Source organism: Triturus cristatus, chromosome 11, assembly GCF_964204655.1.
Source record: "Triturus cristatus chromosome 11, aTriCri1.1, whole genome shotgun sequence".
NCBI classification, from domain to species: Eukaryota; Metazoa; Chordata; class Amphibia; order Caudata; family Salamandridae; genus Triturus; species Triturus cristatus.
In genome coordinates this window covers 219,298,199-219,442,377 of record NC_140594.1, presented here as the reverse complement: position 1 = coordinate 219,442,377, position 144,179 = coordinate 219,298,199, and positions in this window count along the sequence as shown.

Here is a 144,179-nt window from a genome sequence, read left to right as displayed (position 1 = left end):
TAGCATACTTACTGAGTAGTTTATACCCCCAAGGTGTGTAGGTCCCTGTAGTGGACAGGTACTGTGCATGAAACGTGCACTTTCACACGTTTGTAGTACTCAGGAAATGTTTCCCTGTTGAAAATTCAGGACAACTGTCAATCACCAAATCTGCACTACCTGTGTCCATCATATACCCTTGCGAGAAAGACATGTATATCCAACTGTGTGATGCACAAACATGTGGCATGTGTGGTAAAGGACTTTCTCTATCCTTGTCATCCTGACAGGTTGATGCCCACCAGAAGCAGGAGATCTGGCTGACCATTGCCCGGGCTGTTCGTTCTGTGGGGGTCCACAGACACCACATCCGCAACTGCCAGAAGAGGAGGCAGGACCTTCGTGGCTGGACCCGGAGGATTGCCAGAGTCCAGCTGAAGCTGTCGCCTCCTCGCAGAAGGGTCCCGGGACGAGTTGGTCGCAAGGTAAGGCTACGGACAGGTCTCGGAGGGCTGTCCGACCGGATTGGAATCAACCCCTTTGTAGTTCAGTCAGACGCTTTAAGAGAGAGCGTCACGCAGCTCATCAAAGAAGTCTCACCTGTGGCCAAGGCTACACGATAGCTGAAACACGGAAAGGACTTTGAATTATAACCCTGTGTTTTCCTGGGTGTTCTGGAAATTAAAGTGCTTGAATTTCAAGGAATCCGGTGTGCGGCGCTCTTTTGTTTCTGTGGAGTGTCTGCAGGAAGGGAAGATTCTTGGGATTTTAATGAGGAACTCCATCCCCATGCGCCGAGGCCACCTTGAATGTGGTTTGGCTCTTGGCGAAGAAAAAGCAGTATATATATATATATATATATATATATATATATATATATATATATATATATATATGTTACATTTCAATATGATTTTTTAATTATAAAATACATTACAATTACTAGTTTAATAATTGGTTTAAAGTAAATATATGTATATAAATTATTATATATGTGAGTTTAACTTTTTTAAATTAATTTTATTTGTTATATTTGTTAAATTGTATACTAAATCAAAAAAAGAATTACATTAATTTTATTCCTTAAAATAGTTAATATTTTTTATTTTATTATATATATATATATATAAAAAATGCTATTTATGACATCGATATTTTTCTCTGATATTTTTGTACTTACGATTATAAATATAGGATGTCGAAATTTTTGACATCTATATTTATAACTCGATATTGTTGTATGGGGATATTTTTGTTGTCGATATTTTGTCAGTGAACCTTGTTGTGATATGTTGTTGAGGGGGGTTGTGTTTGAAGTATTGTGTTGTGTTATATTTTGCTGTGTATTCCTGGTTTTGTAGTTTTGTTGCTATATTGTTGTTTGTCGTAGTAAGTTGCATGGTTGTTTGGGGTTTGTTTTGTGGTTGCATTATAGCTTTGAGCTGTTTTTTTGTTTTGTTGCTTTGCTGTGTTATGTAGTGTTGTGGCAGTGTATTTCTCTTGTATCTCAACTGCAGGTAATCTCCTTAAACAGACAACACTTTTTGCATATAATATCGCCATCACAAAACCATTTCAATGATGCAGTGGTGAATTTGTTTTCTACTAACCACTTAATTATAATCTATATGGGTCCAGCCAAGCAAGGCTTGAGCTGGACTTGAACAGAATATTTGAACTTGGCCCAGTTCTTGTACGATGGGGCTAATGAGCCCTAAAAACCTATGGGCATCAAACCTGCCAATGACCCTTTCTCATCATAAAGTAGTTTTAGAAAGACAACAATGTGAAGTGACAGGCAGTTGGCAAATATACTAGGCATTTGGCACAAAAAAAATCTGATAGAGTCCGCTAGAATTGAAGGTTAACGGTGAAGTATGTAAGTAAAATTATGTTTTTACACAAGTCATGACGAAGGTCAGTAATCTGAAAGTAAACATTGTGGGATCTCTGTGACGTCTTCCTTTTGCCAGTAGTGGCCAGCATTGCTCACGGGTGGGGGGGCGGCGTGAGGCATCATGGGGGGGAATCGCAGGGGGTGTCGTGGTTTGCTAATCTGCCATCAAAGCATAGGATCCTGCCACAAAAAGAGATCATATTTTTGCTTGTTTGGAAGCTGTTTCAACCTCCATAGGACCTCCTCCACATCTTAACATCTTCCCTGGAGCATTGAAATGGTAAGCCCCTCTGCCCACACACATTTTTGTTGGGTGCAGGGTCCCTGCATTGAATAATGTCTGCAGCAGCAAATATTTTCAGTTGTACTCAGCCAGATTTTGAGGATCTGTAGATCCACAACTGCGGACCCCACATTGGACATAATGAACAATGTTGCTTGGTATGATCAGATTTGTTTATTTTTAGAGTTTTGGCAAATTGAAGACAAAGGCCCAATTGACATTATTTTTTTCCTCATTTGAAATCTGGTCCATCTAGACCTTTGTTTGTTTTTGAAAAACCGTTGAACAGATTTTTACCAACAAAAAGGAGATTACCAGTTGGATCAGCTACTCAACTCATCCAAACTTAGGGGTCTATTAGGATGGCGGTGGGAAAATCACTCCGACCGCCATGGTAGCAGGAAAACACCGCCCGCTAGCGCCGTGGCATAACCGCCAGTCCAATTAGTATGCTCCGCAGTCTAATTCCGACCGCGGCGGTACGATCGCGGCATTTAACATTGCGATGGTTGCTGCTGCCAGCAGCACTGCCGCGATGTCCAAAAAAGCATGTCCAGCATATCCCTGCACTGTGTGGCAGGCACAGCACAGTGCCTGCCACCTGGTACAGGGACATGATGGGAGGGTACCATGGGTACCCCCCCAGTACTCCCACACCCCCCCAAACACATTGGGGGCCCGCAATGGGCACCCGGAGACATTCTCCGCATGCCTTTCCATGGCGGTTCCACCGCTGTGGAAAGGCTGGCTACCACCGGTATCATAATCATGCCAGCGGAGCCTGGCCCTGCACCGGCCCCATTTTAGTTGTCCATCTCCGCCCGCCAGGCAAGCGTGCGGACTGCTACCGGCGAAAAAGTGGCGGGTGGAAAATCTCACCGCCGCAGTCGTCACCGCCGTGCTAGTGGGACCGGTGATTTTTTGGGTTGCCAATCGCGGGCGGACTGCCATGTTCATAGACCCCTGGGTGAAATTATGTTAAAACATTTTTGTTGGCTATGTGACAATGTTTTCTCTATAGAATTTAACTTAGATTTTAGATTTTGTGACCTTACTTTGACTCCTTGAAAATCTTAACAAAATTCTCCAGGATTAATTAGGTTTCTCTGACCTAAATGTTTTGAAGAAAATCTAAAGAATATTCATAACAAGTATATTTTCCTTGAAACTATTCAAAGTTGTATGCAATTTGGTTACAAATATTAGTTTGCTGTCTGTAAGTAACTCCTGTGTTCATAGTATTAGTGAATGTTTTATCGGTATTGTGTTATACAAAGCAATGGTCTTAATTAAGTACCAAATTAATTAATTAATTAATTGGTGTGAAAATGAATTGTGAAATGTGGTTTGATCTATGCACAACTAAAAAGTGACAGAAGTAGTGTTAAATTATTTTTGTTTATGTATTATTCCATGAGAGGTTCATGATACTAGTAACCGGTATTGCAAGTTGGGCATTTCGGGCCCACCTATGCTTATTTTCAAGGTATGTGAGGATCAGCGAAGCCTTATGGACTACTGCAGAGGTGTGGTTGGTTCCTGCAAATATGTTGTTGCACATTCATGTAGTTTTGGAATTCTGGAATAATTCATTGCACTCTTGCTGTAGAACAGCTTTATTGCAAAGGGGACTGCCTAGTATTTTTGCTGAAGCTTTCTCTTTTGAGGAAGAAAAACCTTTCCTTCTCTTCTGATGACTTATGGACAAGAAGAACAGGGAAGAGAAATCTGGAAGAAGGAAAATAAGAAATGGATGATGTTCAGACTGAGGATTCTGGGTCACCACCAGAATCCATTGTCTGCAAAATGTTCACCACTTTAGAGGGGGAAATAAATTGGCATCCACATACATAATGTGGGACAATACGTTGAGCAGTGCCAACTCTGGAAAAACAGCTTTGAAACTATGTTGATGCAGAAGCATCTCAGTGCATGGCATTCACAGCAGTGCACTGTTAAGAAATGAAGAAGCAGCAGAATGAATTGGCTAGGCACATCCTTTGCAACCATTCTGCATACAATTTGCTGGAGAGATGGTACATGAACATATCTTGCAGGAAGAAAAAAGAAGAATGTAACCCCCTTTTGAAAACGGTGTGATTTCATTGCTTGGTGTGTGGCAAGTTCAGTTCTTGTGGTGAGTAAAGCATGCAAAAATAATGTGATTCTCCATTGGAATAACTGCAAAAAATATTTTTTTTGTATTTTTTTTGCCTGGTTGTTTCCTATTTTTGATGTTGTGTTTTCATTTTGTTTTCTGAAAAAAGTAAAAGAACAAAAAGAAAAAGAAAAATCTTCAAAACAAGAAATGGTTCTTTTCAGAACCAATTTGAATGGTTTTAAAAAAGATCAAACATGTTGTTTTGTATGTGAGTGAGAGTGAATGAAAGTAATGCACAGTAACAGATATGAGTGCGCAAAAGAGTCAGTGAGAGAGTGGGAGAGAATGAGGAAGACAGTCAGAGGCAGTAAATCATTGGATGCGAAAGGGAGTGAAAGAATGACAGAGAGAGAGACTGAGTGTGAGGGAGGATTCGAGGGATATGGGATAAGTGGTTACTGGGTAAATGAGAAAGTGAGCTACTGAGTGAGAGAATGCGTAATGCTTAATGGACAGCTGCATTGTTTTGGTTAATGGCCAGGCCAGCAACCAGACCTTGCTCCCAGCACTCTGCTATAAAATAAATAATAAATAAATCCGTATTTGTAAAGCGCAAACTACTCACCCTTACCGGTCTCAAGGCGCTGGGGGCCGTCATGGAAATTAAGTCAGCTATTGCCCAGAGTCACATGATGCTGAGCTGCCGCTGGAACCGGGGATCGAACCGTGAACCCTGTGCTCCGAATTCAGCTGCCCTGGCCGCTGCACCACACCTCTCCCTATAGGTTGACTGAAGGGCATAACCTTTGTCTTTCCTTTGTCTTTGGCCGCATAAAGCGCTGGCTAGTTTCAGGGTTGCCCTGCCCTGCTAACCCCGCTGTGCATGGCATTTTGCTTTGCCAATTCAGATCTGTAAAACCCATCAATAAGCCAACATCATGGGTCATCGAAACTTCCTGTGGGTTTGTGGTCTCATGCTGGTGAAGGTTGCTCTGGGTTTGCCATCTCCAACCAGGATTCCTGGAACTTGGTAGCTGCACTGGCGACAGAAACTCCAGTGTCAGGATACATAATACCTGCCGAAAAATTGACATTTTGTTTTGTAATTTAAACCCTGGAGATTTTCTTTAGGGTGGCAGGGTACTCACCCTGTCCCCCTTATATGCCATTCCAATTTTCTTTCAGACTGCAGGGACCTAGACCTAACTAAAATGTCTCATTAACCTTTGTTTTTTGCGGTATATATATATATACAACTTGAAAGAAAAAGAAGAAACGACCAGCACTCACAGGATACTTTAGCTTTCCTTAATTAAGAACTCGCAAATAACATGAAAAGATGCATTTCGGCTCAGCGCCTTTATCAATGTCGGTGTGTTCAGTTCAAGGCAAACAATTATACATATTTCCGGCAACCTTTCATTGGATAGCGTCATCCTAGGTGAAATCAAAGACGGACTTACAAACCATAAGCACCTTTCTTACTGGTTTCAAAAGCGGCCATCTTTGTACTATTAAAATATATAATACAAGAGGACCTGCCTCTGATATTAATTCATCAACAAAAATGTAACAGATCACTTTAGATTTTACTAGTGCACATCTACATGTATACTGATGGAATTTAAACCCCATATTCCTTTCTAATTGAGGATGTACATCCACCTAGATATCGGTGTTACAATATGTTTCCATTACAATGCCGCCCTACATGGGCCAAATTCAAGAGTAGTATGCACACTTGCCACTGTAGAAAGGAGTATTTCTGGAGATGGTGCTTATCAGAGTCTACTATTTACGCCCTTTGGCTTGGGAAGAGTTATGAGTAGAGCTAAAACTCTTCCCACACCCAACTACGCACACCCATCATCTGGGGGAGGAGTCTGAAAGGAAAGGTCAGTCCATCCACACATCCTACTACACACATCCAATATCTCAGAGAGAGCTCTTACAGGAGAAGCCAGTCCCTCCCCACACACTCCTACACACACCCGTCATCTGAGAGAGAGGTCTCGAGGGAAAGGCCAGTCTCTTCTCACACCCTTCTATGCACACCCATCATCTGAGAGAGAGGTTTAAAGAAGAAGCAGGTCCCTCGCTGCACCCTACTACCTACACCTGTCACCTAGGAGAGGGGCCCAAAAAGAGAAGCTAGTCACATCCCGCACACTACTATACACTCCCATCATTACAGAGAGAGGTATCACCAAAAAGGCCAGTCCCTCCACCCACTCTATTATGCACAGTTGTCATCTGAGAGAGGAGTTTGAAAGGAGAGGCTAGTCCCTCCCTGCACCCTACTATGCATACCTGTCACGTAAGAGTTGGTTCTGAAACGAGAGGTTATTCCTTCCCCAAACCCGACTAAGCACATCAGAAGATGTCAAGAGTAAAGTAATATGTTGAGTAATTAGCTGGCATGGTATGGGCGCAAGTTATAGTTACCTTATGGTACGAGTTATGGTTACCAGAGCTAGCTATAACTGGTGAATTTAAGTGGTTTTGTATGTTTAAAATGTTACATTATAATAGAAATTCACATCTAACTATAATGTTACTTTAACCTTTGTTTTTTCTAGAGTTTTTTAACATAAAGTAATATTTTGTTACCATACGTGAGACCAACCGCCTGCCGAGAGAATGGTTTTCAACAATGCACAGTGGGGAGTTGGCTGCAGTGCGTGGCCTGTGGCCAGGGCCTTTTTCCATCACCCCACAGGCAGAAACCCCATGCTGCACACAGCCTGTGCATGTGCAAGTGCCCACTCCCTTCTTTTCTTACCTCCGCTCTATGGTATGCGGTCCCTGGGGTCTCTCAGAGGCTTGGAAAATGGGGTCAGATGCCCAGCACCAAAATGAAAACCTATTGAGGCACCTGGGCCCTTGCCCACCGCTAGGGGTGGGTTCAAAAGACATGCAAATTGCTACAGATTCTCGTAACTTCTGTGCATTTAATGTAAAATTAAAAATAAATGGACCTTTTTCTTAGGACCCAGGACTGAGTTCTGTGTCCTAATATGGCTGCCATCACTTTCTGGTTGATATCACCAGTAGGTAGTTATAGTTAGGACCGTGTTTCCAGAGGAAAAATAATTTTTTGACTTGTCTATATCTTTATTGCCATTTGACTCATCTTCACGAGATTTTCCAAAATAAAGTGTGCTGGTCATTCTAGGTGTGCATGGAAACTTTCAGGTGATCTGTGAAGGGGAGACCGCGAAAAAGGGGGATAAAAAAGTGCATTTCTAATGTGAATTCTCATAGAGATTTTAAACACAACTACAGCCCGAACCACTGAACGGAATTACACCAAATTTGGCAGAAAGCTAGATATTGTTCCAAGAAAATGATTTTTGTGATTTGGTGTAAATCTGTTCAGAAGGTTTGGGGATATTAAAGGAAATCCAAATTTGTATATCTAGGGTTGCGACTAATTCACGACTATTTCGCGGTGATTCACAAATTTGCACGCCAACAGGAATGCCTTGATTGGCTGGCCGCAAGGTGAGCATAAAGTTGTGGCTGCCATTTAAAGTAATGGGACATGCTCCCCAGGGCTGAAACTGATCATCAAAAGTAGCATAAGGGGTCAGTGTAGAGGTACCCTGACACATGGGTAGTATATGGGGGTGTTTGAGAGATCCCCTATGTTCAATATAAGTCGAGAAATTATTTTTTTATTTCCACATGCGCTATTCATGAATAACGTGGAACGTCATGACGAATTCGTGAATATTGACAAAAACATTTTACAAAAATTCATTCACACCCACTCACAGATGCGTTCAGACACTCACAGACTCACTCAGACACCCACTCAGACACATATGCATCCACTGAGACACCTACTTAGACACTCATGCACCCACTCACAGACACACTCAGACACTCAAAACCCACTGACAGATCAACTAAGACACTCACACACCCACTCACAGACCTATACAGAGGCTCCTAAAACCCACTCACAGACCCACACAAGAACTCACACACCCACTCGCAGACCCAGTCATACACTCACACACCCACTCAGAGACTCACTCATACAGTTTAAACACCCTCTCGCAGAACCATTCAGAGACTCATGAACCCACTTAAAGACACACTCATGCACCCACTCACAGACCAACTCAGAGACTCCCACTCCCACTCACAGACTCACTCAAGTACCCACTCATAGACTAACTCAGACATTCAAAAACTCACTTGCAGCTCCTCTCAGTTACTCATACACCCACTCACAGACCCACTCAGACACTTGCCCACCCACTCATCGAGATACTGAGAGACTCATGTACCACCTACTCACAGACCCACTCGCAGACTCATGCACCCACTCACAGACCTACTAAGAGACTTGCACTCCTATTCACAGACCCACTCAGATACTCCCACTCACAGACCCACTCAGACACTCATGCACCCACTCACAGACCTACCTTGACACTCATGCAACTTCTCACAGACTCAGTCAGACACTCACACACACACTCAGAGACTCACTGACACAGTTAAGTACCAACTCACAGACCCTCTCAGACACTCATGCACCCACTAAGACACTTACACACCCACTTACAAATCCACTCAGAGACTCATGCACCCAGTCACAGACCCACTGAGAGACTTATGCAGCCACTCACAGACTCATTCAGACACTGACGCACCCGATCAGATGCATAGAGTCACTTATATAGTTGTGAATTTTAAATGTGCTGGTGTCTATTGAATGTCTGCTTTTGTTTTGCGTATTCGCAATGAATGCGCGAATAATAAAAAAAACACAATATAAGAAAGAAAATATAAGCAAAATACTAAATAAACTTTATTAGTACACACATCAAAAGCACCTACCACCAGTAGGCTAACTTAAAGATCCCTCATAGGGATAATAGTGGTTGCAGCCAGTGATAATATAGGGTTGAATGTGCTTATATTTTTGGATAGCATTTATGACTATCTGTAATGTTTGTAGATTTTTTTAAAGCCCTATTCTACAATGTAAATAATGCAATTGCAATATAAGAAATTACATACGATTGGAAATTTCCCTAACATAATGAAAAATATTACCACTAAACACACACAAGAACAAATCTCAAAATGGTGCGTGTTTTATTTACTACTGTAGTTGTGTGATAAGAAAGACAGACATTTGCAGTTCAGTATCTGTTTAACAGACATTATATTTAAATACACATTGTGAAAAACAATATATATTTACTTAAAAAACAAAGGTTACTGGAACGATATAGTTACGAAATACAATAGATAAAAGGTGTAGAAATGTACTTCAAAAACTAACAGGTATGTTATTCTTTGGAAATAAAAATGTTTCAAAACATTGAAACTCACTAATAGAACCAAATGTTACAGGGATGTTATAGTTAGGTAATAACACACACAAAAAAATTGCGATTCACTTAAAAACCAAAGGTGACAGGGACGTTATAGTTAGGAAATAAAATTTAAAAAACCCTAGAAATTCATTGGAAAAACCAAAGGTTACATGGACGTTATAGTAGGGCTCCCATTTCACTTGTACAAAACCAGTGAAATTAAGCAGTTATAGTTACCTGAGCTAATTATAAATTATGCCCTCACAATACACTGCTTATAACCTCATATATTGCATTACTCATGACATTGCCAGTGACATCACTGATGACATCACTGATGACATCATCTACAGAACCACTCACACATCATCTCACATATCCACACAACCTCTCATACACCCACTCACACACCCATGCAACACACCCACGTTCTCATCTACAGTGTCACTCACACATACAGCCACTCACAAAGCCACTCAGTTACCCATCCACCACCTCACACAGCCACTCACTCAACCATACAGTCACTCACACAGCCACTTACAAGCCCAGATAGCCACTTACTTACCAAGACAGCTACTCACACATCCACTCACCAATAAAGCTACTCACACACAGTCACTAACCCATACAGCCTCTCAACAGAGCCACTCACACACCTACACAACCACTGACAAACCCATTCAAACATCCATATAAGCACTCTCACGTCTACTCACTCACCCATTCAGCTGCTTACCAGTCACTATTCAATAGAGCCAATCTCACACCCACTCAGTTAACCAATTTCCCATTCAAACAGCTGCTCACTCACCCATACAGCCACTTACACACCTAGTCACTCACCCACACAGTCACGCACACACCCACTCATCCACCCATACAGGCAGTCACACACCCACTCATTCACCCATGCAGTCAGTCAAATTCACTTACTCCCCCATACAGCCACTCATACACCCAACCACTCACCAACACAGCTAGTCACACAGCCACTCACTCACCCATACACCTACTCACACTCACTTATTCACCCATACAGCTACTCACATACACCTGCTTATTCGGTCATACAACCACTCACACACCCACTCACACATCCAAACACTCACTCACTCACCCATTCACACGCAGATACACACAGTCACAAAGCCACTCACATAATATGTGTTAGAAATATCACTCATTAGCAGTACATAACTTATACTAATTTAACTTTTGCAGTACCTTAGTATACATGTTTAAACTCATAAACTTTTAGAAAACACTCAGAATTACTGGATGATGTCATCAGTGATGTCATTTGAGATGGCACCTGTGATGTCACTGGCCATGTCATGAGTGATGTAATATGTACGGTCATAAGCAGTGAATTGCGGGCGCATATGTTCCAGTTAGTAGCATAGATGGAGTGCCCCTCTTTGACCCCCCATCATCCTCGGTTCTGAGAACTTTATGGAGATCAACTGTTCAGTGTATGAGCAGGGGATCCTCGAAACCCTGGATAAAATAATCCCTGTTCTAGCTCCAGACCTCGGCATAGACCTTCTGTGCCTTGGTATAATAAGTCATTGAAAATGCTCAAATTAGCATGTAAGAAGCTGGAATGGAAATGGTGGAGGGGTTACTCCGAAACTGATGAGAAGTGTTTAATGATCTCTCTATATAATTATAAAAGAGAGGTTAGTCAACTCAAGCCAGAAAACTTTGCCAAATAAATCCTTGGAGCCTCAAATCTCACAAAAAAGATCTTCAATATCATCCATAAACTATCCAACCCTGACTACACTAAACAGGCTGTCATTCCATTGCAAGAGCTTTGCGATAATCTTACTTACTTCCTTGACAAGAAGATTAGCAAGATATAGGAAGATATCAGTGCCTCCATTCAAATAACTTCTAATATGGTCTACAAAAGCTTAGATGTACCTGAGTGTCAGGTTAATAGGTTTGACTTCTTTGAGCATGTATCTATAGAATGTTTTTGATTCATTGAAAGATCATCCACCTGTGGATCACCATTAGACCCCATACCTCCTAGGGTATGGAAAGAGTTGGAAGATGAGCTGGCTCCTCCAACCTTGCAGTTGTGTAATCAGCCCCTGTAGTCAGGGACTGTGCCCTATTTCTGGAAGAAGGCATATCGCTCCTTCCTTTCCCATTGAAAATAGTAGAGCGATATGTGATCAGGACGCTATACCACTTCCTGGAGTCCCAGTCCCTCTTTGAGGAGAAACAGTTTGGGTTCCGACCAGGGCATGGCACTGAGTATGTCCTAATCGCTGCCCTGGAGGAGCTGAAGATGAGGGTGGACGGAGGTCAGTCAACAGTCTTGGTCATACTTGATCTGTTGGCTGCCTTCAACACAGTTACCCACACAATCCTCCTGCATAGATTAGCTGCAATTGGAGTGGGATACATGCTGAAATGGATGGAATCATACTCAACTGATCGGTGTTAGGCCATTGCTTTGCCTCCCTACAGCTCTGAATATAAAAGTTTGCATCAGGGAGAAGTGCAGGGATCAGCACTTAGCCCAGTCCTGTTCAATGTTTGTATGAAGCCCCTTATTACACTCATAAAGGCGCATGGCTTGAAGTTGGTTAACTATGCTGAAACCGGTCCCAGGATGCTTGTTTCTGGTTCAGGAAAGACCTGGCTTGGCAGATCGGGCTGGACTGTTCCCATGAGGCACAGGGTCAAGACTGATTTGCATATAGCTGGATCAGAAATGAGGTGGGGAAGTGAGGTAAAGAATGATGCTGGGTTCAACCCATATCTGTGACTGGGTAGAATGTCTGAAAAGTTTCAGCGCTCCGTCCATCAACTACTTATGTTTGCTTTGTTCGCCCTCAGTTGTCAGGGTATGCCCAGACGTGGGTCCCTTGCTCACTTTGCCACTGGATTCAAGCAAGCCTGGCTGATGAAGGGTGTTACACAGAAACCGGTCCCAGGATGCTTGTTTCTGGTTCAAGGAAGACCAGGTTTGGCTGTTCAGGCTGCTCTCTTCTCATGGGGCACAGGGTCAAGACTGATTTGCTTATATCTAGGTCTAAACTGAGGTGGCAAAGTGAACTAAAGAATGATGATGACCTCAACCCGGATCTGTGACTGTCTGAAAAGTTTCAGCACTCCGTCCATCATCTCCCTGTGTTTGCTTTGTTCGCCCTGTGTTGGTAAGGTATGCCCCGATGTGGGTCCCTTGCTCACTTTGCAACTTGATTCAAGCTAGCCTGGCGGATGAAGGGTGTTACAGAGAAACCGGTCCCATGATGCTTGTTTCCAGTTCAGGGAAGACATGGCTTGGCAGATCGGGATGGACTGTTCCCATGAGGCACAGGGTCAAGACTGATTTGCATATAGCTGGGTCTGAGCTGAGGTGGTGATGTGAGCTAAAGAATGATAATGGATTTAACCCAGATCTGTGACTAGGGGTGAGTGTCTGAAAAGTTTCAGTGCTCCGTCCATCATCTCCTTGTGTTTGCTTTGTTTGCCCTAAGTTTGCAGGGTATGCTCAGATGTGGGTCCCTTGCTCACTTTGCCAGTAGATTCAAGCTAGCCTGGCTGATGAAGGGTGTTACCCAGAAACCGGTCCCAGGGTGCTTGCTTCCAGTCCAGGGAAAACCTGGCTTGGCAGTTTGGGCTGGACTGTTCCCATGAGGCGCAGGGTCAAGACTGATTTTTATATAGCTGGGTCTGAACTGAGGTGGCGAAGTGAGCTAAAGAATGATGATGGATTCGATCCAGCTCTGTGACTGGGGGTGAGTGTCTGAAATGTGTCAGCGTGCCGTCCATCATCTCCTTGTGTTTGCTTTGTTCGCCCTAAGTTGGCATGGTATGCCCAGACTTGGGTCCCTTGCTCACTTTGCCACTGGATTCAAGCTAGGCTTGCTGATGAATGGTGTTACCCAGAAACTGGTCTCAGGATGCTTGTTTCTGGTTCAGGGAAGACTTGGCTTGGCAGTTCGGGCTGGATTGTTCCCATGAGATACAGGGTCAAGACTGATTTGTATATAGCTGGGTCTGAACTGAGGTGGCGAAGTGAGCTAAAGGATGATGATGGATTCAACCCAGATCTGTGACTGGGGGTGCGTGTCTGAAAAGTTTCAGCGCTCCGTCCAGCATCTCCTTTTGTTTTCTTTGTTCGCCCTAAGTTGGCAGGGTATGTCCAAACGTGGGTCCCTTGCTCACTTTGCCACTGGATTAATTTAGCCTGACTGATGAAGGGTGTTACCCAGAAACCGGTATCAGGATGCTTGTTTCCGGTTCAGGGAAGTCCTGTCTTGGCAGATCAGGCTGGACTGTTCCCTTGAGACACAGGGCCAAGACTGATTTGCATATATCTGGGTCTGAAGTGAGGTGGCGATATGAGCTAAAGAATGATGATGGATTCAGCCCAGATCTGTGACTGGGTGTGGGTGTCTGAAAATGTCAGCGCTCCATCCATCATCTCCTTGTGTTTGCTTTGTTCGCCCTAAGTTGGCAGGGCATGCCTAGACGTGGATCCCTTGCTTACTTTGCCACTGGATTCCAGCCAGCCTAGCTGATGAAGGGTGTTACCAAGACACCTGTCCCAGGATGCTTGTTTCCGGTTCAGGGAAGACCTGGCTTGGCAGTTCGGGCTGGACTGTTTCCATGAGACACAGGGCCAAGACTGATTTTCATATAGCTGGGTCTGAACTGAGGTGGCGAAGTGAGCTAAAGAATTATGATAGATTCAACCCAGATCTGTGACTGGGGTGAGTGTCTGAAAAGTTTCAGCACTCCATCCTTCATCTGCTTGTGTTTTCTTTGTTCGCCGTACGTTGGCAGGGTATACCCAGACGTGGGTCCTTTGCTCACTTTGCCACTGGATTCAAGTTAGTCTAGCTGAAGAAGGGTGTTACCCAGGAACTGGTCCCATGATGCATGTTTCCGGTTCAGGGAAGGCCTGGCTTGGCAGTTTGGGCTGGACTGCTCTAATGAGGCACTGGGTCAAGACTGATTTGCATATAGCTGGATCAGATATGAGGTGGGGAAGTGAGGTAAAGAATGATGCTGGATTCAACCCATATCTGTGTCTGAAAAGGTGTTACCCAGAAACCCATCCCAGGATGCTTGTTTCTGGTCCAGGGAAGACCTGGCTTGGCAGTTTGGACTGGACTGTTCCCATAAGGCACAGGGTCAAGACTGATTTGCATCTTGCTGGGTCTGAACAGAGGTGGTGAAGTGAGATAAAGAATGATGATGGATTCAACCCAGATCTGTGACTGGGGGTTAGTGTCTGAAAAGTTTCAGCGCTCCGTCCATCATCTCCTCATGTTTGCTTTGTTCACCCTAAGTTCGCAGGGTATGTCCAGATGTTTGTCCCTTGCTCACTGTGCCACTGGATTCAAGCAAGCCTGGCTAATGAAGGGTGGTACCCAGAAACCGGTCCCAGGATGCTTGTTTCTGGTTCAACGAAGATCTGGTTTGGCTGTTCAGGCTGGTCTGTTCCCATGAGGCACAGGTTCAAGACTGATTTGCATATATCTAGGTCTAAACTGAGATGGCAAAGTGAGCTAAAGAATGATGATGGATTCAACCCAGATCTGTGACTGGGGTTGAGTGTCTGAAAAGATGCAGCACTCCGTCCATCATCTGCTTGTGTTTGCTTTGTTCGCACTAAGTTGGCAGGGTATGCCCAGACGTGGGTCCCTTGCTCACTTTGCCACTGGATTCAAGGTAGCCTGGCTGATGAATAGTGTTACCCAGAAACCAGTCCCAGGATGCTTGTTTCCGGTTCAGGGAAGACCTGGCTTGGCAGCTTCGACTGGAGTGTTCCCATGAGGCACAGGGTCAGGACTGATTTGCATATATCTGGGTCTGAACTGAGGTGGCGAGGTGAGCTAATGAATGATGATTGATTCAATCCAGATCTGCGACTGGCGGTGAGTGTCTGAAATATTTCAGCGCACCGTCCATCATCTCCTTGTGTTTGCTTTATTCAACCTAAGTTGGCAGGTTATGCCCAGACGTAGGTCCCTTGCTCACTTTGCCACTGGATTCAAGCCAGTCTGGCTGATGAAGGGTGTTACTCAGAAACCGGTCCCAGGATGCTTTTTTCCGGTTCAGTGAAGAACTGACTTGGCCGTTCAGACTGGACTGTTCCCATGCGGCAAAGGGTCAAGAATGATATGCATAGCTAGATCTGATCTGAGGTGGCGAAGAGAGGTAAAGAATGATGATGGATTCAACCCAGATCTGTGCCTGGGGGTGAGTGTCTGAAAAGTTTCAACGCTCCGTTCATCATCTCCTTGTGTTTGCTTTGTTCGCCCTAAGTTAGCAGGGTATACCCAGCCGTGGGTCCCTTGCTCACTTTGCCACTGGATTAATTTAGCCTGGCTGATGAAGGGTGTTACCCAGAAACCAGGCCCAGGATAACATAATAGTTATCCCGAAGGAGGGGAAGGACCAACTATCACCGAAAAACTATAGGCCTATATATCTGATTAACGTAGACTGAAAAATATACGCTAAGATCTTAGTGGTCAGACTCAACGCTGCCCTACCAAAACTAATAAGCAACTAACATGGCAAACAGTCTATATCAAATACTTAGGGATCGAATTTGGTAGCAACTTAATAGAGACCCTACACCAGAATAAGAAAACATTATTCGAAAAGATAAAGAAACTCTTGGACTCTTGGTCCCCAAAATGCATTATTTGGTGGGGGAGAAACGAAACGATTAAAATGATGATCACCCCAATGGTTAACTACCTCATAAGTATGCTCCCGCTCCTTCTCACAGATGACTTCCACCGAAAACTAGATATCCTCATCTCTAAATTCCTCTGGCGTAGGAAGAAAGCAAGGATTAGTAGAAAAAAATTAAGACTGGAAAAAACGCTAGGAGGGATGAACCTAGCGGATTTCAGACTATATCAGTGGGCTTTCCTTGTGATACAAGGCTCATACTGGATCGCATCACCTTCCAGCTATACCCGGGCCTGGCTAGAAGTAGAGAGAGCCATCCTTAATAACCTAAGCCCCCTAGCACTCCTAACAACAAATAGACAATATCCACATACCTCCAAGTCCATTTTTAAAAACACAAAAAAATTGCACTACTTAGGGTTAATAAAAAACTGGAGAATAGCATTAAAGGGTCTAAAATTGAATCACTCTGGGCCAATAGCAAGATACTGTACAAAGGCAAAAGCCTAACCATTGACACATGGATTAAGAAAGGAATCTTCTTCCCTTATCAACTAGAAAACACCCATTACCCAGTTACATTTTCAGACCTCAAAGCGAGGTACAGCCTAGATGACATTGAATTCTACAACTTTCTGAAAATCAGATCGGCCCTTACAAAATCCAAATTATCCACCGCCCATCCATCAATTTCTCTGTTTGTGACAAATATTAACAAACTGGGCCACCAGGTCTCGCAGATATACAAACTCCTCCGCCCAAAAACCTCTAAACTTAATGATAAGACTATATCCTTTTGGGTGCAACTATCTCCAGATCCACCAAAAGAACAGGAATGGGCCTCACTATGGAGATCCGTCTCACGAAATAAGATCTCACCTGTTTTCTCCCAAACCAAATACTAGCTACTACACAAGGCATTCTGGACCCCTGGCCGGTTATTCGCATTAGGGCTCTGGGATGACGCAACATGCTGGAACTGTAAACGAGACACGAGGGACTTAGCCCATCGTAGCCCATCTTATCTTCCAGTGTACTTTACTTAAACCGTTCTGGGACAAAATATTCGCCTTCATAACTGGGTTGTTTAAAAGTACTATGGTCAGAGACTCCTTCAATCTACCCACGGCCTGTATAAGCACAAACTTGAGGTCTGATTCTGACAAAGATCTGCTAGATCTGTCATTAACCTCTGCGGTGAAAATGGTCCTTGCTAACTGAAAGGACACGAGCAAGACATCTTATAAAAGCTGGATAAACTGGATCATCCATCTCAGAGGGGCAGAGAACATAGCATTACAAAACTCTCCATGGAAACCATCATCCAGGACGATGTGGAACTCTTTGGACACGTTTATAGACTCTTATAAACCTCCATGAACAAAGTGTTTACCACGGATTCATATACTGTGTATTTACTGTTGTTCCACCTGTGTAAACTTGACTGTTATACTATGTAACCCTGCCAAGATTGGGATCCCTGGTGCCAACATAGACATAGAATTGCTAAAGCGATGACACAGCTCGACTAGCCACTCCTCTTCCTTCCCTTCTCTTTTCTCCCCTGCTTTTTTCTTTTTCTTGCCTGTCCTTTCTTCTCCTATCACTGATTGCTTGGGGCTAGTCTCATGTCATCCACAAAGGCGCATTACCGTCACTCTATGACTACATATGTAAAACGTTGCATTGGATACCTTATGCTTACCCTGATTTAACCTTTCTGTATTCCTTGTGAAAAACCAATATAGTATTTTGAAACAGAAAAAAAAGTGTTATACTCAGCAGACTGGACTATTGCCATGCCTTACTACAAAGAGCACATGATTATTTGGTAAAACGACTGCACAGAGTGCAAGTGGCAGCGGCAAAACTGACACTTAATAGACCTCGGAGGTCCTTGGCGTGTGAGGCCCTGAAGGAATTACACTGGCTTCCTCTGAAGCAAAGGATTACATTTGAAGCCTTGTGCATTGTTTTTAATGCTCTACAGAAAAAAGGCCCTGTCCCTCTGCAACGCCAATTCAAAAGATACATCCCTATGAGATCTCCCCACTCAAGTACGGCAGACCTTGTCTGTACCCCTATGTACCGCAGGTCTAGGCAAGAGGGCTGGGCTTTTTCAGTCAAAGCGGATCATTCACGTATTCGTTATTAATATTCAAATAATGAAAAAAACACAAAAAAAGAAAGATGCCCTGACATGGAATGAGCTTGTTATCCCTAAGTTGGCAGGGTATGCCCAGATGTGGGTCCCTTGCTCACTTTGCTAGTGGATTCAAGCTAACCTGGCTGATGTAGGGTGTTTTTTCTTTTTTTTTAGTCCTCATTTCACCATCTGCATCAGCAAAATTAACAATCAAGCCCCTTTTTTTTCGACCTGGGCGCCCTGGACTTATGTTATTGCCTATGCGTTAGGCCGACCAGGCCAGCTTCTTTCGTACGAGGCTTGGTGTAATCAATGGACCTATGAGGCGTTAAACCAGCCTCAGTTCCTTGGACCAAAGGATCAATGGTGACCAGATATTATTATCCTCATTGTCCAACATGCCCTGATCCAGTCTTGCTGTGCTCAGTGCTACGCCCAACCAGCTCTCATAAGACGGGGGTCTAGGGTCCTTCCACAGCTTACATATCTCTCTACGAGCTATCAAAATCAAGCTAAAAAATAACCCCACTTGCTTCATAGAGAGCAGCCTCATAAAATCATTATCCAATCCAAAGATTACTCGAACTAAGTTAATATGCAGCTTAATTTTAAAAACGCCTTCCATATCACATTCCAGATTATGCCAAAAGTCTCTCAGGTGTGTGCAGTCATAGAAAATATGCATATCATCGGCCTCAACCAAGTCACATCTGGGACACCTAGGGGGTGGACAAGAAACAAATTTTGCAATCTTCTCAGGCGTATAATACAGCCTATTAATTACGTAAAAATTGTTTTTTTTAAGACATGCTGGCTTAACAAAGTTATATAGGATTTGGAGAGAAAGAGCATAAAGGCCGGCTGATACATTTCCCACTATAGTGGATCTCCATACCAGATGAGAGGGGGGAAGCTCTTCTTCTTCGGCGTCTAGTAGACTTCTATACCAGAATCCAACCTCCTTTCGTCTTGGGTTTACATTCTGAAGTATAGTCTCAATCTCCCAATTTCCACCTATAAGCTCCTTCTCTGCTGAAAACCAGGAACACAATTGTAAGTATTTGAATCTGGAAAAGAAGTCGCCTATTTTTAATCTTAAAACCTCCCAGGGAAGGACCCCATCAGACGAGATGAGGTCAGACCAGATCATAATTCCTGCCTTTCTGATTGGGGACGCCAAACTGTCTTTCAGACATGCGGGTAATCCCGGGGAGTCCCAAATTGGGGTAAAGTCTGAATAATATCTTATCCCCCATTTCACCTTGACTTTATACCACACAATAAGTGCAGATTTTAAAACCTTTAAGCGGACCTTCTTAAAAAACCTAGGCGCTCCAAACTTATACAAAAATCCAATAACCCCATCCTCTAAATTAGCCATTACCCTCAAGATCCTCCCCCAGTTGGTATCAACAGGACTAGAGAGTAGGGAACGAATATTTTTAAACTGGAAGACTAAGGAATAAAAAAGCACATCTGGAAGGGCTAATCCGCCCTTTAGCAGTCTTCGTTTTAGCTTCTTCCAAGATAGTCTAGAATTTTTATTTGACCATATAAAACTGCCAATTTTACTTTGGATTTTCCCCCAAAATTTACCTGGGAACTCAAGAGGAATAGTGCTGAATAAGTACGTCAATTTAGGCAGAATTTCCATCTTGACCAAATTTACACGGCCATAGATGGTGAGAGGTAAATTCTGCCATCTAGAAAAGAGATGATCAATTTCCTTAGCCACTTTCTTCAGGTTAATCAGTGGGATGCTGCTTAAGTCTTGCACTATAGTTATCCCCAGGTACCTAAACTCCCTACTACTCCTTCCGGGCCAGTTATCAACGCCCCAACACATTATCTCAGTCTTAGAGGAGTTAACCAAGTACCCAGAGTACAGACCAAATTCCTTCAGGGTAGCTTCTACCCTGGGAAGCACCTCCACTGGATTGTTGGTGTAGACCAACAAATCGTCCGCTTAAAGGGCTAGTTTGCACTTATAATCTAAGGCTTGAAAGGGGGTGATTTGTGTATCTAATCTTAGTGCTTGTGCAAGGGGTTCGATATAGATATCAAACAGTATGGATGAGATGGGGCACCCCTGTCGTGTCCCCCTTTTTATACTAAAACTCGACGTCAATAGACCATTTAAAAGGATGACTGCAGAGGCACCCTCATAGCACTTAATGAGGGTTTGTATGAACATTGCACCAAATCCCATAATTTTTAAGGTTTCCCATGGGAAGGCCCAGTTGACACGGTTGAACGCCTTGGCTGCGTAATATGCAGCCACAGCCATGGGCTCTGAAAGTGCCAAAGCCAAGTCAATACTTCCTATCAGCTGTAGAGTTTGCTCCTGAATGAACCTACCTGGGATGAAGCCCTTTTGGTCTACATTAATCAACCAAGGGACTATCCTGACCAATCTCCCCGCCAAAATGCTGGTAAAGATCTTATAGTCCGCATTAAGCAGGAAGATTGGCCTGTAGGAGTCTGCCTTAAGAGGGTCCTTTCCCGGCTTCAAAACAAGTACTATTGTTGCCTCTTTCCATGAGGGGGGAACCCTACCTTCTGAACTGTAGATGTAATTAAAAAGTTCTTGTAGCCTAGGAATTAACACCTCCTGGAGTGCCTTATAGACTTCCCCCGGTAGAGCATCTGTCCCGGCTGCCTTATTATTCTTGATTTTCTTAATATGAAGTTTAAATTCCTCTTCTGTAATAGGATCATCTAACATATTGCGCCCCTCTGCTGTCAATATTGGTAGGGCCTTATTCTTTAACTGTTCTCGAATATTGTTGGGACTTGAAGATGTCTCCTCTCCATAAAGATTAGAAAACACAGAAAGGAGGCACCTTTGCATATCTTCTTGATTACAAGAGGTTTCCCCCGTCTCATTTATAATCAATTTATTGATGTTATTTTTTACTCTATCTGCCTTTGCTTTCCATGCCAGGATAGCCCCAGCTTTTTCTCCATATTCATAATTTTGCTTATTATGGACCAACCATTGTGCTTTTATTTTTTATCTAACTTTCCTCTATATTCCGATCGCAAATGCTCCAGGTCGCTGAGAGATTGTGCCAAGCTGCCCGCTTGACAGCTCAACCTTACCCTTTCCAAATTAGATATCTCTTTTTCCAACTTTTGGAACACTAGCGCCTCTTCTCTATTCTTAGCACATATCAGACTGTGTAACAAGCCACGAATATGAGCCTTAAACGCATCCCATACATAGTCTAATGACGTTGAGCCCATATTTTCTAAAAAATAATTAGTAGTAGATGTTTTAATGGCACAAATTATTTCCTGGTTGGACAACATTACCCTTTTTTATGTCCACCTAGGGATGGAGTTAATCTTAGGCTTATTTCCTAGATATGAGAAAGCTATAGGGGCATGGTCAGATAGAATGCTTGGAAGAATAGCAATATCCTCCAGATTCTCCAACCCCAATCTATCCATGAGGATATAATCAATTCTAGAGGAGTGTCCATGTTTTTACTAAAGAAGGTGAAATCTTGTTCTCCTCCCTTCTTAGCCCTCCAAGCATCTACCAAACCCAGCTCATGGATCATATTGGTCATTGCCCTGCGCATACGCGGGGTCGCCACATATTGACTACAATTCGATCTATCCTGAACGGGATTAGGAAGAACATTAAAATCCCCTCCAATTACAACTGGAATGGTAACATCTACCAATTTGGTCTGTACTCTGAGCAGACAGGCCGGTCATCAACGTTAGGGCCGTAATAAGATGTTATAGCAATCTTGGTACCCCTGATATCTGCCAATACCAAAACCCATCTGCCGGATTGATCTGTTTATACGGACCTTATGGAACCACCCGCTCCTAATCTAAATAATTTTTACAACAATCAAATGATGGACGGAATGCTGACAATGCAGACATTCTCCCCCAGTCAAGAGATCTGGGTTAAATCCATCGTTCTTTTGCCCACTACACCACCCCAGTTTAGACATGGCCATATGCAAATCAGTCTTGACCCTGTGCCTCATGGGAACAGTCCAGCCCGAACTGCCAAGCCATGTCTTCCCTGGACCGGAATCAAGCATCCTAGGACCGGTTTCTGGCTATCAGCCGTCATCAGCCAGGATAGCTTGACTCCAGTGGTGTAGTGAGCACGGGTCCCACGTCTGGGAATACCCATCCCACTTAGGGCGAAAAGCGTTACAACAAACAAATGATGGACGGAATGCTGACAATGCAGACATTCTCCCCCAGTCAAGAGATCTGGGTTAAATCCATCGTTCTTTTGCCCACTACACCACCCCAGTTTAGACATGGCCATATGCAAATCAGTCTTGACCCTGTGCCTCATGGGAACAGTCCAGCCCGAACTGCCAAGCCATGTCTTCCCTGGACCGGAATCAAGCATCCTAGGACCGGTTTCTGGCTATCAGCCGTCATCAGCCAGGATAGCTTGACTCCAGTGGTGTAGTGAGCACGGGTCCCACGTCTGGGAATACCCATCCCACTTAGGGCGAAAAGCGTTACAACAAACAAATGATGGACGGAATGCTGACAATGCAGACATTCTCCCCCAGTCAAGAGATCTGGGTTAAATCCATCGTTCTTTTGCCCACTACACCACCCCAGTTTAGACATGGCCATATGCAAATCAGTCTTGACCCTGTGCCTCATGGGAACAGTCCAGCCCGAACTGCCAAGCCATGTCTTCCCTGGACCGGAATCAAGCATCCTAGGACCGGTTTCTGGCTATCAGCCGTCATCAGCCAGAATAGCTTGACTCCAGTGGTGTAGTGAGCACGGGTCCCACGTCTGGGAATACCCATCCCACTTAGGGCGAAAAGCATTACAACAAACAAATTCCGTCCATCATTTGTTCACTACGCCACTACGCCACTGGAGTCAAGCTATCCTGGCTGATGACGGCTGATAGCCAGAAACCGGTCCTAGGATGCTTGATTCTGGTCCAGGGAAGACATGGCTTGGCAGTTCGGGCTGGACTGTTCCCATGAGGCACAGGGTCAAGACTGATTTGCATATGGCCATGTCTAAACTGGGGTGGTGTAGTGGGCAAAAGAACGATGGATTTAACCCAGATCTCTTGACTGGGGGAGAATGTCTGCATTGTCAGCATTACGTCCATCATTTGTTTGTTGTAACCCTAATCTAAATAAAACAGCTACTCCCTTACTATGTATTGTCTGCTCAGAACAACAGAAAGTTTCAGCGCTCTGTCCATCATCTCCTTGTGTTTGCTTTGTTCGCCCTAAAATGGCAGGGTATGCCCAGATGTGGGTCCCTTACTCACTTTGCCACTGGATTCAAGCTAGCCTGACTGATGAAGGGGGTTGCCCAGAAACCGGTCCCAGGATGCTTGTTTCCGGTTCAGGGAAGACCTGCCTTGGCAGTTCTGGCTGGACTGTTCCCATGAGGCAAAGGGTCAAGATTGATTTGCATATAGCTGGGCTAAACTGAGGTGACGAAGTGAGCTAAAGAATGATGATGGATTCAAACCATATCTATGACTGGGGTGAGTGTCTGAAGAGATTCAGCGCTCCGTCCATCATCTCCTTGTGTTTGCTTTGTTTGCCATAAGTTGGTAGGGTATGCACAGACGTGGGTCCTTTGCTCACTTTGCCACTGGAGTCAAGCTATCCTGGCTGATGAAGGGTATTACTCAGAAAGCAGTCCCAGGATGCTTGTTTCTGGTTCAGGGAAGACGTGGTTTGGCAGTTTGGGCTGGACTCCTCACTTGAGGCACAGGGTCAAGACTGATTTGCATATAGCTGGGTCTGAACTGAGGTGGCAAAGTGAGCTAAAGAACAATGATGGATTCAACCCAGATCAGTGACTGGGGGCTGAGTTTCTGAAACGTTTCAGCGCCCCGTCCATCATCTCCTTCTGTTTGCTTTGTTCGCCCTAAGTTGGCATGGTATGCCCAGCCGTGGGTACTTTGCTCACTTTGCCACTGGATTAATCTTGCCTGGCTGATGAAGGGTCTTACCAAGAAACCAGTCCCAGGATGCTTCCGGTTCAGGGAAGACCTGGCTTGGCAGTTCAGGCTGGACTGTTCCCATGAGGCACAGGGTGAAGACTAATTTGCATATAGCTAGATCTGAACTGAGGTGGTGAAGTGAGCTAAAGAATGATGATGGAATCAACCCAGATTTGTGACTGGTGGTGAGTGTCTGAAAAGTTTCAGTGCTCCGTCCATCATCTCCTTGTGTTTGCTTTGTTCGCCCTAAGTTGGCAGGATATCCCCAGATGTGGGTCCCTTGCTCACTTTGCCACTGGATTAATCTTGCCTGGCTGATGAAGGGTCTTACCCAGAAACCAGTCCCAGGATGCTTCCGGTTCAGGGAAGACCTGGCTTGGCAGTTCAGGCTGGACTGTTCCTATGAGGCACAGGGTGAAGACTAATTTGCATATAGCTAGATCTGAACTGAGGTGGTGAAGTGAGCTAAAGAATGATGATGGAATCAACCCAGATTTGTGACTGGCGGTGAGTGTCTGAAAAGTTTCAGCGCCCCGTCCATCATCTCCCTGTGTTTGCATTGTTCGCCCTAAGTTGGCAGGGTATGACCAGTCCCTTGCTCACTTTGCCAATGGATTCAGTCCAGCCTGGCTGATGAAGGGTGTTACCCAGAAACCGGTACCAGGATGCTTGTTTCCGGTTCAGGGGAGACCTGGCTTGGCAGTTCAGGCTGGACTGTTCCCATGAGGCACAGGGTCAAGACTGATTTGCATATAGCTAGGTCTGAACTGAGGTGGCGAAGTGAGCTAAAGAATGATGATGGAATCAACCCAGATTTGTGACTGGCGGTGAGTGTCTGAAAAGTTTCAGCGCTCCGTCCATCATCTCCTTGTGTTTGCTTTGTTCGCCCTAAGTTGTCAGGGTATGCCCAGATGTGGGTCCCTTGCTCACTTTGCCACTGGATTAATCGTGCCTGGCTGATGAAGGGTGTTACCCAGAAACCAGTCCCAGGATGCTTCCGGTTCAGGGAAGACCTGGCTTGGCAGTTCGGGCTGGACTGTTCCCATGAGGCACAGGGTCAAGACTGATTTGCATATAGCCGGGTCTGAACTGAGGTGACGAAGTGAGCTAAAGAATGATGATGGATTCAACCCAGGTCTGTGACTGGGGGTGAGTGTCTAAAACGTTTTAGCACCCCGTCCATCATCTCCCTCTGTTTGCTCTGTTCGCCCTAAGTTGTCAGGGTATGTCCAGTCCCTTGCTCACTTTGCCAATGGATTCACTCAAGCCTGGCTGATGAAGGGTGTTACCCAGAAACTGGTCCCAGGATGCTTGTTTCCGGTTCAGTGGAGACCTGGCTTGGCAGTTCAGGCTAGACTGTTCCCATGAGGCACAGGGTCAAGACTGGTTTGCATATAGCTAGGTCTGAACTGATGTGAGAAAGTGACCTAAAGAATGATGATGGATTCAACCCAGATCTGTGACTGGGGGTGAGTGTCTGAAAGTTTCAGCGCTCCGTCCATCATCTCCTTGTGTTTGCTTTGTTCGCCCTAAGTTGGCAGGGTATGCCCAGCTGTGGATCCCTTGCTCACTTTGCCACTGGATTCACTCCAGCCTGGCTGATGAAGGGTGTTACCCAGAAACCGGTCCCCAGATGTTAGTTTCCGATTCAGGGAATACCTGGCCTGGCAGTTCAGGTTGGACTGTTCTCATGAGGCACAAGGTCAAGACTGATTTGCATATACCTAGATCTGAACTGAGGTGACGAAGTGAGCTAAAGAATGATGATGGATTCAACCCAGGTCTGTGACTGGGGGTGAGTGTCTGAAAAGTTTCAGCGCTCCATCCACCATCTCCTTGTGCTTGCTTTGTTCGACCTAAGTTGGCCGGTTATGCCCAGATGTGGGCCCCTTGCTCACTTTGCCACTGGATTAATCTTGCCTGGCTGATGAAGGGTGTTACCCAGAAACCGGTCCCAGGATACTTGTGTCCGGTTCAGGGAAGACATGGCTTGGCAGTTCTAGCTGGACTGTTCCCTTGAGGCACAGGTTCAAGACTGATTTGCATATAGCTAGGTCTGAACCGAGATGACAAAGTGAGCTAAAGAATGATGATGGATTCAACCCAGATCTGTGACTGCGGATGAGTGTCTGAAATGTTTCAGCGCCCCGTCCATCATCTCCCTGTGTTTGCTTTGTTCGCCCTAAGTTGGCAGGGTATGTCCAGTCCCTTGCTCACTTTGCCACTGGATTCACTCCAGCCTGGCTGATGATGGGTGTTACCCAGAAACCAGTCCCAGGATGCTTGTTTCCGGTTCAGGGGAGACCTGGCTTGGCAGTTCATTCTGGACTGTTCCCATGAGGCACAGGGTCAAGACTGATTTGCATATACCTAGGTCTGAACCGAGGTGACAAAGTGAGCTAAAGAATGATGATGGATTTAACCCACATCTGTGACTGGGGGTGAGTGTCTGAAATGTTTCAGCGCTCCATCCATGATCTCCTTGTGTTTACTTTGTTCGCCCTAAGTTGGCAGGGTTTGCCCAGACATGGGTCCCTTGCTCATTTTGCCACTGGATTCAAGCTAGCCTGCCTGATGAAGGGTGTTACCCAGAAACCGGTCCCAGGATGCTTGTTTCAGGTTAAGGGGAGACCTGGCTTGGCAGTTCAGGCAGGACTGTTCCCATGAGGCACAGGGTCAAGACTGATTTGCATATAGCTAGGTCTGAACCGAGGTGACAAAGTGAGCTAAAGAATGATGATGGATTCAACCCAGATCTGTGACTGGGGGTGAATGTCTGAAAAGTTTCAGCGCTCCGTCCATCATCTCCTTGTGTTTGCTTTGTTCGACCTAAGTTGGCAGGGTATGCCCAGATGTGGGTCCCTTGCTCACTTTGCCACTGGATTAATCTTGCCTTGCTGATGAAGGGTGTTATCCAGAAATCGGTCCCAGGATGCTTCCGGTTCAGGGAAGACCTGTCTTGGCAGTTTGGGCTGGACTGTTCCCATGAGGCACAGGGTCAAGACTGATTTGCATTTGGCTGGATCTGAACAGAGGTGGTAAAGTGAGCTAAAGAATGATGATGGATTCAACCCAGATCTGTGACTGGGGGTGAGTGTCTGAAACGTTACAGTGCCACATCCATCATCTTCCTGTGTTTGCTTTGTTTGCCCTAAGTTGGCAAGGTATACCCAGTACCTTGCTCACTTTGCCACTGGATTCACTCCAGCCTGGCTGATAAAGGGTGTTACCCAGAAACCGGTCCCAGGATGCTTGCTTCCAGTTCAGGGGAGACCTGGCTTGGCAGTTCAGGCCAGATTGTTCCCATGATGCACAGGGTCAAGACTGATTTGCTTATAGCTAGGTCTCGACTGAGGAGACAAAGTGAGCGAAAGAATGATCATGGATTCAACCCAGATCTGTGACTGGGGGTGAGTGTCTGAAAAGTTTCAGCGCTCCGCCCATCATCTCCTTGTGTTTGCTTTGTTCGCCCTAAGTTGGCAGGGTATGCCCAGTCGTGGGTCCCTTGCTCACTTTGCCACTGAATTAATCTTGCCTGGCCGATGAAGGGTGTTACCCAGAAACGGTCCCAAGATACTTTCGGTTCAGGGAAGACATGGCTTGGCAGTTCGGGCTGGACTGTTCCCATGAGGCACAGAGTCAAAACTGATTTGCATATAGCTGAGTCTGAACTGAGGTGGTGATGTGAGCTAAAGAATGATGATGGATTCAACCCAGATCTGTGACTGGGGGTGAGTGTCTGAAAAATTCAGCGCTCCATCCATCATCTCCTTGTGTTTACTATGTTCGCCCTAAGTTGGCAGGGTATGCCCAGACGTGGGTCCATTGCTCACTTTGCCACTGGATTCAAGCTAGCCTGGCTGATGAAGGGTGATACCCAGAAACCTTTCCCAGGATGCTTGTTTCCGGTTCAGGGAAGTCCTGGCTTGACAGTGCGGTCTGGACTGTTCCCATGAGGCACAGGGTCAAGACTGATTTGCATATAGCTGGGTCTGAACTGAGGTGGCGAAGTGAGCTAAAGAATGATGATGGATTTAACCCAGATTTGTCACTGGGGGTTAGTGTCTGAAACGTTTCAGCACTCCGTCCATCATCTACTTGTGTTTGCTTTGTTCGCCCTAAGTTGGCAGGGTATACCCAGATGTTGGTCCCTTGCTCACTTTGCCAGTGGATTCAAGATAGCCTGGCTGATGAAGGGTGTTACCCAGAAACCGGTCCCAGGATGCTTTTTTCCGGTTCAGGGAAGATCTGGCTTGGCAGTGCGGTCTGGACTGTTCCCATGAGGCACATTGTCAAGACTGATTTTCATATATCTGGGTCTGAACTGAGGTGGCGATGTGAGCTAAAGAATGATGATCTATTCAACCCAGGTCTGTGACTGTGGGTGAGAGTCTGAAAAGTTTCAGCGCTCTGTCCATCATCTCCTAGTGTTTGCTTTGTTCGCCCTAAGTTGGCAGGGAATGCCTAGATGTGGGTACCTTGCTCACTTTGCCACTGAATTCAAGCCAGCCTGGCTGATGAAGGGTGTTACCCAGAAACCAGTCCCAGGATGCTTGTTTCTGGTTCAGGGAAGCCCTGGCTTGGTATTTCGGGCTGGACTGTTCCCATGAGGAATAGGGTCAAGACTGATATGCATATAGCTGGGTCTGAACTGAGCTGGTGAAGTGAGCTAAAGAATGATGATGGATTCAAACCATATCTGTGATTGGAGTGAGTGTCTCAAATGTTTCAGCGCTCTGTCCATCATCTCCTTATGTTTGTTTTGTTATCCCTAAGTTGGCAGGGTATGCCCAGACGTGGGTCCCTTGCTCAGTTTGCCACTGGATTCAAGCCAGCATTTCTGATGAAGAGTGTTACCTAGAAACTGGTCCTAGGATGCTTGTTTCTGGTTCAGCGAAGACCTGGCTTGGCAGTTCGGGCTGGACTGTTCCCAAGAGGCACAGGGTCAAGACTGATTTGCATATAGCTGGGTCTGAGCTGAGGTGGCGAAGTAAGCTAAAGAATGATGATGGATTCAACCCAGTTCTGTGACTGGGGGTGAGTGTCTGAAAAGTTTCAGCGCTCCGTCCATCATCTCTTTGTGTTTGCTTTGTTCGCCCTAAGTTGGCAGGGTATGCCCGAATGTGGGTCCCTTGCTCACTTTTCCATTGGATTCAAGCTAGCCTGGCTGAAGAAGGGTTTTACCCAGAAATCAGTCCCAGTATGCTTGTTTCTGGTTCATGGAAGACCTGGCTTGGCAGTTCTGCCTGGACTATTTCCTTGAGGCACAGGGTCAAGACTGATTTGCATATACCTGGGTCTGAACTGAGGTGGCGAAGTGAGCTAAAGAATGATGATGGATTCAACCCAGATCTGTGACTGGGGGTGAGTGTCTGAAAAGTTTCAGTGCTCAGTCCATCATCTCCTTGTGTTAACTATGCTAATGACACACAACAGATTATTTTCCTTGCTAGTAGCCAGGAGGATACTCTCACAGCCTCTCAAAGAGGCATAACAGAAATTGGATAAATGCTGACTCCTTGAAACTAAATGGGGATAAAACTGAGTTCTTATGTTGCTCAAGAGGCATAATCCTTATGGCACTCCCACATAATGTCTAGCTTCTTTCAGCTACTGAGGTGCTGCAGTCATCAGACACAGTCCGTAATTTGGGGGTTGTGTTTGACAATAATCTGTTCATGGAGAGCAATGTGATTAAAGTGTCAGGTACATGCTTCACATTACTCTGTGGGCTAAGGCAGGTGATTCCATTGCTGCCTTCCAACTCCAAATCCCTGGTGGTGCGAAGTGGGGAGAGGAGTTGGCCTAACGGCTAGAGCGGTCAACCTAAAATCTGGGGAACAGGGTTCGAGTCTCTGCAAGGACGCGCAGCATCGTGTGATTCAGGGCAAATCACGTAATCTCCCCGTGCCTAACAAAAAAAAAAATAATGTGTTCTCATGTAACGCAACTGGTGCTCATGAAAAGCGCTCTGCTCCCCAATACCTTTGGGTCAAGTTTGCGCTATATAAAACTCTGTAAAAGAAAAAGTGGGAGGGGGGAGAAACCCCAGAGGGTGCAGAATGTTCCCTGTAGTAACTGGATACCCACCTCGGAGTTTCTCAGTCTTTGTTTTCTCTATTTTCTAGCTTCTTTTCCCTTTTTCACCTCTTTTTCTCAGAAAAACAGTCTTTGGCACTTCTTGTTGCATGACCAATCAGTCAGTTCTGGCACGCAAGGGCACCCGAAAAAGCTGCGTAGACTTTATTCAAGGCACATGGAAAATGCAGCCGAGCTATGTCTAGTGGGGTGGGGGGAACGGTCAGCTCCTGTCACTTTTTTCCTCCTGGGTCCGGGAAGCAATCTTTGGCTCCTTAAGATTGGATCTGATATATCTACCACATAACATCCTATCTGATGACCTGCAATAACAAACTCACCCTGGCATCTGACCCCAACATAGTGTCCCTAAATGTCAAAGGTCTTAACCACCCAATCAAGGGCCAGAAAATTCTGGACTACCTAACCAAAACTAAAGGGGATATAGTCCTACTACAGGAAACAAAGCTGTCTTTGGACGGTGCCAAACTCATTAGAGCTAATTGGATCTCACAGTTGGCCTGCTCGCCTGCTGATAAAAAGAAACGGGGGTAATTACTCTAATATCCCAAAGATCCAACATCTCACTATACTCCCAATATCACGATAACGAGGGCAGGCTCCTGGTCACACATCTGATAAGGGGTTGAAGAGCTAATTCACGTAGCAAACATATACGGCCCAAACACGGATGACCCAGCCTTTTGGTCTGAGGTGTCCAGCACACTGGAAGGGTTCCCCCAAAATGACCTCACGGTAGTAGCTGGAGATTTCAACATCCCTTTAGACCACATAACAGATAGACAATACACCTACCAATACCACCCTACGAGCTCACATGCTGTATTACAAAAGATCTGCTCAAAATGTAACCTTAAGGATGCGTGGCGCCTCCAACATCCAGACACTAGACATTATACCTTCTACTCCAATCCCCACAACTCATACACCAGAATAGATTATATTCTCATCTCTGGCTCCCACACACGACTAATCGAACACACAGACATAGCCCCAAGGCTAGTGTCATACCACTCATGCATTAGCCTAAAACTGACTGGGTGTCACAATGAATCTGTGCCAAAGAGATGGAGCTTCAACAGTGATGTACTTTCAGACCCTGTAGATAAAAAAAAGTTATAGGAGGCTATAATAGACTACCTTAAACATAATGACACTCCAGATACTACCACTAATACATTCTGGGGTGCACTGAAAGCTACCATCAGGGGTACAATATTGGAAATCAAGTCAAAAATCAACAAGAGTACCAACCTGAGATTAACCCAGCTAAAACAGGAGATAAAAAACTTAGAACAGAACCACGCTATGTCCTTACACGATAGCAAGCTCCTCGCTTCACTAACACAAAAAAGCATGAATACAACAAAATCCTAAGTGAGAGGGCAGGGCTATGGATTAATAAATATGAAGCGCTTAACCTATGCAAAGCTAACAAAGAGGGGAAACTTCTTGCATCCTATGTCAAACACAAACAGAACCAGTTTGCCATCTCATCCATCAAAGACTCTGACAATAAAACCCATAGCAAACATAATGACATCCTTGGGACCTTTAAAGAATTCTATCAGGAACTCTATAAAAATGATCAGACCATAAACTTAGAAGACTGTACCAAATACCTTGAAAAACTCAGCCTGCCACAACTAAGTTTAGAAGAGAAAATTAGGTTAGGGCAGGAAATTAGCTGCACAGAGATTGAGATGGCATTCAAATCACTGAAAGACAACAAAGCCCCTGGCCCGGACAGGTTTACAGCCTCTTTCTACAAGACCTTCTCAAACCAGCTAAAACCAGCCATGAAACAAGTTTTTAACCACTCAGCATCTAAGGGGACCACGCCATACACTATGCTGGAAGCTAACATAATAGTTATCCCGAAGGAGGGGAAGGACCAACTATCACCGAAAAACTATAGGCCTATATATCTGATTAAGGCAGACTGAAAAATATACGCTAAGATCTTAGCAGTCAGACTCAACGCTGCCCTACCAAAACTAATAAGCAACTCCCAAGTTGGCTTCCTACATACACGCATGTTTTAAAGATAACACCCATCTATTGTGCCACATTATGGAGCAGGCTGCCATTAAATCCGAACCGGCAGTATCTATCACCTTAGACGCCGAGAAGGCCTTTGATAGGGTCTCCTAGGCTTTTTTATTATGATGCATGCAATCTTTCAATCTAGGTGAGGGTTATATACGTATCATTATGGCCCTTTATGGGAACCCATCAGCCCGTATCATCGTTAATGGCTCGCTCTCTGAGCCCTTCACGTTACAAAAAGGTACTAGACAGGGCTACCCACTGTCTCCATCCTTATTTTTATTGGCATTGGAACCCCTTATCCGGTACATCAAATAAAACTCTAACGTTAAGGGGGTGGATATCAATGGCGTCCAAATAAAATTAGCCCCCTACGCAGACGACTTACTAATCGTAACAGAACACCCGAGGGCATCAATTGCTGCCCTGATGGATACAATAACAAGATATTCCGGCTTTTCAGGGTACAAACTCAACAAAGAGAACTCAAACCATTAAACATTCATTGCACGAGGGATATCCTGGGAGAGTTGGGACTAACATGGCAAACAGTCTATATCAAATACTTAGGGATCGAATTTGGTAGCAACTTAATAAAGGCCCTACACCAGAATGAGAAAACATTACGAGAAAAGATAAAGAAATTCTTGGACTCGTGGTCCCCAAAATTCATTATTTCGTGGGGAAGAATTGAAACGATTAAAATGATGATCACCCCAATGGTTAACTACCTCATAAGTATGCTCCCGCTCCTTCTCACAGACGACTTCCACCGAAAACTAGATATCCTCATCTCTAAATTCCTCTGGCGTGGGAAGAAAGCAAGGATTAGTAGAAAAAAATTAAGACTGGAAAAAACGCTAGGAGGGATGAACCTAGCGGATTTCAGACTATATCAGTGGGCTTTCCTGGCGATACAAGGCTCATACTGGATCGCATCACCTTCCAGCTATACCCCGGCATGGCTAGAAGTAGAGAGAACCATCCTTAATAACCTAAGGCCCCCAGCACTCCTAACAACAAATAGACTATATCCACATACCTCCAACTCCATTTTTAAAAACACAAAAATTGCACTACTTAGGGTTGATAAAATCCTGGAGAATAGCATTAAAGGATCTAAAATGGAATCACTCTGGGCCAATAGCAAGATACTGTACAAAGGCAAAAGCCTATCCATTGACACATGGATTAAGAAAGGAATCTTCTTCCCTTATCAACTAGAAAACACCACATACCCAGTTACATTTTCAGACCTCCAAGCGAGGTACAGCCTAGATGACATTGAATTCTACAACTTTCTGAAAATCAGATCGGCCCTTACAAAATCCAAATTATCTACCGCCCATACATCAATTTCTCTTTTTGTGACAAATATTAACAAACTGGGCCACCAGGTCTCTCAGATATACAAATTCATCTGCCCAAAAACCTCTAAACTTAATGATAAGACTATATCCTTTTGGGGGCAACTATCTCCAGATCCACCAAAAGAACAGGAATGGGCCTCACTATGGAGATCCGTCTCACGAAATAAGATCTCACCTGTTTTCTCCCAAACCAAATACTAGCTACTACACAAGGTATTCTGGACCCCTGCCCGGTTATTTGCATTAGGGCTCTGGGATGACGCAACATGCTGGAACTGTAAACGAGACACGAGGGACTTAGCCTATCTTATCTTCCAGTGTACTTTACTTAAACCGTTCTGGGACAAAATATTCGCCTTCATAACTGGGTTGTTTAAAAATACTATGGTCAGAGACTCCTTCAATCTACCCACGGCCTGTATAAGCACAAACGTGAGGTCTGATTCTGACAAAGATCTGCTAGATCTGTCATTAACCTCTGCGGTGAAAATGGTCCTTGCTAACTGGAAGGACACGAGCAAGACATCTTATAAAAGCTGAATAAACGGGATCATCCATCTCAGAGGGGCAGAGAACATAGCATTACAAAACTCTCCATGGAAACCGTCATCCAGGACGATGTGGAACTCTTTGGACACGTTTCTAGACTCTGATAAACCTCCATGAACAAAGTGTTTACCACGGATTCATATACTGTGTATTTACTGTTGTTCCACCTGTGTAATGGTGCTTCAGTGTAAGGTTCATTGGTACATGTACTTGACTGTTATATTATGTAAACCCTGCCAAGATTGGGATCCCTGATGCCAACATAGACATAGAATTGCTAAAGCGATGATACAGCTCGACTAGCCACTCCTCTTCCTTCCCTTCTCTTTTCTCCCCTGCTTTTTTCTTTTTCTTGCCTGTCCTTTCTTCTCCTATCACTGATCGCTTGGGTTAGTCTCATGTCATCCACAAAGGCGCATTACCGTCACTTTATGACTACATATATAAAACGTTGCCTTGGATACCTTATGCTTACCCTGATTTAAGCTTTCTGTATTCCTTGTGAAAAACCAATATAGTATTTTGAAACAGAAAAAAAAGTGTTATACTCAGCAGACTGGACTATTGCCATGCCTTACTACAAGGAGCACATGATTATTTGGCAAAGCGACTGCACAGAGTGCAAGTGGCAGCGGCAAAACTGACACTTAATAGACCTTGGAGGTCCTTGGCGTGTGAGGCCCTGAAGGAATTACACTGGCTTCCTCTGAAGCAAAGGATTACATTTGAAGCCTTGTGCATTGTTTTTAAAGCTCTACAGCAAAAATGTCCTGTGCCTCTGCAACGCCAATTCAAAAGATACATCCCTGTGAGATCTCCCCACTCTAGTACGGCAGACCTTGTCTGTACCTCTACGTACCGCAGGTCTAGGCAAGAGGGCTGGGCTTTTTCAGTCAAAGCGGATCATTCACGTATTCGTGATTAATATTCAAATAATGAAAAAAACACAAAAAAAGAAAGATGCCCTGATGTGGAATGAGCTTCCACCATCACTGAGGGCTTCAACTGACCTGTTGTAACTTAGAAAGGCCTTGCAGACTTGGCTCTCTCTGAAGTAACCGGTTTTGGTCGGGTATTGTGCATTCTCAATAAGTTCGTTCCTAGTCCGCTAGTGCCAGGATATCAGTCTGTTGACAGGCGAACTTTATTAATGCTATAAATAAATACATAGCTGCTGACTTTCACTGGTGTTGTATGAGTGAAATCTGAGCCTGACTCTAACGTGTCTGTAGCCTTTGGTTTTGTCAGTGAATTTTTAAGGCTTTTTTTATTATTTCTATTTCCTAACTATAATGCCCTTGTAACCTTTGCTTTTTTTAAGTGTATATATAGACACACACACACAGACGCACACACAGACAGACAGATACACACACACACATACTTACTTCAGTACAAATTGCTTTGTCTTCTGGCCCTTAATAATATGTTTGACTATTCCTCAAGTCAAGCACCCTCATTTTATCTCTTTGGAAGGATTTTGGAAGGCTGATTAGGACTTGTCAGCTCTGATGAGATTCAGTAGTGCACCTGCAATTCATGCACAGATCCATACAACACGCTTCCAATCAAGAGAGATGGCTGAGCAACCTACATACCTTCTGGTTTTCTTACCATACATATAGACACACCACAGATATGGGCGGCACACTGAATGTCATAAATGTGAGGTGAGGCACCGTATGGAAGGAAGTGCACCTACACTGTAATGCTTGTTACTTTCTAAAGTTTCATTTTACTGATATCTTAAACTCGATGTGGCATTTACGCAGGGGCCTCGTAAAGTGATATGTGAAACCTTGTGTATACTGCGTAAATCTTTGATTGTGATCCAGGCTCTTTTTAACTTTATTCTAGTGTTTTTATCCTATTTTATGACATTTCTAATTTTGAGCCATTTTCTGTTTTTAAGATTTATATGTTGAACATAATATGTCTTTTTGGCCTGAGATGAATTAGCTAAATGTGTTTTTTATACTGTAGATATAGTAAGGTCATGTGTTGTGAATGATGGATTTCTTGTATAGTCCATCTTGCAGTATTTTTAGACCTGTGTATTCTTTGGTGTTTGATCAATTATGCATACTACAAAAAAAATTCGACAGTATCCATATTTGTATATATTATATTGTAATGATTTTTATAACTAATTAATGATTATGTTTTTGGATAATCAAAGCCACACTACTTCATAGGTAACTGGCGGCAGTCTCTGCTTGTTTGTAATGAAATTGTATACTGTAGTGTTTTTTTTTTATTCTGTGCTTTTATGGTCTTTTGACCGAAATAAAGTTACTATTGATTGATTGATATCTTATGTATTGTCTTTGAAAGATGTTTGAAAAATGTGGCACCACTGTATAATAGTAAACACTTTCTCACCATATTTAAGAGCTAATATATACATTTTAATAACAAATATATAAGCTCTACACGTTCTACTGGAGAAGAACTGTGTGAATGAACGCATTTTAAATTCTGCCACCGCGTTTTCGAGCACAATTCATCTGCAGAAGGCATGCATGGATTATCCTAGGAGCGTTCAAAGATTGCCAGCTCTCTAACCTAGCGCTACAAGTCATTTAAGTCGCTTCATAGCGGTGGAGCAGCGAGGTGAAGATAGGAACAGCTGAAGCACACGTCAAATACTTCGTGGAAAAGAATAATAATAAAAACAGCAATTACTATGAACTTTAGGAAGAATAAGGATTGTCGTAGGACATGGTCTGGAACAAATATTGAAATACAGCGTCTAAGGTTATCAGGCCCGTGGCAAACGTGGGAGCGGAGATGGATGGTGCATATGGTCTGCCGATTGTTCTCCCTTCAGATCACATCCTGCATCTTTTGTGGCTCTGCACTTGCATCCCACCCTCCCTGCTGGGAGGCACTTCCAGGCATTTCTGCTCTCTGTTGAGGAATGCTTCCTTTGTAGCCTCCCTCCTCGCCATCCGGCTGTGTGATAACTATAAAAACACGCAGAAACGCACAGCGGCTCGGTCCATAGCTGCGCAGCTCTTTCCCAGTGCGCTCCATTCCTCCTGCATTACACCGGTATTGTTTTGCTGTTAGTGGAATGAAATAGGTAACAAGTTTTCATAGAAAGGATTTGATTGACTGTTGCATTGTCCATTAAGGTGGTACGTTTCTTTGATTTGCTTTATATTAAAACAAGCAACTCAAGCTTAGCTTTTTCCTAATAATATTTTAGGACTAAATAAATACTTGTTTTCATTTGCAGTCCTGCAATGTGTGGGCAAATATATTTTATGCCCGAGCTTCACTATGCAGTATTGTGGAATAAAATGTGTGTAATTAACGTGATGGCTTTAGTAGTGATCACAAAAAAAGTATTCTGCTTGAATACGCCGAAAAAAAAGGTTTTGACTGCTATTTTAAATCTGTGCTTTCGTTCGGTAGTTTTCCACTGAAATGACTAAAGCTCTCAATACACGTCAGCCTTATCTGTCCCTCCTACCCTCAGAATGCTGGCATTTGATCGCTTTGTGCTGCCCTCTGGCCACATTTTGTTCTGTCCCTGGGTCAACTAAAAAGGCAAAGTTAGCATATGCATGCCTGGAAGAGGCGGGCACTACCCACGCCCGACTTCTATTCAAAAGGAAGTAATCACAGGAAAACATTAGCAAAATAATGTCTTTTTAGTGTTTTCAAGATCCTTCCATGAAAAGGAAGGAAGGACACTGTAGTAACACACAGACAGTTGCGTTTAAGAGTTAACAGCCCTCAAACAATTTGCAATTACTACTCGTAAAAGGCTGACTCATTCGCTCTGTGCAGCTGGCCTGTTTACTAGAAAACACAACAAAGGCCAGTGACCTTCATTGCTGCCCGAAGTGCGAGAAAGCCGCCGTGACGGGGCTGAAACGTGTACCTCGCTCGGCCTCCCGTCTTCACTTTTAAACCTCGCCACACCTTGCTCTAAATCCATCAGGCAGACGTGATTAAAAGGCTCTGCCTGTGGAAATCCGTCTTGAAGTATTCGGGCCGTCGCCGCCTTTGAAGTTTTCGGTCTGCGGGCCTGAAGCCGTGACCCCCGGCTCCGGGTTTAATCAGCCGCCAGCTCAGCTTTAACACGTTTTCCACACGGATGAATTAAGCGGAGGTGTCACGAATCCCACGTGAAGCCTGCAGCTGGGCGCAGATCCCAGTGTCATGCAAAGCTTGTTCTGCCCACCCCTTTCATGTCGCCCACTTGGACTTAAAATAACTCGCCTCGGAATAAGCCAGTTGAGGGCAACTTCTGAGCTCACCCTGCAGACTGTGTGTAGGAACAAAAGTCCACAGCTGTTTGCTCCAGCTGTCCCATCCGGCGTAGTTGAGCTTTCGTCTTCTCTGTAACACCGCCTGCAGTTTTTTGTGGCTTGCTCAAGTGGCGGGTAATCTCGGGGACTATTCAAGATGAGACACCCATGTAAACTCATGCAACAATAACAAAAGGAACGAAGAGTGTCAAAACAATAGTCAGGATTGTTTTTCTTTAATTTTAAAGGGGCTGGAAATTGATGGACAAGTTTCTGTACCTGGGCGGTGTGTGGATTACCCTTAGTGAAAGAGTGATGTGAGTGACCGGAAGAGGCTGGCTGGAGAGCCAGGTGGCCTCATTGTACACATTGAAGTGGTGCTTTGTTGCCTGCGTTTCAGTGGCTCATTGGCCATGCTACTGTTAGTTCACACATACTTTACAATGCAGTGGCACAGAGCATTAAAGCGACCTCCTCAGGAACACCTGGGGTGCCATTTTGTGGGGGGGGGGAACATGATGATAATGTTACACAATTCACTGTCCATGCTTAGCAATGGAAGCGCTCATTTGATGGAGTGTCACAAACACTGGCCAATCCAATGCCACGCTGATCGAAAGTGGTCCATCATCAAAGAGGCAGCCCAAAACACCATCATTGAAGACTCTTTTTAATTTACTGATTTTCTTTTTCTATGGCAGGAGCTCTGGCAGACAGTGAAAGCTGTCTCTGGTCACACCCAAAAAGGGAACTTATTCAACCGCAGGAGTAAAGGTCTACCAACTGCAATGTTACAATGTGCCTGTGAATTAGGGCTGTGTTTCCCAAAATGCTGGTTGCTGCATTCTAACACAGACATTGGTTGGTTCCCCTTCTCTTTCCTTTTACTTGCTCTGCTCTCTGGGGGAAATCACTGTTCTTTCCATCCTGGTTGCTTATTCAGCACCAGCTGAACCCAACCCTGAATAGGCAGAACCAGATGTGCAAAGTCTATTGAGCTAAATGGGCTCCACTCCCCCGCTCCCACCCCAGTTGTGTGTCTTATATCCCAGGCTGCCGCAGCTTTCAGAACACACACAGTTGTTTAGTTGATGTGCACTGGGCTACACTGGAGATGCGCCCACAATCACAGCCACTTTACAAAGTATTGTGCAGTTATCAAGAGATTGAAGTGCATTAACAAACGTATAGGAGCTGTGACCCTTTCTCCATTGGGGGCAGGGGGTTTGGCGATTGGGCCATAAAAGTGGCTAAAAAGAACAAAATACTCTGCAACTATTTTGTTGGCCTTTCACCTTCAGGTAAATATATATAAAATATAACATACACTTTAAATGAAAAATAAATGCAAAATAAAGAAATCAGTGGCAAAAGCATTATTTTAAGATCTGAAATCTCAATTGTTTAATGCGATCACTGCAGATGTCTGTCTGAGTGAGTGACCAGACAGACAAAAGACCGAATCCTGATTGGTGCACTGGGGAATGGTGAGATGTGCATATATAGTGCTATGAGGTCACAGCCTTCAACTGAAAGCACCGTGAATATGCAAGTCATTATTTTAAAATTGTATTGTGCACAGCAGAAAATAGGCTGTGACAAAATGTGCAGAGAGAGTTAGTGTTTAAGATAAAACAACTGTGTTAAAAATACATGTTTTAGTAATGCACAATCAGACAGTACCCAGTGCAAACCTGTTTTTTAATAAGTTTCCATTAGAGCTGATAAAACTCTTTAATTGCCTCTCGAAAACATTAAATCGTTGTCACCATGAAGCCTCAAATTACTCTATCAATTAAGTCCTTATACTGGCTCCCAACGGACTCATTAACCTTTGCACACATTTCCATTTCTTTCAGGTAGCAGGCATCCTGGCGAGAAGGAATGCTCCTTCTTCCATTGTCTGCCTCTCTCTTGGCTTCACAAAAGAGGTAAAAGCGGGTGAGCCAAATAATTGACAGGGAGAGCCGAGCCAGACTTAAGCTAAGGGCCCAGCTTGGGTCTAAGAGACTGTGCATGGGCCGAGCCTTGGAAATATCTGGCATGCACATTTAACGACAGATATCATGCCAAAATCAAAAAGTGTATTTCTTAACATGCAGAAGCATTTCACCTAAGTACATCTGATTATATCACTCCATTAAAAGGCATGAATTAAAAGGGATAGTCGGAGGTTTAAACACGAATAAGGAAATATTTGTGTTTCCCATGTCCCCGCCATAATGACAATGCCACTTGTGAACTAAGAGGCAAGTCAGTTGTCATACATAATCTATATGAGGCCTGGATTTTTATTATTGGAAGGAGCAACGTTTTAGTCTATTAAATCAAAGCAAGGGGTTTTATACAGTGCACATCCTGAACTCATGTATTTGAAGGTGCTCACATATGTGACAATGATTGAAAAGTAGGATCAGGGAAATAAAATATTTGCAAAGGATCACAAAATTTAGTCAAGAGGGGACCACATGATTGATCCTGGGTTTTCTGGGTTCACACTGTGCAATTCATCCACTAGATGGGTATATCTTCCTCTCATCTTTTTACATCAACAGTCACTGCTTTGTTTTTATGAATCCTTTGTGCATGAGGTTAGAGTGTGGGTAGCAAGTAGACGCCACATGGAAGGTCAACTCGCTTTGGGCTCAAGGGTCCCAAAGGACATCAAGCTGAGCCAGAGACAGGCATCTGGTTCAAGCCTGGATCGAGCTTTCAGCGGCTCCACCTCTAAGAACACGAGACCCCCATCCCTCCTCTTTCAGCCAGAGGAACCTGAAGGATGAAAATATTCATTCTGGATGGTTGTCTTTAAACAAAATTCTTGAGATCTGTCATTGTAAAAATTCAAAAGAATTGGGGAAGTTGTCTCCAATAGATCCCGCCCACTTCAACCACTGAGGTCATCCAAAAGCCATTTGTAGGTAAAGAAGGCTTTGTTTTTTCATTGCTTTTTGTGCCTCGTGGTGTTGTGTTCTCTTTGTCTAATCAACCCACCTGAAAGGCCTATAAGGCACAAGCCCCGAGTGGGAACTGTGCAGAGTGGAATTCCAGAGTGAAATTCTGTTCTGCAAAGTCATACGAAATCCAGTGTTCTTTTGCCCGGATTTACTGGGAACAGCAAACCCGATTTTACCAGCTGGAAAATCCAGCAGGTAAACTCATTGTGCGAGAAGGCTGTATTGTAACCCTCACTCTTTTCATAATCCGTGGCTGAATGTCAGTCAATGCACATGAAGAATGCATGCTGCCCCCTGCCAGCCAACATTCTCCACTCTTTCCTTCCCACTCCTCTCCACACCCTCTGCCCTGCCTTACAACAGTTTCCTGCACTCTTTTACTAGAGCCCCTCTCACACAGCCCCTTGCACACTTTTACAACATTATCAGATCAGCTGGTAAATGTGTACGATAATCCCCACGGAAAAGGAAATATCAGAGAGAATCCTATCTGGTGAATCCTGGTCTGCACAGTAATTCCTGTTACATGGGGTAGTACATGGTATATTGCACACGGTACTGGTAATTTCTGGTGCAGAGTTTGCACCCTGCCAATATTGTGCAACTTGTAATCAGGCCATTGTGGGCTACTTAAAATGCCTGGGAATAGACCAACAGGGCTGAAAGGCTCAGATTCCACCACATCCACAAATATACTGCAGGGTACTTGACCACACTTTAATGTCAACAAGAGTTAGAGAATGCAATAATCCGTCATTATTTACTAGAGAGATCAGTGATATTGTATTGTATTCTCATTTGTGTAGCAGTTTCTCAACTCTTGAGAGGCCTAAAGTAAGATATAACAGAAAAGTTGCTATGTTCTAATTTCTTAATGCTTTGAACCCATTGTTAACCTCCAGAACTATTTCAACAGAGACGTATGATATATTCTGCCATCAGGTTTTATCACTGATTCTGATTAATGCCCCAGCCCTCCAAACTCAGTCCACATTCCTTAGGTCAGGTAATTGTTGCCTTAAGCAAAGAGCATTGTGTGTGCTGTAGGCTTTTTTACACTGTGAAGTGCATGTGGATTTTTCCTTCCATAGAGGCTGTTTTGAGGTGGATTTGATGCACTCTTGAACATCAAAACTGCCTGAATCCTGAGTTTGTCACTATCATGAGAAGCTTCTTTCATCTTTGTGCCCTTCCATACTACCCTAGTCTATGTGGCACAAACTGTATATGTTCAGAACACTTCATAGATGGCAGATACTGGCTTGTAGAGACATGAGTAAGTGCAGCCACATGCGTGTTTATGGCACAGTTTCAGCAGTTTCAGACATGTCCTATCTTCAAAACACTTCAAACATAGGCAAGACAGCACTCACACAAATCTAATGCATATGTAACCTATTTCTCACTAATTTCCTCTTCAAACACACCCAGAGGCAAAGCAATGAAACATATTACATGCATAAATCTGGTCCTGACGCATGACATAAAAAAGCTCCTCATACAGGCCGCACAACAAACACATATTGCTCCTTCTATGGTACTCCACAGAATAGTGTGTTTCACGTCCGCAAATGTGCTTTGGGCCAGATGTATCAAAGGGTTTTATCCATTCTGTGTCTATGGGAAAATGTGTTCATACATATGGCCCTTTGTTCCTTGTTAGGGATGTGAAGCATTGTATAAATACAATCAATACAATTCAATATACTCAAACCTGACACCACAGCAAGGCCATAATAATGGCAATGGAAAGCTAGAAACCTGCGCGCGCTGGAGTAAGGCTTTTAACTGGCTTTTAGCCTGCTCTTAATCTTCTTTAAAAATCTCCTGCTCAGTTCAAACTTTTATTTAGCGATTCTGCACCTTTCTCACTGTTACTGGTTTAATAGTTTTATTCTCGGGGCACACTTGCACTTTACCCCTTACCTGACACTCTTGCAGCCAGCAGGAACCTTCCACCCTACTCCCTGGCCTACCACGGGTCGTCCCGATTGCGTGGAGGGGGCTGGTGGCTACAAGGTCGTCACTTCCGGTTAGGAGGCAGAAGGCGAAGTCGCATAGTTGGCAGGCCAGCTGCTCAACCTATTTCAGATGAATGCCGACCACGACATGAGCGAACGCCCGCTGAGTAAGGCTTCTAACTGGCTTTTATCCTGCTCTTAATCTGCTTTAAAAATCTCCTGCCCAGTTCAAGCATTTATTTAGCGATTCTGCACCTTTCTCACTGTTACTGTTTAATTGTTTTATTCTCGGACCACACTCGCACTTTACCCCTTACCTGGCACTCTTGCAACCAGCAGGAACCTTCCACCTTGCTCCCCGGTACACCACGGGTCGTCCCGACTGCAGGAGGGGGCTGGTGGCTACAAGGTCCTCACTTCCAGCTAGGAGGCAGAGGGGCTGAGTCACACGGTTGGCAGGCCAGCTGCTCAATGTATTTCAGACGAATGCCGACCAAGACGCTCAGCGGACGCGCCCAGCGGCGCGCCGAAGGCAAGCCCATCTGTGCCCGTCCGCGTCAAGCCAGAGGCAGGGGCCACTCACCCTGTCCAATTTCCTGCAGGTACTTACTCTTACTCCCCCAACCACCTCTGTGAACTAAGGGGGACTACGAAGGAAAGCTGCCTTCATTCCCTGCTTCCATCCAAGAGCAACAGTACATGTTCCCACTGCTCATTCAAATTCAATCCATTGCCAAAATTCCAGACCCTCGCTAAAACTATGCACCTTAAAAAATGTTCCTACTAAATTGTAGGTCCCTAGTCAAACATGTTGTTGACATTTCTATACTATTAGAGAAGGAACACCCCAATGTGTTTATTTTTTACTGAAACCTGGCTCAATAATGAGTCTAAGCCAGTACTTGTACAAACTCTTCCCCCTGGTTACCTCATCCAGCCGCTAGACCGCAACAGCGGGGATTGCTATTATATATAAAAACAAGTTAAAATGCTGAATCTCAGCAGACCCGCTATCCGATTGCGAGAGGTTTGTGTTCTCAATAAGCTTCTCACACACGTTTTCAGGCCTATTAATTTATCGTCCCCCCGGAGCCCTGGGAAAATTTCCTAAAGTACTCCCGGAAATCACTGCTAATCTAGCTAGATCCCCCTCCAAATTCACGATATCAGGCGACCTTAACCTGCATTTTGATGATCCCTCTAACCTTGCGGCCTCAGAGCTAGTTAGGAATTTTTCAGCACTGCAATTCAGTCAAGGAGTTTCTAGAGCGACCCACGTCAAAGGCCATCTACTGGACCTCATCTTTACCAACAGCGAGGAAGTCTCAGCAGGGACTCCCAATCCACTCCCTTGGTCATACCACCTTTTGATTCCCTTGACGTGGAAGATTGTAGGTCCACCCTCCTCATTTGGTATGATCAGCAGCCGGAAACGCTCATGGTCCAAGCTTCCCCTAGAACAGTGGGTCTTAGCTCTCGACGCTACTAGACCTTCTAAGGAATCAAATCCTATCTTGGCCAATGAGAAGTTTAATAAGTGGATTGAGCACTCTCTAGACCAGGTCCTTCCCAAAAAACCTATTGGGAAAACACTGTTCTCAGCTCTCTCTATGGTACACCCCCAAGCTCGGTGAACATAAACAAACCTGTAAGAAGTTAGAAAGGAAATGGAGGAGGGACTACGCAGCATCTAGCAAACAAAAATACAGGGAGGCTATCAGAATCTACCAAGCTGAAATTAAACCTGCACAAGCTGCCTTTTATTGGGAAAAAATCTGCTTTGCGTCGAACTCTCTACGTGAGATTTTCCGCATTGCTAAAACTTTAATCAAGCCTCCCACCCCATAAACCACAGCTGAGGATGCCCTCGATCGCTGTAATGATCCAGCTGAGTTTTTCCAGAAGAAGATACACGATATATATCTTACCTTTCCCGACACAGCATCTCACAGGGATCTGTCCTCTATGGTCATGTCCACATCATGCACATGAGTGCTATTGGAACATATCCCTCTGCTGGACCTTAAAATGATAGAATCCATCCTGAGTCAAGTAAAATCAGGCTCCCCCAGGGACCCAGCCCCCCCTCATGCTCTGAACTTAGCCACAGGAACAACCCTCCTGGTGATTCTTGAGCTGGTCAATTCTTCCATTTCCTCTGGATTTGTCCCACCTCCTTGGAAATGTGCCATAGTCACAGCATTGCTCAAAAAGCCTAACCATGACCCAGAACACCTAGGGGGAACTACCAGCCTATTTCCCTCCTCCCCTTCGATTAGCAAAATCCTAGAGAGGCATGTTAATTTAGTGTTATCCTGGTTCTTAGAATCAAATAACCTTTTTCATCCCTCACAGACTGGTATCTGGCCCCAACACGGAACCGAAACAGTGCTGTTAGCGATGACCGAAGAATCCAGGAGAATATTGGATCAAGGTGGTGCAGTGGCCATCATTGTCCTGGACCTCAGCACCGCATTCGACACCTTTAACTATGACATCTTTATCCTTAGACTCAGCAATCTTGGAGTGACTGGGGACGTCATCACCTGCTGCAGTCATTCTTAAAAGACAGGTTCCTCCAGGTCTTTGAGGGCAACGTCAGTTCTAAACGTATGCCACTTAGCTGCGGTGTGCCTCAGGTGTCCTCCCTGAGCCCTGCATTATTCAATGTATACATGAGTCCATTGGCAGAGATAGTCCGTCCATTTGGCATAAAAATAGTCCCCTATGCTAACGACAAACAACTTGTTGTGTCCTTAAACCACCCAGGAATCTCAACCTCTAGCTTAGGTCCCTGCCTGGGGAAGGTAGCGAAATGGATGGAGCTCTCCTGCCTGAAACTAAATGGAGACAAGACAGATCTCCTGCTCCTAGGCAATTTGCCAACTTTCAATCCTTGACTAATGTGGCCAAACTGTCTTGGCCCCCCACCAGTACCTAAAAAACAGATCAAGAGTCTGGGCAAATGGCTGGACCAACCCCTGACTTTTGACTTTCAAGCAGCTAAACCATCAGCCACATGCTATGGCATGCTGAGGATGCTGAGGAAAATTCTTCTTCTTCTCCCATTCCTTGCTAGACGGATAATGGTCCAAGCACTGATTTTATCACGCATGGACTACGGGAACGTGCTCTATCTGGGAGTCCCCCAATGCGCCATCTCCAAACTACAGGTCATTCAAAACTGTGCAGCTCGCTTGCTTCTCAAAATCCTGTATCGGCAGTCTGCCAAACCCACACTGAATATTCTGCATTGGCTACCCATACTTGAGAGAGTCAAATTTATGGCCCTCTGCATCACCCACAAGTCCTTTTGGTGGAAAGGCCCACCCATTAACCAATCCATCGCTGTCCCATATTGCCCTAACAGAAGCCTCCGCTCAGCCAACCTCTTGCTCACTATTGTCCCAAAAATAAAGAGAGCAAGAAGTGGCGACCGCTCTTTCTCCTATAACGCTGCCACACTTTGGAATTCCCTCCCTCCCCAACTACGTAGTGAGTCTAACCATTTATATTTCCGAAAACTCCTAAAAACCCGGTTTTTCCAAATCAACAGCCAGTAAAGATGCCTCCTCTGTCCACGTCCACAGACAGCGCTGGGATGCCTTAGGGTAGCTATGCGTTCTATAAGTGCTTATTCATTCATTCATTCTATTGCCTTCTATAAATGTACAGACTTTATGAGACCCTGATTCAAAATTGTACTTTAAATTCTGATCCATGCACAAATGAATGTTTGCATACGCATCGGAGTTCTGAGTTTTGCACTAATTACTGCATTCTGCAAACTTCTTCTGACAGATTTCACCAGAAAAGGCATGGGGAAATATATCAGGATACAATGCTATGACATAAATGTAAAACATGAAGTAATTAGTGTGGCACACACTGATTCCACATTAAGCTTCACACCAAGGTAGCAGTAATTACTCTGTGTGCTACATATCACCTAAATTCTACTTGGAACCATGACCTTAGTCTCCAAATCTGTCTTTGTGTTGCTATCATGATGCAATACATACAGGCACATAGCTTACAATCTATTAGTCTCAGTTTCGGTTCAGCAAGCCTAAGTAGTTTGCTCACATTTCCACTTGTAACCTCATAACATCTAATAAAATCTTCACCTCTGCCTTTGCGATGACAATACAATGATATTTTATATACAGAGGGAGGAGTGGGTGTCGAGATGGAAGTGTGTGTGTGTGTGTGTGTGTGTGTGAGGGGAGGGAGAAGAGTGACGGGTCACATCATTTTGTCCATTTTCTAGCAGTAACTAGCTCTGTCTTTGCTCTTTCACTATGATAACATCATATAGGACAATTAAATAGGTAATCAAGATAATACTTAGGGATGATACTCAAAGACCACCAGACTCGTCTGATATGGCAAATGCCCTGCCTACTATAACCTTGCAGTCTAAGCTTCGGGGGACATTTTGAACCTGGTTGACTGTCTGCAGATCTCCCTGAGGGATACATCTATGACCACTGACACTCAGGTAAAAGATAGTCTGCCTTTTTTAGAGATCACCCACCTGACTTGCTGAGAGTTCTGTGCTCTAAGGGCAGTCACCATGGCAGCACCCCCTTCAGAGCAGTGCAGGCTTGCTGACCGGGCACCATTTTTAAAGCACCCATCTTCAGACTTCTTTGTTTTGACAAAATAAACTCTCAAGGCAAGAGTTTGTTTTCACAATGCAAAACAAAGATGGCCTGATGCAGACCGCACTTTTATTTTCCCCACCTGTATCCACCATACCATGGTTCTGTTATGTGTCTTTTGTTTCTTCCTCATTGTTGAATGCACACTGCCTTCTCCTATGCAAAGTAGAGGGTCATTATATGCTTAGGAATGCTCTTATAATTAATCTATTTTATTGATTATCTCAATATCTTTTTTGATATTGTTAGTCAGTTCAGCGCCAAGATGCCTTGGGGCATTCATTGCACGTCATGGGTAACAACTCCAATATATTTAGTTGGTGCCTTCAGACACTAAACAGGAGTACAGGTGGCAATGTTAGCAGAAACTGTGTTGTGGTTCTTGTCCTTTGGTGATGGATCATTGTCACCGGAGGCATAGTTCAGGTGTCTAGTGCCTGTCCTATGGGTAGACTGAGAGATAGTTCTGCTATATGAAGCATGGACACATAATTTATGTCCAGCCAGAGGCATAGGCCCGCTGCCTAATGCAAATACATCTATCATCAGTTTTGCGAGTGCATTTTAGGACTAGTGTAGAATTTGCTTTTAAGTATGCGTTGTGTGCCTTTTTTTCCCTCTGGGATGATGTCTATGCAGAGGACGTTCACCAGCCTTGTGTAGGCATTTAATTGTTGTGTCATGTCAAATACTTATGAAACTTTATTTTGCTGTAAATCTAAGCTGAGAATGTCACAAGCAGCAAAACCTTGATATTGGGTATTATGTGTTACCAATGCAAAAACAATGCACAATAAAAACACTAGATTTTTGCACTACTTTTCCAGGTTCCAATGACAAACTAGTAAGCATATTGTGTTTTTGGTGTCTCTCCTGACCTTCATTCAAGGTTGTCCTTTTTACTACACAGGCCAGGCAAATCGCTATAGTTAGAATACATATTTACGAACAGCCAATATAGTGAATATAGTCATTCTTCTCAAAGGGATACTGAAGAAATGTGTTACAAAGGTTGCATTTTGCAATGTGCATTTCCTCTGCAGGTTTTAAAAACATTTATATTTTAGTGGATTTCATACTTTATGTGCTGGGGGCTTTAGAAGAGAACTGAAATCATGGCTGTTATTGTTGAATGGAAGATGCATTAGAAATCAAACTCATAACTTGCAATTCACACATCCCGAAATCCGGTGTGTTAACCCACTAAACTCAATATTCTGAAACCTATGCATGTGTGTGGTTTCATACAAAGCAATGTATGTTGCAATGCCCTAATGAGCAGACTGAATCTGTGTATTTGGGTAACAGTCAGGCGAGAGCGTCTTTCTGAAGATCAAACTAAAAATATTTCATGAGCTCACTGTCATTTCACAGAAGGAATTGTCAAAAAGGGTTGTCATGTTTAAATAACTTTGCATAAACTGGTTCTAAAGTGCTTTGTATTGAAATCTGTAGAATCTGCTTTTAAGTTGTCAAATCACTCAGTTCCCTTTTTAAGGATTCTGGCAGCAGCCTGTAAACATTGTCAAGTCCACTAAAATATATTTGTTGTAATCGGGTTTGACCAGTATGGTTAAAATGCACAATTTATCACTCTATTTTCTTGTATTGGCACTGAGGCTATCCACATGCCCTTGTTTCAATTGTTACCTCCGCCTCCATTTGTTGATTTGCTAGCCCCGTCCCCAAGTTTGGGTATAGGTGTAACCCTGGGCAGAGTAAACTTCTTATAAGGAGTTTTTCCCCCTTCCTATCTTGGGCCAAGAATATATATATAGCAGATCTAGTTCAAGTCACCCTCTGATGCTTTTATATGAAAGAAAGCCTGTAAAGATGCCTTGTCACCTTTTGGCTGGCATGTGAAATCTTGAATTATAGTAGCCTTCTGCTTGTCAGTGGATATAAAGTAGAGCTTTAGTGTGTTATGTTAAACTGTACTTTCATGCACTGTTTGTGCTTCCAAGAATGTAGCCTAGTGCTGTCTGTCTCCTAAAAAATGGGACTAGCCCTGACACTCTGCACCGTGACCTATTGCTGCCTGCTTACCTTCTGACTCAAAACACGACTCAAAAAGAGATATTCAGTATGACCAACGAAAATAGAGGGACTGCTCTAAACAGCATACAGGTCATCCAGAGGCTCGCCACCATAGCCCACTGATCTGCTAACAGTGGGGCATAGCCGTTTGAGGGCTATGGCTCTATATGAAGGATGGCACCATGACCCAGGGAACACACAAGTCCCCATGGCTGGCCTCTGCTCATTTAGGGCTCTGGGCTAAATCCAATCTGGAGCCTCCTCCTCCACTCACCTTTTAAAGAAAAATATTCCTTCCACCCATTGCTTGTTTTGAGTATCATACTGTCATACAACTCACTCCTGAGTATTTGGTGTGGAGCTGTGGGATGAATACTAGCAGCCTACAAAACACTTTTCTGTGGATTTAGATTGGAGAGAGGCTTCCACGTGACCTTTATGCAGACTGCTCCAAGCTCATCACCAGGGCCGGTCTTGGGCATGGACGAACTGGGCCCAGGTCCTGGGCACCAAATATTCTGAGGGGTGCAGTCGGGAGCTGCCTGACTTAATGTCATGCAAACAGCAGCATGTTCATCCCACTTGCTCTCAACTGGGTCCCATTAAAGACTTTGTAATCAGCCCTTAATGTAATTGTTAGCACCGCATCAATCCCCTGCCCTCATCATCCTCACACCACCTGCCGTCACACCACAACGCCCCCATAACAAACACCAACGTTTCTTTCCGCCCAGGGCACTGTTTTGGTTATCCAATTTAAGGCTGGCCCTGCGCATTCCTGTATGTCAGTGCACAGGGCCTGGGCCCATCCTACCCATGCTAAATTCTGTCCCAGCATTTCCCATTTCAAACAAAAGTGTAGTTCTCTGACTTTTTGTAATGTATTTTTACGTGGCCTGGGAGAGTGTGCAGGTAAATTCACCCCATGGAGCTTATACTCGGCCTGGTTAGTGTTGTCTCAAGTACCAAGGGGACTTTTAGTTAAATGTAACCTTTGCGACTTGAATCATCCCCAATACTACTGTGGCATCTGGTAGACTAGTGCGCCTCTTCCATCCTAAGGATTTACTATGAATTAATGCATATTCCAGGCATACAGCAGCACCACACAGCTTAACAGGCACTGACGCCAACTATCTTGTCTTGTTGCCCTTCCCCAAAAAGATATGAAGGGCAAAAACGTAGCAAAAAGGGCTTTAAAAAAGCCATACATATACCATAAATTCACAAATGAACCTGAAAGAAGCAGGTGTTTAAGACAGATACTGCACTGAAGAGATGGTGGATGACCAAAGATCTGCATCAGTGCATCATGAAAAGAAGGAGTGCTACCTCCTGACCCCCATCTTTGTGCTTCCATGTGTCTCCATCTCTGCTCCTTGAGGGAATTTGGCAATGTCTTGGCAAGGTTGTGTTACTTGAACATCAAATACCTTGAAAAAATATTTGACAAGAGGCGCTTGACAAAAACAGGAGCAGTTTGTTTAATTAAACACAGCGTCCGGGAGAGAAGTTACAGGCGCAGGGTCTTAGGACTGTCTCAATTTACAATCAGTTTGCAGCCTCTTTTCCTACAGCTCATCATAGGCCATAAAGGTTTCCGGTGATCCTTGTATGGTGAGAAATGTAAGTTGCTGCCTTTGGAGTAATAAATTCATTGTCTAAAGGAAAAAGCAGGTGGGCCTCGACCTTGCGTGGACATAATGTGGACAGTGGAAAACGTGTTCAGATGTCCGGCATGGGGTTCATGTGATCACTGCATGTGCTGTGTCCTGATTGGCTATATGTTACTAACTCATGTGGCATCTGACTTGATGAGTGCTTTATTGGGGCCAATCTCCTTTGACCGTTGTAGTGCTGCTGCGCCTATCTGTGGGATTGATCTAAGGTGTCCTGTTCGTGCATTTGTCTGCCGGCTACGTGCCATCCCACCTGTAACCCATCAATAAATAACATCAGGCCAAGGTCTCAGTGCTTGCCTGACTACTGTATTTTGCAAGCTGATGTGGAGTTCACAACGGGTGAATTCGTTAATAAAGACACAATTTAGTTCTCATAAATTAATATATAGTTTTTCATATTAGTATTGACTTTTTTCATATTAACTGTTGGATGACATTAAACACTGCACCCAATTTCACACTGGCTCCCAGGTGCTCCTCTGTGGTTACAGTGCAAGGTACAGGGCCACTGCAAACATTAAGAGCACAGTTCCTACTGCACTATGAGGCACCGATTACGAGTCATGCAGAACAGAATTAACATATGGAATTCCTCTCTGCCTGATCACGACTGGCCCAGTGTTCCTGCGCCTGATTTTCCTGGATGCATGAATACCTGGCCTAATTTTACCAGTTGATAATTCCAGCCAATAAAGCAACAGCAGCTAACCCGTGTTATTCCTCATTCTGAGCGGTCGAACTTGTAATAGGTGGAATTTCTTGCAGAGACACTTGCCAGTAACTGTATTTACAGCTGCTAGGAATATCTGCATTGAATTAAGCCTACTCTCAATCAGGACCTTAGTGCCTCTGCAAGAGCCCCCTATCCTATTTGAGGGGACACTTTCTATGCCACGTATCCCAGGGTGTACTAATTGGTGCATAGTTAATACGTCTCTCACAAGTATTTTTGACCATTTGCTTACTGTTGTAAATAAGCACACCAATCCAGAGAAGTTCAGGAGAAGTGGTTTATTGAAGCGGATCCTTCAGCCTCTCGCTCTAAAATACCAACATTCTAAATTGAGCTTCAGCCCCAACATTCTACAGCTGGGCAATCCCATATGGCGAGGAAAGGAGGGGGGGGGGGGAAGGGAGGAGGGAATGGGAACAGATTACAACACATCTCCCTGCTGGACGGAGAAATTAAAAAAACAGACATAAGTTAATAGGATAAACATTCCCCAAGGCCTAAAGGGTAAATGGAGAAATACAGGAGAAATGCGATCCCACAACATTTCAATTCACCTAGCAAACCCTCTAAGATGAATGGAATAAGAGAATGAAAGACAAATAAATTGAGTTATGGTTACATTTTGTAGTCAGCTTGCCAACTTGGGGGTCTACGTACCCTTGCAACTTTGGGCTCCTCACTACTGGACGTTGCAAGACTTTGATCATCACCACTGGTGGGCTTGGAACCAGTAGTGCTTGGACAACCAGCTATGTTGTCCATGCTCCACGTGCCTCCATCTTCTAGCACCACTGAATTGTTGTTAACACGAGTTATCCTCAGTGGTTTGGAAAATGAGGAGATCTTGGATTTAGACAGAGAAGGTTTCTTAACAACCACCCATTGGCCTTCTCTCCACCACTTTTTGGATGCTCCCCGACGTCTATCGTACCTGTGCTTGTACTCTTGTTGATGTTTCTGAGTTTTCCCCAACACAGAATCTCTGTCCACCCAAACAGGAGTTCCTCCATTTAGCCAGTTGGGAGTAAGTTTAGAACCAGGGTTCCTACCTTTGAGTGAAACAAACGGTGACACTCCTGAGACAGCATTGGGAGTCGTATGATACGACCACAGCATTTTCCTAATGGCCTCCTCCACCGGTACCTGAGAGCTCGATGCAAGCTGAATGGTGTCCTTTAACATCCTGTTTGCCCTTTCTACCAGTCCATTAGCTTTGGGACAGTAGAGCGGGGACCTGAGATGTGTGATGGACAGTGTGGACATAAACTGCTTCATTTCTTCTTAGGCAAATTGGACCCCGTTGTCAGTTATTATGACGCCTGGTATACCCTCTTTAGAAAAGGTATCTCTCAGAAAATTTAACAACGAAGCTGTAGTGATGGAAGATACCATTCTCGTTACAATCCAATGAGAGTGGTAGTCAATAAGAACGAACATGAACCTATGAGATTGGTTCAGCAGATTTAGGGGACCAATTATATCCAAACCCAACTTTTCCCAGGGTATGGTGGGGACTTCAACTGGGAATAGCGGTAATTTGCGGACAACTTTGGCTTTGTCACTGGAGCCAGAGGCTGCGCAATTCTTTACTTGATCCTCCACTCGTGAATCCATACCAGGGAACCAGTAGTACTGCCTGATCTTGCTTTTCGTCATGCTCCTCCCCGGGTGGCCCTCATGTGCTATTCGAATTATTCTTTCATACATATTTTTCGGAGGAATGATCTTACTTCCTCTACAAATTAGGTCTTTTACAATGGACAGTTCATCTTGCACAGACCAGAATTGGCGGATAGATTCCGGCACCTCAGACTTGTTAACAGGCCAACCTCTGCAAATCATGTTTCTTAATGTAACGAGTTCACTGCCATCTCTTAAGGATTTCTCTCACTCCTCACAATTGATGGCCGGAATTTCAACCAAAAGGATTGTCTCCTCCGGTGGGTTTTGCATCGGATCCCCACTGGTCACAGGTAGTCTCGAGAGACAGTCCGCTACCCTATTGTCGATTCCTGGGACATATATCATGGAGTAGTTGAACCCTTGTAGACTCAGCAACCATTTAGATATTCGTGGAGTAGTACTTTCCAGGCGTTTAGTGGAGAATAACGGAAGTAATGGTTTGTGGTCCATTCTCAACAAAAATGGGATACCCCATACGAAATACTTAAAGTGATTTATGGCCCAATAGCAAGCCAAGGCTTCTTTTTCTATTGTAGAGTAGTTTAGTTCGGCATCTCTCAATGTTCTAGAAGCGAAAGCTATCACTGTATCTTGTCCATTTGTCCTCTGCGGAAGTGAAGCTCCCAACCCCTTCGTGCTAGCATCTGTGGTAAGAGTGGTTTTGGCATTGGGGTAAAAAGCACTCAGAATAGGTGCATCAACGATGGCCTCCTTGATGAGTTGGAAAGCTGATTGATGATCTTGATTCCAATCAAACTTAGATCCCTTCTTCAGCAGCTCTCTGAGGGGATGCACCTGATCCGCAAAGTTTTTGACGAACTTGGACATATATTCCGCCAAACCCAGAAATGATTTGAGCTCATCCTTGTTGCTGGGCGCTGGGGCTAGTTTAACCCCTTCGATGCTGCGCAGATTCCGCCGCTGTGCTGACGGAATCTTGCGCGGGTGTGGTCATGACGGAATGGTTCCGTCATGAGCACAGCTCAACCGTGGGTCATGACGGAACCATTCCGTCATGAGCACCGAAGGGGTTAACGGAGTCTACCAAACTGGATTTGGGTTTGATTCCCTCGCTTGAGATAGTGTGACCAAGATAGACCACAGATTCCACCCCGATTTTGCATTTGTCTTTCTGAGTGGTGAAACCTGCTTTACTGAGTCTGGACAACACCGCTTCCAGAGTTTTATTATGTTCTTCAGCTGATGAACCATGAATCAGGATGTCGTCTTGGAAACAAAGAACTTTTCCCAGACCTTGCAGTATGTGTTGCATGACGCGTTGGAATACTGCCGCAGCAGATGCCAGACCAAAAGGCAATCTGGAAAAATGATAAGCCCCATGCGGGGTTATGAAAGAAGTGAGAGGTTTAGATTCCGGATGTGGAGCGACTTGGTGGTATGCTGAGGATAGGTCTAGAACTGTAAAGACTTTTGCCCCATGGATGGCAGACAGCATTTCGTTAATGTTGGGGAGGGGGTGTCTGTCCACCCAAATATTAGAGTTCAAATCCCTAAGGTCAACACATAGAGGGATATCCTTGTTTCCACCCTTAGCTGCTACCACGATGGGCGCCAACCATTCAGAACTCTCAATTCTTTCTATCATATTGCACTCTTCCAATCTGTCCAGCTCCTTCTTGAGCGGTTCTCTTGTCAAAAGTGGGATGGACCTTGGTTTGTGGACGATAGGTTTGGCATTGGCTTTAAGTTTGATTTTGTGGAGGAAACCTTTTAGGAGTCCTAGTTTGTCTGTAAATACCTCTGGGAATTTATTGCAGATTTCCATCCCAATGTTGGACCTGTCGATCAGGTACACAGGTTCAGGCGCGTTAGGGTCTAGTTTGATTCCCAAATCCTTTTGATGTTTCCATCCAAGTAGATTAGAACCATTTTTTGTAATGTAAACTTTCCCCACGGTCGATCTATCTTTAAAGTCAATGTTCATGAGTAGCATCCCCACAAGTGGTATGGGATCTTGATTATATAGCTATTCTACTCACCCCCCTCCCCTCCCCAGTGCCCCCCCCATTGCGCCCAGTTAGGAATAACTAATGTGTGTGGTAGGCAGCAGGAGAAAACCAGTGATCCCTACTCGTGTGTGCTTGGCAGGGGAGCTGGTTCCGCGACTCCGTCTGCCCCGTCCGAGTTCTCCTCCTCCTCCCCACTGGCCAGGCCATCCCGCAAGGCCTGCACCAACAGTTCCCATTCCATTGCCGCCGCCTGAGCCCTGTCATCCGGTCTGCGGTGAGCCAGCTGGTATCTGAGTGTGCTCTCGCTAGCCGCCCATTTGAGGAATTCGTTCAGCCATCTTCGATGTGTGGGACCCGCCTTCGACTTCCACCCTTTCGTCACCTCCCTCTTTGCCAGGATAAGGCCCATGTCTATAAATTTGCTGGATATTTTATTCTTGGGCGTGTGTGGGAACCAGTGGAGTATACAAACGGCCGCGTCGTATTGCAGGTCCCTGTCCGCTACGTCATTCAACGTGCCGCCGACCCCCTCCCAGTACTCCTGCAGGTTTGGACAGGACCTCAACATGTGGATCAGGTCCGCTCCCACCCTGTTACATCTAGGGCACGCGGCTTCCGCAGCTCCGAAATATTTCCTAATTTTGTCTGGGGTAAGGTATGCTCTGTGGAGCACATAAAAGTGAATCAATTGAAATTGCGCATTTCTCGTGCTTTTTCTGGCTCTGTGCACCAACTGCGCCCATGTGGTGTCAGGGATGTCCACCTGCAGGTCCAGCTCCCACTTGTTTTTTAGCGCAGTCAGGGGCTGAATGGCCTCCCTCACCATCCGAGAGTAAAGGCACGTCACTGCTTTGAGGGTGCCAGCCGACATCATTGTGTATTGGGACACCTGCGTCGTTGTGGGCTCAGCTAAACCCTCACCCCAGTGTGCCTGTAAGGCTCGTACCACCGCTGCATGTAGGAGGTAATCCCCTCTTGGGAGATCGTAGCGATCCCGCAGAGACTGAAACGGGGACAGCACGCCGTCCTCGTACAGGTCCCCCAACATCTGCAGACCCGCCTCCTCCCACAACTGCAGCCTCGACCAATCCCCCCCATGAGGGAGTGCTGTCACCATACCCAGTGGTGTTTCAGGCGCATACGGGTGTCTGACTCCTGCCCGTCTCTGCGAGCTGTTCCAGCATAAGCGGAACGTGCGCTCCTCCTGGGTCAGATCCCTTAGTGCCAACCTCTGTTGGAGGGTGATGTAAGCCAATACATGGCGGGGAGTGCCAGCGTCCCTTTCCCTCTCCGGGCCACGGTATACTCTCGCTACTTCTTGCGTGAAAGACTGCAGTTGTGCAGCTAAGTAGTAGAGCTCGAAGCTCGGGACCGCTAGGCCCCCCTCATCTTTTGGGCAGGTCAACGTCGTTAGTGCAATTCTACGTCTGCCCGATCCCCACAGGAATGATGTTATCAACGACTTGAGGTGCTTAAAGGTCGCTCCGGGAACCCACACTGGGAGTGTTCGGAAGAAGTATAAGAATCGGGGCAAGGCGATCATCTTCAGTAGGGATATGCGGCCCGTTACCGATAGTGGCAGGGTGGCCCAGAAGGCCATGCTTCATTGTAGGGCGCGGATGCAACACCCTATGTTGCCCTCCAGCAGGTCCGAGGCATCATGATATACGTGCACCCCCAGGTAGTCTAGACAGCGAGGCTCCCATCTAATCAGTTGGCAGGCGGGGGGCTGCACCTCCTCTCGCCGCAGGGGGAACAGACAGGTCTTGTTCCAATTAACCCTGAGGCCAGACACCCTGCCGAAGCGCTCCAGGAGCCCCTCCGCCCCCTCCACTGCGCTGTCGGAGTTCTCTAGAAAAAGGAGGAGGTCGTCCGCATATAGTGATATGAAATGGCGGTGCCCTCTAAAATCCAGCCCGCCGCAGTGGTTGCCCATTCTGGCCATGGCCGCCAGAGGCTCTATCACCAACGCAAACAGCAGGGGGGACAATGCACACCCCTGCCTGGTGCCGCGACATACCTCAAATTGCTGTGACACCAGCGTACCCACTTTCACGCGAGCCCTCGCCGAAGAATATAGCACTTTTGTCCAGTGGATATAGTTGTCGCCCAGGCCGAATCTCCGCATCACCTTGAACAGGTATTCCCATTCCAGGCTGTTGAACGCTTTTTCAATGTCGACCGACAACACTAGGGGGGTCCGCGCCTCGGGCGGCGGGTCATTTACAAGCCTGATCAACCGCCGAATGTTGTGGGTGGTGTTGCGGGAGGGAATAAACCCAGACTGATCCTTGTGGATCAATTCCTGCATATGGCGCAATAGCCTGGTCGCCAGTATGGTGCTCTCAACAGCTTCCTTCATTTCGTTCATACAATAAGCTTCTATGCTCTATGCTTTTAGCAATATCAATTGCGTGTTTCAAATCTGGGGCTTCTGCTAGTAGTCTTTCTTGAATTTTTTTGTTACTAGTACATCTTACTAGCTGATCCCTAATTAGAGACTCGGTTAACATACCAAATTCGCACGTAGAGGCTAAACCCCTCAGAACAGCTATGTAATTTATCACTTTTTCATTTTTCCCTTGAACACGCAAGAAAAACTTGTGACGTTCCAAAACAATATTAATTTTGTCACCAAATTGCGCTTCCAATTTCAATAATGTTAACTGATACACATCATGTTGGACATCTCTCTCACCCTCTGCCCCCACATTTACATTTTCAACAATAGAATCAGGTAGGTCATCAAAAATTTCCCTCCCTTGCTTCCCCAGATTATGCAGTAGGACATGTTGTTTGCGTACCGCAGAAAATCTGTCACCCCCAATGGCAATAAGGTAGGATTCAAATAGGTTTACCCATTTTTTCCATGGAATCACAGGATCCCCACTCTCATCAAGGAACGGAGGGGGTTGAGACATTGCAAATGCGGACATAATGGATAAACGTGGAAGAGGAAGAAGAAAAATAAAAGAAATAGGGGAGAAGAGTGAGAAAATAGAAAGAAAAGAATGATAAAACCCTGAAATAGGAGAACAAGCAAAACAATAGAAGAAAAGAGGAGGTTACTGGCAAAACGCAAGTAATACCACCCAGTCTGGCGCAACTGTGTAATGGAAAACGGAACCAGTAGGTAAAGCAATAAATTACTGGGACCATAAACATATGCGTGAGCTGAGCCTGTCAGCGATAAAATCGAAGCAGGCTGAAATGAATTCTGAGGTGAAGAGTTTCACACGCTGAAAGTGCAATGTTATTATCCCCCAGCAGGTGGAGCAGTGCTGGTGAAGATGAGGAGCAGTGTCTCGCTTCAGAACGTCCTCTGTAAGATCAGGTCAGTGGAGGGGCGGAAACTTCAAGAAACGGACTTTCACCACAGGAGCAGGAAGCGAACGCCGCCTCAGAGCTGTCCAGGAATCGCAAAGCACCCACCACCACAAGATTTCAGGCAAAGGAGGTAATCACTGTCAGGAGCGGAGAGCAGGAAGTGAACGCCAGCACCGGAGCATACAAGCCGTTACGAAGCAGCCAACCGCCCCGAGATTCCAGGACACAACAGCTCCCCCCCGCAAATCAACAGCAGGGAACGGGCTCTCGTGATGGAAATGGGTGCACCACGGCAGGCAGCAAAGCTTCAAGGGGAACAACGCCAGAACAGCTGAGAAGCAGGGCAGCCAAAGACTCACCAGACACGGAGTCGGCTGTGTTCCAATGCGATGTGGGAAACGATCACATACAGGCGGCCACTTGATGTGAGCGAGCAATGACAACTCGCGACTGGAACAATGGAAAGGCACAGCTCCTTGGAATTGACAGACAGCCAGCGACCAGGAAACCCAACGAAAGGCAGAATGACACTGGGGGGAAAGGATCCAGACCGTCCCCAGCACGGTAAGTTGACTCGTCGCCAAAAAGAATGTTGGAAATAAGCACTCCAATCCAGAGAAGTTCAGGAGAAGTGGTTTATTGAAGCGGATCCTTCAGCCTCTCGCTCTAAAATACCAACATTCTAACTTGAGCTTCAGCCCCAACATTCTACAGCTGGGCAATCCCATATGGCGAGGAAAGGAGGGGGGGGGAAAGGGAGGAGGGAACGGGAACAGATTACAACACTTACATTTGTAATAGTGCAGGAAAAAGTGCTTCTTCATTTGCAAGCCATCACATACCTCTGCAGATGAAACAACCCCTCTTTGTTCAAGGACAGCATAAAGAGCAATTGCAGGAGGGGCCTCGCCAAAGTCTTTGGCCTGATTTGAAAAACGAAGAGAATATAGGAACCCCAAGAAATGGTAGAACTGCCTGTTTTACTCCCAGGCCTTTTTGGCAATATGGATAAAAAAACTGAACAATTTACTCATGCACTGCATAGAATAACTCCGGGCCGAATTCAAAAAGGGCCTCCGCACTTGTGGCGGGGCCCCGCACTCGCGGTGGGACCTCAGCAATCGGTAATTGCAGTAAGGAGGTCCCTCCATGAGTTTGGAGGCCCAAATCGAACCCAAAGTGTCTAGATGCAGAGAAGGGAAATGCTAGAGGACAGAGCAGCAGCAGCTGAACAGTCGAGCACCAGGAAGACAAGAGAGGTTGAGGAAGTCAGAGCCAAGCAGAGTAAGAGAGTTGCATGTGGGCAAGTGAGAGGCACAAAGACAAGAGGGTTTGGGAGAATAGAATGATGAAATACATGAAAGATGGAGGGCACACAGGCGAAGAACAGGAGTACAGGAGAGATGCACAGGGCTTGTATACCATTTCGTCCTCTTTGGAGTGAAGTGCCTATTGTACATCTAGGGAACAGTGAACTTCTCCATGCCATTTTTTGGTCTCGCCTAGCATTGCAGCGCATGCGCTGTCGCTCGGCGAGATTTATTGCTAACAAGGATTTTCAGAAGAGGGCTTTAAGCCCCGCCCCTCATTTCCATTGGCTGGCGTCACCGTCTATGCTAAACGGTGGCCTGCCATTGGAAATGAGGGTTTTTGGTTCACGCCCTTTCGCCTTCAGCCGGACTGGCTCGCCTGCTTTCCGTGTGTCGCAAATGAATTTCTTATCTTTACGAGGCGTCACGTGTACTGCATGCTCCGGGCATCCTCCAACCACGCTGGCTTCATGGCCTGGAGCACGCGTCAGTCGGCTCTGTCATTGGTTAGTGACTGTTTTCGTTCTCCGCACGCTTTCTCCTCCTCTCCGCGTCTTAGCCTCACCTCCTCGGGTTTCTTGGTACAGGGTAATTTTCTGCCTAGTTTCTCTCTATGACTTTTTATTAAAACCGTTTGCACTGTCCACGAAAAAGTGCAAACATCTGTGTAAACCCCAATTAAACAGAACACTCGTACATCAGAAGACTTTCGACATGCGGAGTTTTGCCCTGACCAAGGTGCTCACTTCCGTTAAAACGTAAGAGCTGAGAACGTAAAGCTGATGTTTACAAGCAGGGCATTCTGCCTAAACCGGGTCAGGGTGTTTGACACATAGAATAACAAATGAAGAAAGTAGGTGATTGTCGCTCTCTGTGGATTGGGACAGCTGTGCGCTCATACGGTGCCTCTTAGCTGTGGTGGGTGTGTATGTTTGTGTGTTGTTGGAGGTGTCTGTGATTGTTGGTCTCTCTGGGTTGGGACCGCTGTCAGCTCTTCGGTGCCTCTGCTGACCCTGCAGCCTGCTTCTACGTGGCAGTGAACTTTCTAGGTTCACCCCCCACCCCCAACTTGCGACCCTTGGCCACAAACACCACCCCTCTCTTCCTAAAACCCTGATGCATGCAGGAATGTTCTGTGTGAAATTAAGACATTATTAAAAGTCCCCTTTTGTGAACTCTGACCCCTTTAAGAGGTCCTGCTGGAGAATGATCCGTCTAGTGCTTTGTAGAGTCTGTGGAATGTGAGCCCTCCTCGGAATGTGTATGTGCGCCTTAGCATGACGCTCATGCATTTATGCAGGTATGTAAATGCATCCCACGCAGAGGACAGTTCCACTTCAGCTCTAGAAACGATAGCTGGCACGGGTGCACGTAGGCGGGTAGGGCCGAGGCAGAGTCAGTCGCATCTCGGTTGTTCTGCGAGAACGGCAGGGCCAGGGAATCCAGCAGTATGTCAGGATCTTTCCTGGTCAGAGAGTTGGTCCCATATCGTGGCATGCTGGTACTCCTTTGAGGCCGGTAGTGCCGGGGAATCCAGTAGCATGTCAGGGCCGTGACTGGTCCGAGAGTCGGTCCCATGACGTGGCATGTCGGGCCTCTGTGAGGCCGGCAGGGCTGGGAATTCAGTAGCATGTCAGGATCTTGGCTGGTCAGAGAGTCGGTCCCATGTCGTGGCATGTCGGGCCTCTGTGAGGCCGGCAGGGCTGGGGAATCCAGTAGCATGTCAGGACCTTGGTTAGTCAGAGAGTCGGTCCCATGTCGTGGCATGTTGGGCCTCTGTGAGGCTTGCATGTTTGGAAGAGTCAGTTGATTCACTGTCCCAGTTATATGGCTGTCAGGCCAGTAACATGCACGGAAAGGGGGCTGTGAAGATCTGGTAGGGCTGGGAAAGAGTCAGTCGCATGGCGCGTCATGTCGGGGCCTCTGTAAAGAAGTGCTTCTTAAAGAACACCTGGGTTTGTAGAGTGAGTCAGCTGCCAGACCAGTAATATGCCAGGAAAGGGGGCTGAGAAGATCTGGTAGGGCTGGGAGAGAGTTGGTCACATGCCGGTCCTCTGTAAGGCTTGCATGTCCAGAGAAGTCAGTCGTATGTCGGGTACAGTCAGCTGTCAGACCACTAGCATGCCAAGAAGAGGGGTGTGAAGATCTGGTAGGGCCGGGAGAGAGTCGGTCTGTGACAGGTCAGTAGGGCTGGTGCAGATTCGATCACTTGTCCTGCATCCTGCCTGATAACATCCGGAAGGGCTGGTAGACAGTGACATGTTAAGTTGCGGGTCTGTGGCAGATCAGGAGGGCTGGGAAGAATCAGTTCCCTGACCTGCCTGAGGGTGCTTGTCCGTAATGTGTACAGTAAGGCGGAGAGAAATTTCAGCACGAATGCACTATTAATCAATATCTGCCTGCTTGATCCCCCCCCTGATATTAGAGACCGTAATCTGGGCTTTAGCAATGTGCCCCCCCACCTCACCTCAGGGAATTGTTATGCCTGTATGCAGGACTCTGCCCCAGCTCCTATGACCGTTAACAGTATGGCCTCCCTCTGTACAAGACACCGTGGAAAGGGGCTGTCGAGGGGAAGGCTTTGAGGTGTATTTTCATATTCCACTGCTGATGGTTGACAAGTCTACCACAGTAATGGTAAATTATATTTTATTTATTACCTTGTTTTATTTAGCGCCTGTAGTCGCCTTACGGCATCCTCGTACCGCTATGGAGCCAGGCACGGTGAAGGCTGAAAGCCGCGTGCCTGGTTAGATAGGCCAGGAGATTCCTCTTTTGCCTTAAGAGATAGGTGGTATGTGCTGGGATCCGAGCGGGGTCACTGCTGGCAGAGGTCAAAGGTCACTGTTAAAGCACAGGGTCAGGTAGTTTGTAAAGGATGTCCGACGCTGGGGACCAGGCGTCTGGTTATTTTGCGCTCCTCTTCTTCCAGCGCGCTTTGTGCACAGTGCAGCGCACTTCCAGTGTAATCAGAGACAGTGTGTCTCATTCTGTGTCTGCCCTGCCACTGCGTGATCAGAGACAGTGTATTTTCCGTGTGTGCCCTGCCAGTGCATGCAGTTTCTGCATGTGCCCTCTTGTTCCAGCACGCTGTGTGCATGGTGCAGTGCACTTCCAGTGTAATCAGCCGTTGTGATTACTGGTGGGGTTTACTCTAATGGAATGCATTCTGCATGTGTTTTTGTGTGCGTTCACTACGTCATATGTACTGTGTGCATGCGCCCCTTTTGTAAATGCTCTACATGGAGTCTCCTGTGTGAGTGTGTATGTGCCGTCTTCTCTGGGTGCATGCCACAAGTATTATGTCTTGTACCTTGAATTATCCGTGGGCATGATGCATCTATGCCCAGAGTAGGTGAACAGGGAGTTCTCTGTACGCTGTTTGCACACTCCATGGGTGCTATGTCTGTACACTGATTTCTCTGTATATGCACTGCGTGTATGTTCATGTACAGTTACCAGTTGTACACTCACACAAAAGGAAACAGAAACAACGGGCAGATTTATGTTTCCTGGCGCATCCCTGCAAATCAGCAGGGATGCGCCAGGAAAGATGCGTCACGCAAGTTTACCCTTGCGCCACCACAGATGCGCCGCATTTACAATGCAGCGCATCGTGGCGCAAGGATAAACAGATGCGTGACGCATCTGATGGCGTAAGGGCGGCGCATTGCTGGAGTCGTGTCGCAAGCATGACGCAACTCCAGCAATGTTTAGGGGCTGCCCATACCTAACATGCTGCGTCATGCCTTACGCCTGCTTCAAGCAGGCGCAAGGTTTTGACGCAGCAGCGTCGGAAAAGTGACTGAGTGAAATCTTGTAGATTTCACTGCGTCACTTTTCCGAGGCTTTTTCCGATGGAACGCCCACCCTGCATACATTAAACCTGACGCAGGTTTAATGTAGCGCAGGTTTTTACAACGTGACGCATCTCCCTAGATGCGTCACATTTGTAAATAAGGCGCAACATGGCGCATGGTTTACGCCGCCGCTGCGTCACAAAAGTGACGCAACGGCGGCGTAAAAGTGGCGCAAGTCTAACATAAATCTGCCCCCACGTCTTTTGTGTTACGGGTGTAGATTCTAGTTCCCTGTTGCATTCTGGTACATGTAGTTTTCCCTCCAGTACCCCATTTTAAATGCAAAAAAACAATTTGTCCGACAACTCCAAGGCGCACACATGGCTTCGGAACAAACTTTTTCTTTAAATATTCACTCCACCGAAAAAAAAAACCATAATTAAAAAACATTGTCATTTACTACGACAATAGCTTTAACTTTCACAAATGCGAGACCTATGGCATTGCAAATGCTTGTTTGTTAAGGAATTAAAATGAATCTTTATTTACCAAAGTGTTCTTCTCATTTACATTTACTAAGTTCATTAGACAGCACCAGCTCTCCTTAAAATTAAAATAAACCCGGTGGGAATTTTTTGTTGTGTTGCCACGTGGACGGAAGTATTATGTTTTTCTTTATTTTCAGTCATTTGTTTAAAAAAAAAAATTGCAGGGGCCAAACTTTTTCTTAGGAACTGGCCACTGATTGTGTCTGATTCCAGTGTTTCCTAATACAAGGAAGCCCGGCCTTGATTCCCTCTCATTCCTTTTCCTCCCATCACACTACACTCCTTGTCTCTTTATCTCACTCTTGCAATTTAACGTCATCTCGTCATTACATTATGATACATTATGTTGGCTCTTTGAAATGAGATTAATTTAGCCACCAGGCAACCTCAAAGTCCTTAGCAAGAGGGAAGGAAGGATCTGAGGAGGGGGGCCGAGGGCGGCGGCATTCCAGTGTGACGTATTTCAGGTGAGTCTTAAATGGTGCAGATATTTCTCCTGACAGAACCGCTAGGAGATGTATTAACCATCTGTTCTGTTCCTGCTGCCCCGAACGTAGTTGTTCGAGATACTAGAGGATTTATCGGCTCTGAAATGAAGACTGGATATCGTTTCTAACAGATAGGAGCGCGCCCTTCATTCTGTGAAAGTTGAGAGAAAAAAAATCGCTTTTCTTGCGGATACTTTATGACCGGTATAAACCTCGAACAATGCGAGCCTCCCACCGCATGACCTTTGAACTGACCCCTACGCACGTGCTTAGCCTTGACGTTGAGCTCTGGTGAATCTTCAAAGGGGATGCGCAGGTTCCTAATGACAAACAGAAGACGATGATCAGGGCCGCGGCTGAAAGAAGAATCTTTGAACTCCCGACACGCCGCTGTGGCATTACAGTTTAACAGGAAACAGTACAGGTCAAAGTTCACAGATTCCATTTTCAAAAGGCAACCTGACGGCCAGGGCCATTGTTAGGGACGAGCTGCAGGGTCAAGGTGTTTTCCATGTTCATGGCAAATGTATCCACATCGGTGCAGGTTGTATAGGTCTGTGGTCTTTTAGCAGAGAACAGCTACAGACCTTCATTCGAAAAATAGATGGAACTCCTGCCCTCACCACAAGCAACATGGCATCTTCTTATGGCGGCGGTAAAAGAAGGACGTGCTCTTGCTCAAACCACCTTCTTCCTCACCATCGGGTCTGTCGTCCGCCATTGTTGACAGCAACAGATATGATGGCGGACTGGTATGGGGCAAAAGTTTGTCACCATATCTAGTGGCATCAACACCCACAATGAGTACTTCATACACCATGGCAATATTTCACTAAATGGGAACACAGCTCTATGGAAGCAGCCAGGACACAGCAGCTCTGCTTGAACCTCTGCCGGGTCCCTCCAGGAACCACCGGGGCTGCTCGGATACTTACGCCCAGGACCGAGGTGTGGGCATACTGATGGCCCTGGCGAACATGGGCCTGCAGAGGAAGTGGGCGGTGCAGGAAGTCAAGCAGGGAGAGAGTGTCTGGCAATTGAGCCTGGAGTGAGTGTCCGACAATGGGGTCCATGGAGTGATTCAGTGTCCAAGGATATGATCTGTGGCGGGTGAGGATGGGGCCATGGAGTGAGAAAGTGTTCGAGAATGGGTGCAATGAAAATGGGTGGTGTAGGGAGGTGGAGGGGTCAATATGCATTTGTAAAGTGTGGCACTGTCACCACTGTGGGTATCTGGGCGCTGGGGTGTGCGGTCTCAATCGCGCTAGCTCCCCCTGCCACAGCTCTTGAGGAAACGGCGGGAAGAGGGAAGAAACGAGCAGAACAAGTCTAAACAGAGGGCAGAAAAATGGTACACAGAAAAGGCAAGACAGTGTAAAAAAAGGCAGAAAAGGCAAAACAGAGGGCAGAAAAAAGCAAAAGAGAGCAGAAGAGGGCAAAACAGAGCGCAGCAAACGAGCAAACAAGGCCAAACAGAGGGCAGAAAACAACCAGAAAAAGGAAAAACAGAGGACAGAAAAACAAGGAGAAAAGGCAAAACAGAGGAGAAGAGTGTAAAACAGAGGGCAGAAAATGAACAGAAAACGCAAAATGGAGGACAGATAAATGAGCAGAAAAGACAAAACAGAAGGCAGAAAAAAAGCAGAAAAAGCAAAGCAAAGCAAGAAACGAGCAGTGGAAGCCCAAACAGAGAGCAGCAGAGGGTAGTTGACTGCGGACAAGCTGGACAGGAGAGCCATAGCAGGGGGAGCTGGCAGGAGGACCTGCTCAATGGGGTTGCACTGCAGCCTCCATTAAGTAGGCCCTAGGGGGAGGGTGGTGCGCTGGGTGCGGAGGGGGGGAAATAGCGGGAGGAGGGAAATGGCGGGAAGAGGGAAGAAACAAGCAGAAAAGGGCAAAAGAGAGGGCAGACAATTGAGCAGAAAAGGAAAAACAAAGGGCAGAAAGACGAGCAGAAAAAGACAAAACAGAGGGCAGAAAAATGAATAGAAAGGCAAAACAGAGCAGAAGAGGGTAAAATAGAGGGCAGAAAAAAAAACAGAAAAGGCAAAACAAAGGACAAAAAAATGAGCAGGAAAGGCAAAACAGAATAGAAGAGGGCAAAACTGGTGGCAGAAAAATGAGTAGAAAAGGCAAAACGGAAGACAGAGAAACGAGCAGCAAAGGCAAAACAGGGCAGAAAAATGAGCAGGAAAGGCAAAACAGAAGGGAGAAAAATTAGCAGAAATGTCAAAACAGAGTATGAAATGAGCAGAGGAGGCACAAACGTAAGGCAAAAAAACAAGCAGCAATGGCAAACCAGAGGGCAGAAAAGGCAAAACAAAGCATAAGAGGGAAAAACAGAGGCCAGAAAAATGAGTAGAAAAGGCAAAATGGAGGGAAGAAAAACTAGCAGAAAGGCAAAACAGAGGGCAGAAAAAAGAGTAGGAAAGGCAAAACAGAGCAGAAGAGGGCAAAACAGAGGGCAGAAAAACGAGCAGAAAGGCAAATTAGAGGGCAGAGAAATGAGAAGAAAGGCAAAACAGAGGGCAGAAAAATGCGCAGAAAAGGCAAAACAGAGTAGAAGAAGGCAAAACAGAGGACAGAAAAACGAGCAGAAAGGCAAAAAGGAGGGCAGAGAAATGAGCAGAAAGCCAAACCGGAGACAGAAAAACCAGAAGGAAAGTCAAAACAGAGGGAAGAAAAATGACCAGGAAACTAAAACAGAGCAAGAAATGACCAGAGGAGCATGAACAGAGGGCCGCAGGTTGACAGGCAGCAGAGAATTGTGGGCTTTGTGCAAGCTGAACAGGAGAACTGTTTCAGGGGGAGCTGGCATGAAGACCTGCTCGCTGGGTGCAAGTGCTGGGGAGCATGGAGGGGGTGAGTGTCCAAGATTCGGGGATAAAGTGGGGACTGTGGGGCAAATGTATGGGGTGAGGGATTAAGGGGATCCAGGAATGGGCAAAAGAGAGCTGTTGCATGCTGGGAGTAAGGGCGTAGGGAGAGTGCTCGTGGTTTGTTATAAGGGTCTGGATAACGGGGTGCAAAGCCTTGGGCTGAATGCCATGAAGGTGAGGAAAATGGATGGTTAATGCTGAGGGTGCAGAGAGGATGTTGAATTGGAGGCGCATAGCTGGGGTGAAAGTTGAACGAGTGGCATGGAGGATGATGGAACTCGGGGATAGGGACACCGGGAGGTATTGCTTGGGCACGATCCTGTATTAACTGACCCCAGCCCACTGTATGTAAGACACTGTTGGAAGGGAAACCTCAGGTGCCTTTGTTAAGATTCTTGGGCCTGCTCTACAGGTTTATTAGGATTTTGGGGGGCTGTTGTACAGGGATTTTAAGATTATGTGCGGGAGCTACTCTGAAGGGATTTTAAGATTATAGGGGGCTGGAGCTGCTATACAGGGATTTTTCTGGGGCTGCTATACAGGGATTTTAAGATTCTGGGTGAAAGGTGTTCGGGAGGAATTTTAAGATCCGGGGGGGCTGCTCTACAAGGATATTAAGATTCTGGAAGGCTGCTATACATGTATTTTGGGAGTCTGGGAAGCTGCTCTACAGGGATTATAAGGTTCTTGGGGGTGCTCTACAGGGACTTGGAGATTCTGGGAGGCTGTCCACTAGGGATATTAGGATTCTGGGGGGTTCTTCGACTGAGATTTTGGGATTATTTGAGGTTTGTGAGAAAGTGCCATCTTTCTTGCATGGTATGCCCCCACTTTTTGCTAAATTGCTGAATGTACTTTGATTAAGTGTACCCTGGACTCCTGCCAATCAGGTGCCCAGGGCCTATGTTCCTTCCTTAAAACACACCAACTCCAAATTGGCAAACCCTAGCCACATGTCAGCCCCTGGTAAATGGTACCCTAGGTACCCAGGGCCTTGTGGCCAGGGAAGGCCTCTAGGGGCTGCAGCACTCGTTGTGCCACCCTTAGAGGCCCTGTACCCTTACACACACACACTGCCTTTGTATGCTGAGTGTCTGGGTGCAGGACAAAACAAAGAGTCGACATGGCACACATCTCTGTGTGCCATGCCCATCACCTACACTGCCAAGGCATATATCAGTCACCCCTCTAGCTGGGTGCCTTACGCCTATGGTGTGGGCACAGGAGCAGGAGCCCTGTGCCCCTACAGTACCCGGGTCCATTCCTGGGCACTGTAAGTGCAGTGCTGCCATTTAAGAGTACATGGTGCTGAGAGCTCGTCAAACACAAGTTCCACAGCACCATAATGGCAACACTGAAGACTGGGAAGTTTGGTATCAAACTTCTCAGCACATAAACCCACACTGATGCCGGTGTGGGATTTAAGGTACTAAGCACCCCAGAGGGCATCTTAGAGATGCCCCCTTACAACTAACCTACAATCCACATCTGCTCTGAGGCTGCCCAGGCTGCCACACAGCAGACACGTTGCTGGACCCCTGGGTGGGAGAGCCCCTGCTCTCCCGGGCCTGCAACAATGCACATCCTGTGTGAGGTGATACATCTCCTCCCCCAGGATGAGCAAAGGGAAGCTTCAAAGGCATGCCGCCTCTTGGAGTTTCCCCAGGCCACTGCAACCCCCCACTCTGGCGGGAAGCTTGGCCGGAAACCCCATACAAGGACAAGGGGTGTGCCAGCCTGCCCACCCCACCCCTCAGGTGGGGGAGGCGAGGTGAAGCACATCTCCGGGCTCTCGCCATCTTGAAGATGGGGGGCCCTACCCTATCAGGAATAGGCTACTGCCCCTCTCCCACAGGAGAGAGGCAGGATAGGGGGTGTACCCACCCCAGGACAAGGACCCATTGGTCCCTGGCCTTCACCTACCTGTAACGCCCCTAAATCTAGTATTTAGGGGCACCCTGAACCTTCCTTCCCCAGATTCCAGATTCGAAAAACTACAAGAAGAGCAAGAAGAACAAAGACCTGCCCTGCAACTGCTAAAAAGGGAAGAAGACACCAACTGCTTTGGCCCCAGCCCTACCGGCCTGTCGACTCCCGGACCTGCACCAGCGCGGCATCTCTAGTGGCCAGCAACCTCACCAAACCCCGGAGGACCTGGCTACCTTTTGGCTCTAAGCCCCTGGGACTCCCATGAGTAGAGGCTCTACTCAGAAACCTATTTCTAACCCCTGGCAGCAGCCCGGAACCGCGAACCCAGCACACTCTGCACCAGCCAAGCCTGGCCAGTGCCGGAGTGGACAAAGACCCTGAGGACGACCCCACGGCGACTGTGACCCCGAGTCCGGCACCCAAGGACCCCCTCGACATTCCGGAAGAAGCCTGCAGCCTCAGAACAGAGTGCCACCCCAACCGCGATCAACAAGAGGGTAAGATTTCCGACATCAAAAGGCACCCCTGCACCCGGTGCCCTGCGGCCCCCTGTGCCCAATCCCGGGGTACCCACCTAACCTACAACTACCCAACTTACCTCTCGAAGTGGTGGTGGCACCTGAAGCATCCTCGTTCCCGAGCTTGCAGCCTTTTTCCTAACCAGAACATTCCCATTGATTTCCATTGAGCGCCCGACGGCTCAAAAGCACCCTGCACCCAGCCGCCCGAGTGGCCCTGGCAGTGCAATCTCTACACTAGCCTACTTCCCCACTTGCCCTGAGTGAGTGACCAGGAGCCCAGCTCCCACAGCCGCGTGGCCCGCTAGTCAGCAGCCACCAAACCAGGCCCCCCTATTCCTCATAGGCTAACATTGGGCCTAACTCTCTCTGCACCCGGCCGTCCTGAAACCGCTGAGGGTGAACTGACTGTACCTATCTGACACTGGGAGACCCCTGAGTCTATGCCCAGAACTTCAACTCTGCCAGTCGAGAACTTACCCTTAAACCGCGATCTTCATTTTCCTCATAGGGTAACATTGGCTGGCTTTTTCTTGGAAATTCTTCTAAGCGTGAACTTTTCAAAACTCAAAATATTCACCAAAAATCAGCCGAGTACCAAAAACGAATTTACTCACCTGCTCTTAGGTGAGCTCCCAGTGCTGGATCTTGGTGCCCAGCACTGACTCTGAAAAGTACCCACAGCTACACTTACCTTTAACTCCTTTTTCTTCCGTAGGAAACCATGGACTGCTTTTCTGTGAAATTTCTTCTAAGTGTTGATTTCTGCAATCTTGAAATATTCTTTTAAAATCGTACAATTTCTGCAAACGTAATTCCTTACCTGTTTCTGATAACGACCCCAATGCTGAGTCTAGGTACCCAGACCTGGATTACAAAAGTAACGATAAAGTACTCTACCTGCAACTTGAATTTCTTGCCATAGAGATCCATTGAATGTTTTCTTTGAAATATTTTCTAAGTGTCAACTTTTGAAATAGCTAAGTATTATTTAAAAATCAGTTCAGTAATCAAGTCGACTTTCACCACTTGATTCTGAATATTGTCCCAGGGCTGGATTTAGGACCCATACCTGGAATTCCAAAAGTAATCTGAAAAGTAATTTATTACAAATAACCTGAATTTACCATTGAGCTCAATGCATTGTTATGTTTAGGAAATAGGATTGTTTATTGCAACCAACTGTGACTATTTACAAAAATCCATTGCTTATTGCAAAAGTGTTTATATTCAACCTCTCATTCTGAGAAAGTATATTTGTATTCCCTTTGTGGTTCTAAAAATAAAACAAGCATATATTATATATATATAAACCATTGGCCTAGAGTTCAGTTATTGAGTGTGTGAGACCATTTGCTGACTGAGTGTGTACAACAAGTGCTTTACACTGTCCTCTGGTACTGCCTTACTGCTCGACCAAGCTACCACTTTAGAGAGTAAGGTCATACCTAACTTTAACCTCTATCAGCCCCTGGGGGACTGTGGACTCTGTACACCCTGTACCTATTAGGGAACAGTATATACAGAGCCACTTTCTCACATTGGTGGATCAGCGGTGGGATACAAACTTGCATTTGTTGGACTACTTGGTTACCATCTAATGACACGACAGAACTCTTAAAAATTGCCTTTAGAATTCTGATTGGTTTTTCCAAAATTACTAAAAGTCTTGCTAGGGCCTTGCTTAAGTCCCATTAGAATTTAGAACAATAAAAGTCACTATAGTCAGGGTAGAGGGTTAGAACTGTCAGGTTAGAATGTCTCAAACAAACCCAGCTATTAGTGATAATAATAACATGGACCTGGTGGAGGAGCTCGACCTCACACCTTACTTACACTTGTCTTTCAAGGAATTGAGGTCCTTATGTAAACTTAAAAAATTACAAATGGGTCTGCATCCAACCAAACTAGGGCTCCAGGAGCTCTTGGCTGAGTATGCTAAGGACCACCCATCTGAACATGGTGATGGCCAGTCAGATGAGGAAAGGGAAGCAGAAGAGGTTGACAACAACCCCCCTGGGCTATTCCCTAGGGAGGAGAGGGCACCCATACCCTCCCTCTCAAGGATTAGCATCTGGGAACCTAGAGACTACACAGGTGGCTCTGGTCCCAGAGAGAACACTGGGGGACCCCCCAGTGAAGAGGACAGCCTTGTGAGGCTGGCCAAGAGATTAGAGCTAGAGTCCAGGCTCCTGGCTCTAGAAAAAGAAAGGAGAGAGATGGGTTTAGCACCCTTCAATGGTGGCAGCAATAACAAAAATAAGGATAGGGAGGAAACTTCTGACCTTAAAATCCCCAAAGGGATTGTCCCTAAATTTGAGGAAGGTGATGATATCACCAACTGGTTCACAGCCATTGAGAGGGCTTGTGATATCAGAAAAGTGAAGAAACCTCTCTGGGGGGCACTCCTGTGGGAACTGTTCTCTGATAACTGCAGAGACAGGCTTCTGACCCTTTCTGGGCCAGAGGCAGGATCCTATGACCTCATGAAGAAAGCTCTGATTGAGGGATTTGGATTCACCACTGAGGAGTATAGAATTAGATTCAGGGGGGCTCACAAAACCCAGACCCAGTCCTGGATTGATTTTGTAGATTTCTCAGTGAAGACACTGGATGGTTGGTTAGCTGGACATGGTGTGCAGGATTTTACTGGATTGTACAATTTATTCATGAAGGAACATATTTTGAGTAACTGCACAAATGAAAAGTTGCATCAGCATTTGGTAGACCTAGGTCTAATTTCTCCCCAAGAATTGTGAAAGAAGGCAGACCACTGGGTCAAGACTAGGGTGACCAAGACAACCACTGGGGGTGACCAAAAGAAAGTGGTCACAAAACCTCCCCAGGGGAAAGGTGGTGAGAATCCCCAAGATAAAAAGTCTGAGTCTTCCAAAGGGCCCCAAAAACCTGTTCAGGTGGGTGGGACCCAAACTACTCCCTATGTGCCCCAACCACATAGGGGGAAGAACTTTGATCCCTTAAAGGCCTGGTGTAATACCTGTAAAAAGCAGGGACACCTAACTGTAGCTTGCCCCCAAAACAAAGCCCCTAAGGCACCCAGTACAGCTACTCCTGGGGCAGCAAGCATACAAATGGGATCAGAGATGTACCCTGAGCAAATCTGGGAACACACTGAAGCAAGTTTAGTCTCCTTGGGAGAAGTGGAGTTTGCCACTGTGGCTGTGTGGCCCCCCAACTTAAAGAAATACTTACAGTACCCCTGGGTGAATGGAACTAGGGTAGAAGCTCTGAGGGATACAGGTGCCAGTGTCACTATGGTGAAAGACACACTGGTTTCCCCTGAGCAATACTTGATTGGGAAGTCTTACGCAGTCACCAACGCTGACAGTGTCACCACTAGTCATCCCATGGCCATGGTAACATTAGGCTGGGGGGGGGGTTACTGGCCTGAAACAGGTAGTGGTCTCTCCAAAGTTGCCAGCTGCCTGTCTGCTTGGAAATGATCTGGAAACCTCAGCCTGGGCTGAGGTTGAACTGAAGGCCCATGCAGCCATGCTGGGCATCCCTGAATTGGTGTGTGTGCAAACCAGAGCACAGAGCAAGAGGAAGGGTGAAAAAGTAGGTCTGGAGTCTGGAATAATGGCCCAGCCAACCAAGAGAAAAGGAAAGAAGACTGGGGAACCAGCTTCTACACAGCAAACCATTCAGGACCCCTCTCCCCAGGGAGAGGATTTGGATACCCCTGAGGGAACTGAGTCCATGGAGCTTGACCCTTACCAGGTTTAACTCTTGGGCCCAGGGGGACCCTCTAGGGAAGAGCTGTGCCAGGGTCAGCGAGACTGTCCCACTCTTGAAAGCCTGAGGCCGCAAGCTGTTTCAGAAGCCAGGGGAGATGTCAGTGGTACCCACAGAGCTTATTGGGAAGAGGGATTACTGTATGCTGAGGCAAGAAACCCCACTCCTGGAGCCACCAGGAGGGTGGTAGTGCCACAGAAGTACAGGTAGTTCCTCCTAACTTTGGCTCATGACATCCCCCTAGCTGGACATCTGGGGCAATCCAAAACTTGGGAAAGGCTAGTGAGTCACTTCTACTGGCCCCAGATGCACCAAAAGGTGAAGGAGTTTGTCAGCTCCTGTGTCACCTGTCAGGCCAGTGGCAATACAGGTGGCCACCCAAAGACCCCCCTCATTCCACTACCAGTGGTGGGGGTCCCCTTTGAAAGGGTAGGAGTGGACATTGTGGGTCCACTTGAGCCACCCACAGCCTCAGGGAACAAGTTTATTCTAGTGGTAGTGGATCATGCCACTAGGTACCCTGAAGCAATTCCCCTTAGGACTACTACAGCTCCTGCAGTAGCCAAGGCCCTCCTGGGTGTCTTCACCAGGGTGGGTTTTCCTAAGGAGGTGGTTTCAGACAGAGGTTCCAACTTCATGTCTGCTTACCTAACACACATGTGGAAGGAGTGCGGGGTGCAGTATAAGTTTACTACCCCCTACCACCCACAAACCAATGGCCTTGTTGAGAGATTCAACAAGACATTGAAAGGTATGATCATGGGGCTCCCTGAAAAACTCAAAAGGAGATGGGATGTCCTGTTACCATGCCTGCTTTTCGCTTACAGAGAAGTGCCACAGAAGGGAGTAGGTTTCTCACCCTTTGAACTTCTGTTTGTTCATCCTGTAAGGGGACCACTTTGTCTTGTAAAAGAGGGCTGGGAGAGGCCTCTTCAAGAACCCAAACAAGACATAGTGGACTATGTGCTTGGCCTAAGGTCCAGAATGGCTGAGTACATGGAAAAGCCATCCAAGAACCTTGAGGCCAGCCAGGAGCTCCAGAAGCACTGGTATGACCAAAAAGCTGCACTGGTTGAATTTCAACCTGGGCAACAGGTGTGGGTTTTGGAGCCAGTGGCACCAAGGGCTCTCCAAGATAAATGGAGTGGCCCTTACCCTATCCTAGAAAGAAAGAGTGAGGTCACCTATCTAGTTGACCTGGGCACTAGCAGGACACCCAAAAGGGTCATCCATGTGAACCGCCTTAAACTCTACAATGATAGGGCTGACATCACCATGCTGATGGTGACTGATGAAGAACAGGAAGCAGAGAGTGAACCACTCCCTGATCTCCTATCCTACAGCCCAAAAGATGGGTCAGTAGAGGGTGTGATTTTCTCAGACACCCTCTCTGCCCAACAGCAGACTGACTGCAAGCAAGTCTTGCAACAATATGCTAGCCTCTTTTCTCTGACCCCTGGTCTGACAAACTGGTGTACCCATGATGTGGACACTGGTGACAGTGCACCTGTCAAAAACAAAATCTATCGACAGTCAGATCAAGTCAAGGAAAGCATCAAAGCTGAGGTCAGCAAGATGCTGGAGTTAGGGGTCATTGAGCCTTCTGAGAGCCCCTGGGCTAGCCCAGTGGTTCTGGTCCCCAAACCTCATCAACAGGGTGAAAAGAGAGAGATGAGGTTCTGTGTGGATTATAGAGGGCTCAACTCTGTCACCAAGACAGATGCTCACCCTATCCCAAGAGCAGATGAACTGATAGATAAATTGGGGGCTGCCAAATTCCTCAGTACCTTTGACTTAACTGCAGGGTACTGGCAGATTGGCATGGCCCCAGGAGCAAAAGAAAAGACAGCATTCTCCACCCCTGATGGGTATTATCAGTTTACTGTGATGCCCTTTGGGTTAAAGAAAGCCCCTGCCACCTTCCAGAGGTTGGTGAACCATGTCCTAGCTGGGTTGGAGTCCTTTAGTGCAGCTTATCTTGATGATATTGCTGTCTTTAGCTCCACCTGGCAGGATCACCTGATCCACCTTGGGAAGGTTTTAGAGGCTCTGCAGAATGCAGGTCTCACTATCAAGGCATCCAAATGCCAGATAGGGCAGGGCACTGTGGTGTACTTGGGCTACCTTGTAGGTGGAGGCCAGGTACAGCCCTTACAGCCCAACATCCAGGCCATCATGGACTGGATAGCTCCAACAACCCAGACCCAAGTCAGGGCATTCCTTGGCTTGACTGGGTACTACAGGAGGTTTGTGAAGGGGTATGGGTCCATTGTGACCCCCCTCACAGAACTCACCTCCAAGAAAATGCCCAAGAAAGTTAACTGGACAGTTAGTTGTCAAAAGGCTTTTGACACCCTAAAAGAAGCAATGTGCTCAGCACCAATTCTAAAAGCTCCAGATTATGCCAAGCAGTTCATAGTGCAGACTGATGCCTCTGAGCTAGGGATAGGAGCGGTCCTATCCCAGACCAATGATGAAGGCCAAGACCAACCTGTTGCTTTTATAAGCAGGAGGCTACTCCCCAGAGAGCAGCGTTGGAGTGCCATTGAGAGGGAGGCCTTTGCTGTGGTTTGGTCCCTGAAGAAGCTGAGGCCATACTTGTTTGGCACCCACTTCCTAGTTCAAACTGACCACAGACCTCTCAGATGGCTAATGCAGATGAAAGGGGAAAATCCAAAACTACTAAGGTGGTCCATCTCCCTACAGGGAATGGACTTTGAAGTGGAACACAGACCAGGGACTGCCCATGCCAATGCAGATGGACTTTCCAGGTTCTTCCACTTAGACAATGAAGACTCCATAGGACAAGGTTAGTCTCATCACCTTTCGTTTGGGGGGGGGTTGTGTGAGAAAGTGCCATCTTTCTTGCATGGTATGCCCCCACTTTTTGCTAAATTGCTGAATGTACTTTGATTAAGTGTACCCTGGACTCCTGCCAATCAGGTGCCCAGGGCCTATGTTCCTTCCTTAAAACACACCAACTCCAAATTGGCAAACCCTAGCCACATGTCAGCCCCTGGTAAATGGTACCCTAGGTACCCAGGGCCTTGTGGCCAGGGAAGGCCTCTAGGGGCTGCAGCACTCGTTGTGCCACCCTTAGAGGCCCTGTACCCTTACACACACACACTGCCTTCGCAGGCTGAGTGTCTGGGTGCAGGACGAAACAAAGAGTCGACATGGCACACATCTCTGTGTGCCATGCCCATCACCTACACTGCCAAGGCATATATCAGTCACCCCTCTAGCTGGGTGCCTTACGCCTATGGTGTGGGCACAGGAGCAGGAGCCCTGTGCCCCTACAGTACCCGGGTCCATTCCTGGGCACTGTAAGTGCAGTGCTGCCATTTAAGAGTACATGGTGCTGAGAGCTCGTCAAACACGAGCTCCACAGCACCATAATGGCAACACTGAAGACTGGGAAGTTTGGTATCAAACTTCTCAGCACATTAAACCCACACTGATGCCGGTGTGGGATTTAAGGTACTAAGCACCCCAGAGGGCATCTTAGAGATGCCCCCTTACAACTAACCTACAATCCACGTCTACTCTGAGGCTGCCCAGGCTGCCACACAGCAGACACGTTGCTGGACCCCTGGGTGGGAGAGCCCCTGCTCTCCCGGGCCTGCAACAATGCACATCCTGGGTGAGGTGATAAATCTCCTCCCCCAGGATGAGCAAAGGGAAGCTTCAAAGGCATGCCGCCTCTTGGAGTTTCCCCAGGCCACTGCAACCCCCCACTCTGGCAGGAAGCTTGGCCGGAAACCCCACACAAGGACAGGGGATGTGCCAGCCTGCCCACCCCACCCCTCAGGTGGGGGAGGCGAGGTGAAGCACATCTCCCGGCTCTCGCCATCTTGAAGATGGGGGGCCCTACCCTATCAGGATTAGGCTACTGCCCCCCTCCCACAGGAGAGAGGCAGAATAGGGGGTGTACCCACCCCAGGACAAGGACCCATTGGTCCCTGGCCTTCACCTACCTGTAACGCCCCTAAATCTAGTATTTAGGGGCACCCTGAACCTTCCTTCCCCAGATTCCAGATTCGAAAAACTACAAGAAGAGCAAGAAGAACAAAGACCTGCCCTGCAACTGCTAAAAAGGGAAGAAGACACCAACTGCTTTGGCCCCAGCCCTACCGGCCTGTCGACTCCCGGACCTGGACCAGCGCGGCATCTCTAGTGGCCAGCAACCTCACCAAACCCCGGAGGACCTGGCTACCTTTTGGCTCTAAGCCCCTGGGACTCCCATGAGTAGAGGCTCTACTCAGAAACCTATTTCTAACCCCTGGCAGCAGCCCGGAACCGCGAACCCAGCACACTCTGCACCAGCCAAGCCTGGCCAGTGCCGGAGTGGACAAAGACCCTGAGGACGACCCCACGGCGACTGTGACCCCGAGTCCGGCACCCAAGGACCCCCCTCGACATTCCGGAAGAAGCCTGCAGCCTCAGAACAGAGTGCCACCCCAACCGCGATCAACAAGAGGGTAAGATTTCCGACATCAAAAGGCACCCCTGCACCCGGCGCCCTGCGGCCCCCTGTGCCCAATCCCGGGGTACCCACCTAACCTACAACTACCCAACTTACCTCTCGAAGTGGTGGTGGCACCTGAAGCATCCTCGACCCCGAGCTTGCAGCCTTTTTCCTAACCGGAACATTCCCATTGATTTCCATTGAGCGCCCAACGGCTCAAAAGCACCCTGCACCCAGCCGCCCGAGTGGCCCTGGCAGTGCAATCTCTACACTAGCCTACTTCCCCACTTGCCCTGAGTGAGTGACCAGGAGCCCAGCTCCCACAGCCGCGTGGCCCGCTAGTCAGCAGCCACCAAACCAGGCCCCCCTATTCCTCATAGGCTAACATTGGGCCTAACTCTCTCTGCACCCGGCCGTCCTGAAACCGCTGAGGGTGAACTGACTGTACCTATCTGACACTGGGAGACCCCTGAGTCTATGCCCAGAACTTCAACTCTGCCAGTCGAGAACTTACCCTTAAACCGCGATCTTCATTTTCCTCATAGGGTAACATTGGCTGGCTTTTTCTTGGAAATTCTTCTAAGCGTGAACTTTTCAAAACTCAAAATATTCACCAAAAATCAACCGAGTACCAAAAACGAATTTACTCACCTGCTCTTAGGTGAGCTCCCAGTGCTGGATCTTGGTGCCCAGCACTGACTCTGAAAAGTACCCACAACTACACTTACCTTTAACTCCTTTTTCTTCCATAGGAAACCATGGACTGCTTTTCTGTGAAATTTCTTCTAAGTGTTGATTTCTGCAATCTTGAAATATTCTTTTAAAATCGTACAATTTCTGCAAACGTAATTACTTACCTGTTTCTGATAAAGACCCCAGTGCTGAGTCTAGGTACCCAGACCTGGATTACAAAAGTAACGATAAAGTACTCTACCTGCAACTTGAATTTCTTGCCATAGAGATCCATTGAATGTTTTCTTTGAAATATTTTCTGTCAACTTTTGAAATAGCTAAGTATTATTTAAAAATCAGTACAGTAATTAAGTCGACTTTCACCACTTGATTCTGAATATTGTCCCAGGGCTAGATTTAGGAACCAGACCTGGAATTCCAAAAGTAATCCGAAAAGTAATTTATTACAAATAACCTGAATTTACCATTGAGCTCAATGCATTGTTATGTTTAGGAAATAGGATTGTTTATTGCAACCAACTGTGACTATTTACAAAAATCCATTGCTTATTGCAAAAGTATTTATATTCAACCTCTCATTCTGAGAAAGTATATTTTTATTCCCTTTGTGGTTCTAAAAATAAAACAAGCATATATTTTATATATATAAACCATTGGCCTAGAGTTCAGTTATTGAGTGTGTGAGACCATTTGCTGACTGAGTGTGTACAACAAGTGCTTTACACTGTCCTCTGGTACTGCCTTACTGCTCGACCAAGCTACCACTTTAGAGAGTAAGGTCATACCTAACTTTAACCTCTATCAGCCCCTGGGGGACTATGGACTCTGTACACCCTGTACCTATTAGGGAACAGTATATACAGAGCCACTTTCTCACAAGGTTGCTCTACAAGGATGCAGGAATTTCAAGATTTGGGGGGGGCTGCTCTACAGGACTATTAGGATCCTGGAGGCTCTAAAGGAATTTTAGGATTCTCGGGGGCTGCTGTAGAGGGATTTTTAACATTCAGGATTTTTAGATTCTGAAGGATGCTCTAAGGTATTGTAAGATTCTGAGAGATGTTCAATGGATGTTCTAAGATTCTGGGGGGCTGCTTTGAATGGATTTTTGGGGGTGTTCTACAGGGATATTAAGATTGAATGGAGTGCTCTATAGGAAATTTAGGCCTATAAAATATTTTGGGGATTCTTTGCAAGGAGTGCCTGCTTGGCTTTTCAGTAGTAGGTAGGGGGCAGTATTTCGGCTACTTTCTTTGACGTGCCACTAGACCTAAACTAATCTCTATATGTTGGCAAGCAGCCGGTAGTTTCTCCTGCCGCTTGCCATTTGCTGAATGTTCATATCGCTTTTGTTACCTTTGTTTTGATTGGCTGTTGATGTCCAACTGACTTCCGTGTAGTCCGGAAGCAGCGGCCACCAACTACAGTTTTCGTCCGTACTGTTGCACTCTTTCTTTGTCTCGCGCATCTCTGCCTGACTTAAACATGGCAGCGGCGGATGCGCAAGGAGCCGATGTGCGCGAGGGGTGGGCAGCGCATGCTGCTTGTTTATGTTGTCCTCTAAGAAGCTCAAGAGCTGTGCGTGCTTGAAGCTCTTCCCCTTGGCCTGGTTAGCTGCACGCGAAAGCGTTGGGCGGAGTCTGTAACCAAGGTTTCTGTGTCCTGCCCTGCCCAACTAGTGACCTATCATTGATGGTTTGTAACAGCAAGCCGGTGCAGAACCATTGTTAGTCTTTGATTAGCTAGCGCTGACAGAGGTAGGCGTAACTTAAGTTTTGGGAATTGTGCATTGGCTATGGTGTCCGGGAGAGCTGGTATTCCCTGGCAGAGAATGCTTTTTGTACTCGCACCTCTCTTCAGTGGGCGGGTCGGGTGCTTCAGTGGGGGTGTCCGCCAGTTCCTCTCAGTAAAGCCGGTGCAGCGGGGTCCGAGACAGCGGGAACATTCTGGAGGGTCCTGCAGCCGGACATCCCTGATGATAAGTGGATGCATAGCCGAGGCCATGGCCAGCTGCACTGCGGCTTCTCTGCGGCGCTGCCCGCAGCAGCCTGCGTCACGGACCTGCCGCCTTCTGCAGACCTTAGCAGCAGGCCTCCGAGCGCCTCCAGCGTGCACAGCGCTCTCTTGCTGCATTAGGCCTGCTGCATGGTTCATGTTGCCGCCTCCCGCCCGATGGAGCACGTTCCTGCCTTGGCTGCGCACCCTTTGCCTTGCCGCCTTCCATGCACCCTTTGCACCTACCACAGCTCGGTCGGTAATGCTCTTCCTCAATCCTGCTTAGAGGGCATACTGGGCACTCGCCTTTTTAAGACGGAAACTATCCGCGACACAACACTTCTCGGGACCTACATGATGTCTCGTATGCAGGCACTGAGGAACAAGCAATGCACGCTCAAGTTTTCAATGCCGGGATTCCATGCCCCCCCCCCAGTCTGTGGACACTGTTGGTGATATTCTTAATGTGCAATCATTTTGAACTATTTGTAGTTAAATGCGTCTGTCTCACATTTAAATAGGCATATATTTGCACAAAGTAGTGGTCTGGAAACCGTACGCTTTTCCTGGACGCTCTTCCTTAACTTTCCCTAGTCCCACTTCCGATTTTACCGGCACTCCCCCTTCCAGGTCCACATGCCTTCCTCCAGTTCTGCCCACGCTGTACTCTATCAGCCGTTTAAAGGAAGCATTCATCCGTATCAGAGTGCTACAAAATTAAGCCTGTCTGAGAACGTTAAAGCCTGAACCCAGCAAGCTCCGAACCCGCCCCTTTTGCTCGTGTTCATCCAGTCTCTCACACTTCGATCAACTACTCATCCATCCACCAATCTCTTCACAAATGTGCACGTTCATCCATATGCTCACTCATTTATCCCTCGTGCATCGATCAATTCTATGGTTGACATGCGCCCATTCACTCACTCATTATGCACCCACCTAGAGGCATGTGCACTTGCATACCTTCCTGAACTAGTTACTCAGTGACCCACTACCTCATCCACTCATTATCCCATCTATCCATCACCATGCAATGTATCAACCCTCACTCAGTCTTCCACTCACTCACTATTGTTAAGACAATATTATTGGTGTTTTCACCGATTCAGTGACTACCTTTAAACTGCATAATCATGAACTGACCAAGTGGTTGGTCTGTGTACTGAGGTACTCGTATGATTTCTAGTTTAGGGAAGACATAGGGCAACAGTGAGTTTTGTTCTCATGCATGTGGTGTTGGGACTTGCCACAGTTCGAGTTACTGGTCCCTGTGCCCTTTGAACTTGAGTAAGAGAGGGGCATCCTTTTTGTAATTATTAGTGTTCCTTTGTCCTGAAACGGTGAATGCATGTTAGGAAGCATTATGGAAATTTAAAAATCAAGAGAGATTTATTCAATATTCTCTCCAGACTCACAAGCGGGCTCAGTCTTGTTTCCGTCAGTAGAGGGCACTGTGCTGCAGGCAGGCCATCTCCTGTGGTTAGTGAGTTGCAGGCCTGTGTAACACTCTACTCGGGTGGCCCGCTTCTCTCCTTCTTTGTTGAATACATCTCCGTACCTACAGGTAGGTGTAACAAGCATTAAAATGCAATAGGTCTCACCTTTCATTAACTTAAAACCATTTGCTTTGCTATATAATACCATTAGCAAAGCAAACAGCTTTAGCTTAATCAAAGGCGAGACCTATTGCATTTTCAATGTTTGTTACTGATTGTCTTGTTAAAAACAATGAAACAAAGTGTGTTTCTTCTCACATTTTCACTTGCTGGAAACAAGTGGGAAATATATATCGAGAAGTACCTGGAATTCAAGGATTGCACCCTGTTAAATCACCCCAGGCTGGGCCACGTGTGTTTTATTTCTGGGAAGAGGAATGTGACAGAGGGATGAGAGAAATACCGGAAACTAAAGGTGACACCAAGACAGTTAATTCTGAGAAAACAAGGGCAAGCAGTAGGTGGAAAAAGGAATACATGGGGTAAAACAAAGTGCGAAAGAATCAAAGGGGAAGAGAAAGAAAGCAGGACATAAACGCAGAGAGAGGGGAGAAAAATAATATCTGATGAGGAAAGGCAGCAACAAGAGGTGGAGGTGAATGAAAGTTTATTGTTATTAGTTCATAAAAACCATCACAATACAAATTAGGTGTACATATAAAAGAAATCCTTTTTAAAATAATCAGTTTTCTTAAAAACATAGATTAATATTGCAACAACACAGGAAAATATTGTGGTCTTATTTAAAACATGACATTATACATTTCATTCAATTCATTTTTGTGGACAAGAGGTGGACAAACGAAAAGGATGAGGGAATAGAAGACGCTTCAGCTTTTTCATAATTGAAAGTTTCACAAAACGTCATTAACTGACCATAAACAGATACAGCAGGGGTTGAAACAATGGAAGCTAATGCACAGAACAGGCACGGCTATAGTTGCTCTTTGGCTCTATTTTTGCATTTAGTAGTGCATTGTTGGGCTTGTAGTTCGTCTTTTCTACATTTGAGTATTATATCACAACTCATGGCAAGAGAGAGCTTATAGGTGACTCTGAGTCTGAGAGGATTAGGGCGGGCAGCGGGACTGTGCCTGTGCAGGGAGGCCAGGCAGTGCCAAAAAGCAGAGGGCCATATTCACAAGGAGCTATCACCGAGTTAACGGCACTTTATCGCAGCCAAAGTTGCGATAAATCGATCGCCTTATTCACAAGCTTGTGTTAACAGCCCACAGCACCAGTTTTTCCCGCGATAGCAGCCAGAAAAAACATCACCACAGAAGACCTCCGCAACTATTGCTAATGAGATGCAGAGTAGGCAAAGCCGCGACAACACCACTCCACAACATTCACAACGACCAGCCAGAACTGCAATAAGAACACAAACAGGTGATAAGGCACGTTAGCAGCAGGGAAATAACACCTGCTCTGACATGGTGCTAAGTAGGACCAAAGCCTGCACCACAAAAGGGACACATCTGTTGCCCTCCCAATGTGGCTGTGAACTGGTCTCCTTTTTGTGGTGCAGGCTTTGGTCCTACTTAGCACCATGTCAGAGCAGGTGTTATTTCCCTGCTGCTTCCAGCTATGCTGTATGGTCCTTGCTTGGTGTCCAGCGGATCCTGCGCATTGTGTTGGACGTATAGGGACTGGGGTGACAGGCTGATGGTGTTGTCCAGGTCAGGTGTGAGGGACTTGGATGTGGCTGGCTGTGTGACTCCTCCGACTGTGGCGGGTGTTGGTTGCGGGGTACCAGGGGCCAACAGGTGCAGCACAGCCAGCAGCTTTGTGTGGGTTGTCCGCTTTGTTGGTTCTGTCGGCCTGTTGGGCGTTTTTGGTCAGAATGCATAGGATGGTTGTCCTTTTGAGCCTGTAGTTTACAATGACATTGTCAGGTGTTGGGTCAGTGTGGCTGGTACATTTCCTGGGGGTCCGCTGTCTTTGTCTGCCCTGACTCTGTGGTGGTCTGGGGGGGGGGCTCCGGGTGGGTGTTGGGGTCCTGTTGTGGTGGCGGTGGGTGTTGCGGCCCTCTTGGGTGTCCACGCACGTGTTGGGGGCAATCCACAGCACACACGTCATACCTGTGCCCCCTGCCAACACAGCACACAATCACCACAACACAAAGCACACGTCTCACATAAATGGGCAGGCAACAACCGAACACCGTGGAACCTCCACCAATCTCGCCTCCAAATACCCAGCCACTGTGCACGATTCCTCCATCCTCTGACATTCCATCAGCAACCAGCGTCCCCAGGATGGCACCAAGGGAAATGCACAGCCCCTTGGCAAGTTCCAAATGAACACCCCACTCACCTCAACTCCACAACCATGCAACTCACAACTCTGGCAATGCCCTGGCCAGTGGGGGAGTTCGCGCAAATGTTGCCTGTAACGCCCCCCGTAAGCGTGAGCGGAGTGGGATGGCCCAGCATATGCCAGGCCAGCATAGGGGTGTGAATAAAAAGCATGTAGCCCAACCTCTCTGTCAGGGCGGTGCCTCTCACCACGCCACGAGGCCGACGCCGTCCTCGTGAGTGGAGTTGCCTGCGATCCTGTGCGCCTGCCGTACCCCGGCCCGCTGGACCCCGAACCCGCCAGGCCCGCCCCACGCAGCCAGGCCACACTGATCACCTGCCGACTCCGGCATGTGTCAAGGAGGGTCCACCACGTGCCGGTGCAAGCTCCGAGCACCATTTCCGTGACCTCTGCAGCCTCTGCAGACCATCGCTGACCCCCGACGCTGGCCCACATTACTCCTTCCACATTCTCATACTACACCGGCGTCCTCTTCGACCCAGTAGGTCCCATATGTGAAACTGTGTCATGAGTCCTGAATGGCAGTGACCCCAAAACCAGGGCTGCGGCCACAGCACCAGACCCCGCCCCGATCTGTGTGGTATAGTTCCATATGGGCATCTTGCGACACGTAGTGCCACAAATCCTGTTCAACGCCAGCCGTCGAGACGTGGTGCCACTAACCCTGTTCAATACCAGCCGGTGACTAGTGGTGCCATTAACCCTGTTCAACGCTAGCCGGTGACATGTGGTGCCACTAACCCTGTTCAACGCCAGCCGGCGACACGTGGACGAGGGACCAGGATCACTCTGCAGACCGGTCCCACATCCAGCACCTAGTCGCGAATCACGAATGGCAGAGTCCACACCAGTGGTCGCACGGAGAGGAGTAACAGGAAGGTACGGCTCAGTCCAGATGAAAGCCGGGTCACAGTCACGGAGGTGACCGAACACTATCAACAACTGACCTGGTGCCATCAACCCTGTTCATTGCAAGTCCGCGTCCCGTGGTGCCACTGAACCTGAACTACGCAGGCCAGTGGGGCCATCCAACCTATGCAGGCGACACTCAGTGAATGGCCCATGCTGACCGCTGTCTCAGGCCTACACAGCGGTCCATTAGGTCACGCATATGGAACTGTGTTTTGGGTAAGATGTGGAGGAATCTACACCATTGGACACGTCTCATCGCAGGCGGCATCCCCTAACTGCACTGGTGCCACTAACTCTGTGCACAATGAGTCATGGGCATCATCTGGTTGGAACCTTTTGGCGTCAGAGCCCATGGCCTGGTGGTTTTCTGCATCTTCTTCTGGCTGGACCGGACTTGGTGTCCGACATGTATCTGTTCCATTCATCTCCACCGTAGTGACTGTATCAGCGTGGGCCTGCCCTCTGCATCCTGCCCTGGGGGTACACCTTCCACTGTCCATAGAGACACTCTGCGACAAGGCCCCTTGTCATCCCGTGAACCTGCTCTGCACCCGTGACCCTGTCCCAGTGCACTGCAAGTCATCAGCCCGTGGCGGCAGGCCCGTGCAGGACGATGTGCATCTGGGCCACTAACTTTGTGCAGCACAAATCATGGGACCTTTATGTTTGTATGGTTGTGTCCTTTACGATGTACACTGTTGTCGATTTCTGACTGCACCAGGCAGCCCTTGCCGGCTGGTGTGCACACACCCCACACACATCCAACACAGGTGTCACTTGGTAAGTGTGCCTGATAATAAATGTGGCCGTGCGCACGTGCCCGTAGCCATTTACACCATCTGAGCAAGTGTGTCCGTGTGTTCATTGTGTCAGCTTGATGTGCACGGGCCCTGCAACATCACAGTGTGCTGTCTTCTTGCGGACGTTGCCATGTCACCTCAGCGTTGGCAGTGACCCTGGACATGTAGCCCCGCACCTGCCCCCATGCATGCACAGGCTGCGTGCGCTGGTTCGGCAGGGGGGGCAGGGCATGGTCCGGACCTGGCCCGGTGAAGGAAGTGTGGTAAGTGTGTCTCTGTATAGGGGTGTTGTCGCCACCAGGGCCACAGTACATGATGTTGCAATGTGGCATGTACCAGGAGGGTGGGCCCACAGGTATGGGGAAATGTAGGAGTGCTAGGACGCTCGGGGTCTTGGCAAATGCATGCCAGGTGTGATGTGTATCAGACTTGCGGATGCATGAGTCTGTTGCCTAGACTCATTTGCTGCGAGATCCCAGCCAGCCAATGGCTGGGCACCTGTGTCCTTCCTGTCCGGACCATTGCCCTACACCCAAGTGGGCGCACACCTTTGAAGGCCAGCGTCGTGGTGTTGTTGCATGGCGCTGGAAATGCGCGGACAGGTATTAGAATGGCGTCTCGTAGGAGTGCACGTGATGCAACCGCGCAGCGCACACAAGTGTGGGTGCCCGTGGCAGGGCGGAGCAGATGTGTGGCAACGTGACACACAGTGAGTCCCCTCATGTGCATTGTGCTGGGCATATCATCCATGATTCCCAGGGTCAGAGACGTCCCACCACAACCACGACCGGCCTCTGTACGTCTCCTGTGTGCATGCAGCTGGTGAAGTTACTGTATGGATGAAAGGTTCTTTGTCTGTACTATCAGGCGGTAGCACATCTGCAGCTCCGAGCAGAAAATTGCATGTGCCCAGCACCCCCTGACCGGTACGATAGCATTTGCTTGCGACTCCCACACTACGCACTGCCCGGCGTGAGACCAACGTGCACACATCCCACACGCATTAGTCCTTGGTCTTAGTTGGCGTGCGTGATATGGCCTTCACACGTACTCCCACCCCACCCAAGGCCTGCACTCGTTGCACACAGACACTGCTCATTGCACCGAGCTGTGCCATTTCATCCACTGGACTGTCTCAGGGCAAGCCAGTGCCGCTTCAAGCAGTGCCACTGACGCAATGGCAGACCATCCCGGACACATGGTCTACTCCAGTCACGTGGAGCTGTACCGTGCATGTCTGCTGCATGTACTGGGGGCACTGCCTTTGGCAGCGCTGTGGATCAGTTACCCGGTGGGCTTCCGCCTTGCGCACGTCACCTGCGTGCAGCCTGTGTTGCATTGTCACACGTGCATATTCGAGTGGTCCATGTATGTCTGCCTCTCCAACGTAACGGTAGCTGACCTGGATTTCGACGTGTGTGTGCGCCCCCTGTTGGACCATGACCAGGAGTGTCACCAGGATGACCGCTTATGGCATGCATGGATGTTCGGCATGCAGGCTGGAACCTGGACCTGGGAGATTGCACGAGTCGTCATGTGCAGTGAGCACATTGATCCACTACCCGATTGGGCTTTGGTGTCCATTGGGTCCAGTGGTTGGAGTCAGCACATCTGTCCTGGTCAGCTGATGGATTACGTCGACGACATGTCAGATGTGGTGGATGACGATCGCTCATTGGAGATGTTGGCCTAAGCAGCTGCACTCGCGTTCATGGACGAGTGACAAGGTACCTGCAGCCACAACTGGATGTGAGCTATTGTACTTGTCACAACACATGGTTGCATGTTATGGATATGGTCACAAGTCCCAAGACGACAGTGGACATGGCTGCATTGGCCAGGACCCATGTTCCAGACGTGGACAACCAACGCGGGTTGGCATTGACTTGTGTTGGTGAGGGACTCCCCTGAGGTGGACATGGGCGCTATCCTACGTTCCTCATTCAGACATGCTGCTGCATTGGTCTGCATGTTATGGCACTTCCCTTGGCCGTACTGACTCACACTTGTTGATAGAGTTTCCGCACTTTCACTTGTCTCCAACTGTGTTGTGTCTTGATTGTATGCCAATGTGTGTCACGGACTCTCTGGCTCCCTGCCATCCGTGCATTGCTATCCCATCAGGACTGTGTGTTTGTACTTGTGCATTATCATGTCCCTGCTTCGTGCTTTGACAGATGCGTATGGCCGTTTACCGCCACAGGCGGGTGCACTTGTCTCCTGTGTTTGGTTGTGCACAAGTTGGTGTTTGCACCACGTTGTGTTGGATGTTGTGGTGCTCTGCTTCCTATGTGTGTGTGCCACATTGTGTGTGAGATGTCCCTTCAGCTCTTATTTGGCTCACCCTTCTCCCTTTCAGGTGGTGTTGTGTTCACGTCTGTGCCTGTTCAGCGGTGTGACATTGCCGGGTTGTGTGACTTGTGCACCTGGTTGGTGTTGTTACTCTTGGGCATGGTTTGTCTGCAGTTGTGCTGTGCTTAGTTGTGCATGTGTGCCATTGGGCCTATCTACCCTCGTCCCCCAGTCCCTGCTGGTTCCTCTCCCTGTTGCTGTTACGTCTGTTGTTTGGTGCAGTTTCCAGTCCCCGAGTCCTGCCACCATCTCTAGACTGATGTGGTGGAGACCATTTCCTCCATGTCATCCAGCTCCTGGTGTGGCGCTGGACTCCCACCTCCGGTGTGCATTGCTGCCTTTATGGTGTTGGCGTGTTTCTGCTTGTTTGTGCCTTTCGCATCACTGCTGGAGTTCTGGTTTTCTGCCATTGTCCTCCTCCGCTCTCAGGCTGCATTCATCTTGTCCAAGTTGGCCTGCCATGTACAATGTTTTGTTGCCAATGGGTTTGGTGGGGTTGTCTGCTGGCTCGGGTTGCCTCCATTGTGGTTGGCTGTTGTTTTCTGTTTGGTCTGTCTTACTTTTTCAGGCGTTTGTTGTGCCTATTCCCGCCTGCCGTGTGTTTCGCGGTTCTGGCGGTGCTTATCCCTGCTTTCCTCATCGCGGATTGGCTCATCGCAAGTTTTCGTGTTGTGGTTTGTGTTTTTATCTCCATCGAGGTGGTTGGATCGCAGACATTGTCTGCGGTTTCGGCAGACTATCGCATGGTACCGCCTTGTTGTGAATTACACGTTGACAATGGGTTACCTTCCCGCAATAGGCTGTGATGTGTAAAGTTGCGTTAAAATCTTTTGGTGTTGTTTAGCACACGTTCTTGTGAATATACCCCCAAGTGTTGCAGCCCACTTTTTTATTCATGTGCCACTATATGTTATGTTATGTTATGTTATCGTATCTTGTAGAGCGCGACAGTTACCCCAGCAAGGGGGCGTCCCGGCGCTAATGCAGGAAAGACAGACACAACAAGAAGCCTGCCAAAAAAACTAGGAGGCGGGGAAAAGATGGGTTTTAATGGCCTTTCTAAATGCCACATAGTTGGCAAGGCCACGGATCTGCGCAGGGAGTGCGTTCCAGAGGATGGCGGCTTTATACCGAAAGGAGCGGCCACCCGACCGAACTCTACGGGGTAGGGGAACCACCACCAGATGCTGGCCCTGTGAGCGGAGACATCGCGAGGGGGATAAGGTAGCAGAAGGTCAGCCAAAATGGGAGGTGAGGCCAGTTTCAAAACCTTAAAGGCGATACACAAGGCCTTGAATTCAATGCGTCTGGCTACTGGTAGCCAGTGCAGGCGGCGGATAGCATTGGACACAGAACAGAATTTGCGTAAACCTAACAGTGCTCTAGCAGCTGCATTCTGTGCTCTTTGCAGCCTCAGAACCTTCGCTTTGTTGGATCCTAAATAGAGGGAGCAGGCATAGTTGAGTCTAGACAGAACCGTCGCCTGAATGATGACCTGACGGGTAGAGGCGTCAAAAAGGCCCAACAGGGGTCTAAGCCCCCGAAGGAGACCAAAACATGTCCCTGCCGTTTTTTTTGTTTGGACTTGAAAATTAAAGGAAGAGTCAAGCCAAACCCCAAGATTTCTTACCACCTGTTTAGGGGAAGGGGGATTACCGAGACTGGTAGGCCACCAAAGATCACTCCACCGACCATGGTCCCTACCCACTAACAAAACCTCAGTTTTGTTAGAATTCAGTTGGAGGCAGTTGTTGTTCATCCACTCGGCCACTGCCGCAAGGTCGCCCTGAAACTTGATGGCGTCCTGCTTGGTGTTGTTAGAGAGTGCCACCACCAACTGAGTATCGTCTGTGTAGGAGCCCATGGTCAAGCCCCTACTGCTGGCAACTGCTGCTAGAGGCTGAACATAGATATTGAACAGTAAGGGACTACGGGAGGAGCCCTGAGGCACCCCTTGTTTGACTTGATGTTCACCAGAGGCGAACGGGGGTCAATGACCGAGAATGACCTCTCATGAAGAAATGAGTCCAGCCACTCTAAAGCCAAACCTGAAATTCCAGCCTCTACAAGGCGTCTCAGCATTATGTCATGTGAAACCGTGTCGAACGCGGCGCTCAGATCTAACAAAATCAGCGACGACATCCGACCGTCGTCAACAGCTGACCAGAGGTGTTCTGTAACTGCTAAGAGTGCTGACTCCGTGCTATGACCTGGCCTAAAACCATTCTGAGAAGAATCCAAAAGGTTATTAGCGGTCAGATGATCAGATAGAATGGAGTTAACATAGGCCTCTGTGAGTTTAGTTGCCCAAGGAAGCAAGGAAATGGGACGGTAATTCTCTGGTCTGGCTGGGTCAAGGGAGGGCTTCTTGAGTAAAGGAATCACTTTGGCCTGTTTCCAGGCCCGGGGCACCACGGCTGTTTTAAGGGAACAATTTATCAACTGATTCAGGGGCGGTAAAATTGTCGACAGTACCTTCTTAAACTGGTCAGGTTTAAGTGGGTCGGCAGGAGAACCTGACTTGATCTTATTGCAAAGAATGAAAAGTTGATCAGCCATAACAGGTGGAAAAGTGTGGAGAATGTTAGCCTGTTGGCAGCCACGTGGCTCCAGCGGGATGCTGTAGATGGTAGGAAAGGACCGGTAGATGGATTCCACCTTTTCCACAAAGAAAAGGGCAAGATCCTCACACTGTTCATTGGACTTAATAATTGACCCAGCTGTGATTTGTTTAGATTGCAGACTGGCAAGGATAGAGAAAGTACTCTTGGAAGGATTCGTGCTCTTGTGTATTTGATTGGAAATAAAAACAGCACGAGCCCGATAAATGGCCTTATGGTAGCTCTTAATTGCTGCCCGATAGAGGACTTTGGCCGTAGAGCAGAAGTCTCTTCTCCATATCCGTTCCAATCTCTTGCAACCCTTACGCATATCCGCCAATTCAGTCTTAAACCAAGGTCGAGATTTGGTTTGGCGGTTGGCTGAGCGCTTCATAGGGATTAAACTATCTAATGGGTGCTCTATCCACTGCGAGAATGCTCTGTAGGCTTCATTAGGATCCTCAACTAAATTCGGGCAGGTAGCCGAGAGGCAGGCATCCAGATAGTCCAAATTGAGTTTGTGCCACGGCGGTTTCCAAATGGAAGACTGGCCCTCAATCCGAGTAGGAGTGACATCGTGAAGGGACATAGAGACCAGAAAGTGGTCTGTCCAACCTAGCCTAAACGGTGCATGCATTGTAATGTGAGATATGTTGGTGAAAACTGGATCTAGTAGATGCCCTGCGATATGAGTGGGGCCCACTACTAGCTGTAACAGTTGGCAGGCTGCTAGGTCGGCCGCAAAATTCGCCATATCAGTGTCCTCCACTTTATCTAAGTGAAGGTTCAGGTCTCCCAGGATGGTAAAGTTGGCGGTGTAGACTGCCAGAGTGCTGGCCATATCCACTAAGGCTTCCCTAAAGCCAAGGGACGGTCCTGGGGGTCGATATATCAAGATCCCAGACAAGGTGTAAGTGGGGGTCAGGGTGGCCTTAAAAAGGGCACTCTTACAGCCACCTCTAGTTGTTCTATTGACCGAAAGGAAATTGTACCCCAAAGGGAGTGCAAGGCCAGGTTCAGCAATCATGTCATCCGAAAGCCATGTTTCGGTTAAAAAGAGGACATCAGGAGAGGCCTCCTCCAACAGATCCAGAACGTCCACGTAATGTTTAGCCAAAGAACGGCAGTTGAGACTAAATATACTAATATGTGTTTTTGATCTAAGGGGGGGGTGGTAAGGTAGTGTGACTTCGAATCTGCATTGCAAACAACTAAAAGGGCCCTCAGGAACGAGCCTGCCAGCCTGACAGCAGTAACTCTCCGGCTTCCTGATATTCCACAGCTCCTCCCGAGTGTAAGTAACCTTATCACTATAGAGGCAGTGATTATTAGGCGGATGCTTGGCTCTGAGAGTTGACAGATCTGAATCTCAGAGCTTTAAAAATTGGGCTGCAAAACTTGGTTTTTAGCCTTTGGCACTTGCTGGCCCTGCTGCACATGCCCATGATTTGCTTCTTTACTAGGAGCAGCACTTTGCATGACAGTGATTACTTCAGTTATTACTGAGGTGGCATGGTGGGCAAACAAACGATGGATTGGGATGCAGCCCAAGTGATTGCCAGTGGTTGTGATTAATTCAAGCATTCCAACCATCACCTTGTTCTTTTTTTACATCACTTATTAGGAACGGATAATTAATGAGGCTCCAAATACTTTTAAAAGTAATTTCAAGTTATATTTGCAATTTGAAGCATGTATAGATCATTATTTATTTAGATGGCACGCTGCATTAAAAAAATTGATAACTTTGGTTAGTAAAAGAAAACTAGAGTAATAATTTGTCTCATTGCTTTTATATCCTGGTTGTAGAGAAGAAGCACGCTGCGGAGGAAAAAGCCAATCCCACCAGCTGAACCCAGTAAACCAGTTCCTCCAGGCAGTACAGCCATCTGTGGCATATCGCTTGCTGTTGCCCAAGCTGGATCCATCATTAAAAGAACATCCTTCATACATGCACATCCCTTCGTTGAAGTACGAACAGGTACGTGAAGTGGTTTCTGCCCAGCTTTTATATGAACTAAGCCAGAGTCGCTCATGTTTTCTATTGTTGGTTGCAACCACTGCGCTAAAATGCATCAAACTTTCCATTTGCCATTTTATTGTTCTGTATTTCTATTATTGTTCTTGTGGGCCAGGGACTTGTAAAATGGACATGCTCATTTCTCTGTACATCTCTGTACATCTCGTGCTGCCTTTCATTGCTGTCACGTTTATGCCAGAAAATTGACTCAAAACGATCCCAACTAGCACAAACAGCAAATGACATGCATTCGCACATTTTTCATTTGGGTTGTTTAAATATACATAACAGATATTGGTTGGTTGTGTCAGAGAATGAATGGGACCAATAACCAAAACTTCTGCCATGACAATAGTTGATTTTGATGAAAAAAGATATGTCTGCAGCGTACTGTGATATGTCCTTGGATGGACCCAGAAATCGTTGAAGTGTGATATTTGCTGTTACAAATGACAGTCTGAAGTACACATTAGCTCCAATTTGGCTTCCTTCATTGTTTGAAAAGAATTGCTGATCTTAGAGTTCAATAAAAAACGGAATGCTCTTCCTGTCTCTGCGGGGTACCAATAAAGTCACAATGGTCACCATCATCATGGTCTACTTTTGCCAAAAAACAGAAGAATAGTTAGATCATTAGAAAGACAATAACTTTAGTTCTTCTTATACTTACCTTAACAGGAATGCTTTGTCCTTGAGGCCTATTATTACGCGGGGACTGTTGATGGGACCCAGAAGAAACCTGGAGATACTCTGAGCGAAGGAAAATAAAAGAAGACAAGGAACTTCACAGATAGAAAGAACTTTCTTATATATTTTTGCTGATTAATTTCCTCCCTTCTCTTCTCCACCTGAGTAATTAAGATGAGTGAAACTAGTTGGCATCTTTCATATTGACAATGAAGAGATTTCTAATACCGAGTTCAAGTTTGTCTGAGCAAAGTGAAGTCGCAGGTTCTTCTGACATATTGACGACGGGAAACGAAAAACCAAGTACAGAAACTATGACGACAGGTATCTGGATTATGGTTTCACATGTGTACAGGTTAATAATGAGGAGCGCCCTCAGTGTGTAATCTGTTAAAATGTTTTGGCTGTGGAATCCATGCTTCCAAGTAAACTTATGCAAAAAGAACAATTGATGGACAGAATGCAAAACAATGTCATACATTTACCCCAAGACAGAGATCTGGGCCTAAATCCATCGTTTTTTTGCTCACCATGCCATTCCAGTTTGGACCCAGCCATTTGCAAATCAGTCTTCACCCTGCGCCCAATGGGAACAGTCCAGCCCGAACTGCCAGACCAGGTCCTCCCTGGAATGGAAACAAGCATCCTAGGACCAGTTTTGGGCTTTTAACTTTATCAGCCAGGATAGCTTGACTCCAGTGGCATGGAGAGCACGTGACCCACGTCTGGGCATACCCGTCCCACTCGGGGTGACAAATGTAAACAGAACAATTGATGGACAGAATGCAAAACAATGCCATACATTCACCCCAGTACAGAGATCTGGGCCTAAATCCATTGTTTTTTTGTTCACCATGCCATTCCAATTTGGACCCAGCCATATGCAACTCAGTCTTGACCCTGCGCCCAATGGGAACAGTCCAGTCCGAACTGCCAGGCCAGGTTCGGGCATTCAGCATTCCATCCATCATTTGTTGCAGTTACACTTTTTGCCCTAAGTGGGACGGGTATGCCCAGATGTGGGTCCCTTGCTCACTGTGCCACTGGATTTCTTTCTGTTTTCGGTAGGACCATAAGTTTGACTTTTTATAGTTTGACTTCCAGGACCCTTGTCTCTTATAGTGCTGAACACTTTTTTGATGTCTGCTGGGATGACTAAATCTGCATTGGTTCAATGATACCCTGATCACTTAAGTCTTCGAGCTCTTTTTTCAACTCATTCCTCTTAGCAATGGCTACCAGTTTTACCTTGTGTACAACAGGTTGAGCATTAGTCTTCAAAATGATTTGATGAGAATAGCCTTTGAACTTGCCCAACTTACCTAAAATCATGCCTTTAACCAATTGGGAACATAAATAGTAGAATAAAAAAATCATGCACATTCACTCCGTAGTAAAATCTGTTCAGGACTCAAGGGGTCTAAAACTATGCCTTTACTCTAACCAAGCCAAAAAACAGTGCGGTAACCAGCTACGCGGACTACTTCATATGAAATACTGTAAAGGGACCTTCAGAACTGTTCAAAGCTTCAGCACACCGAAAACAAAAAAACTGTGCACCTGCCTCTCCCACTTTCTCATTCACCACACGGCTTTGTACTGCGTTGTATAGTACGCATGACATGGAAATGCTTCCCACATAGGATCAAAACAAAAATAACATCTCTCCAACATCTCTCCAACAACATATCCTTTGTGGTACAGTGTGCTACACATGTAAGCAAGCTCTTAAGTGCCTCACATAGGGGTAGTAAGTGCTATATGTAAATGCTGCAATATAATGCAATACAATTCAGTAGTCACCGAAGTGTGGAGAATAATCTGGCTTGTCAGATTCACTTAAAATGTGGGTAGTAACAACTTAATCTCATTTTGGAGGTACTCTCCCCATGCTGCGTGTTAGTGGAAGCACCACCTTGCCACACGTGGAGATTTCTTTTATAGATTTTTCAACCAAAGTGTCTGCATCCATATCCCATGACAACCACTCCAGGGAAAACCATTTCCACTTAAGTGCATTTTTCTTCAAACAGCAATACCTTATCTTATCTTCCTGTAAAGAGTTAAATTAAGTTCTGAGATTATCTCAAAGGCCATTGAAGGGCAAGAGGTAACAAAGGATCAGGAGACACAGAATAAGTGAATAGCTCTGAAAATAGAATGAGCATCCCAAGGAAAATAGGACCAATTACTATTGTAGTGTAAATTGCACACTGCTAATTTGGAACTGCTCAAGGTTTGTAAATTAGTGGCTATGGACTTTGCACCCAAGTAGACATTTGACCCAATGGAAATGGGCATAAAGCACTAATTGGATGTTATTCCTCATTCCAACCTGCGCAAACAGTGCACATGCGTTATATGCTCCCATGATTTGTGCAATGTTTCACTTGCCACAAATCGCAGGAGCAAACTTTGTCAATTTTTTTCTTGACTTGTATTCACATTTTGGGAGCAACCAGGAGTAAAGTAAGCCGATCGTGATCAAGGCCTAAGTGCGTAAAGGAGCAGTGGTACCAAAAGATGGAAACACGTAATAGGACCCTTAGGCAGACAGGGTTGGACATACTACGAAAATTATACTTCAGCAAGGGCAGCTATAGTTGCAAGCAGGTGTAAGAGGATAAGGGATTTGCATGCTTGATATATCTAGGGGAGAGTTGACAGAGGTGCTCTGAGAGAAACATCTGCATTAGTGAGCATCAGTTACCCAAGGTTTAGGTCCGTGTCTAATATGCCCTGGAAGAGAGATGCCCAAGCAGAATAAGGTTTGCCTTCAGAAGGGATCTCCAGGCAAGACAAATGCTGTGTTATAAAGATCAGCCTAGAGTCAGGTGTCCTAGAAAAGATACAGGCACTGGTGGGATGCCCTGTCAACAGAGGCCGAGATTTGCACTGGGAGTGTAAATGTTGTTTTACCTTTTCTTAACCCCTTGCATGCCCGCCCCTTTCCCCGCCCAGTGCCGCGCCTTGCATTAGCGGGCGGAGTTCATGACGAGCTGGACTCGTCATGGGCACAGCGCCACCGCAGCCCATGACGAGTCCAGCTCGTCATGGGCACTGAAGGGGTTAAGCTTCTAATGTGTTTGAAATCAAGCTTGCGCTAAAATAAACCAAAATGGTGTTGTCTTCCTTATTGAAATGACATTGCAATACACCACATGATCATTGTCGGTGTTGATGTTGCCTTTGCTCTAATAATGAATTGTGAGCTTTGCATGGAAAGACTGGGACTTTTCCAAGATGTACCTAACCAAGAACAACCTAGCTGTCCCAGACAGCTTTGTGTACAGTGTTACAATTCAAATCAGCTAAATAGAACCTGAGAACCTCTGAATCCAATGTAATAGTATTATGAGAGAATCTTCACATGTATTTTATGGTTAAATGTGTCTTGTTGCTTGTTCCTAATTGGTGCATATCCTGAGAACCATGTACTTGTGTAGTAATGTGTGAAATTCTTTGTCTAAAGTCAGTATAAAGAAGCTACTTATCCTCTGTTCAATGGAGCCCCCATTTTCGTACTCTTAGAAGGTGAATCTATGTTGGATTGAACTTTACTGAGTTCTTTGTACTTATCTAATGTTTGATTTGCTGCTAACTTTAACAACTGTATATATCATGTGTTTTTCCTTAAAATAAATACTTAAACCGTTAGCCCATTTCTGTCATTCTTTTCGAGAATGCTATTACCTTCTTTCTACACTGAAGCCTGTATGAATTAGAGACGGGTCCAATCGGGGAGCACCAAAGTCCATATAGGGACTACACCATTCCTAGACTGAGTAGTTGGCACACTTTGGGTAAACAAAAGAGACACAGATTTGTATGCCGACAGAATGTGTATGTAGCGAGAGGTACCAAAAGCAAGGGTAAGGCATGCACTGATTGAGAGAATTGGGGTGGGGAACGGTGTCCTATGAAAGAGAGATTTTCTAGAGTGAGGGGGGTGTGCCCTGGGAAAGATCTTTGCAGGGCTCAAGATGTGCCCTCGTAGACCGCACTGGGAGCCACAGTTGAAGCAGTGGCCGCTAACTGGGACCCTTCCTTACTTTATTCACAGCATACCTCAAGAAACATTCACAGCAGTTACATCATACCAGAAGCTGTCATTGCTACACCAGTAAGGACAACTCTTACTGTGCTGTCACTGCATTAGGGCAACTCTCAGTGTTATGTTGTTGCTGTAATGGCATTTTATAATTCAATGCCTCTCAAGTAATGGCATCTACCACTGCAATACTTGCAGGAAGGGCAGGTCATGGGGCAGAGGCGTAGCTTTCATTGATGCAGCAGGTGCAGTGACAACGGAGCCCGGAGGTTTGAGGAGCAAATTGAACTCTGCTTATTGATGTACTTGATAAATCAAACAACAGCCAGGGGGAGGCACATTTCCTTCCTTGATCGAGGACACACTGGCTACATTTCTGTCGCAATGTGATGTGGCTTCAGTACGAGGAGAAATGACACTTACTATAGCAGCAAAAGGACAATACTTCGGTGTTCAGCATCTTATTTTTAGAGGCTTTTGTCTTTATCACGTTATCACTTTTTCATTTATATTTTATTTTAGTATCACAATTATTGAGTTCCCCGCTAGCAAAAGAATGACCCTGCAATCAAAATATAAGGAGGGTACCAGATTGAGGTGGGTGATAGGAGTGCAGAACCCCATTTTCCCTTCAGAGTGATATGTTTACGTGCAGATTTACTGGGGCTTGATGCACTGCAATGGATGCACGCTTTGCATAAAGGCATAAAATGCAGCATCGTGCCCGAGAACCTTCCACCATAATACATTGGAATAGTTCCCCTCGTGGTGCTGAAAAGTGACTATGCCAAAAATAAAGAGCGGAGAAGAACATGACACCAGGGCTTAGGCAGAAGATGCCACAGAGAACTATGACCATTCAGATGCACGTCCTCTAGTAATTGTCTCTATTCTGTCACAGAAATCCAAGTTGACTTGCAATATCTTTTGTAATGCCCCATTCATGTGGCAGAGAATTCCAATAGAAGCCCATGTTGACACCAGAACATGGGCTTCTATGGGAATTCTCAAGGGCATATTATCAAGTCCATTTATCGCTGCTTTAGCGGCAGTTTTCTGCCGCCACAGCGGCGATAATCTTAACGCCGTTTCTTGATAATATGCCCCTTAGTTCCTTCTTAATGTCTGTGTGAAAACTGCTCCAGATCTGTGCTCCCAACACCCGAAGTGATCTTCCTTCACGTGACTTCCTTTTGAATCTCACATGAGTGTACATAATTAATTATACATCAAAAGTTTTGCTGTGTGTACAATTATGGAAAGGAGTGTGCAAGTAAGCCAATGAAGTAGACAGGTAGAATCACTGCTAGAAGAAAACTCACAAGGATTACTAGAACTGAGCTCCAGCATAGACAGTGTTGCAGTAGTCCACCCTCGACATCACCAAGGCCCTGATGAATTTGATGTTCAACAGTAATTGGAGAAATGGAAACACTATTCTCAGCAGCATTTTGTTGTAATGGTATTGTTAACTACTACAGTGCAGTTCAAACCCGTTCAATAAAGTAATATCATCTGACAGTTCAATTATGTCATAAATATCCTTTACAATATTATATCCCACTTGTGTTAATAGAAAATCTACAACCAATGAGATGATATTTTTCAAAATTACATTTTAGACACAATGTGACCTATTCACAAAGGTAAAATTAGATGTGTAAACTTATTCATGTGTGAATCTATGAGTGCACCCAGTAGTAACTTAATATTTTTCTTCTATTCCTCATTTCTGAGTGCAAAGTTACTCCTTGGTGCAGACTTACTTTGGCCCTATTGCCAAACTACATTTTGAAGTGTGTTTAGTTGTGCTACCATAGTACCACACGCACTACAAAATGTAATTCACAAACCTACATGAGGAAATCTTTGCTTCTACCTGTCCTATCTTTTCTATGCACCACCGCACCACGGGTGCGGAGATATGCTCAATTATAGGTATAGGATTTAGTAGTAAATGTGGGAGAAATGGGGGAGGGGCTGCAAAATGTGGAATATATACATCTAATTTGGTGGGATTTAGGGAGTAAGAAGGGGGGTATTAGGCAAGAACCTGCAAAAGAAACCACCCACCCACACAAGAGTGAGTGCTATTCAATACCTGCATATCAATGTACTCCAGCCAGGCTTTGGAGTAAGTCTAGCACCACACACAGCTACTCACAGGCACTGAAATACACTCCCATATAAAACAATGTAGGCAGGGGGCCTGATAAACAGAGGTAAATTACAGTTTTGAGTAAATTATGCAATTGGCTTACTCATGTGAGTGGATGACGTCTCGACCTAAATCCCTACCAGACCCTACCTAAACCCTGTTTACTCCTCACTCATCCCATCTCCTTTAGTAATGAGTCTTCCTCTTTTCCTACCCGCTTCGAGGGCCGGATTGGCTACCGGGCATTTCGGTGGGCTGCCATGGTTGGAGCCAGAATCACTGCTGTGGTGGCAGGTGTCACGTTCCTACTTGCAGCACTTCTAAATGAACAATGCAAAAACAACTATTTTTAAAGAGTGCTTGAAGCTTACTTCAAAAAACATTCGTTTTTGCATTTTTTTATTTGGAATTGCTGCAAGTAAGAACAAGACTGGCAGGTCTCCAGAAACAAAACCAGTCCCCTCTGGCACTGAACAGCCCACCTAAGTGCCTGGTGCTATGTAGGCCAGTACTGCTCTGCCCACTCTTATGTGTCCCTCCCACATTTACTACTAAAATCTATACTTACCTGTGCTGAGACTTTGCAGTCGGGGCACAGAACTTTGCACACACAGTATACACAGGTATAGGCAAAACTTATGTTTCATCTTAAGTTTTGTAGAACTACAAAATGTACTTCCAGGTGCAGTTTGAGAATGAGGCCCAGAGACTTCAAAACACCCCAAGCCTCCACCATTGTTCTTAAAACCCCGTTTTTATGCGACTATACCGCTGTAAGGACTTTTATTCTTAATAAATACTCATTAAATTCCAATGCTTTTACAAAATACATGTTATGGCTCTGGAGCCAAAGACACTTGCAATTATGGGTTTATAAGACCTTCACTTCCGCAAACTAATTGGAAAAATGTGCCTATTTCATGAAAGTGTTTCTGCCTTTTCAGCAGAACATGTGAAACATTCATAGAATTGTTTTATTTTGTGTAGTAAAAATTCGGTTAATTTGACGTTTGAGTGGGAATATTGCTGCAAAAACGAGGTAATTTATCAGAGGCCTAACTAGAAAAAAAAGCATAATAACTCTGCTATTTAATGAAACTGCTGAACTATGAATTGCCCATTATTACAGAAGTGAATCATATTTTTAGTTCGCCTCCCCACCCCTCCCACCACTTCCCTCCCCCGAGCTCCCACCTTACTAGCAGCATTCATAATGGTGAAGGGCATTGCACAGTGTAAATGACTTGCTCTTTCCCACGCTAAGAGGATGGCTTAGAGAAACCCGAAGGGTAGAGAGCCTGGCAAGGCCACTGCACCATGCCCCCTGCAACATCCAACATTATTCAAACAGCTCCAATAATTACTCTAAGCCCTTCTAGCTAGTAATTGATACCTCTGAGAGCCTAAAAGAACTTAATACAATACTTTTCGTTGTGTTATTAAACCAATAACGAATAGGGTTTTTTAGCATGATGATCACCCAAGCCATTAGCCTTTTTTTTCTTAGCCACACACAAACAAGCACTGGCATAGCCAATAGGTCTCGCCTTCTGGACCTTATAAGTGTCTCGCCATGCAACGGTTGATGTTGTAGAACCAAGGATATTGTGCTGCATAACTAAATATTTATAAGGGCCCAAAGGCGAGACCTTTTGGCTATGTTTTTCAATAGTGAAGGCAGTAATCCTTGTTATTGGCAGGGTGAATGTGCACACTGTGCAGCATTTGCTGCTGCTTTTGGGCCAGCCCAGACCTGGTTGCATCTTTTTGTTATTATGGTGGGGAGAAGGGTTTACATTACTTATCAGGTGACATTTGTGTCAGAGGGTGGCGCTGTGTGGCACATGACACCAAGTACTATAATGTGACCTATCCGTAGCTGCTTCCTGTTGTGCGCTTCATGCGAACTCTAACACCTTCAATCCTGACTTGTTAATCCTAAATACTTGAGCTGCTGTCGCCCTTCATTTCTCTCAACTTTCCCTTTAGATTTATTTATTTCTGAATGGTGAAAATTTCTATGACGTACAGATAAGCCAGAAGGAACCACCACGGAGGCCGCAGTTACTAGCAGTACATGATAGCGATAGTTGGAAACAAAATCTATAGGGGCAGAAAAACTCATATAATGACCCGCCACCCATGTATACTGTTTATTCTCGCTTCAGATTGGGGGTTCTGACAATGGACCAGCACTCCAGGCTGTGACAAGGTGTTGTTGCCACATCTGGTCAGTGCCAGATTGACACCAGAACAATAGAAATATCTGCCCATGAGGTATTTCTTACATCAGCTAATTAAACACTATAAAGCACTATAGCACGGCCACTAGAATTAAGTGGCAGTGAAGAATAGGGTTGACATAATTATGCAGCAAGGAAAGTCGAATATGTAACATAATGTGGCACAATATGTAGCAGTAATATTTCAGTTTTTTGACAGTTTAACAACTACTAATAGTGTATGAGCAAAGCCGCACCTCATTAGTACCAGTTTAACACCTGAATGCAGCAATCGTCAGCTGAAAGCTGACCAGTTAACCCTTGCAGAGGGTTTGCCACTTCGCCAAACCACATATGACCCCTTTTGTTTAGAAAATGTCTACACTTGTCTATGAATGCCGAGCGCGGACTTCGGAGACACAATCAGTGTTTATTTATTCAACGGTAGCTGCCTTTCATTCAAAAGACGTGACGGATTGTGCATAGTTTGTACATTACAGTACGTGTCGGGTGTGTGTGTGGTGTGTACACTACAGTACATGTCAAGTGTGTGCGTGGTGTGCACACTACAGAATGTGTCAACAGTGCGCCTATGACTACCGATGTTGTTGACACGTTGTAGTTGTGGAACAGCTGCCGGCTTGCATTAAAACAGAATTATTGTATTTTTTGGTGGTCGCTGCCCCTCCTCACATGCCTGACATACTCAGATTGCTACCGATCACAGCTGTGAGGAAATGAGGCGCCTTCCCTTGTTCACCTCACAGCACTGCGCCTGCTCCTGTAGCATACGGCATAGCGCCAAGAGGAGTAAAGAGGAGCTAGACATCCAGGGGAGTTTCAGTACGCTGAGAAAGCGTGTGGCCGGGGACAGAGGAGAGGTACACATAGGAATAGGTGTGTGGCTCTGGAGGTGTACAGAGTCGGAGGCTACAAGTAAGTGTTACAAAGCTCGGAGGGTGCGCGTCGAAGCACTGCCCTCTGTGGGGTCTGCCTGTGAAACAGCTGGGAGACACGATCAGTGTTTATTTATTCAACGATAGCTGCCTTTCATTCAGAAGACTGAGAATGACGGATTGTGCGGCAGATCCTTCCATCCAGCTTATAACTCTCGGTACCAAATATTGTTACTTGCTCTTCTTTTCAAAGGTATTGAAAATGTGTTCTACAAGTGGCAAAATTTACAAGGTTTACACTTTTACCAAAAGGCCCTTTGTGGGGTTTGCAAGACAGACAACCCAATAGCAATTTTGGGTAGCTTATAACCACAACATGGGCAAGGGAGGCATTACTCATGGCTTTGCAGTGTAACTACATGGCATTATCAGGGGCGCAATGAAGGCCGGGCACTGAAAGAGTGTGAGTTTGTATAGCGGTTCATGCCTGGCTTGGAGTATTGCTACTAAACGTTTTTGAAGTAACTATGTATCGCCTTGCACTTCTGGGGTTAATATCACACACAGAACATTTTTTTACATATATTTCACTAAACACTATTGCCAAAAAATTAATCCTCTTAATCTGCAATAATTATTTTTTGTAATTTAATCCTCCCTTGTACTGAAATCTAATTGTAATGTATGTGGTGCCGCTCCAGTGATGCAACAGAGGCTGCGCTGCCGCCTCTGGTGCAGGAAACCAGGGTTCGAGCCTCGAGGTCGCGTCCACATCCTGTGATTTTGGGCAAATCACTTAATCTCCCCGTGCCTGAATGTGTAATGTAAATACAGTGCTATGTAAAGCGCTCTAATACCTTCGGGTCGAGTTCGCGCTATATAAATATGCAAAAAAAACAACAACAAAAAACAACTGGTGCATCGAACCAAACACTGTTCGCACAAAGGGTGTTCACACGAACACCCCTCACTGTCTGGTTAAGTTGGGAGAGACCCCAGTGTCATGTGGGGTTAATTAATAAAGGTTGGGAACTGCTAGGAGTGGCCAGGGAGTCACGAGAAGCCGCCCGCCGCAGCATGGTTACCCCACTGAAAAGTACACCCGTCTCAGTGTCGTCATTAGTAGCTCTGCGACACTACAATGTAAAGGAGTTTCATCTATTTTCTAACAGCAGGAACAGTCAAAGGGTGTCTTCAACACTCGTACAATTAGAATAAATCAGGCGGTTAGAAATTATTAAAGCAGTTACTCAGAATTCAGAATTTTGATTTTCAAACCCATGTAAGAGAGTGGATGTTTCTTTCCTGATCCTATACTAGAGAAGTGTCCAGCAGTGTGTCTTCGGTGGTTTGATGCTCGCATGTTTACCGTCAGCATTTTGGCTGGAAAATGGTTTGTTTTGCCTTTCTGCTTCCAGAAAGAAGTGCGCTGTCATCTGATGAACGGCACATTCGTGATGAACTGGAGATTCAGGGGCTGGCTTGTTCTAGTTCAGCAGCAAGACCTAAGTATTCTGCTGCACTGGGGCTGCAAAGAAACAAGTGGAGAATCTGGCAGGTTTTCATCTGTCAGCATGATCAGAACGTGTCTCTGATTGCAGGCAAGATGGCAAGGGAAGCCTCGTTAGACTGCAGTGCCCCTTCATAACCTAGCATTTGTTGTGTAAAAAGGGCATCCAGTAAAAAATAAGCAATTGTTACCAAAATGTAGTCCTTCGCTTCCTGTGATGATTTATGTTGGGGAATGAGATATCAGTCACTGAATGACCCTTTGTTAGTACAACAAAAACACATTCATTCCTCATTGACCCTGTCACCACCAGCCAATCGCCAACACTAAAGGTTTTAAAACAACGCTGGTGTCTAGCTGGAAAATATTGTGACGTTAAGAACACGATGGACTTTTAAAGAGAGCCATCATGGGAAAGAAAAAAAAAATATCCACTTTTATTCGCATATTTGGTAGATGAATGTAAAGCACCTGCAACCTGTGCATCTGTTGCACTCGGCGTCCCTGACATGTTTTCTTTGCCCAGGAAAGTTTGACTTCTTTTAGCCCTGTGGCAGCGGATTGTGGTGTTGTTGACTCTTAGGAACACCTCCGGGTGAAAGTTGGTGTTGATGGAGTGTAGATATCTGAACCTTAATCTCTTAGCAAAATCATAAAATCATATTTCCCCATGGGTCGTATGGACCTTTGTTAGTCGTCTTGAAGCACAGTAAGGGAGCTAACGTCAGTAATACATTTCCATTTCTGTGAACCCAATATGACCCCACAATAAAGACCAGAGATCAAATAATTCAACCATGAAGGTGTATTTTAGAATATTAATCCAGCAGGTATATATGAAGAGTAGGAACAAAGTTAGAAGGTATAATTGCACAGTATGAAGACTAAAATGTACCAGTGAATTAAGTTGTAGTAAAATGAGATACTAAATAGTAATAGCCACATTGGAAAGGAAACATATTGATGCAAGCAGGTGTTTCATAAAGAAACTTTCCCTTGCTAATCTAAACATATGCTAAGAGAAATTCTAAAGGAAGTTTCTACAGGGGAGCATAGAGGGTGTCAGCATAAGGTCGGACTTCAGTAAAAGTTCAGAGAATTAGAAAGAGTGCTCAGCATGAAACTTCACACTCAGAGAAGCCCAGCAGAGAGAGATCTGTTCCCACTCAAAGTCAGGATAAAGTGTGTCAGACTAGCTATGAAACACCAATTAAAAATACAGTCAACAGTTTAGAGAACATACATCTCTTGTCCCCACCTCTGAGAACCAATCTGGTAACTCCAAATGAGGGGAGTCGACATACTCCCTAAGATCCCGTGCCTTCAAGGTCAGGTGCGCATATGTTGGCTCTGGTTATTTCATCCTCTTGGTACACCATGAACAAGAGGCTTTCGCTCACTATCCTCACTCCCCTCTCATTGCAACTTTCTCCACCCAGTCCTCACTATCAGCAGTTTAATACATACAGGTTCATGAAGTTAATCCACTCGTCGAATATAAATGTTGTATATGATTGCATAAATGTATATGCTTAATATAAATAGGGTGAAGTCTAAACTAGGCTGCTCCAGTGTTCCTCAAGGACACCACCTTGGGACCCTAAAGGGAGAAAGCCTCCATTGTTCTCCCCACCCTGCACAAGGATTGGTTGGTGGCAGCAGGTTAAAGTTTTGAGAGGGTAGTGGGTGTATCCTGTGGCGTAACGAAACCTGAGGGGGCCCCCCTGCAAGGTACAGGGAGGGGCCCCCTCCGGACTGAATCAGGCAGAGGCGGCTGGTGGATTTAGAAAGTGGTGGACATAAACATTGTTTTTGATTTTGACTAAGCAAGACAGCAAAGAGAATAAGCTAAATTGCTAGGCCACATATAGGGTGGGTATTACAACAGACTTTCCTTTCAGTTGACTAATCGTATTGACGTTTTGATGGGAAGGTGAATGTTGAAGGCAATGATCCCTAGTAGGTATTGCTGCTATTGATGCAATACTAGGAAGCAGTTTTGAATCTCAGAAAATCTCCTTGTGCCAAAAAATGGAGCATGGCCTGTGTCTTTGGTGAAACGCACTTATGTCCTTCGGCAAAGTTCGCTCTCTGTAAATATGCTTTTTCATAGGACATTTATGTATTGGTCTTTAATCAGAAAAATGGCCACTGAAAGGGGTGTGATAGATTGGTCTACTGAAATGTGTTAGTCACAAGTGACAAGATGGTCTATGTTTTGTGAGCTAGTGTGGACAGTGAGCAGGAGAGGGAGAAGCAGGACAGGTAGAGACAGGAGAGAGAGCACGAGATAAAGAGGAATCCACAGTAGAGAGTATATTAGCCAAATGCAGAAGTATCGTATGGTTATGTGAGGTGAGATTATAGGAAATGGTATAATGTTGGTTGTATTGTTGTGTGGGAAGTTCTGATGTGGAAGATGGCCAGGAGCCATTTATAGTAGTTGGTGGTGGGGGAATTGGGGAGTGTGGGGGAGGGAGACAGGGGGACAAGAGGTTTCCAACTGGAGGGAAAGTTGAAAAGAGTGAAGAGGTGAGAGGAAAGGGCACCTTGTAGATAAATGTGAGAGGGGATGAGAGGAGCCAGCATGAGGAAGTGAAGTAATGGGCAGATTGACATGAGGGGGGTGTAATAGAGAGGGTTTCAGATGATGGGCGGGAGCTGTCTGTGATGCTGCGACGTATCGACATTCTCAAGAATATTAGACTGCTGGACCATTTATTTTCAAGTATGTGAGGAATTTAGGTGTGTGGAACTCGATGTGCTTTGAGGCTCTGTGTTAAAGAGATGGGAAGTGCATTAGGAGTAAATTTAGGGAGACAAGCCAAATTGTGAAAACTTGAAAAAGAAAATGAGGGAGAGCAAATTAGGAGAGGAAAAATAGAAGACATGAAAAGGGGAGAGGAGAAAAACGTTGAGAATGGTGGACAGCAGAATGAAAGAGGTGGGAGAAAAGTGGATGGAATGAAAAGATGAGGATCATGTACAGAAAGTAAAGAAAGAGGAGAGCAAACAAAAGGAGAGGCGGGAAAAAGAGAGAAATTAATAGTGAGATTATCAAATTGTGAAGAGTGGTAATGGAAATGGGAAAGACAGCAAGAAGGAGATGAGAATAAACAATGTGAGAATAAAATAACATAAGAGGAATATAGAAGGGAAGAAAGGAATGAGGAAAGCAGATGGGAAAGAGAACACGCAAAAACAAGGAGAGGGTGTGAAAACATGAGGGGAGAAAAAGAAAGAGGAAAGATGAGGAGAGGAGAAAAAAAGTAAAAGAGGGAACTAGAGATGGGATGAGTTATGTGAATATGAGCGGTAAGAGGACAAGAAATGATTAGTAGAAGAAAGAAAAAGTAAAGAGGAGATTGAAAGCAAGAAAGTGAAGAGGAGAAAGAAAAAGCAAGAATGAAAAAGGGGAAAGGGAGGACAATGGCAAACAAGGAACATGAAAGAGAAGAGAATGGGCAAAGCAACATAAACCGGAGAAAAGGAGTAAGAGGAGAGGGAGAAACAAAGGAAAGGAAGAAGATGATTGCAAGACTAGCGACTCCAACTGCTTTCCAACTACTTTAACACATATTTTGTGCTCCATGAACGCAATTTGCTCCTGATGCTCCCCCCACACACATCAATACATTTTAGTGTACATTTATGACACAGAATTAGTAACTACATTTCTTCGCAGTATCTATTTTCACATCGTGGAGCTGCTGTTTTTGTCAGCCCTTCTGTCTGGGGCGATTTCTAGTCCACGCTTCAGTGGCTTGTAATGGCCTTTATTATCCTAACCTATAGACACAAACAATTCTGTAATAACGTTCTATGTTTATAACCATGTGCAGCACCTAAGTCACTGGTTGGTAAACTCAAAGGCCATTCCAATCGGACACCTTAAACTAAAGCTGAGGCTGAAAATGGAGTTTTTCTGTTGAGCCTGATTGCTACGTCACCTAGGATTACATTTCAATAAGGCCCCCGATTCCGCTCAGAACTACAGCCAGATTTAATTGTTCCAAATGCTGCTTGTTAAAGTGGAGCTGAGTCATAGATCAGAAAATAACAAACATTGTGAAACTGCAATTTTACACATAAGAAATGTAACAGTATCAGAGTTTTGTATTTATCTGTCTGTAGCATTCCATATTAACCGGATGTGTATGACCCTTATCACTGCTACTGACTGTCTGTTCTCCGTGGTGCATGCATTGGTAGAATATTTTTTAGGTCTCGCGAGCCAAAGGCTCGAAGAGACATTTTGTATATGGGCTTCAAAAAGTGCTACCAGGCCAGCCTAGAGCTACAGTGCATGTGCGCGGGCGCGCGCTTGCACTGCTTACTTTCACTTTCTTGGCCGCTTTGATCGCGATCACGATCACTTTCACTTTCGCGGCTTTGCTGCGCAGACCCAGCCTCCTCTGCCGGCACACCCACTGTTTTCATTGATTCACCTTCAACGCCACTTGTTGCTTCTTACTTTCCTACCCTTTCTCCTCTACCTTCCTCTCCTTTTAATCTGCCTTCACCGTATATCCTTTGCTCTCCTCCCTTCCTTCTTTACAACCTTCCTTACTTTTTTCATCCTTCCTTCATCCGCTTTCTCGTCTATGCCTTCCATTCTTAAAATGTACGCGGAGTCTGCGCAGTGTCTGCGGGGCTCATGCGCTTCGTCCTCTCCAGCATCAGAGCGGTCTGCTTCAGACGGAGAACGGCTCTCACCCTCTTTGTCCACCTCCATTATTGTGCGTGGTTTTTGACATCCGCGTCACCACCCATTTGGCGATTCCTTCATATTTATCCTTGGATATCCCTTGTTTCCCTTTGTGTGTTTTTTTTTTTGGTCAGTCCCCCCAGGGCACAAGCAGGCATCCACTTCTGTCTTTTTTGCTCCGATCAGCTGTCCTGACAGAAGTGGATGCCTGCTTGTGCCCCGGGGGAACTGACACCAAAAACCGTATTTGGTCAACTTTTTGATGAGGAACGGGGAAGGGGCCTTTCATTGCTGTTATGATGTATGTTACTTTATATTCTCTGAGAAGATTCGACATTTATTTCAGGGAATGCAGAGATTTTTTCGAGGAGAAGTGAGCAATAACAGCGCTCCTTGTCAGTCTGTAACTGGGCGTTCATTATGAAAGAATTTAGATTATCCAGTCGCGATTCTATCTTCTTCACGTTCTTTGCCTGGGACTGTAATATTACAATCTGAGAGTCCATTTAGTCAGCATGCACCATTGCCACCTAGCCCATGGTTGTTAGTGTGGTGTCAATGACCGACCACCAGTTCTGTATCTGTAAGTTCATGACTGGTGTGTCAAAGGTGGACTTTTCGTTGTTAACCACTGAGCCAGGGTTATCCACCCTATCTTTCTGTACCAAAGGGGCTTTGTTGCACCTGAGAGATTCTGAGTCCAAGCGGGATCTAGGCTCCTTCTGAGACCCTCAAGTGGGTGAGTGATGAGATTGTTAATTTTTCCGTTTCGTTGTTTTTAATTTATAACGTTCATGACCACTATTACTTGACTGGAGGCCTAGTGGGTCCGTTACCGATAACAATTCTTCATCTCTTATGTACGGTTCCTCAGGTCTAATGAAACTAAAGTCTGTGCCATTGTGTTTTGATTAGGATTGCACGCACACACACACAACCACACACACACAACCACACACACACACAACCACACACACACACCCCACACACACACACACACACAACCACAACACACAACCACACACACAGAGAACCACACACAAAACCACAAACACAACCACATACAACCACAACCACACACACAACCACACACACACACAATCACACACATACAACCACACACACACCCCACCATACAACCACACACACACAATAACACAAACACATAACCACACACACAATAACACAAACACAACCACACACAACCACAACACACAACCAACCACACACACAACCACACACACACACACAACCACACACACACACACAACCACACACACACCCAACCACACAACCACACACAACCACACAACCACACACACACACACCACTCACACACACAACCACAACCACCCACAACCACTCACACACACAACCACAACCACCCACAACCACCCACAACCACACACAAACCCCACAACCACACACAACCACACACAAACCCCACAACAACACACACAAACCCCACAATCACACACCCACAAACACACACACAAAACCATACACACACACAAACCCCACCACACAACCACACACACAAAACCATACACACACACAAACCCCACCACACAACCACACACACAATAACACAAACACATAACCACACACACAATAACACAAACACACACACAACCACAACACACACAACCACAACCCACCCCCCCCCACACCCACACACACAACCACAAGCACACACACACACAATAACACAAACACACAACCACACACAACCACAACTACACACACAACCACAACAGCACACAACCACACACACACACAGAACCACACACAAAACCACAAACACAACCACTTACAAACACACACAACCACACACACACACACACCACCACACACAAACCCCACAGCCACACACACAAAACCACACACACAATAACACACATAATCACACAAACACACACCCAACCACAACACACACCCAACCACAACACACAACCAACCACAACCACACTCAACCACACACACACAACCACACAAAACCACACGCACACACACACCACCACACACACACACACACAACCACACACACACAACCACACACAACCACAAACACACACAACCACAAAAACACAAACACACAACCACACACACACAATAACACAAACACACAACCACACACACAACCACAAACACAAAACCACAAACACAACCACAACCACACACAACCACACACGACCACAACCACACACACCCAACCACACCCACACACAACCACACACACATACACAACCACACACAATAACACAAACACACAACCACAATAACACAGAACCACACACACAACCACACACAAGCACACACAATAACAGAAACACACATCCACACACACAACCACAACTACACACGCAACCACAACACACACACTACTACACACACAATCACAACACCCACACACAGCCACACACACAACCACAAACCGTTTTCTGGCTGTCAGCATAAATACGCTGTCACCAAACACGATGAACACCTTGGGAAAGTTTGTGAAGTCACCCCCAACTTTGAAACCCCTTGTTGTAGCGGAGTGTGTGCTGTACACATGGCAATACCTTGACACAGCGGACTGTTGCAAGGAATGCTTTGAGCCTCGGAGGCTGACAGACCTCAGTCTGTGCATTAGTTCACCCCGTCTTGGCACTGCATAAAAACAGGATGCCCACTGTCCAACATGAAGTGAGACATTGTGATCGGGGCTGGAGATGCTGTTTAGCAATCTGCTTAGAACATTGTGTTTCATTTAGGGCATTAAACATAAAGGAGCACTGGCAATGCTGATAAAATGGATTTCATTTTGAGTAGTGACTAAAACTTTTTAAAAAGCCTGCTGTACTGAAACAAGCATTTGCAATGCAATAGGTCTCGCATTTGCAAAAGTTTCAGCTATTGACATTGTTCATGACAATGCCTTTTTAATCTATTTTATAAAACAAACACATAAATAAATGGCATTATCATTTACAATGCCAATAGCTAGTGTTGCATTATTATTAACAATGCCAACTGCTCACACTTTTATAATGCGAGACCTATTGCATTGCAAATGCTTGTTTTTTTTGGGTGGGGGGGACGTTTTAAATGTTTATTGTAGCTTCCTGAGAAGGTATTATTTGGACCTAGAATACACTGCCAGGGTGAAAGGGCGAGGGGAAGCGACACAGGTCGCATTGCCACAAAAGCCATTTTTTAAAGGTATGCTGATACACTTGTGTACAATCTCACGGATACACACATTCAAATACATATACACTGGTGCAGGATCGCAGACACACGGAAAAAATATGGACATGCTTTCAGACATAGACATAAGTGAAACTTACCCGAGGCAGTCCTTGACATGCACTTCATGAATCACGGGTCCCAAGTGCCCAGATTCAGTAAAAAGTGCGCCAGAGCGAGGCTCACACCCTTATGCCCAATCAGAAGCTCAGATAGGATGGAAGGCTGTCCTTTTCCATTATCGTGGCTTCTGATGGGTCATAAGGGCTCTGATGGGCAAGACCCAATTCATCATTTTCTGACATGCTGCACTGCCTGAGGCTAGTGACGCATGTCGCCCGATATGTATTGTCTCTTTGAAAGGACGGACTGGAACAGCCCACGCCTGACATGCACAATACAGCCCCGGGCAGCTCTCTTATGGCGAAGGGTGATATTACAGCTTTTAAAATAAAAAATATTCCTTCCCCGCCACCAATGTCATAAGTGAACTAAGAGACAAGTAATTTGTAGTGCATCCCTACGTGGCCTAGATTCTTATACCTGGAGGAGCATTAAAGTCTATTAAAACAAACACAAGAGGGTTTGGTATTACACACATCCTGAAATCACACATGTGAAGGTGCTCTTAGTTGTGAGAATGAAGAAACAAGCATTGACATAGCTAATAGGTCTCGCTTGTGGGACCTTATAAGTATTTAGTTATGCAGCACAATATCCTTGGTTCAACAACATCAACCGTTGCATGGCTAAACACTTATGAGGTCCCCAAGGCGAGACCTATTGGCTATGCCAATGCTTGTTTCAGTTTGTACTTGTTAGCAGTGCTCCACTGTCACTGCACAATTTATCTTCACACTTCACAAATGAAAAGAAAAATGTGCTCTACTTCAAACACTTGCATGAGTTACAAGCAACATTTTAATTAGCATGTCAAAAATAATGTATTGCTTCATTGTAGTTGCCTCAGCATGCAGAGACACTGTTTTCTTTTATGCTATGATAAGCAAGAGATCCGTCACATGACCAGCCGGAGGAGCCAGGAAGGCAGGGCTTTAGTGGACACGAAAAACACATTGATGGCCAACCAAAAGCATTACTAGACCAATTCTCCAGGGGAGGAGCAAGACACTAGAAGGTGGGACATAGAAGCAAAATAACCCACTAATAAAAAGCAAGCTTTTGAGAATAACACGCTCCTTAACCAATCAGCAGCAATGCAAGAAGTCAAACGCCACAAAGTACATACAACAGATCATCCTGCAGTGCAAGCGCTGGGGGCTCGACCTAAAATGGGAAGGTTTGCGCCTGGCAAAAGGGTTGACATGACAGTGTAAACTGCACACACAGGCCCTGCACTAGCAGACCTGAGGCATGATGAAACGGCTACTTAAATGGGTGGCACAATCAGTGCTGCAGGCCAACTAGTAGCATTTAATTTACAGGCCATGGGTTCAAGGGGGGGGGGACAATTTACTTGGGACTTATAAGTAAATTAAATATGCAAATTTTATTGGGGGTGAACTAACATTACCATGTTTTGGGGAGAGAGCACTTTAGCACTGGTTAGCAGTGGTAACGTGCACAGAGTCCTAATACCAAAGGCTGTCAGGTCTAACAAATAGTAATTTACATCAGCCCGACAATAGGTGGGAAGTATGCAACGTTTATGTGGGTGGGTATTGTTTAAGGGTCTTCATTTTTCACTACAGCTTTTAGCAACCATCTTTGTAGTCTGGAGGTTGGATCTACACATTTCTACATTGAACCATGTTTTTTATAATATTTAAGATTCACTTCAATGTTTGGTGGCTTATCCCTGGAACCAATGTGTCAAACTTTTCACCCTCCTATAGCCCAGTGCAGCAAGCAGCAGAGAATATTTAATTTCACATTTCCGCAGTGCAACAGAGGTTGCCCTGCCCAGTCAAGAGGACTTTCGGTGTGATTACCTCTGATGGAAATTCCATGCATGCCCTGCACAGGTGGTGGAATTTTGGGCAGCAAGTGTATGCACACTGAGAGTGTACCCTCACATTGGGATGCATTGTTAGTTTCCACATATCTGTTCCTGTTAAGACACTATGTCTTCTTTGGCTTTTGTGCGGCATGCTATAGTTATGTGCTTGCCGTGATAGGCGTCCTCCATTTCCTTGGCAGTCTTTAACATTGTTTACTCCCGCAGACATGGGCTTCGCCCAGTCATCCTCAACTAGGAGGCCTGATCTGCCACCATGTCTTACAGAGTGAATTCCAGACCTTAGGATGGCCAAAGCTGTGGCAGAAGGGCTCTGCTCAGACATATCGTCTGCCTCCCAGGGAACAATTAATTGGGAAGGTTTAACGAGACCCTCAGAGGTGATTTGTCACGCTTTACAAATTCTTGATTGATGGAATGCCGGAGGTTCATAAAAGTAATGTGCCATTTTATGCCCTAAATAAAGCTACTACTCTCAATGTACATTTCTAAAAACCCTGGGCTACTTTTCTACAGAACCTCTTTCAAGACACCTGTAAGATTTACTTTAAAAAACGATACAATAGAATTTTTCTACCGCTCACCTGGGGATTCTCCAGTTTTTTTAATCAGAAACCCAAAGAAGCAGGGGCGTAACACACGCCCCCGCAGCCCCCAGGGTGCGCGGGGCCCCCATGATCCAGGGGGCCCCCTCAGCACAGCCTACCGGCCGGAGAGCTCCTGATTGCAGTGGCGGCTCCTTTATAGGGGAAAAAAGGGCGGTGACTCCCCAAACCCTCATACTCTGCACCTAATTATGATATTACAGCTTTTACATGAAAGGAACAATCTTACCGATCGTTTGTTTGCATTTTAAAAGCTGCAATATCACCCTTCACCATTAGAGAGCTCCCCGGGGCTGTATTGTGCATGTCAGGCGTGCGCTGTTCCAGCCCGTGCTTTCAAAGAGGCAATACATATCGGGCGACATGCTGCACTAGCCTCAGACATTGCAGCATGTCAGAAAATGGTGAATTGGGCCCTGTCCCTCACGCGCCCTTATGACCCATCAGAAGCCACGATAATGGAAAAGGACAGCCTTCCGTCCTCTCTGAGCTTCTGATTGGGCATAAGGGTATGAGCCTCGCTCTGGCGCACTTTTTCCTGAATCTGGGCACTTGGGAACCGTGATTCATGAAGCCTACTTATTTTGCCATAATTCTAGAGAGAGGCAAAGGGAGGGATCTTTTAAACTGGTCCAGGCACACATCTCCATAACAAATGCTACTAACCAGAAAGTGTGCCTGTTTCACACTCTCGTTTACTGTTGAAGGGGATTATCGGAAGGAGACTACAGTCCCGGGGGGTATCCTTCATAGGATTATGGAGCCCTCACACTTCTAAAAGTGCCATTTTCAGAATTACAATATAAAATACGATGTAACCATAAATTGTGATTCTAAATTGTGATTACAGAGATACCAGAATTGGAGGTCTTATCTCTTATAAAATGTAATAAGGTAATCCCAATGTTATCCTACGGGAGAGATAGGCCTTGCAACAGTGATAAACGACTTTGGGAGTCAATCTCTACCAATACATGTAAACCTTAAAAATAAATGTCCTGCCATTTGAATACATTGCACCCTGCCCTCTGGGTTATATAGGGCCTACCTTAGGGTTGACTTATATGTATTACAAGCATTATAAATGCAATTGGTCTCACATTTTTTTGAGTTAGAGCTATTGGTGTTGTAAACGGCAATGTCTTTAACTCTTGTGTTATTGAGTGGATTTATGTGGCTTGAGTAGAGTTATGTGGTTTGGATTGGAATTGTTAGTTGTGTAATTGTGCGGCGTGGATTTGTGTGGTGTGGAGTGGATTTGTGTAGTGTAATTATGTGGCATGATGTGCATTGGATTATGTGTATAGTAATTATGTGATGTAGAGTGCAGTGTTGTGGAGTAAAGTTGTGTATAGTGGTATAGAGTGGCACTGCACATATTGCAGTGGAGTAGTGTGGAGTGGCACAGATTGTAAAAGAGTGGCTTAGAATGGTGTAGTATAGCGTGTAGTGGCGTAGAGTAGATTGTTTTAGAGTAGATTGAAGTGGTATAAAGTGGAGTGGTAAAGAGTAGAGTGGATTTGCGTAGAGTGCAGTGCTATGGAGTGTAGTTTCACATAGTAGAGTAGCATGGAGTGGCATAGAGTGGAGTGGTGCAAAGCACAATGGAGTGGCCCATCCTGGAGTTGTAAAGAGTGCCGTGGCAAAGAGCACAGTTTTGTATAGTAGAGTGCATTAGCATAGAGTAGAGTGGAGCATAGGAGATTAGAGAGACGTAGAGAGGAGTGGTGTATGTTGGAGTGCAGAGGTGTAGAATAGAGTGGCACAGAGTGTAGTGTAATAGTGTGCAGTGGTGCATAATAGATTAGAGATAGCGTGGAATGTATTGCGTAGAGTGTAGTGGCATAGAGTGTAGTGGCATACATAGTGTGTAGTGGTGTAGAGTGTAGTGGCATAGGGTGCTTTGGCATAGGGTGAATTGGCATAGAGTGCAGTAAAGTGGGGGGAAGTGGAGTGGTGCAGAGCAGAGTGCAGTGTTATAGCGTGTAGTGGTGCAGAGTAGATTGACGTAGAGTTCAGTGTTGTCAAGTAGAATGGCTTAGACTGCAGTGACGTAGGGTACAGTGGTGTAAAGTGTTGCTGTGTAGAGCATAGAGGTGTACAGTTCAGTGGTTCAGAATAGATTGGGCTAGAGTGCTGTGGCGCAGAGTGTATTGTTTGTGAGTATAGTGGTATTGAGTGCATTGGTGAAGAGTGCAGTGTTGTGGATTGCAACATGAAGTGTAGTGGCATAGAGTATAATGGCGAAGAGTAGTGTGGCGCGTAGTGTTGATTTGAGTGGCACAGGGAATATTGTAGTGGGATAGAGTGGAGTGACGTTGAGTTGAATAGTGCAATGTGGATTTGAGTGGCGTAGAGTGCAGTGGGGTAAAGTGTAGTATGCATAGAGTGGCAACACACTGCCATTACAGAGAACATATTTTCTTTTGAAATGAGCATTACATTTGCACAGGCATACAGTTTTACTGATAAAAGTGTCAGTGTATAACTGAAATCTTTTTTTAAAAACATTATCATTGTAATGATTTCTTCTGATCGCATTAAAATATTTGTTTCCACCACACTTTAGAGTTACCCAAAAAAGGTTTTCATTGTGCTTTCTCATATCTGATATATTATTATTTACAGATATGTACATTTTGTTGTGTGCTACAAAAAAATTACTTCGTACAGCTTAACTCCAGCACACCTGCAGTACCCAGCCTGAATGTCACATAAATTGTCTCACTTTGGCGTCTGGGAAAAAGAGAGTAAACAGTAAACTAACTCAGAAGATAGAGCCTGACACTTGAGCTTTGCTGGAGCCAAAAAGCAATTACTAAATGTGTATTCCAAACTACAAAGTCATGGCGTGCAATGTGCGGAATGCATTCCTATGCACTGTGGAAGCTTTTGTAACCTCCCCAAAATGTCTTTAGCAAAGTAGAGAGCGCTTGGTAGGCTTCAACCTAATTAAACAAGAAAGGGGGGGGATAAACGAGAGCGTTACAGAGAGGCAAAGACAGAGGTGAAGGACTAAGAGGGCAGAGGAAGGAGACAGGAGAAAAAAAGAAAGGAGTGTGCGCAAGAGAGGATAAGATTAAGAGAAAAAGATAACAGGGAGAGAGGGATTGATGAACACGAGAGAGAAGGAAGACGAAGGCGAGAGATTTGTAGGAAGATAAAGAGAGAGGATGAAAAGAGGAAGAGAAAGAGGGATAGGAATTAGAGAAAGGGAGCAGAGGAAAATAATAGACAAGATGAGGATGAAAAGAGAGATGGGGAGAGCTAGAGAGAGAAACATAATGAGAGAGAGAGAGGGGAGAGCAGACGAGAGGTGGACAAGTGATAAGAAAGCGAGTGTAGAGCTCTAAGGTTGCTTGATAATCCTGTGGTAAAGAGAGTGTCTAATTTGGCACAGCCGTTCCTCTCTGAGCTCTTGAAAGAACGAATCGCATTTAACAGTGTTGCTGGTAGTTTCGGCCATTTGGGCTTTGCGGTAGTTTACTTAAAATTTACAGACTTCTAGCACTGTGGGGCAGATTTACAAGCCCCTTGCGCCTCATTTACGCCGCTGTTGCGTCACTTTTGTGACGCAGCGGCGGCGCAAATCCTGCGCCATGGTGCGGGGTACTTACAACGTGACACATCTGGGAGATGCGTCACGTTGTAAAGCCCTGCGCCACATGTAGGTGTTTCTGCGCAGGGGGGGCGTTCCGGCGCAGGAACGCCTCCTAAAAGTGGCTGAGTGAAATCTACAAGATTTCACTCAGTCACTTTTTTGCCCATGCTGCGTCAAAACCCTGCACCTGCCTGAAGCAGGCATACGGATTTACGCAGCATTAACAAGATAGGGCCCCCCCAGAGCATTGCTGGAGCTGCGTCGCGCTTGCGACGCAACTTCAGCAATGCGCCACTTTTACGGCACAGATGCGTCACGCATCTGTGCCGTTTTTGCCCCATGGTGCGCCGCATTGTAAATGCGACGCATCCATGGTGGCGGAGCCGTGGCGCACAATAACTGGCACATCCCTGCTGATATGCAGGGATGCCCCAGTTATTGTAAATATGCCCCTTAATATTTAGTGCAATAATATACACTGTGCCATTTGTAATTTTGTCTAGGCCACATATTATAGCTCGGGGCGGTGCATCTATGCACAGATTTGGCTGAAAACGGCCTTAAAGCTTGAGCAGGTGAAAGCGAGTCCCCCAGCCTAGCTGGAGATTCTCACCACTGCTCTGGAGGTCACTGTAGACTAAATTGTTAAACATGTGACTAATATACATACAGAAGAGCGGCAGCCTGGTGCTGGATGCGCTTGTGAGGGCTGAGGGGGCCCCCTGGAGCTTGGGGGCCCCCACACCACGGGGTCTGCGGGGCGTGTGTTACGCCCCTGGGTGTACCCTATTGAGTGCCTACAGGCCTAGAGGCCTTCATGGCCTTGCCCTTTGCTAATTAGGGCCAGGAACCTAAGCAGATTTAAATAATTTCATGTTTGATATTTTAGAGTTTTTTGGGGTGTTTGCTAAAAGTAGTTGCATAGCATTTGCAATATTTATAAGAAACTTAGCAGCGAGTGTGCACAGTAACTGCTGTGTGAATACTACTAGTGCACCTATATTTAGGATTAGTCACAACTAGTAGCAAGGATTTATTTATAGAAGAATATGTCAAGATGGAGGAAGCATGCTTCCCACTGATGGCAAATGTATCCCCTGCCATTTCCTCTTACTCTGGTGGTTCTTGTCAGGGCTCAGTGAAGGGAATACACAAGATGTTCCCCTGAGCAGCTCCCAAAGGTGCCCCCGCTCAACTGTACATGGGCAGTGACCACTGCAATGAGAAGAGGCCATGTCCAGAGGCCTCTCTGAGGAAGTAAACTGTGCCCCAGCAAAACTGGCATGACCTATTCAAGCCAGAGGATCCCAGCACTTGCGTATATAGGCAGTGCTTTCCTCCAGCTGTTTCAACATATTTTGGACCTGAATCTGCAATGGCCCTGTTGGTGCTGGTGATTCCAGAATGTGGAGCTGACCACTGCTGGTTTCTTCCTGTCCAGTGGCCAAAGCACTTCTGAGCTGTCTTGCCTACATTAAAGCCCCAACCTATGAGAACAGGGGAGAGCTGCCCTAAAAGACTTATGCAGTGGAAACCCACTGCTGAGTCTGCCTGGGAATCAGGCTTCCTCTCTGCAGTTTGCCATTCTGCAGTGGGTTTACATTGTTCATCAGTAATCACAATCATCATTTGCTTGCAAACATTGCTTAACCTTTCCAACATTGCTTATCTGATATTTTTGTGCTTTTTGCTTTCAGGTTTGCACTGATCTTCGTGATCATTTATTAACTGAGACCAGTATGTGGTGTATATTCTCAGGGGTCATGGTGTTCCTACTTTTTTGTGTTACATTTATATGGTGTATTGTATTTTATGCATTTACTACCATTGAATTACAATTTGTACTGTAAATACATTTCTATTTGTAATGTGCACTAGACATTGACATCTTTATTGCCACAGTGTCATTTGCGCTGTACAAACCTGGGTGTGACTTTTGATACCCAGGTGAATAGGACTGTGAGGTCCGCATTCTGGATCATCAAGATCTTGAAGAAAATTCTGCCTTTTCCCCCGAAAGAGCTTAGGGTGTCAGTGGCATTGCTCTTATCACATCTCACTTAGACTACTGCAGCGCCCTGTATTTAAATGTTAACCAGTTCTCCCTAAAAAAGCTTAAAACCAACCAAAATGCCATGGGAGTACCTAAACATTGATTAGTCAGGGAGGGATTGAGGTCCCTACCCTGGCTGCCAGTTCAGAAGCGGGTGGTGTTTAAAGCTCTTTACTTGGTTTAGAAGGTTATCCACTTGCAAGGGCCATCTTTCCTCAGAGCAGCTTTTAATTGGTATGCCCTACGAGGCTCCAGAGATCTGTGGGCCGATGGAGGGTGGTTGATCCTAGGTGCAGTAAAGCTAGGTGGGAGGACCAGCTGTGTACAGTGGTGGCCGCCAGGCTGTGGAATTCCTTTCCGGAATACATCAGTAGTTTAAATATGTACCTGATATTTCGTATGCAAGTGAAAACTTGGTTATTCTCAAACTAGCCCTCCCTCAGAGTTGGCGGATTGTTTTGGTATTCTGCTCTGGGTCCTCACCCAGCACATAGTCTCATTCAGCCCAGTGCTTAGATGTTTTCTGGTTTTACACACTCTAGAAATACCATAAATACAATAGAATAGCACCAACACCATTTCCAATGAGCTAGGTTTTGACTGCACATCTAAGTCTCCATGAAACGTTAGGAAAGCTTAATGATGACAGATTTCCATCTCAAGGTACCTAGTTCTCTAGTAACACTAACACTCTGATGTTTATAGTGATTGGTGGTCCCTGCAACTCTGCACACTGGACAAAACGTTGAGCAGGTAAGGCTGTGTTTTGATGAGGCCTAGGCGTAATACAAATGAGGGGTCCTTTACAATGCCTACATGCGTGGTGCAAAATGTGCCATGCCAGTGCCTCTGGTGATGTGTGTGCTTAAAATAAATAAACAAATACACGTCATTCCCTTCACATGATTTAGCGTTCACTTCCCCAAGATGCCCTGGAGTTCCAAATGAGGGCTCCTTTGAAGCTTGAATCCCAGTCAGTACTCAAGGAGGCCATATACATTCTCTCAAATGTCCCTCTCTGTCACTCGGTGTGCATGAATTACAAGAATGAAGTAATGCTTAGGCAGGCCCAGGGTGAGGACCCTATGGACCTGGTTTCTGTGTCCCATGTCATAAAGTGCCTGGGATGGGGACATGCAGGTCCAAGTAGGCCTCCCCTGTCAGAGATCATGCAGCCCATGCGTCATTTACTCCTTGCCCGCACCTCCACTGAACGACTTAACCCTGGGGTTTACAATGGTCCATGTAGTCCCAGTGGCCCTCCTGACCCCCCATTCCTTTTCCTCTGTTTATAAACCCTCTCTCGTTGTCATTTTCCACCAAGGCACTATTTTGGAGCATGGGCAGGGGACATAGGTTCTCCCTTTCTGGGAACAACATATGCTTTCCTAGTCCATGAGCTCTTGTGCTATTTCAGAGAGCCCTCCTGAGATGTGGAAGAACCATGTGGCTTGGTGGCCATCTTGACTGCGGTGGGTATATAAACCATGCCACAGCCCTTTGCTTGCCTTTCTTGCTCGCTCGAGATGACGGAGAGCTCTCTGCATGCACTCCTTACCTGAGCCCGCACCCTGTATCCTGCCTCTCCTGAGCCTGGCAAACATCTTCTTTACCTGCTCCAGCACACCGTGTCTGGACTCCTCCTGTATGGATCTGGATTCTTCACTCTCTGAAAAACAAAGAGAAATGATAAGTCCCGACATTCTTTGAACAATTCTTCCAGACTGCCTTGCATTGTAGTGATGATACAAGTGAGTGACTTTTAATAAACTGAAAAGGCCTTTGCATTTTGCTATAGTTCGTTTTCCCCGAAAGCACAATTGAATTTCTAGAGACTAGCAAGAATCACTCATCTTTGGGAATCTTGCATTAGAAAGCATGTAGAGTACTGTGAAACTACCAGTATTCGGGACAAGCACAAACATTAAGGCCTGACGAACATTACCATTGTGGTTCAGAAGTTGTGGAGCAACAACTATCCTTAAAAGTGGCAAAATGTACGTGGGAAATATTGGTTGATCTACTGATATAGTAAATGCGAATATAGAAGGTCTTGGTTAGTAATGCTGTTTCTTTTCTGAAAAGGTTATCCAAAACAGTCCCAGAGAATCCCATCCTTGAATCCCACACTAGAAGAGATAACCCCTTCACATGTGCCCAGCACAATGCTAGGACCAAGAGAGCAGTATCTTTCTCTCTTCCCAATCCCCCTTCCCTTTTGGGAACATACTAAGACTCCAGACACAGCCGGAGTGTTGAGAGGAGTTCCGGGAGGCCGTTGGGGCATTGCATCACCTCTTTGTAAGACCTGGTTTTCAGGTGAGTGGTTACAACATCCCCTGCTTGCCATAGATAAGAAGCTCTGACCAGGCCCCGGTTCAGAGCCTCAGCTTGCCTGGTGTGGAAGGCCCCATCCATGGGATGCTGTCTCCAGCCCACTGTGTCACAAAGTGCCCAGTACAGGATACCACAGGTCCAGGGACATCTCCCCTGCTTGTCCGGGTTCAAAATCTCTGAGCAGGTCCCACAGGGACCTGGGGCAGAAGACTCTGACCTTGGCTCCATTCCCTTCTCCTCTGTGTATCAGAGTGCCACTGATGAGGACCTGCAGGCCTGGAGAGGCCTCCTCTACTTGTCTGGGTTCAGAAGCTCTGACCGTACCCCGGGACAAAGCCCCAGTGGACCCAGAAGTAGAAGCCCCTGGCCCTTGACTCCCTTTTCCAGCTAGTTGAGTAGTAAACTGCATGGAATAGGGTCCTGCAGGCCTCCTGTGGAGGTCTCCTCTGCTTGTCTGGGGTCAAAAGCACTGACTGGGCCCCCTGGTCAGAGGCCTGGGGGGCTATGTATTGGAAGCCCTGAGTCCCTGTGCTCCATTCTCTGGCCTGCTGAGTCGCAAAGTGCCCAGGAGGGGATCCCAGAGACCCTGGGAGGCCTCCACTGCTTTGGATAAGAAGCACAGTCCCAGGGTTAGAGTTATGGCGGCCCTGGGTTGGAAGCCCTGGGCTCCCTTATCCAGCCCCCCATGTCACAAAGTGCATGGAATGGGGGCCCACAGGCCCTGGAAATTCTTACCTGCTTGTTTGTGTTTGGAAGCTCTGACAGGGCCCCTGGGTTGGAAGCCCCTGGCCCTGGGCCGTGGGACACCTGGTGCTAAATCATTTGTAGATAACCTGCTTCTGGGTCATGGTTTGTAAATAGCACATTAGTTAATTTCATGGGATCTATTGAAAGTCATCCTCTGAGCCAAGCTTTTGTCTCTGTCCGTGGGAGCCTGTGCTTCCTTGGGGTCTCTCTTCAGCCAGGCTGGTGGGAGGGATGGGGTGCGGGTCCATGGGAGAATGCCTCCACCACATACCGTGCGCATGGGGTTCTCCCACTCCCCCCCTGTGCCACTGGGTGCAGAGATGGGAACACAACCCCTCGCAGGACAGCAGGGTGATCAGAGGGCTGGAGTGGGCACAAGTGGAGCTGCCTGGAGGCAAGAAGTCAGTTAGTGGCTCGAGGAAGGAGACTCTGAGTGCTAGCCTCGTCATCGGCTGCTACCCAGGCACTTCGGTCACCAGGTCAGACTGAGCCACCTTGTCACTGGGCTGGGTGACCAGATGACCAGCCAGTGGCTGTCTGACCAGATGACTTGTCTGTGACTGGCACAATAGATGGTGGTGGCCTGGCCAGAGCTGTTAACTCTGACTTGTGCCTCCCCCAAGTTTTGTAAGTCTCCAATTTTGAGGAAAAATGTATTTCTTGGCAAGCCCAAAGGGAAATAGGTTTGGCTTGGGACTTAACCCACCTTAGCTCCCCAGGTTCGGGCACCCGGGAGTTGGAAGGTACCAACCCAATGCATTCGTACCTGATGGACTGTGTGTGACAGTCTCTACCTAGGGCATGGCGGCTGCAGATTGGGGTGGACCCTAATGCCCTTATGGGGTGTGAAGTGGAGATGGGACCCTACGTGAAGGCCCATGCTGATACCATGCCAAGGAGGAGGGGAAACCAGGGCTCCAGACACCAGGCAGGGCCACCTTCCCTGCTCGGGTCAGGGTGGTGTTGGAGTGGGGAAGAGTCTGGTGCGTCTGTGAGCTGACCAGCTCCTGTAATCCCCATGAGTGGTTGGCAAAGCCATGACTTTTGTCTGAGAAGCCAGGGCTCCAGCCACCAGGCAGGGCCACCTTCCCTACCGAGGCCAGGGTGGCTTTGGACTGGGGAGGCGTCTGGGGCTCTTGTGGGATGAACATCTTCTGTAATCTCACATGAAAGGTGGGCAAAGCAATGGCTTTCTCCTGGGAAGCAAGGGCTCCAGGCAACGGGCAGTGCCACCTTCTACCACGGGAAAGAGTGGCGTCGGACCAGGGATAATTCTGGAGCTCCTGCGGGCTGAACAGCTTCCTAAATTCCTTGTTGGAGGCCCAGTCCCCGCAGGCCAGTGGTGCCAGCCGACATGTAAACTCTCCAACCCTGCCCAGGGCAGGGTGGAGCCCCACCTGCAATGGTTAGCCAGATTTCAAAATATCCACCAATTAGCATGTCAGCTTTGTGTACGAAAAAATGTCACCAGTGACATTTTATTTTCAAGGCCGATCCAGCCAATGGACTAGTATGGGTGTGTCAACTCAGTGAAGTGCGTCACCAGCCCAGCCCTCCTAATTTGAATTACGGCCTGGCGTAATTTTCATCCATCATTCACTAGCTGGCATGGTAAAAGCAGCATAGTTGCACCTATGTTCCGAGGAGGGGGACAACTGAATCCATGTTATCACAGAAACCAGTTCCATTCCTAAGATTTTATGTGACACTAATGCATTTAAGATTTGTAGCCTTGGTTTCTTTCCATTGAACCAGGTAGACTATCACTTCTGATAGCAACGATTGGTATGTGAAAAGCTCAGGCATGGAAACAGTATCTGTAGTGACATGGAGTTAGGTGGTCACCAGAGTGCAGTGAGTAAAAAGACAGCAGAGCATTATGGGCTCAGGGTGTGTGCTTGTTCATTGTTTAGAGAGTAGGATTCCTCACTGCTATTAAAAAAGGGTCATTACATATTATTTTAATATCTTCGTGCTCTTAATGTCTTATCAAAGTAGAATCAGTGATCCCTGTTGGGCTGCAAGAGAGAATTAAGCACACAGTGGCTCCCAAGAGGTCAGCCCAAGGACTACAAAAATAAAGGTATTGAATATTTTATAATTTCTCTAATGTGAATCGTCAGTTTTCTGTGCACTGCAGAGTTCAGTGATAGCAAAATTCACACATTCTAAAGATAAAATCTAGGAGCAAATGCATTTTGCGTTCCTCTTTAAAGCGAATGAAATTATGTATATACAGTTTTAAAATCTCTGTAAATAATAAAAAAAAATGATGGGGCACTGCTGTAGCTTCTACCGAACAAGCCAAACTCTTGGTGAATTGACACTTTAAAGAAGATAAGGGCCAATGAGCATACGCCGATTTGCAAACCATGATAGGAAATGTGCCTATCAAATGATTTCTGAATTGGTATGGAATTTGTGGTATATCCTATTCACTGATAGGCCACAATGCACATTGTATACTGGCGCGGGTGCCGGATTGTAAAATGACGTGGCTAACAAATATTAATTAAACAGGTCACAATTTGTGACTCCTGCTAAGCAGGGATGGTGGCCTCCAAGGAACAGCAGACTACGGTCCTTGCATCTGGTTTTTTTGCAGCACATTAGGGGGAGCAGGCCCTGCACTCCTGGATGTTTGCAATAGGGGTCCACGAGTGGGTCTTTTTATTAAAGAAGTAGTCTGGACTACTGCTTGCCTCTCTGGGGCAGCCCAACACAGGTCCCAAGGGGAAACCTTCTGCTTTGGGAATCAGATCAACCCTCTTAGAAGTGTTTGTGTTGGATCAATTTGCAGCTGCGGGCACAAAGCATTGATACATTCCAATACAATCCCAACAAGCATTGGCATAGCCAATAGGTATCGCCTTTGGGATCTTATAAGTGTAGCCATGCAGCACATTATCCTGGGTGCTGTGCCACTAGATTGGCATGGTAAATGACAATGGGGCATTTTATCAAGACAGGCGATAAAATTATCGCCGCTTCAGCGGCAGAAAACTGCAGCTAAAACGACAATAATGGGCTTGATAATATGCTCTATGGAATTCCAATTGAAGCCCATGTTAGATGTGAAGGACATCTAACCTGGAATGGACGGCACCGGCAGAAAGGTAGAAATGCATCGACAGCGGAAGAGGGACCTTAGCCTGTGCAGCACACAGTGACGTGCACCTCTCTGTGTGTCATCTGCGGTTTGGGAGGTACAAAGAACAGGATATTCGGACAACAATGTAAACATCCCTGAACTGCGGTTTTATTTTCAAAACTATTTTCTTCAGTATTTGCTTTGAGGATTGATTCACCTGTGTCTTCCTGTGGTTTAATAAACCAAATAGTTTATCTTAAAGCGGCATAGCACAGACCGTCTGAGGAGAAACCAACATCAGCCCTGGCAAAGGTGCTCAAACCACCTCCGACCTGCAGGAGGCCGTGGCATGGATGGAGTCGTGAGGGCATGGACGGGTCCAGCAGGGTCTATCCTGCTATGAAAGGGCTCCGGACCAGTGCGGCTCTGACCAAATTGTGAAAATCAAAAACAGGACATGCACTAAAGGCATAAAAGTGGGACTACAACTGTGTAGCAACTGTGAGGAACAGAATGACTTAAAGGACTGAACTAACATAGAAAACGACATATAATTTCAAAATCACATGCAACTTTGACGCTTGGTATCATCTGTGCCTCTTGCATTGCGTCCTCATGAGGCTTGCTACGCAGCTCTGCACCGGCACACATAAAGACTGCTCTCACACTGCTCAATCAACCCTCTTTGAAAACTCGGACATGTAGCTTATTTACAGAAATTTGCCAGACAGGGACTTTTCCTATAAATATGTGACAACATGTGGTCACGCTAGACTGTATTCCGATCCCGAGCTTACCTAGCAGCAATAAATGAGAACATATTTTAATATTCGGAATTCTCTAAAACAGCTAGCACTGGAAGCCCCAGCAGTTATAAGATGGCAACACCACAGCACTCACAAAGCCTTGCATATGAACACCTCTACCTGCTTTGCAGAAAAGCTCAATACCATTGGCAGAAATTCTAAATTGTATTTATAAGGTGCTTACTACCCCTGCTGAGGCACTGATTCGCTTTGCGGCGAGTAGCACACCAGAAATAAGCAGCAAAGAAGAAAAACAATTCTGCACCTTGGAAGTCCTCCCTTGGTGAAGAAAATCTACCCTAAATCAGCCGTACTCAGGATGCAACCTTCGGATATGGGCTTTGACAGCTGAGATATGATGTCCAAGAAAATCTGATGAACATCTTTTAAGTTCGTATATCCACTATCTATGGTACATCAGGTGCAGTGGCACCGGGGCCCATGGGCGCGAGCGGCCCAATCACTCCTATTAAACTAGTGTTTTCATATCCACATGGATGTAGGGGCCTATTTCCTTTCTTTGTTTTAGGGCCCCTGATACCCTTGCTGGGCAATAGAGCCCTGCTAATCCGCCCGCAGCCAGGCTTTCACATTTTCTACGTTACCTCCCCTCCCACTATCTGATTGCCATGAAAAACCTGTGACCAATAAAATAAATTGATTTAACCAGTCCCCTTTGCCCCCTACAGCCATTGAGCTCATACTGTGTGGTTATTAACTGTCACAGACCAGGAATAGCGGCTTCGGAGGGTCAGGAATGCGGCGCACTGGCAGACGTGTGCGCATGCCCCGTTACTGCAATATCCTGGGTCGACAGGTCAGGACTGAGGTCATTGGAGAGCTGTATGCGAGTCTCAGTACTGGAACGGTACGGGGGTGATGTATCAGTGTGAGGACTGAGGTGCCTCAGCAGAGCTGTGTATTCGGGCCCGATACTGGGTCAGAGCATGTCCTCTTGTGGGTTAGGGAGGGAGACGCCCATTGTGGGGCGAGCGTGGAATACATTCACCCAAAGACCAGTCAAGCCCCCCCTTTCTCCACACCTCTTACAGTGACCCTCTTGGAAGTTCACTCACCTCCCCCAGGGAAGAAGCTTTCTTCGGAGCACCGGTGAATAGTGAGAAAAGGGTTGGGCGCCCAGGCATCAACACTGGAAGGACAGGATAACACCTCCGTACTTCTGTCTCTGCATAAACTTCCTCCTCCCAAAATTGTGGCGCCCTATGAACCCCGCCAACATCCGTGGTAACACCTTACCGCACTCTAACACTTAAGTCCTAGCACGAGGGTTGAAAAGAGTAAACAAAGACTGTCAGCAGCTTTTTTTAAAATTTGCGCTGTATGTGAATTCTCACAGGAGAATGAACACAAAAATGAAGGGGTGAGACCTAGCTTTGAAATCTCAAAGTAGGACTCCACCTAGTGCTGCCACCTTTCCAAGAGGCCATAATGGCCATTTAATGTTGTTTTAAGGGTCTGAAAAGGCCGGGACGTGATACTAAATACGACTTTAAATAACAAGCAAGCCAGTTGGGCCAGTGAGAACCATTGGCTTTGTCAATGTTTTTTTTATCCATGTTGCACAGCAATGTGCAACATGACTGAAAGCAAAGAAAATAAAAGCACCATGGTTCGGCCATTGTTGACTGCTTCATAGTTGTTTTTTTTAACTCTTCAGCCATATTGGGCTGCTGTACAACATGGTTAAAAAACCACAGGCGAGACCTATTTGCTTTGCCAGTGTTTGTTTACGATGCCGCACTTCTCCGTGTAGTTAAGTTAGTTGAGGCATCTGAGTAATCGGTTTGTCACCTGGTCAGAGGCTCGAGGCCATGTCCACTCTCCCGAGTTTCTTCGGTTCTTGAATACACGTTAAGTTACACATTAAAAACATTTCAGCTTGTGTCTATTTTCACACTGAGCCATCTCACGCTGTTAATTTGATATTTCTCAGCCACCTCCTTCTGCCCGTAGCTCTCTCTGCCTTTTCTATCAACCTGCACGTATACTTTTCAAAGAATGAGCCAGCCACGTGAGGGTGCCTGCAAAGAGGCCAGGGATCGCATGGGCACGGCTCAGCTGCGATCCCAACATCCTGTTGTGAGTTTGAAGGTAGTGTGCGAAGCTCTTGTGGCACGCTTTAGTGTCTGTGTTACTGGGTTACACTTGCTAGGGCGTCACAACTCTGTTCAGCAGTGTACTTCGCCCCAGTGACAGGGCCCGCACAGCCCATTAGAAAAACATACACCCCTCCAACAGATAAGAATGTTGGATATGGTTCTCCTTTGGTGTTGAATTCTATCGCTCTTGTGATATTTATCAAACTTTCCTGAGCGCTGAATACACGCCGTAAAGCGCCCACCAGCAGGTCCTCGGTGTGCTATGCGAGATGGGGCATCAGTCTTTGGGTAGATGAATTGTTACCCTGCACTCCGGGTGCTGTCCAGCGATGCCCTTCGTAGCGTCCTTTGGGGGTAGATTGCTGTATTTCTTGCATGTCTTTGAGAGGGGCGGTGTCGGGTGCAGATGACCATGGAATAAGAAGGAAAACAACCGTGTGCGCGCCTCGCGCTGAAAGAGGAGGAGGCAGCAGGGGGAGGGGAGAGAGGAGGGGGCCTGCACCTGTTTCCCTTGCAGGGCACCATATGGTTGCAAAGCTCGCTCCTGCAAGGGAATCGCCAAACGTGTACGCGTTGCCATTGAAAGCAATGCAACGCGTGCACATTTTTGGGCCAAAAGCTGAATCGATTACTAAAGGGCTCCTCCTATGTAGCGTATGCGCGCTGCGTAGGCGAGACCTAAAAAGGACAGGGACGCCTCCTTCGCAACCCTCCTATTTGCAATTCATAATTAGTAAGAGAATGAGAGTCATCAGGGGTTTTATACAGGGCCTGATGTGATCTATAGAGTTGACTTTTGTCGGGGGTTCGCAAGTCCTCCTTTTTGCTGGAGATGTCTTTGCTTAACACAGGACCTTAACCCGATATCCCTAGACATGGTAATCTAAATGAAATAGAAATATTAATCTTATGTTATAGAGTTTAGAGATGAAAGATGGGCAGATTATTTTTGGAGACATGCATCTGTGAATTGCAGCCTGCAATTGTAGCCAATACAAATAGCTGAGTCGAGAGGTAAATTAATGTGATTGCGCCTTTTGAGTTTGATCATTCTCGGGCTATAGGACTGCGCTATCAGAAACACATGTGTTTGTTGAAAGGGCAATCAACACAGAGTGTCTGGAGTCATTTTTAGAAATGAATATTGCCGAACAGCAGATGAAATGCGACCTATCCCCAAGAACAATTTAATTATCCATGAAGAGACCAGTTAACTGTTTAATGCCTTTTTAAAATGAAGTGCAAGCGTAAGTGGTGACCTACAAACTCCTCGACTGACAATACATTTTCTGTAAATTAACATAATCCGAGTTGGATTCCATTATCAATCGTGATTAGTCTGTAGTGTAAACTCTGATATCATTGAACTTAACTTTAGGAAGTGGCCAGCTTGCCTATGCTAAGCTATATGCTGGGACAACGTTATTTGCCTGTGCCTGGAACCATACAATTTTTCTAGATTTGAATGCCAGCTGAACTTCTCCATAATTCTACAAGACAAGGTTTATGGACATTTAAAAATGCAATTATGTTCTTCAAATATCCTACACCGAAGGGAAGACTCCTGTAGCAGTGTGCATACGCTGTCCCAGCCACACACATTCAGCGGTCTGCCATCCCTTCCCAAAATAGCCCACACCTGCCTCGTCACTCCTTCAGAACAAGCATTTACAATGCAATGGTCTCGGCATTGGTAAAGTTAGAGCTATTGGCATTGCTCATGACATTATTTTTGTTTTTAAAACATTTCAAGAAACGGCATTGTTATTTACAATGTCAATAGCTTAATCACTCTCAAATGCGAGACCTATTGCATTTGCACCAACACACAGGACCACCTACACACACACTGATTAAGCTATTGACATTGTAAATAACAATGCCGTTTCTTTACATGTTTTAAAAATAAAAACAAACAAAAATGTCATGAGCCATGCCAATAGCTCTAACTTTAACAATGCCGAGACCGTTGCATTGTAAATGCTTGTTTCAACAGTCGCCGAGACGGATGTCGAACTAGCAGGCATACTCAATCGTCGTATTTTTTCACTGAAGAAGCATGGTATGAAAATACACATTTATTCTGTAGTAGAATATCCGTTTTGCACTTATGCAGCCCAAAGAGGAGAATCATCAGTAGGTAGAGTTAGTAGGCGCTTCATCAAGGTTCCCGAACAGTCAAATAAGACGGATAACCGTGAGGATAGTTCACTCGGTCAAAGACCCTGCTGCAGATATCGGAGTGAAGCCTGCAAGCCACTCGTTTCGGTCCCTGTATCATAATTTGGCTGGTTAATGTATCTGTTGTAGGACGCTAACTCAGTGCAACGAGCAGGCAACATATGTCAGCCTAATCTAGCCAATGGCGAATGCTAGTTGTGTGTGGCCCACTCATTCAGTTCTAGCTTTGTAACTCAACGCACAATGCATGCTGGGGTTTTACAACCCCTTAAAGCTGCAGCCCACAAGTCACACAGTGCAACCAATGATTGGCTATAAAGTTGACTGATTGACGTGTCACACAAAAGAGGCAGCTCTGTCAGGGCAGGACACTCCGGAGATCTGGTTGAGATCAACAAAAACTGTTTCTCTTTTTTTTATTTTTTATGGAACTCTGATCGAGACTTCGTAACTTCCAAAGTGTTTGCTTGAACATGTTAGTAAAGCCTCACTCCACGTATCCATTATCATGATTTTACTAGCTCCAAGAAGAAACAAATACCATGGCAGCAGGCGCTATGCAAAAAAAGGCATCGTTATTCTTGAACAAAAGAAGGTATCCGCAGTCATCGGAGCAAAAAATGATTTTATGCTATTTTGATTTTTTTAGGAATGGGTGGGTCAAAAACTAGAGGACAAAGAGAGATGGGAGGAGACAGGATATAAGAGGCGGGAAGAGGGAGGTGAAATCGAGGGAAGTGGTCAGTGAAGGGAAAAATGGATTTAGAATGAGAAAAAAGAAAAAGAGACCTAGACTTTTCCGGGCAGTCCAGGTCTTAAGAACTCTCTGTGACACGACACTATGCTCCGCCCTGCCTCTTTATTGTCCTATTCTCACAATACCTATTGTATGGAAAATCCTATTCAAAAGCCCCTAGCCTCCGCCCCCCTCACTTCGTACCCTGACACTGGTGTTGCTCTTCGCCCCTCCTTCTTAAGACCTCTTTAACAGTCCCATTTTACCTGCTGTCCATAATACCCGGCCATGATTATTCTGGGAATGTCCTTTCCAGGGTGCGGCTTTTTCCGTTCAGTTGCAACTATCTGATTTCACAGCTCATGCTCCGCCTTTTCAACCTTAATTGGGGAGACCGGATGTCTGTCAAACAAACGTCGCGATTTCAGCCTCTTCTGCGGTGATTGGGTAGTGAATTTATAAAGAGCATGACGTTTTAATCGTCGAAAGAAATTTTTACTTTTACTCGACTAATCCCTTCCTGTGGGCGCAGAGTGGGTGGCATGCTACCCGTCCGCTAACCACTTCAGCGCTTCATAAGGTGTAGTAGGCACTATATAAATAGCCATACCACGCCATGCTATGTAACCTTTTGAAATAGGACATCAGTGACCTGCACGTCTAAAAGTGAACCCAATCACACGGTTGCACGGTCCCTGACTGAAGCGCTTCTCTGGAATGTTTCTATCTATCTGGGTTGAAGGTGGAGTTCTGGTTTGGGGCGGGCGTACTGGTGACAGACAGTCGGCGGGGCCGTGGGTCAGGCGGTGCACGCGGTGCATGTGGCTGGTTGTACTGAGAAGTGCTGCTCTTCGTAGTTTGCAGTAAATGGGGTCTCCTTAAATTGTTTCTGCCTCCCGCTTGTTATGTTTATATGCCTTAAAATGCAAAAATAACAGCCCCACGTAAAAACAAATGTATATTCTTGAGGGGAAAAAACGGCAAAAAAATAAATAAATATCCTAAATCAAAACCCACATCACACACAGGAAGAACGTACTCGGTAAAGAAAAAAATTCACGCAAAACAGGCAAGCAGCAAGACTTAAAGGTCTAATAATTCGCTCCATTTTGAAACAGCTCGTGAAAGCCGCAGTAAATGCTGGACATCTGCACCGCCTTTCATCTCGCGCCTATCTGGAGCAGATGCACGGGTCAGCACACAGTGCACTGTACATACTCCTTTCTTTTGTTTACTGTAGGGAGCCGAGCCTTTCTTGGGGGGAGAGAGAGGGAGATGAAGGGGTGGGGGATGTTGGGGGGCAGGAAGGTAGAGAAGAAAAGCGGCTAACAACTAACTTTTGTTTTTCGGGAGACTTTCAAGGGGGCCCCTGCCTCCTGCTGCCTTTACAATCTCATCTGGGACTATGGGCCGATTCAAATGCAAATGCCTGGGGCCAGGGGAGGGAGTCCGGGGGCACAGATAGTGTAGGTCAGCTGAAATGTCAAACGCTCACTCAGCTTTCGGAGCCTCACTGCCGGGAATATCAAGGCCTCAGCCAAGCTTCTACAACAAAGGGAAATTAGGCGGCACAGTGAAACAAGCACACCACTGCCTTTTTCCGAGGCGAAGCAGAAATGCCTCGGAGAAAGGCAGCGGCATTTTCGGATTGGGGGGCGTGTTTGTCTTTTCTCTCCTCCAGCCATTGGCTGGAGGAGAGAATGAGACTTCTTGCAAAAAACACGCCCCCCGATCCGAAAAGGACGGGGCCTAATCGGAATGACTGACCTCTTCTCCAATGGCTGGCCAGCATTCAAGAGGCCAGCCAATGGAGAATAGGGGAGAAGAGGGGCGGGTTCAAGCCCCTCTTCTCCAAGTCATTAAATCTCGGAGCTAGACTGCGCAAGCGCAGCCTTCGCAGCCGAGACCTAAAAACAGAATGGAAAGTCTGTTTTCTGTATTTCAATGATAGTCCTATTATATCTATGGTCGCATAGACCTAACAGAAGGACTGTCATTTGCATTGTATTACATGTACAGTGTCATAGACTTGATGGTAGAATCATCACTTGTAAATTACAATTTAATTGTAATTACAGAAGGTAGGCCTCCTATTATGTCTCAAATAGTGTACATAGATACAACTGAAAGACTACACTCTAAAACAGTGAAGATAGACTTTCTGTCTGTGGGGATATAGGCACGAGCCAGTACAACACGATCATACCTAAAGGTTTTCATACCCATGTACCAAAAAAGAAACAGCAAGGGCCAGCCGGGTATACCTGGAAACCTGGGTAATGTAGTAATAAATAGTGGTTCCCTCAGATGTACTTCAGGAGAAAATTCAGTTCCTTATATGGGGAACCAAATATAGTAACCCCAAAGAAACATATACAAAGGACAAACTTTTTAACAAGTAGAGCTAGCATTAATTTCTTTAAAATTGATTATACAAAAACAATACAGTAGGTGCCCATACAGTGGAAGTGACCAGTGTAAAGATGTGAATGTACACGGCAAAACAATAAGGCTAAAAGACAGTGGGGCATATTATCAAGACAGGCTATACAATTATCTCCGCTTTAGCGGCAGAAAACTGCAGCTAAAGCGGCGATAATGGGCTTGATATTATTCTCTATGCAATTCCAATTGAAGCCCATGTTAGATGTCCTTGATAATATGCTCTATGCGATTCCAATTGAAGCCCATGTTAGATGTCCTTGATAATATGCTCTATGCAATTCCAATTGAAGCCCATGTTAGATGTCCTTCCCATAATTTTATCGCCTGTCTTGATAATATGCCCCAGTGTTCGCTGTACAAGATCAGAGCATCACCTGCTCCTTAGACTATCTAAGTTGTTCCTCTCTATGTTGTATATGCAGACCTTTGGTTCCGCCCTAAATTATACTGTATGAACATCAACATACACTGCATGCCTCTAACCTATAAGTCTAGCCCCTGTGTTAGGAACGCTGACGAGCATGGGTAGATCTTTCGCTGGAGCCACCCGAAGGAATGTGACAGGACCATGACTGGCCGTTTAGAGACCCATTGCAGAAGACAACGTCCTTATGCTCAATGCCACGCCCCCTCTCTCAGCAGGTCCAGCGCGAGAGAGACTGCAGCAGCTTCCTTCCCCCTTCAGGCCCTGGCAAACAGAAGCTCTTTGCAAAATAGAGAGCTGTTTTGGAGAGGGGCAATGGAAAATATCTACTGGGAGGAAGGGAATTAGGGATGGAGTGTAGGGAGGGCCCAGTAGAAGAGGGAAGGAGGAAGCAAAGGGTGATGGAGGGAAGAGGAAAGATGAGCTTTCAGTACTTTCCTGAAGAGGAGCAGCGTAGTGTTCTAAAGTGTGTAGGAGAGCATTCCATAGTTTAGGGCCTGTTCCAGAGAAGGATGGTTTCATGGGTTGAGTTGTTTAGAAGCCCCTTGTTGTTCTTATGATGTGTTTCCAGAGCATCAATGCTGGTACTGTTCATTAAAGTCAGAAGATTCAGTTCATCCCATTACAGAATAAAGGCACTATTAAAGCCCCGCCACAAGACCTCTACAAGCCATGTACTCAAACAAGATGTAAATAAGACCTGGAAGTCAAACAGGTTTGCGAGAAGAAACTCCATTAAGCACAATGGGCTATATGCATCAAGGACTTTTTGCCTTTGCAAACGTTTGCGAATGCAGAAAAATACCTTTCTGATTCAGCAAACACTATTTTGCGATTCGGTAACCTGTTACCGAATCGCAAAATGGGTTTGCAATTCGCTATTAGGAAGGGGCGTGTTTAGGGTGTCCCTTGCTAATACCGAATCGCATCGTATGCATGAATGTTTTGCGACCGAAATGCGGTCACAAAACATTCGCATTTTAACATCTACTTCAAGTAGGTGATAACCAATTCGCAAATGGGAAGGCGTCCCCTTTGTGAATGTCTGTAAATAAATGTTCTAAGAGCAGGCAGTGATCCCACGGACCACTGCCTGCTCTTAGAAAATGAAAGGAAAAGTTTTCATTTTCTCTTTTGTAAAGCATCCCATTTTCCTTTATGGAAAACGGGCTGCTTTGCAAAAAAAAAAAAGATTGCTTTATTTAAAAGCAATCATGGTCATGGTGGTCTGCTGACCACCGCAGGCCACAATTCCCATGATTTTTGCAATTCCTAGCGGGTCGCAAATTACGACCTACCTCATTAATAATCATGAGGTAGGTCATTTGCGATCCTCTAAGAATCGCAGAAAGTGTTAAACACACCTTCATGCTTTCCAATTTGCGATTTTCTAATTGCGAATCGCAAGAATTCACAATTAGGAAAGCGCAAAATGGATTTTTGATGCATCTGGGCCAATGTCATGTCACGGTCTCTTTTGAAGAAGAGGGCAGTGGAGAAAAAGACAGCAATTACATTTAGAGCGTTTTTCGCTGTATCCACTACCTTTGAGTAAGTAGGCAGAGCCATATGATGGAGAAAACTGGTATAGTGAAGGAACCCCACGAATTATGCACCAATGCCTCTGGGCGTGCAAGGAGTGGAAACCTGGGCACGTATCCATCCATCCATCCATCCATCCATCCATCCATCCATCCATCCATCCATCCATCCATCCATCCATCCATCCATCCATCTACCCATCTATCCATCTCTCTCTCTCTCTCTCTCTCTCTCCCCCCCCCCTCACTGCCCTGCGCTATCATTCACAGATAGGACGACCATTACGGATTACACAGGAATAGGTTTGTGACGCGGACTAGATGCTCTGTTACAATGTAGGAAAAATCTCAATATAAATACAGAAACAACGAAGGTCATGACCTTCAGGATATTAGATCGGATACACACCCATGATCGAACAAGCTAGAAGCAGTCAAGGAGTACGAATACATGGACACACTGAAAACCACAAGTTAAAGTGCCATTCTGAGATCTGTGTGCTGCTTTGAAAGGCCTAGTCTTCGAGCCGCGAGGTCAGTTGCTTCTTCGTCCCATGGAGGTGGAATATGAAAAAATAATAGGCCTGCTCCACGTCGCCGAAGGCAGGTCCTTTGGGATGGGAAATGAAATGACGAGTAATCAGGTCAAATAATGTTGAACCTATTTGGGGCTGAATGACCCCATTAAAATTAATTGAAGCAGAACTTAAACTGATTAGTCCATGCACAATCATCAAGCAATCAATGCTCTTTTTTTGGTCTGAATTAAAAGAGGAACCCCCCCGAGGCCCTATTGACTACATCTCAGAAGAACACCAGAGTTAGCAAGAAAACACAAGCGCCTGCGTTTGTGGACTAATTTTAACTCACAGAAGTTCCGTGTGGACCACTCAGAGTCAACATTTAAAAAAAGGAGAACCTTTATTTTTGAAGAAATGTACAGGGATAAATGAAAACCAATGCCTTTAAGCAATAGACAAGTATTTAACGTTAAGAATCTCAAGCAGATGGCATTTACATGTTAGTCAGCAGGCATACTTTTCCCTCCCTCCAAGCATGTGGGTATATGCTTTGTACAACCCATGGTTAAGATGCCGTAGAGAGCAAGAAATTGTGTCCAGGGAGAGAAAACATACTTGGTACCTGCAAGTATTCCCTGGTGTTCCATGGAAACCAAAGTCATGCATAACTTAGAGAAAATGTGCGAAACATATAAAAGTACTGTTGGACCTGGCCCTTTTGCGGTGTTATCATAGAACTTTTTGCCTTCTTCTTGTATTTTTCTGACCTGTTTTTGTTAGTTTTATGACTTTGGGCACTTTACCACTATTGATCAGTACTAAAGTGCATGTGCTCTCTCTTGTAAACATGGTAAGATTGGTTTACACCTATTTGGCTTATGTTATTTACCTGTAAGGCCCTTGTACAGTGGTATCCAATATACCCAGGGCCAGTTTTAAATGCTACTAGTGGGCCTGCAGCGCTGCTTGCGCCACCCACAGAAGTAGCCTTTCAAGCCTGTCTCAGGCCTCTGCTGCTGCAGGGCCTTCATGTGCAGTTTACTGCCACTGTGACATGGCATTTAATTAGTCTGCCTGTCTGAAACTCCCCTCTTAGTACATATAGGTCCCCCCCCTAAGGTAGGCTCTAGGTAGCCCTATGGGCAGGGTACTGTGTAGGTAAATGGTAGGACATGTGCCTTTGTTGAGTGGCATGTCCTGGTAGTGACAAACAGCCTATTTGGTTTGTCACTGCTGGCAGGCTGCTCCTCTCATAGGTTTGCACTGGGAATTCCCTGATATGTGTGTTCAGTGGCCATTTCTGATATGAAAGGGATAGCATGGCCATGTTTGGTATGTTTGGAATAGTAGTGATAAATCCTGCTTATTGGCGAAAGCGGATTTTTTATTACTATTTTAGAAATGCCACTTTTAAAAGTAGTCACGTGCTCTTTATACCATCCTCCCCTTGACCCCCACACACTCCGCTTGGTATTCTTCCACTCCGTGACAGGCTGTTATCCAGCGTTATCACTACTACCTTGAATGGTTTCCTCCATCACCGAGTGATGCCGCCTATCCACCCAGTCCGGTTGCCTCCTTTTACGGCTCCTCATCACGCCATTAGTTTGCCTTATCACTCTCCCCTTGTCCTCCTCCCTGCCAGTTCCCTTCCACCCCCGGGACCTCGCTCCCTTCTTGGACACGATAACTGCAAACGCATGTCTCCTTATCACGCGGTCTTTTCCGCTCCAACTCTTCATTAGTCAGCCATCCACCGTGAACGCTTTTCTATCTGGTTGCTCACCACGTATACGTCTTGTTTGTGCCCGCCACTTCTCCATTAGTACTTGGCTCATGTACCCGACGCATGCCCAAACACCAGCATGCCTCCATGTTACCACACCTGCACTTTTTGCGCAATTAATCTTGTTCAACATACCGTGAGTGGATCGCCCTAATCTTCTCTTTCTATTTTCTCCTCTGATCACCGCTTATCCTTCCCCCTCTCTATATCACCCCTGTTTGTTTTCCCACAGGCAATTTCGGTTACAATCAGGCATGTACACATTAATGTCCTGATGATGATCCTAGTACCCTCGTAACAGGATCGAAACGTCGTCGACCCCTACTAAAATAGCATGCACATTAATCCATTGTGTTAAAAAAGTGCATTTGCTGTTTTGAAAAAGCTTACAACATTGGATAATGTAAAAAGCTCCTATTGTCTTGCCTGAAATGCCTTTGTTTGTTTTGTAATGTTATTGTTCTAATTGGATACAGGACTGTGTCCCACAAGTACTTTGTTCCTATATGTGTGAATTTTTTTATTGCAAAATTAAATCAGTTGTCCAGCTGGACTTCCAGAATATAGTATCGATTCTGAACTATATTTATCTAATCCTTATCCTAACCATTTGAGGATCACTGTTGTTTGTACTGAACTTTTAAAAGTGGGTATTTCTGTGTGCGTATGACTCTGTGTGCCCTGCCTAGGTGTGTATTTAATGTCTGGTTTAGTGAATTCACTCTAGACAGTTACAAGGGGGGGGTTAAGGTGTGTCCTGCCTTTCCTGGGTGACTCATAGTTGGTTCGAATGGACCTGGTCTGCATTTCGAGTGGTGGCAAGAGTTGTCACCTGCACCTGAATAGGGCTTTGCCTGCCTTTCAAAAAGCTGTCTCAGCCCCCCGCAGTGTCTGGAGCCAGGGCTGGGGTTTGAATGGGTGTGTTGTGCACTTCAGACGTTTTTTGGAGTGCCCCCAGAACAAAGACTTTATGGGTATAAGTACAGGGGCTGTCACCTCATGTTTCTTAGACACTACGTGGACTTGTAACCAGATGCTGCTGATTCTACACCAGAGGACTGTTGTATGCCAGGGGGAACCGCCATGTAAACCACCTGCTTGTTGTTCTGGAGGGACGTCCCCTCTGAAAGCTGACTATCTGTGCTTGCCTGCTGTTCCTGTGCGTGTGCCCACAGCGCTCTCAAGGGGGCCTACAAAGGTGGCACCTTCAGAATCTCTGCCATGGGACTCTTGGCTCCGTGTGTCCGGCAGCAGTGTGCTCTGAGCTGGGAGTGAGGGTGCTCCTTGATAAATTGCTCCAACCCAGTGCTGGGTGAGCTCTGGAATCATGCTGAAGAAAGGCTCCAGAATTTAACAAGTGCTCGGTGATGTGCTACAGCTGGTTCCTGACTCTCTGGCCTGTGGCTGCAGAGGGTGGGCGTGAGAATCCCTTCCTCAGCCGATCCCAGGGCAGACAGCGCAAGTTGCACAGCGGAGACCCGAGCAGCGCTCCGTGCCAGGAGAGATCCTTGCAGTGAGGCCCCGGAGGGGTGAGGAGCACATCAATAGAGAGGATCGCCTGACCGGAGCAGAGCTCGGAGTGCTTACTGCCCTTCCTGCAGAAGAGTCCCACTTTCCCGGTACTCAAGTGGCTTGCCCGTGTGGGCTGGACTTTTGGTTGCGCTTCACCAGGATTGTGAAGGTGCGGCCACCCTCGTGGGCATTTCATACAGCCGCCCATGCAGCCCCGGAGGGCTCCGGACCTGCTACAACACCAACAGTTCTTGTGAGGAAGTGGCGGTACACTTACAACTGCCCTTCAGTTGCATGCTCTGTGCCAGGCTCTGATTGGGTGCATGTTACGCCCCATTCGCCCCTAACTTGGTGCGCTAGGCGCAGGGGACATTTTGTCTGGCAAGAGGGGGGGGAACCTCGACGGAGGCCCCCGGTTCATGGAGTGAGAAAAGTCATGGCAATTACAGCTGTTACCTGTTGCAGGTGGGCAGGTGACCTAGGAGCTTATGTGTGGGCAACAAAATTACTGTATAACGCTTAACCCCTTGTGTGCCCTTGACGGAACCACGCCGTCATGAGCCACGGGCGGCGTGTGCTCATGACGGCGTGGTTCCGTCATGGAGCGGCCGCTCCTCCCACGCGGCTGAAATTCCCCGCCTGTGCGGGCGAATTAGAGAGTGGGCGGAGTCGTGACGGAACCACGCCGTCATGAGCACAGCTCGCCCGTGACTCATGACGGCGCGGTTCCGTCATGAGCACCGCGCCACCGTGCTGCCCCCAACCCCCCCCCAGCGCTGCGGCGGAATTCGCGCCGCAGCGAAGGGGTTAATAGGCGCACAAGTGCATAGTTACCCTATAATTGGTTTGATGATTTATGTACAATGATGCTTGGTCATATTTGTATCCTTCATTTGATGCTGCATTTTATAATCTGATGTTTTAGGTATGCCATTCTGCCTGCACTTCTCAGTATGTGCATAAGGTGCACAGTGCCTATGATTTAGGTGCTTTACTCATTACATGTTGCCTTCCAGGACCTGAATGTATTGGTACAGATTGTTTTGCCTTGCACTGTCAGGGTAATGAGTACTTTTTCCAGTTTGCATTTAGATGCATAATATTGATGGTTTTTGTGACGTGCAGCTCAGAAGTATTTACTTTATGCACTAACTGTGATGTTATGACAACTGCCTGGTTGGCAAAGTGATTTTGTGATCTGTGTGACGTCATGACAATTGCCTAGTTGGCAAAGTGATTTATGTAATTGTGGCCTAATGTGTTTATATGTTTATTACAAAGGATATTTTAATATAACCTTGTGTGAAGTCTCTTTTTTGTCGTGTACCTAGTGTGTCACTGGTGTTTGTGGGTGTTGCACAAACGCTTTACACATTGCATCTGGGATAAGCCTGACTGCATTGCCAAGCTATGAACAGGGGTTATATTGGGTGTGTAACTCCCTTACCCTGACTAGAGTGGTGGGTTCTGCCTGGCTTAGGTACATACCCTAGACAACCAGACACTCCATTTCTAAAAAGTCAAAAGAAAAACAAAAGAAAAACCCCACTCCAGTTCATACAGATAGAGTAAAATGTAACAAACAAAATGACATCAAAGTGACAAG